We start from the raw sequence: 141,275 nt of genomic DNA, 5'->3' as shown, positions 1-141,275 counted from the left end.
CAAAAGTGATAACTAAGTGGCTCGGGGAACAAAACATTGATATTTTGGGTCCATGGCCAGGAAACTCCCAGACCTTAATCCCATTGAGAACTTGTGGTCAATACTCAAGAGGCGGGTGGACAAACCAAACCCTACAAATTCCGAAGCATTGATTATGCAAGAATGTGCTGCCATCAGTCAGGATGTGGCCCAGAAGTTAATTGACAGCATGCCAGGGCAGATTGCAGACGTCTTGAAAAAGAAGGGTCAACACTGAAAATATTGATCCTCTGCATCAACTTCATGTAATTGTCAATAAAAGGCTGACACTTATGAAATGCTTGTAATTATACTTCAGTATTCCATAGTAACATCTGACAAAAATATCTAAAGACACTGAAGCAGCAAACTTTGTGGGAAATTAATGTCATTCTCAACTTTTGGCCACGACTACTATATAACAAGGAACAAATGACAGAGCTTAATAAACACACTTCATACTGTTTTTATTCACTTTTTGGTCATGTTCATTCTTTGTGGGTGAACTCTTAAAACATAGAAGCGAAGATCTGTTCTGGGTGACCCACATCACAACAGCATTGTGTGATTCACGGTGGTCCCAACTAATTAGTTCTGATTCTACACTGGGACTGGTTAACAAAAATATACAGTTCATCTTCTCACTCACCTTATTGTTATATTCTTCAACGAAACTTCCAAGGGCCAGGCGAAAGCGTTTGTCGGGACGAACGCTCCAGTTCATTGCATACACCGTCCATGGCGCTTCGTATTTGTAGATCTCTTTTCGCTTACCGTGGAGCGACATAGCTCAATTAACGAGCTCTTATATCAAATCCTTACCTATATAAAGCAAAACAACTGTTTCCTTGGAACAAAATATACTCCACGGCTCGTTAGACTTTCCGAATTGAAGATTTGAACAGTTCAAAGGACAAAGGCTGTCAAACGACAGCTAGCTAGCAAACAGTCGTTAGTTATGGATACTACACCAGCCCAGTTAACGCCATTAGCTAGCTAGTAGCGCGTTGTACCGCGTGATAGCTATTACTGTCGGACAACGTTAAAGCTTAAACGAAGCTTCGAGACACACATTAGCTTACGGACAATAGTCTGAATTTGCCATTCGCTCGATTTTGATGAACCGGGTAAGTGAGCCTGCTTTTCGAATCGAGTCCCCTGCTAGCTTTGACCCGACTCCGACTTCAACAACACTGCTGCTGCTGCAACCACAAAGAGGGGTGGGGGATCACTCTCCTCCCATCGAAGAAAATGTCGGCGGTGTGACGCTAGCTAGCTCATAGACTACAATCAACCCATTAAAGTGTGGAAATCATCATACCAATCACACCATTCTGAAAAAAATGTAAATATGTTTTTAAAAACTATTTTAACAGCGTAACAGGGGTGGTGGACTCTGTTTGGGGATTGTGTCTAGAAGGGATATAGTTTGTCACATAACTTTTCGTAACAGGTTAGGATAATTTACTCAGCAGGTTAGGAAAAGAGTTAGGCTGAGGTCAAATGCACACAAATATATATATTCGTCAATTTGATAAACTCTATACAACTGGGAAACTACTTTTAAACAGTCATGCAACTCGGAATTCCAAGTCTGGAACTCTGCCATCTTTCTAGAGCTCCCACTTTCCGAACCGAAGATCACTGGTGTTATTATTTCACCTCGTTTTTCCCCGAGTTCCCAGTTGTCTTGAAAGCACCATAAACTGATCCAATAGAAACCCCTAATCACACTTGTAGGCGGTGTCATGGCGACGTTGGTAGGCTAGCTAAACGTCAACGCGTAACGTCTCGGCCGAACTGCGCATGTGCACACTGTCAACTCAAAGACACTTCTTCGCTATAACGTTGTTTTTAACGAACATGAAAAAGTGTCAGTTTGTCACTTTCACACGGTTGCAGTAATAACATATTTAACTACTTACAATATTGGCTTGAATCTAGGCTGTGTCTTTAGATTTCGAGAAAATCAACAAGGAAGAAAATTTGACTTCTCAAACCCTGGCCTGGTCTGTTTCGCAAGCGGTCCAGGAAGTCTCGCGAGGTTGCGCCTCTGGGTTTTTAGAAACTCTGTGGTATAATCTACTGTCAAGGGGACTGTATTGAAAAATTAAGCGAACGACGACCTCAGCGTTTTCTATATGAACGTATTTTAACACTCCATAGGTATTCATACAGCAAACGTTACATGTGTTGTTTTGCTTTAGTTTGATTCAACTTGATAAATCCGGCTATTGTTATATTGTCAACCACTTATTAGCTATAGCGTGGCAATAACTTGGTTGGTAACGTTAGCTAGCTTGCTCGGTTAGAATGGGAAGAGATGGGGTGGGACACGTTGGCTAATAAGTCTGTTATCTAGCTCGCTAGACTAACGTTAGTTAGTTCGTTAACCAGATTTTGTGAACTGTGTTGCATATTTGCTAGCTCTTTGTAATCTTAGCCACCTGAAATGTTCTATGATTTCAGCTAGCCACTCCAAGTCAAGCTAGCTAACAGTCAGAGAGTGGATTTGGCTAACAGCAGACAGCTAACTTTAGTTAGCGCACCTGAATGCGAAGCAAGATTTGTAGCTGTGGTTTGTTAAACTAGTAGTTGTCTAGCATAATCGGACTACAGTGTCTAGAATGATGATGTGTAAATAAAGAAAGCAACGCGAGCCATATATTTGTAGAATATTGATTACTTGTGAATGATAGGGTCACTGGGGCCATTACCAATAACCACAGTCCATGTCCAGTCCGATTGATGAATAGATTCTATGGCGTTCAGACTGACACCTTTTTGATTTACGTGATTTGTGTGTCCAGACCTAGCTACCACTCTCTTGGATGTTGACCTTTTCAGTGCGAGTGGATGTAAGAGGCATGAAATTATAGATATGTGTTGTAAAAAAAAACAAGTTACTATCCTGGGCATGTAAATAAATAAACTCACAGTAATGCAGATATTTATTGGAAACATCTTTGTGACAGCCAGCCTGTGTGAGACTGACTGAGGCATTCTGTCTCGTGCTGATTTGACCTTCTGTCACCTCCAAACCCACCTGTATTGACCTTTCCCTCCTTATCTTCCTCCTGCTCTTCTCCCACCTGTCCTCTCATTTTCCGGCCTGTGCTGGCACAGCTTCAACAATGAGGAGTGTGTACCTCTTGCTGCCCGCACTGCTACTTCTCCTGGCACTGCCCGTCTCCAGGGGACGCTACAACGATGACTTTGACGACGGGGAAGACCTGGCAGACTTTGCAGACGACAATGACTTTGCTGAGTTTGAGGATGTGAGCGAGGACACTGCGGCCGAGCCAGAGACGGCCCCTCCACCCCGTGGGGCCCCCCCTGCTCAGCCTGCTGAGGACGATGAGGACGAGGCCACAGTGGAGCTGGAGGAAGATGGACAGGAGGACGGCTTTGAGGATTCCGATACACAGGTTAGGGGCTGCTGTGGCCTGGTAGCTTGCATATGACCAGGGACAACTTAGTTGGCACTCTATACCATGCACTGTGTTTTTGGTTTGTGCCAGAACTAATCAATATTTATTTTTGTATTGCTGTAGGATCAAGACATGTACAGCAAGTACGATCCAGACGAGTTTGATGGCATGGAGAAGCCCAGCCAGTCCCTTAAAGACCCTCTGATCATCCACACAGTAAGCCATTGATTACAGACCTATTTCTTAAACTGTACTCTGACAACCAAGAAGAAAATCCCTCTTAAATGTGAGTGCCAAGATAAAACATCCTTAATGTTGTGGTTGTCAAGGTGATGAGTCTGTCCGTATTCCCCTTCCAGGTGCCGGCCCACCTTCAGAACAGCTGGGAAAGCTACTACATGGAAATTCTAATGGTGACGGGCCTGCTGGCCTATATCATGAACTACATCATCGGCAAGAACAAGAACAGCCGTCTGGCCACAGCCTGGTTCAACTCCCACCGAGAGCTCCTGGAGAGCAACTTTGCCTTGGTGGGTGACGATGGCACCAGTAAGGATGCAGTGAGCACCGGGAAGCTGAACCAGGAGAATGAGCACATCTACAACCTGTGGTGCTCAGGTCGAGTGTGTTGTGAGGGCATGCTCATCCAGCTTAAGGTATTTACAGTGTGTGTGAGTAAGAGAGAGAAAGTGTTTGTGTGAGAACTAGCTGCTGTTTCAATGTTTTCTCTGGTCTGTTCCAGTTTGTGAAGAGGCAGGACCTGCTGAATGTACTGGCCAGGATGATGAGGCCAGTCTGTGATCAAGTGGTGGGTACATATGATGCCTGCATACATGTACATCACCAGTCACATTGTCACTCACCTCAGCACTTACAAATACTTTCCTAAAGGTAGACCTTTTCTGTTGTCTGACTTGCTGTATATTTCTGTATATTTTTCTTTGTAGCAAATCAAAGTTACTCTGAATGATGAGGACATGGATACGTTTGTGTTTGCTGTGGGCACCAAAAAGGCCATGGCCCGGATGCAAAAGGAGATGCAGGACTTGGTGAGGGGCGGGCCAACATCACTACATTCATTCAGCCTTCCAGACACTATTAACCATCTATAAGCCTCAGGCTGCGTGGGTGCATGTATTGACCCGTCTTTGTTTGTGTGCCTGTCCCCAGAGTGAGTTCTGCAGTGACAAGCCCAAGTCAGGGGCAAAGTACGGCCTTCCTGAGCTCCTGGCCATTCTGACAGAGATGGGTGAGGTAACGGATGGTGTGATGGACAGCAAGGTGAGCAAGGGAGGGACCTCCGTTGTGGCCTACTCACTACAGTGGGGACTTTGTCACTAGGCTATTGCAGAGTGGTCTCTTATTGTTTGTAGTGGGAGAATTTGACTTGAAGAGTACAGTGTGCTACAATTTGACAGACCCCTTGTTTTTCTTTCATTCACCCTTCCACTGTCTTTCAGATGGTTCATTATATCACCAACCATGCTGACAAGATCGAGTCCATCCATTTCTCTGACCAATTTTCTGGTACAAAAGTTGTGCAAGAGTAAGTGTGCCTGCAAGCAAGTCAGTTTTTCCACAACATATTAACTATATCACACCAATGTCCTTACTCCACCCCTACCTCTGGTCTTGTATTAAAGCCTCTTATGAAATGATGTACAGCTGTTTCTGTTACCTGAAGCTTCCTTCTCAACCCTGTTGTGTTTCAGGGATGGACAGCCCTTAAAACTGCCTGAGACCAAGAAGACGCTGCTGTTTACATTTAATGGTGAGCCAATTGTCTTCACTTGAAATGCTTTCCAACACTTGGCATGTAGCCGATTCACCATATTTGATACGTAGTGACTGAATGAAATGTTAACAAATGTTTTCCTGTGTTTGTGCATGTAGTGCCTGGCATGGGGAACACATCTCCCAAAGACATGGACACTCTGCTACCCCTGATGAACATGGTCATCTACAGCATCGACAAGGTCAAGAAGCTCCGCCTCAACAGAGAAGTGAGAATGGCAGGATAATTACACTAGTCTCCTAGTACACCCTCAATCTGGTCTATTGGCAGACTTTAATTATTATAATTTTTTTAATCTACAGTCTTCCTTTCATCCATCACTGCATCTCCTTGCTCCCCCTCTTTCTCCCTGTGTCTGTCCTCCAGGGAAAACAGAAGGCGGATAAGAACCGTGCCCGTGTGGAGGAGAACTTCCTGAAGCAGACCCACAATCAGCGCCAGGAGGCTGCTCAGACCCGACGGGAAGAGAAGAAGAGGGCTGAGAAGGAGAGGATCATGAGCGAGGAGGATCCAGAGAGACAGCGCCGCCTGGAGGTCAGCTCCACCACAGCCCACCAGCAGAATAACACACTGTAACATTACACATGGGAACACAGCACACTGTTTATCTATGTCTTCTTTGTACCTCTTGCTCTAACTGTCTATGGTGTTTCCCCCTTTTCCAGGAGGCTGCTCAACGTCGTGATCAGAAGAAGATTGAGAAGAAGCAGATGAAGATGAAGCAGATCAAAGTAAAAGCCATGTGAGGACAGACAGCTACAGGGATTCGATCACACAGCTCAGACGGTTTCCACTGCTTCCATCCATCTCTCTCACTTCAGCGCCCAGTTCTGGCTCACAGGCTCACACAGACATTCCCTTCTCCATGGGTGTGTCAAGCTTAGCTGTTTCTGTTCTCATGGAAACACTTTTCCCAATCAGAGTGGTGTTTTCCTTGGCTATTAGTGAGCTGCTAATGACAAGCGAGAGGGACAGAGGAGTTTTGCATATCAAGTCTGTCGCCATGACGACCGGGGCAAGTTTTTTTTTTTTTTTTTACTTTCTTCTGCCTAGGTTTTCATTGCTCTTTTCAAAGCAAGTCGGCTCAATGAGCCTATTAATCAAATCGACAGGGATTGGGGGTTGCACCTCTTGGTGGGAAATAAAATGCTCATATTTTAAAAGGAATGAAGGCATGTGAGGCCTGTTTGAGTTATTAAGTTAACACTGTGGATGCTACAAGACGAGATGAAAAGTATCCAATTTTAATTTATATCTACAGTGGGGAGAACAAGTATTTGATACACTGCAGATTTTGCAGGTTTTCCTACTTCCAAAGCATGTAGAGGTCTGTCATTTTTTATCATAGGTACACTTCAACTGTGAGAGACATCTAAAACAAAAATCCAGAAAATCACATTGTATGATTTTTAAGTAATTAATTAGCATTTTATTGCATGACAAGTATTTGATCACCTACCAACCAGTAAGAATTCCGGCTCTCACAGAATTCCGGCTCTCACAGCTCTCACTGTTCTCCACTCATTACCTGTATTAACTGCACCTGTTTGAACTCCTTACCTGTGTAAAAGACACCTGTCCACACACTCAATCAAACAGACTCCAACCTCTCTGCAATGGCCAAGACCAGAGAGCTGTGTAAGGACACCGGGGACAAAATTGTAGACCTGCACAAGGCTGGGATGGGCTACAGGACAATAGGCAAGCAGCTTGGAAGAAGTTCAAGATGACGGTCAATCACCCTCGGTCTGGGGCTCCATGCAAGATCTCACCTCGTGGGGCATCAATGATCATGAGGAAGATGAGGGATCAGCCCAGAACTACACGGCAGGACCTGGTCAATGACCTCAAGAGAGCTGGGACCACAGTCTCAAAGAAAACTATTAGTAACACACTACATGGATTAAAATCCTGCAGCGCACGCAAGGTCCCCCTGCTAAAGCCAGCGCATGTCCAGGCCCGTCTGAAGTTTGCCAATGACCATCTGGATGACCCAGAGCAGGAATGGGAGAAGGTCATGTGGTCTGATGAGACAAAAATATAGCTTTTTGGTCTAAACTCCACTCGCCGTGTTTGGAGGAAGAAGATGAGTACAACCCCAAGAACACCATCTCAACCGTGAAGCATGGAGGTGGAAACATCATTATTTGGGGATGCTTTTCTGCAAAGGGGACAGGATGACTGTACCGTATTGAGGGGAGGATGGATGGGGCCATGTATAGCGAGATCTTGGCCAACAACCTCCTTCCCTCAGTAAGAGCATTGAAGATGGGTCGTGGCTGGGTCTTCCTGCATGACAACAACCCGAAACACACAGCCAGGGCAACTAAGGAGTGGCTCCGTAAGAAGCATCTCAAGGTCCTAGAGTGGCCTAGCCAATCTCCAGACCTAAACCCAATAGAAAATCTTTGGAGGGAGCTGAAAGTCCGTATTGCCCAGCGACAGCCCCAAAATCTGAAGGATCTGGAGAAGGTCTGTATGGAGGAGTGGGCCAAAATCCCTGCTGCAGTGTGTGCAAACCTGGTCAAGAACTACAGGAAAAGTTGATCTTTGTAATTGCAAACAAAGGTTTCTGTACCAAGTATTAAGTTCTGCTTTTCTGATGTATCAAATACTTATGTCATGCAATAAAATGCAAATGAATTACTTAAAAATCATACAATGTAATTTTCTGGATTTTTGTTTTAAATTCCATCTCTCACAGTTGAAGTGTACCTATGATACAAATGACAGACCTTTACATGCTTTGAAAGTAGGAAACACTGCCGATTCTGCAGGTTATCAAATACTTGTTCTCCCCACTGTAAGTGACAGTCCTCCTTACAAGTTATGTCTGTCTGGTGAATTTCTAAGCAAACAATAAAATGCACTGGAAGTTATTGAACAATCTCATTTCTGTCTTTTTTTTATTTAGAAAAGTTGTGTTTTGAGGTTAGGTGATTATAAATGGACCAATGGGACGGTAAGTCTAGCGCTAAATTTGACCCAAAGATTGAGTCCGCGGAGAGATTGTCTAGGCTACTGGGTTCAAACCAAGCTGTCCTGGTGGCCTTAATGTCAACTCCCTGGTCTCCTATACTGTACAGTAGCCTTTTTTGGAAACCACCATTTCTGCCAGCATGTTGATTCTTATCGGGGAGTAAGTATTGTAATTTTTATGACCTAGTACTGTAGTTGAACAAAAACCCACCTTGGAAGTCATGTATGTGTTACCAATGCAGAGATCTGAATGGCAGCATCTGATGCCAACTGATAATGTACTGTACTCCATCTTGGCCAGGAAGGGTTCCTTGATGTTGTCATTGAGGTGAGCGAAGGTCACATCCTTGAGGGGAATGGGGCCCACGTCAAACTCATCCAGCTTTGTGAACAAGAGACAGAAATTAGAGATGGCAAATCCTATGAGGTCGAGGGTCCCGCAAATCTGGAATAATGACTGAAGTCAAAGGCCCATGTGGCAATACAGGACGTGTTCAACAACCCTACTCCGACATAAAAGTCATGTAAAAACAATACCAACCATCAAACTGAAATGCACCACATCATACAGTCCTTTCGGAAAGTATTCAGACCCCTTGACTTTTTCCACATTTTGTAACGTTACAGCTTTATTCTAAAATTCATTAAATAAATAAATCCTCATCAATCTACACACTGAATGACAAAGGGAAAACAGGTTTATAGAAATGTTGACAAATGTACTAACAATAAAAGTATTCAGACCCTTTGCTATGAGACTCAAAATGGAGCTCAGGTGCATCCTGTTTCCATTGATCATCCTTGAGATGTTTCTACAACTTGATTGGAGTCCACCTGTGGTAAATGCACATGAGAAGGACCTTGGTCAGGGAGGTGACCAAGACTCCGATGGTCCCACTGACAAAGCTCCAATGTGGAGATTGGGGAATAACCCAGAAGGACAACCATCTCTGCAGCACTCTACCAATCAGGCCTTTATGGTAGAGTGGTGAGACGGAAACCACTGCTCAGTAAAAGGCACATGACAGCCCACTTGGAGTTTGCCAAAAGACACCTAAAGACTATCAGACCATGAAACAAGACTCTCTGGTCTAATGAAACCAAGATTGAACTCTTTGCCCTGAATGCCAAGCGTTACATCTGGAGGATTTCTGGCACCATCCCTAAGGTGAAGCATGGTGGTGGCAGCATCCTGTTGTGGGTATGTTTTTCAGCGGCAGGGACTGAGAGACTAGTCAGGATCGAGGGAAAGATGAAAGGAGCATAATACAGAGATCCTTGATGAAACCTGCTCAGAACCTCAGACTGGGGCGAAGGTTCACCTTCCAACAGGACAACGACCCAAAGCACATAGCCAAGACTAGGCAGGAGTGGCTTCGGGACAAGTCTGAATGTCCTTGAGTGATCCAGAGCCAAGACTTGAACCCTAATATCTGTGCCAAACTTGTAGTATCATACCCAAGAAGACTCAATGCTGTAATCACTGCCAAATGTGTTTAAACAAAGTGCTGAGTAAAGGGTCTGATTACTTATGTAAATGTTATGTTTTATTTGTAATACATTTGCGAAAATGTCTAAACCTGCTATAGATTTGTCATTATGGAGTATTGTGTGTATTGTGAGAAACAAAATGTGGTAAAAGTAAAGCGTCCTGAATACTTTCTGAATGCACTGTATCATGTATATTTTATTAACCGCCCGGATGGCTTGGTCTTGGATGAGCTTATTGCATTCCATTGCAAAATGAAAGCTCATTGTGTATTCAGCTCACTGTCTGGATCCATGCGATAACTGGAAGAGTAAAGTAGGAGATGGAACTTAAGTGTTTGTCAGTAATGTTACCTTTTTTTTAATCGTCATAGCAGGCACAGGTATACATGATGCTAGCTACATAATCGTATTTGATTAATAAACAAACATGTTTTCGCAAACCTTTGATAAAAAGGATCACATCAACGTAGCTTCAAACGTCCGTTGTATACCTCTGGCTTACTGCAAACTTGCACCCAGCCCGGTGCTGTTGTCAAAACAATGGCAACGTCACACACTAGCTAGTTGTGCTTTTCTGAGGAATATTTTATTTTTGTCCGCTCACACAGGAGTAATGTTTTTGTTTAAGGGTTGCAGCAGCAACCCTACTTCCCGCTGCTATGAACATAACCCTTTTTACTTGCGTGATCATGTGTCTCGTTTCCCTGCGGTGCCATGCTTGGCCACATGATGGCAATGTTGTCACTTTATCGTTTCCTTGTGCAGCAGTTCTTTTGAAACTTCTTTGGTACTCCGTAAGCATATACCTAAGTAAAGAAGTTCAAAACTGGAGGTATGAGAATAATTAAATAATAAATTTTTCTGTGTCAATGTCCTGCAAGTTATACTATGTGGAATGGGTATCTCTAAGGCCACATCTGATACATTGATCCGTAGATTCGCCACAAGTAGTCATAGACAAGAGAAGGCACATATGAATAGTTAAAAAAAATCCTATACCTGTATGTAGTAGGCACATTCAACAGAAAAAAAAGATATATTTTTAGTCGGTGACGTTTGTATTTTGACTGAGTTGACTGTTCCCTTTATTTTCATGGATCTGGATGGATTGTGAGGAAAGTGCTGACTTCGAATGATGAAATGTATTAGCAAAGACTGATGGAGTGCAGGCGAGGCTTTCAGGTTTGTTACGCGATGGCCGCTCGTTTAACATTATTTTGTTGTAGGACATAAACAAATATTTCGTGAAATATTACGCTTTGTATGGTAACTACACAGCACCGGGAAAGTATCGACATTGTTATAACTGAGCTATTGTGCCCACTGGCAAAAACGGAGTTATCTTTTCAGTTTGGTGCTCATTGTTTTTCCCTGTTCGTCCTAGGCCTAGCTTCACTTGAGCAGCGGGTTGGTAGTTTCGGATGAAACGGGCAATCGGTTTGAAATAGGCAGGTTCGGTTAGGCGAGTGAATGACGTTTAGCAAGCTAACTCAGGTCGATCTTTGCATCGTTGTACAGAAATAGTATTTTGAATAACTACTTTCAAATTTCTGAAACTTAACTAGCTAGTTGGGATTTGAATAGCTAGCTAGGTAACAAGCTAACTTGTTAAATGAACCTGAGTATGGTAGCAGCTAACGCTAGCTACACATGCTAATCTAGTTTAGATATAGCTAGTTAGTCAAGGTGATCCGAAGTATATAACGAACGTTACAATAAGCTACCTTAGTTATCTAAATCATAACTAGCGGATTGAAAATAGTGGAATCCTATCAAAACACAGCTAGCTAGCGTGTGACGTTGTCATTGTTTTGACAGCAGCACCAGGCTGGAGCGAGTGTACAGTATGCCAGAGATAGGTTACCATGACAAGAACTGACGTTTGATACTACATTGATGTGAGCTGTTTTATCAAAGAAGGTTTTTTAAAACATGGTTTATTTAACCAAATACGAGTATGTAGCTAGCATCATGTATACTTGTGCCTGTTATGAGGATACAAAATTATGGTAACGTTAGTGACTAAACACTTAATTCAGTTGCATCTCCCACTTCACTCTTCCAGTTATAGCATGGATCCAGACAGTGAGCCGGATACACAACGAGCTCTCAGTTTGCAATGGAAGAGCTATAAGCTCGTCCAAGACCCAGCCACCCGGAGGGTTAACAACAAAATATACCGATATGATGGGGTGCATTTCAGTGTGCCGGTTGGTATTGTTTTTACATAACTGTTTTTATTTTGGAGTAGGGTTGTTGTACATGTCCTGAATTGTAACATGAGCCTTTGACTTGTCATCTCTCCAGGACTCGGGGTTCCCCCCAGTGGGAGATTTGCGGGACCCTCGACCTCGTAGAATCTGGTCCAGGCACACAGAGATGGCCCTGCCAGTGCCCAAGTTCAAAGTTAGAACCCTAACTAACTTGCTGACTCATCATACACTCACACCAGCCTCACTCTCTAAAAGCTGCACTGTGGCATGCTATCTCTAATTTCCTTATTTTGTTCCCAAAGCTGGATGAGTTCTACGTGGGCCCCATTCCCCTCAAGGAGGTGACCTTCGCTCGCCTCAATGACAACATCAAGGAACCCTTCCTGGCTGAGATGTGCGCAAAATTTGGAGAGGTGGAGGAGATGGAGATATTGTTTCACCCCAAGACCCGTAAGCACCTGGGCCTGGCCCGCGTGCTCTTCACCAGCACCAGGGGGGCGAAGGACACGGTCAAACAGCTGCACAACACCTCCGTCATGGGTAACATCATTCACGCTCAGCTGGACATCAAAGGTATGACATGGATTCGTGGCTTAATATCTGTGGTTTGATTTGATATATACATCTATTTTGTATAGAAAATAACTTATATTGCAATTACTTTTGAAGTATAGAGGTTTATAGAGACATAATTGTTGTCACATTAGAATTTTGTGAAGATATTAGCTACATCCTTGTCTTATGGGTATGTTTGTGTGTATCTGCAGGCCAGCAGAGGCAGAAGTATTATGACCTGATAGTGAGTGGCTCCTACACGCCCCAGACTGTGCCCACAGGAGGCAAGGCCCTGACAGAGCGGTTCCAGCCCCCAGCACCAACACAACCAGACACGGTACACTCACCAAGGGCTCATCACAACCATCCTACTGACATTTTCATGGAGGATTTACCTTTATGGTCCATCATTCTTGAGAGGCTTTCATAATTTTCTACTGTGTAATGTTTTTTACTTTCTCTATCTAATTCTCCCATCTTCCTGTTCCTCTCTGTCTGTGCAGTCGTCAGATATCAGGCGGAGACTGTCCTCTGAGATAGCTGGCCTGGCTGCGGGCTTGGCTGCAGGGGTACCGGCTCTCACCCCTGGGAGCACTACCCCCTGCTCTGTGGACACAGGCTTCAGTGAGCAACGTCTAGATACGACCCCCTCCTCCATGGGGGGGCCCTACACCCCAGGCTCCTCCGCTTCCTCGCAGGGAGGAGGAACGCCCTACACCCCTCGCTCTGTTTCACAGGACTCGGGCTACGCTGTTGCCAGGTCAGTATTGGGGAACAAACACCCTGCATAATAGCTCAGTTGTTAATTTATCCAAAAATGTGTTTGTCATTCCAAAAAGGTATACACATTTCTCTTTATTAGGATAGTAATAGTCAATGTGGTAACTTGTGTTATATATAAACCCTCTATGAACCCTCTTTCTCCTTTTGTTTCTTAGACAAGTTGGATACAGTGCGGGCCCGTTGACCAGTGGCTACCCTCCCCAGGACATGCTTCCATCCTCCTCCTGCTCCTCCTCTACCGTCTCCTCCTCAGTCGGGGCATACAAAGCTCCCCGGTACTCGGAGGACCCCCATGCACCTCCTCAAGACCTCTACCAAAGGTGTCGCCCCACATACCCCCCTACCGGCCCTTTTCGTCCTAACGAGCCCCCGCTCTACCCCACATACCCAAATGCTGGAGGGGCTGGACAGCACATGGCACACCACCCTGCAATGCCACCCCCACCTCTTGCACCCCAGTACGAGCAGCCCCCTCTGGCAGACCGGGACAGAGAGAGGGACAGGGACTCAGGAGGGCGGCACAGTGCCGGTGGGATTGGCTCTAGAAGGTCATCTTACCAGGAGGCCAACTCTTCCTCCAAGTATTCCCACCACTCGCATCACTCAGAGAGGGAGAGGGGCTACAGACGGGACAGCCTGGGCTCCAGAGAACACGGCAGACACCGTAACCACCACTCACACAATCACAGCAGCAGTAGTAGTAGTAGCAGCAGCCGGCGACGGAGCAGCCACGACCGAGACAGCAGGGAGAGGGACAGAGACAGTGACTACTCAAACAGCTCTGACCCCAGATTCAACTCCAACTCCCACCGCTCCTCCTCCAACAGTCTGTCCCCGCCTCCATCTGCCTACCCCTCCTACTCCTCCTCCAAAGACCAACCCCCCTCCCCACAACCCCTCTGTCTCCTCCCGCCTAGAGCCCTCCTCAGTGTATCGTGCTCAGCCTAGTGGTGCTGGTTCTGGGGAGAGGGGGTCTGTGTCTGACAAGGACCCCCGATCCCACCACACCCCTCTGCCGCCCCCTCCACCACCTCCCCTCCCCCCTGCCTCTGTGATAGCGGCGGCTGTAGCGGAGACGCTCAGCGCCCTTGACTTTGGCCAGGAGAGCCCAGTCAGAGAGGAAACGTGGACCAAGCCCAAACGCCGGCCCACCACCCCACCTCCCCCCTTCTCAGCATCCCTCCACCCCTCCCTCTTCTCCACCCCACTCCTCCATCGCTTCCTCCTCCACTTCACCCTCCTCCACCTCCCTCCCACACCATCTCCCCTCCTCCACTTCCCTCTCCCCACCCCCCCAGCGAGACTCTTCCTCCCCGGAGCCAGATTCCACCAATGAGAGCCTGCCATTTGTCTACCACAGCAGCAGCTTAGACTCTCGTATTGAAATGCTCCTGAAAGAGCAGAAAGCTAAATTCTCCTTCCTGCCCTCTGATGAAGATGAGGGAGAGGACAGAAAGGAAGAAAGGCAGAGAGAGAAGGTGGCAGCAGCAGGAGAGGGAGGAGCAGCAGGTGAGGGCAGGAGCAATAAGCAGAGGGAGCAGGATGGGGAGAAAGACAGGCGGAGGAGACAAGGAGGAGATGGTGGAGGCCAGCAGAGGAGGAAAGGAGAGAGGGATAGAGACGGCCGTAGAGGGAGGAAGCAGAGAACGGGGGGAGAGGGGAGGAAGAGTCCCACTGTGGTAGCACAAGCTACCCCCTCCTCCACCTTCTCTCCCCGTGTCCCCACCACAGATGACCATACTAGTCTCCATGGAACAGCACCTCTGCGGGAGGAGACAGCCCAACCTGAACCTATTGATCCAAGGACCAGACAAGGGGCACAGACACCCCCCTACAACGGAAAGAGTCAGGTAAGAACATCTTACTCTGTTAATGGAAATATTGTAGGAATCAGATTGTATGGAAACATTGGTGTATTGTTAGCAGGGATTGTCAGTTGATGCAAGAGTGTGGGGAAATTGTGAATTCTCTCCTCTTTCCTTTCTGCAGTCATCCCCTCATTCCTCTGGGGAAGACATGGAGATCTCCGACGAGGATGAAGAACACACCATTACAGCAGTGACCACCCACCACGCCACTCCTTCCTCCGTCTCTTCTCCATCTTCATCCCAGGCCCCCCCTGCCCTCCCAGACAGACCCCTCTGCCTCCCCCTCTGACCCCACACAGCACTTTGGCACGTCCATGCCTGCTCCACCCATCCCCTCTTACCCCCCTCACCTCCCTCCCCCGGGCTTTTCCCTGCAGCCCCCTCCACCCCCCTGCATCCCCCCACCGCTGGGCCACATGGAGCTGCACCCTGAGTACCCTCCTCACATGCCCCCACACATGTATGACTATGCCAGCAGTATGGAGCTGATGAATCAATACAGTGGTGGAGCCCCCATGTCCTTCCAGATGCAGACCCAGATGCTGAGTCGGCTGCACCAGCTGAGGATGTCCTCCTCTAATGGCACCGCTGCCCCTGGTGACGCCCCCCCTTCAGACTACTACCACTCCATGCCCCCTCCCCCACACCCCCACCACCCCTACATGGACCAAGAAGGGGGTGGCTATGAGCAGGATCAGCACTACATGCCCCCCCCACATGCCCTACGCCTACCCTGGCCCCTCTCAGATGCCCCACCACCACGCCATCCCGCCTCCACACACGGGCTGGGCCCCGCATGTCTTACCCGAACACTACGCGTACCACACCCCTCCGCCCTATGGGACTATGCCTCCTGTGGGGGGAGAGGCCCAGTACGGGGCGGAGGGGGACCCCCAAATGCCCCTGCTAACAGAGAACCCCCACGAGGCCACAGTGCAGCTGGTGCTGGCCACCCTCATCCAGGAGATGAAGAGCATCATGCAGAGGGACCTCAACCGCAAGATGGTGGAGAACATCGCCTTTGGAACCTTTGACGAGTGGTGGGAGCGCAAGGAGACCAAAGCCAAGGTAAGAGAGTGGAACAACATGTTCAGAAAGCACAGACAAAATGGCCTGTACTACATACCTGGTTTGAGGAGTTAGTGAGGTAACTTTGGTCAACCCTTCAACTCGGGATAACTGGTACCATAACTGGTGACTCACCCTTCAGCCAGGTACATTTCTATGGCAACGAATTCTTCAGAACTAACCTGCAGGCTAACTCCATTTATCCTGAATGAAGTGTCTGCCATGAGTTGAGGACCAAATAAATCAGATTCCCTCCCTCTCATCCAGATTCCCTCCCTCCATCATCCCCCTCATTTTATTAATCAAATGTTTTTTTGTATGTTAAACATAAATGTTAAAATACCTATCGTATTACAATTAGTAATGACAGAATGCATTTGAAACTTTTATCTATAGGATTTGGAGAAAAGACCATAACACCATAGCCTGCTGAATTTGCAAGATAACCTTTCTTGCAATTTGATTTTGGGACAAATTCAAATGTGTCACTTCCTCCCCCATGGATTGATGTTTCAGTATTGTCTGGACGAGTTTGTTGTTTGATTATTTACGTGCGACATCCACGCGCAGTTACAAGCCTGCTAGAGTTAGCGACAGGCAGACAAGCAATATCCACCATTGTATTACGGATTAAATCTGAGCTGGAATGTGAAGCTAACTGAAGCTGGCTAGCTTCAGAAAACCCTGAGTATATATAGCTAGCGTTGTAGTATACCCATCTGGTCAATTTAAATGGGTTTCTGATTTCCGTTTTTCAAGTCGTACATGGTTTTCCTGTTATTGTTTTTTTTTTTTTATCCATGATTTGATTGGCCATGATACCCGTCCTCCCTCCCCAGCCGTTCCAGACCATGGTTCGGGGTGTGGCTGCAGTGAGGGACGAGGACAAGAAGGAGGAGAACAAGGCCAGCAGCAAGCCCCGGGAGCCCCTCATGTCTCTGGTGGACTGGGCCAAGAGTGGAGGAATGGAAGGCTTCTCACTGAGAGGGGCGCTACGACTACCATCATTCAAGGTAAACAAATACACAGAGGCAACAGTTGGAACTCGGGAATTGTCCGTCACTGATGTACATACATTTTTGTACTGAGCATAGGAAATAGAGATGGATTAGTACTGTACATGTATAGACATTACACTAATACATGTTCATGAATAGATATTACTCCGATGTATCCATCCATTCACTTAGGGATTTTTTCCACCATTAACGTACCATGATATTAACTGTCTGTGTGTATTGTGTCCAGGTGAAGAGGAAAGAACCTCTGGAGCTAGCAGAGGTAGGAGAGATGAAGAGACCCAAGACACCGCCAGAGGATGACGACGAAGGTGAGCTTTTCATCAATGACCCCCTCCTTTGGGGATTTGTCACCGACCGTCTTTGTGTTTCCTATGTTGGCTCACCATCTCTCTCCTCCCCCCAGACTCGTACCATGACAAGGGTCTAGAGGGAAGAATGGCAGATGGGGAGGGCCACAGGGCTGAGAGGGACAGCAGGCGGAGGAAGAAGACGAGAAGTCGTAAACCTTGGGACCTGGACAGCGAAGGAGAAGAGACTTCTGATGGTTCTTCTTCAGATAAGGTGTGTGTCTGCATGTGCAAGGGATAATTTAGCATGAAAATAATGTTTCTCCACATTATAAAGTTTATCTTATCTCAAATTGAATAAATGGCTACAGAGACAATAATGCATGATTCTTCTAATCAGTTGATGATTTCCGCAAGCAGTACATACTGGCAGTGTTGTTGTCTTTCCCCATAGTGCTGGCTAGATGGCAGCATTTCACTGTATGCCTCTTCATACTCTGCTGTACTTTGGCTTCATTGACTTGGATTGAACCTGAGACACTGTTGTATATTATCACAAACTGTCCTTCTGTTCCTCTCTGTAGGAGGATGAGGAGGAGGGAAGTGACAAGGGGTCTGAAGGTAAATCTAGCATTCTTCATGTTATCCTTATTGAAGCCAATGTGCCCCCCTTACAGGCATTCTTATCTACCTTTTCCATCATGGCATCTTATCTCTCACTTCATCTCTCACTTCATCTCACTTTTTTCTTCAGATGAGGCCTTGAGTGCGAACAGTGATGATGAGAGCCTCTCCTCGTCCACAGAGAGTTCTTCCTCCTCAACATCATCATCCTCCTCTTCCTCTGAAGACGAGGATGAGGAGGAAGGAGAGCAGGCCGGCAGTGGACTGGACACCATGGATGAGTCTACGATGGACAGCACAGCTCTGGGCACAGAGAAGGGGGATGACCGGTACGTTTTGAACAGTGTTCCTGTTTTTGAATATACCTGTATATAAGTATCCAAAATGTTTTCTATATATTTCCTATGGAAGTGTCTTTATTGAAACTTGATTTGTTGCTCAATGTGTGTCTGAGTTGATACTGACCATTCCACTTGTTGTCCACTCTAGAGAAAAGTCTGCAGCTGCTGTTCCAAAAGCACCGCTCAGCGCCGAGATCAAAGCTGGTTAGTCACACATTTAGTTTCTCTGTTATGGATGTTCATTTCCATGGCAAGTGCCAATGTTGTTTTTCACCTGATTCATAATTCAAATATGTGCCCATATCTCAGAAATTGCTGCCAGCAAGAAGGATTCATCAACACTCAGCTCAAACGCTCGTCCTCCAGCCCCCCGCCCCTCCTCCCCAATTGTCATTGTGCCTCCTCTCAAGAAGCGAAGGAAGACCGTCTCGTTCTCTACCGGGGAGAGCGACTACAAACCCCACCTTCCAACTGTCCCCTTGTCCCCACCTCCCTCCACTGCCTCTCCTCTCTTGTCCCACATGAAATCTCACCTTCCAGATTCCATTTTCATCGCCTCCATACCTGGAACCACCCCCCTCCAAGACTCTCTCACTCCTCCCCTTTGCCTCCAAACCAGGCGAAGGCAATGCCCTCTCTCCCTCCCCTGTTCTCACTGTTCCCTCGCCTGTATGCCCCGAAGACTCAAAAAAGAGCCCTGTCCCTCTGGTGTTCCCCCCAATCACCCCCACCAAGTCCCCCAACAAACGGGGGGCCACCCCCAAATCCCCCGCTCCAGTGTGGGTGTGTCGCACCGTGCAGAACCTCCCCCTGGACCACGCTTCCATGGTCAAGATGGCCTTCGAGGAGGCCCCGCCCCCTGTCATAAAGGCCCGGGGCAGGGGACGCCCCAGGACTGTCAGCCTGTCGACCCCCACCCCTCCCCCCCTCTTTCCACACCCTCAGAGAGGAGGAGGAGGAGGAGGGACTGCAGAGGCTGAGACTCAGTGAGCAGCTGGGAGCATCCAGCCTGCTACAGCTGGGCTCGGCCCCCACGGCTGATCTGTCTGTCCTGGCTGATGTGGCCCTGAAGCTGGCCCCAGATGCTGGAGACTCAGAGGAGACGGAGACGTCAGACGAGGCAGAGGAGCAGAAGATGGAGGAGGAGATGCTCCTCTCTCCCAAAGCCCTCCCCCTGGTTATGGACCCACAGGGCATGTCTGCCCTGCAGGAGCACAACTATTCCAAAGCCCCCTTCCACCTCATCCATGCCCAAAAGAGGAGTGTCTCCAAACAGGAGCCTGGGGTGCTCCTCCCTGCAGACTTCAACCATCACGCCATCTCTGGGGTGCTGGAAGCTCCTGAGGAGGTCATAGGGGAACCCCTGCCCTCTAGGGACAGACACCAGGCTGAGTACCTGTCTGGCATGGGGCTGCTGTGTGAGGATGGAGACATGGCCAAGGCCTCTGTGCTGACATCTCTCACCCCATCAGCCAAGAGGAAGGGAATGGCGGTGAGGGGCAGCGAACTGGAGGAGATGGGGAAAGAGAAGAACAAGAAGAGGAGGAGGAAAGATAAGGAAAATATGGAGTTGCAGCAAACGAAAAAGCAGAAGGAACATCAGACCAAGAAACAGAAGAGGAAACTAGAGGTGTGAGGTTTTGTGGGTTTGTGCTTGAGTCAAGTGTCACAACTAAGAAGTGTTGAGCATGGTGTGTCAACAACATGTAAAGATAGGGGATTGCTCACCCACAGCTTACATTTACTGTAACTTTGTCATCTTAAAATTACATACAAAGTAATGTCTTTCCTCAATTGCATACAGTTTCACAGCTTGACAGTTACATGGCCAAATTGTCATGTAAATATATATATTAATAATGTCAAACAAATTACTAGTAAATTACAGTCTAATCTAGAAAGTCCCACCCTATGGCCTGATTTGACCAGTATTTAAAAACCTGTTACAGGCTAATCTTAGTTCCTGAGTTGACATCTCCCACTCTCTCCTTGTTCCTGTCCCTCTCCCACCCTCTCCCTCTTTCTGTCCCCGGTTCCTGTCAGGAGGTGGACCTGGAGGAGGATGTGGACGTGGAGCAGCTGGAGCCAGGTGAGCTGTCTAACACCGAGGACGAGGAAGAGTGGGACGATGTGAGGAAGAGCGAGCGCCTCTTCCTCCAGGAGGCCGGGTTGACTTCGTCGCAGCGTTGGCCCAAGCCCATCCCTGCCCCGGAGCCCGTCACGTTTGACCAGCGCAGCGAGTTTGAGCAGATGACCATCCTGTACGACATCTGGAACTCTGGTCTAGACATGGAGGACATGACGCTGCTGAAGACGACCTACGAGAAGCTGCTGCAGGACGACCACAGCACCGACTGGCTCAACGACACACACTGGGTCCACCACACTGATATCCTTTACTACTGGCAGGGCAGGGGGTTTGGAATGAGGGTTAGAAGCCCTGCTTGTGGTTTAGGATATTCCATGTGTTGATGCCTCTTATGAACAGTTGAGCTGTGTTTTTAAGTAATGTACCGGTATGTGGAAGTCAGTTGAGGCTTCTGAGAGGAGTGTGGCACAAATAGAATGGCATCAATCACCTGGAAACCATGTGATTGATTGTATTTGATACCATTCCCCTTATTCCACTCCAGCCATTACCACAAGCCCATCCTCCCCAATAAAGGTGCCACCAATCTCCTGTAGTGGAAGTAGATGAAATGGTGTGTAATGATGCATGTGTATTTAAATGGACTGGTGTGTGTTCAGCAGTAACTGTTGTTAGCCTTAACGTATGGCCTGCACTTACCAACATCCCCAACCCGCGGCGTAAGAAGAAGAGTGCAGACGGGCAGCTGCGGGAGCACGTGACAGGCTGTGCCAGGAGCGAGGGCTACTACGCCATCAGCAGGAAGGAGAAGGATGTCTACCTGGATCTGGAACTGCCTGAGCAGGCCCTACTGGAGGCTGCCGACTACGACGCCTCGGTACGCACACCTCTCTTTACCATCTCTCTACTTTTTATATTATATATAGTCTTTGGCTTTTCATACAATGGTGTCATTGATGTTGCTTGTCATTGGCTCTGTGGTCACAGGTTTTGTTCCAATAAGATTGATGACCTTTGGTCATTGAATACAGGGAAGTTGGTGAACAAGTAGTGTATTTCTTATTTTAGCATATGCTTCACAATGCTGTAGTAAGTCCCGCAGAATTTGTCATGCAGATGTATTCAACAGCTTTGCTGCGTCTGCTTGAGGCAATGAAAATGAACTCACTTAATCTGGGGTTAACTATTTTATTGGGCATTTAGGGCAAAGTGCCTCTGACTCGGTAGTATTTACATCGAGGCCATGTGATGGTGTGTGTCACCATATGTGTGTCACTGGCCCAATGTAACTCTCCTTCTGTCCTCCCCCTCAGGGCTCAAACCGGCTGCTGTCAGAGAGACGGTCGGAGCAGCGCCGCCTCCTCAGTGCCATAGGCATCCCTGCAGTCATGGACTCTGACCTGCTCAAACTCAATCAGCTCAAGGTACACAACAGCAGTCTGAAACTGTGTGTACCACTGATATTATGTAACTGCTGTGTTACCTCTGCTCTTCAACCACCATGTTATTTCCCATGGGTTTCATTCTGAGAACTCACTTCTGTTACTGTGTAATGAAGACCGTGACCCTTTAAACCCATGCCAGTGTGTTGAAAATGGGGGTGGGGCTGAGTTTGTGAAACCCTGGACTAGAGTAACTAAATGATTATTGCACCACTATGGCACTAACTCTTGCTTCCTTCCTCAGTTCCGGAAGAAGAAGCTTCGATTTGGCCGCAGTAGGATCCATGAATGGGGCCTGTTCACCATGGAACCCATTGCTGCTGATGAGATGGTCATTGAGTATGTGGGCCAGAATATTAGACAGGTACTGGTCATTGTACTGCTTGAGGACTGTATGTGTCTAGGGCCATATTGTAGTCTGTACTTCATTCATCCATAGTGTGGTGTCATAGCAATAGACACATGGCAAACATCCGTGTTTGTCTTTCCTGGGTGTTCAGCTGGCATCATTGTTTGACTGTTTGTGCCCGTTTCTTTGCCAGATGGTGGCTGACAACAGAGAGAAGCGTTATGCACAGCAGGGCATTGGGAGCAGCTACCTGTTCAGAGTGGACCATGACACCATCATTGATGCTACCAAGTTAGGCAACCTGGCACGCTTCATCAACCACTGCTGCACTGTGAGTCAGCCTATACCTGCACAAGCAAAACAATACAGGATATAACAATGGAGTGAAGCAACGTGAAGACTAAATAGAAATACACACATTTCCATCATAGATATTTAGTGACTCTCACACACAATGTTCACAGTAACATTGACTGGTAAGACCCTCTTAATTAAGTCGTTTTGTTTTCTTTGTATTACCTATAACTGGTCTTCATCCTCTTCCTTCCCCAGCCTAACTGCTATGCAAAGGTGATCACCATAGAATCCCAGAAGAAGATCGTGATCTACTCCAAGCAGGCCATTGGCATGAATGAAGAGATTACCTATGACTACAAGTTCCCTCTAGAGGAAAATAAGATTCCCTGTCTGTGTGGAACAGAGAACTGCCGTGGGACGCTCAACTAGATACCACAGCATGACCACTCATGCGGCAGTACCCCATTTCAGTCCCTCCTGTCCCCGCACCACAACCCCTGACAATAACCAAGAACAAAGCCACACCCACCACCAACAGCCCCCCCTCCAGACCCCAAAGCCCACCTGCTCCTCCAGACTGTCAAACAGTTGTCTGTACCATATCCAGAAAACAGAGAGAGACATGCAACGTTTGCGCTGTTCACACGCTTTAATTTACCTGGGGTTATGGTCTATTATCTTAGGGGCTGTGAGACTCTCCTTCCCAGGGGTGTGATTAATAATCGGGCCCCCTCTCCTGTACCCCAAACCCCTGAAATGCAGCATTAGTCTCTTCTGTAGCAGGATTTAATAACTTAGGACCACTTGTTCCCATTCGTTCAAGGGTGGACACCCCCCCCCCCCCCCCCCCCCCCCCCCCCCTGCCAACAGCCTTTCCTTGGAATAGAGAATGCAACCGTAACCTATCAGAACTGGTTTTGTGTGTCTTGTCTGCCTCCGCACAGATAGGGAGTGGTCCGGAAGCTTCCGCTAACCCAAACCCTCTGCCCACACACACCAATCCGCACATAGACGCACAGGATTTACAAACATATTCAGGGTTTTAAAGGCGTTCGCAGCGCAGTGTTGGTTACACACTCTAATCCATTGGGACTTCAGTTATGCAAGATTTCCAAAAATGAAGATTGTTAGAGCTTTGTCATTTTATAGTATTGCATATTCTTATTACTATTCTTGTTCTGATTTCGTTGCGTGAGCTGTAGGTGGGTGCGTGACTCCCCTCACCCGTTTGTTTGGATGAGAGACCATAGACTTACATTTTTGTTTTTCCCATGCTACATAAGAAAAAAATTATTTGTAGATCAAATACTCTATGGCGTCACATCAGTTTATCTTTAAAGCTTAAGATGGCTGCTGAGTTTTAGTCTGCAGGTTTATCTCAATTTGAAATGCTTTGTTTGTTCCCTTTACATTGTCCCCTTTCCCCATTGTGATGTTGTCCCTCCTCGCGTTAGGAAGCAGAGAAAGGACCTGACACATGTGTATCTGTGTGTTTTAAGAGAATGTATTCTTACGAAAGAGAGTAAGTTTTTATTCCTGTCGTGTGAATGTGCTCTCACTGTCAATTAGTAGTTTTGTGCTATTGAACAACCTGCAAATGTCAGGTTGTCTGTGCTTTTTGTATGACATGGTCAAGGCACACTGTCAGGAAAAATGTTTCTATGAAATCTCCCTTATTTGGCAAACCATTACAGACAAATCTGTTCAAAAAATGTTTTTAATTTAAATGTAACCTTTATTTAACTAGGCAAGTCAGTTAAGAGCAAATTCTTATTTACAATGATGGCCTACCCGGCTCGACACTGGGCCAATTGTGCGCCACCCTATGGGACTCCCAATCACGGCCGGATGTGATACAGCCTGGAATTGAAACCAGGGACTGTAGTGACGTCTCTAGCACTGAGATGCAGTGCCTTAGACCGCTGCGCTACTCGGGAGCCCGAACATAACCCATTGACCCCAATACAAGTGTTGAGGTCTGTGTATGTTGGACTTAGTCATTGAGTGTGTGTTCTGAATGGTTTTAAAGGGTTAACTTATGTGTAGATCAGATCTGGTAAATCTAGTTTCTAGTTAAGTCGATCTCGAGGGGTCATTTTTCACTGTTATTCATGCTCTCTCAACTCAAGCAGTCGCTGTCCCACATTTTAATCTTTGATTTAGATGTTTTAAATGTCACAAGGCCCCTCCATGTTCTGTTCCTTCCACAGCAGATAAGTTATCTATATTTCTTGTTGCAACAGGCGATTTTCAGTACAAACCAACCTCTAACTTTAAAAATAAAAAGATGGAAAAAAAGTTCAGACAAATGTACATATTGTAGAAGTGTTTGTTTCTCGTAGAAACACACTGGTTCCAGTCTGTAAATACGTTGTTCCTTTCCTACGTCCCATGAGGAAAACTGTACATACCTTCCATTGTTATTTTTTGTTTTTCCTTTTAATTTGATTTTAATATTATTTGCAATATTTCTCTTGTATTAATGCGTTGGACTCTTTTATTAATGGTGCATTAAAATATTTTTTAAATAAAGTGAAAGCTTTGTTGTTTTTTAAGCCTTGGTTGAGTGTCAGGATTTCCCCTAGCCCCTGGGTTGTCTATAGGTGTTGTTATATTCACTCTGGCTATCTAATGCGATTTCGGAGCACTCTCGTCCAAGTGTGCCGGAGTGCAGAATAACTGAGGAATTTACGAAAGCGCAACAACGGTTGAATGTGTTGGCAAAAAAAGATAACGTTCCTAGCCCTTTCATGCGTGAGTTCCAAATATCTCTAACGGTAAGAGTACATTTTATCCGCGCTGCCCTCAAACTAAAGCACGCAGCCTGTTTATATGTATAGGTTGTTTCAACTTCAATTTCAAATGATTTTCTAACAAGTTTTTATTTTCTAAAAACAGTTTGAATTTAGGTGTGTTCCGCCTCCTCATTCATTCACATAAAAATAGTAATTTTTACTTTTGCGGACAATTACATTTTTGGGACATTTCTGACACGGACAAAATTCCAAGCACTTCCCAATTGTTAGTACATTTCACGTCTGCAGACATTTGCTCATCTCCTGTCAGAACAGGATCTGCACACGTGTTCACATTTTCATTCCACATTTCTATTGTAGCGTACTGTATGTATGGAGCATAATATATTTGTGTATATTCTTTATCACCGCGGACACGTGAGGTAACGTTACTCATTTTATAACCTTGTTATAGTCAATCATGCTTACGTAGCTACATTATTCTATTAGCTCTGTAAAACAATGCTAGTTGCGTCAGAGAACTATTAGCTTGTGTTGTATTTTGATGCTACCCTGGCCTTATGACTCCCAAGTGGCGCAGCGGTCTATGGCACTACATCTCAGTGCTAGAGGCGTCACTACAGACACCCTGGTTCAAATCCAGGCTGTATCACAACTGGCTGTGATTGGGAGTCCCATAGTGCAGCGCACAATTGGCCCAGCGTTGTCCGAGTCAATGCAATAAACTATTTTTATAGCAGTGTTTATTAAGTTACTTATTTGTAGTATTGTTTTATTGCTATATCCTTATATTGTATTCTAATGAATAATTCCTCTTTATTCTGTACTTTCAGAAACCACAAACATTATTTGCCAATATCATAACTGGAGCAGGACATCTTTGGAGCTGAAGAATTAGGACAGCTTTTGTATGCTAACTTACACTCCTTAACAGTTTTACTGGATGAAAACACAGCAAGAAAACACATATGCCAATATGTAATAGTCATCTATTTTATTGCAGTATTGGTAGTTGGACAAAAAACTGAATATGCATAACCCATATTTAATATCCATGCAGTGACTGAACAACAACTGCATTTCCACCCCCATCTCTAAAGGCATAGTATCATGGCAGGTCACCTGTCAAGTCACCTGTCAGGTCAGTCAGTCACTTATTGCTGCAGATGTGCTCAATAATGCTTGAGCATGTGATACTCCTCAAAGCATGGTGAAATGCAATACTTCCTGTTTGACCTGACTGTGCCACAGGCCCCTGTGCTGTTGGAGAGCAGATGATGGAAGAGTGTGGGACTGCTGTACCAATCGTCCACGTACAAAGTGTGTCCCTTGCCGAGATGACATTTAAGTCATTTAGCAGACGCTCTTATCCAGAGCGACTTACAAATTGGTGCATTCACCTTATGACATCCAGTGGAACAGTCACTTTGCATCTAAATCTTAAAGGGGGGGGGGATACTTATCCTTAAAGAGGTGGGGTTTCAGGTGTCTCCGGAAGGTGGTGATTGACTCCGCTGTCCTGGCGTCGTGAGGGAGTTTGTTCCACCATTGGGGGGCCAGAGCAGCGAACAGTTTTGACTGGGCTGAGCGGGAGCTGTACTTCCTCAGTGGTAGGGAGGCGAGCAGGCCAGAGGTGGATGAACGCAGTGCCCTTGTTTGGGTGTAGGGCCTGATCAGAGCCTGGAGGTACTGAGGTGCCGTTCCCCTCACAGCTCCGTAGGCAAGCACCATGGTCTTGTAGCGGATGCGAGCTTCAACTGGAAGCCAGTGGAGAGAACGGAGGAGCGGGGTGACGTGAGAGAACTTGGGAAGGTTGAACACCAGAAGGGCTGCGGCGTTCTGGATGAGTTGAAGGGGTTTAATGGCACAGGCAGGGAGCCCAGCCAACAGCGAGTTGCAGTAATCCAGACGGGAGATGACAAGTGCCTGGATTAGGACCTGCGCCGCTTCCTGTGTGAGGCAGGGTCGTACTCTGCGGATGTTGTAGAGCATGAACCTACAGGAACGGGCCACCGCCTTGATGTTGGTTGAGAACGACAGGGTGTTATCCAGGATCACGCCAAGGTTCTTAGCGCTCTGGGAGGAGGACACAATGGAGTTGTCAACCGTGATGGCGAGATCATGGAATGGGCAGTCCTTCCCCGGGAGGAAGAGCAGCTCCGTCTTGCCGAGGTTCAGCTTGAGGTGGTGATCCGTCATCCACACTGATATGTCTGCCAGACATGCAGAGATGCGATTTGCCACCTGGTCATCAGAAGGGGAAAAGGAGAAGATTAGTTGTGTGTCGTCTGCATAGCAATGATAGGAGAGACCATGTGAGGTTATGACAGAGCCAAGTGACTTGGTGTATAGCGAGAATAGGAGAGGGCCTAGAACAGGAGCCAGCATGGTCATCACCACGGACCCTGACACCCCAAGCCCCTCATAATGTTTGATGTCAGTGGTGGACCCTGTGTAAACTATAATATCCTGGACAAATCCTGTCTTCACGTCGCACATGACAACGAAATTGACTCCAAACCTGTGCCTTTTGGAGGGAATATATTGACGGAACGCCAGCCTACCTTTCCATAACATCAGGGACTCATCAATGCATAGGTCCTTGTATGGCACTAAGACCTGACCAAATGCTGATGTCAGGCTGATAAGAACATTTCTTATTTTGTACAACGGGTCACTTAGGATGGCAGTAGCATTGTTGACGAAATGCAGGCATCGTAGCAGAACTAGGAAGCGGTCTTGGGAAAAGAGGGTGGCAAAGGAGGGAGTTGCAAACATAAGATCTGTGCTCCAGTATTCTCTTAGGGAGTTCTTCTTTACTATTCCCATGAGAAGGACTGTCACCAGGAAGGTATACATTTCACTAATTGTGGTGTCACCCATTTAGCGAGTTTCCCCCTCACTCCTGGCTCTCTCTTCTCCTGTAGCTCTAAGGCATAGCGATTGGTCTCCTCAACTATGTCTCCCACCAGCTCCTCTGTCAGAAACAACTTGAAGCACTCTGCCTCAGTTGGAAATGGCAAGGGGCGTTGCACTCCAGACTGGGACTCGTCAAAGCAAACAGCAGGGCCAGAAGGGGTGAAATGACTGGTGGCCATCCAGCTACCACAGAACTCCTGTACTTCATCCACTGTGGGTCTGCCTCCATCACCACCAGCATCTTCAAAGGGACCTGGTACTTCGTCAGTGGACAAGGGAAATTCAGATTCAGGGTTCTCAATGGCTACAAGGTTGGGGGTAGCTCCTCACTGTCATTGTCAGAATTTAAAAAAAATCTCCAGAATTTCCACATTTGTGAGTTGTCTCCTTTTGAAATACATTGTTAATGCTACAGCTTAGCTCACTAGCTACATACATAAACAACACTGAATGGCGCAGAGTGGGAGGTTCCGTGGTTAACTGCCGGCACGCGCCACTTGTATCAATAAATCACTATCAGAAAATGTTTTGTGTGTGTATTTACGGTTTTATTCACATGTTTTCAATTCTAGGTGACAAATCATGCATTCCGATTCTTGCACAGATTGTAATGGGCACATATTATGTGTGTAAAATACTTTTTTGAAGGTTGTACTGATTATGATGAGCTAAGCTAATTCCCGCTGTGTAGCCATGTTTGTTGACCTACAATGCATTCTGGGTTTCACGTCTGTTTGACCAAAGATGTTATAACAAAATGAGGTGAGTAAGAGTTCACAGTTTTTTTTGAGGACTTCCGGAAATTAATGGTGGGACGTGAACAACGGTAGATGACACACCCCTTCAACACAAACAGACCAAACTCATCTCGTCTTCTCTTATTATCTTCGGTTTCTGTGAGGAAGAGATGCATGGCTGCGCGCTGAAACTAATCGTCGGATTACTTTCGATTTCTATAGTGTTTTACCTAGTTATTTCGATCAATGGTTAGTTCACCCGTGATGTGATTCATTATATATAGTAATTGCTATTCGCTTATTCATATTGTAGTTTATGTCAGCCGAGAGTTAGAAATTATGACTGCTTGTGTTGGGTCAATCTTTCCTCAGCGCTACGGACATAACTCACATTCTCCAAACAAGACCATTTTTACCCAATTTACCAGGAAAGTATAGGATCTAAGCATCAAATAGAGGCTTTTCTAATTATTTCAGGGGATTTGAATGAAACACCCGATGCATCAGCTGATCGTTTTCCTCCTACAACGAGTCAAAGCCCTCAAAATAGCAATATTATCACTACATAATGCAAGGGTCTCTGTGCTGAGGATGCTTGGCCTTATTTCAATCTGGATGCAAAGGGCTTCACCAGGACCAACAAAACTATGTCACGTAAATCTAGAATAGATGTATTCCTAATGTCCCCCTTTTTGTTGGAATTTGTTATAAATGTAGATCATCAATTGATTTCCCTGAGTTTACAAGCTACTAAAAAATCAAAAGGTACTCGAGGATATTGGAAATTAAACAACACACTTCTTAAAGATACTACTCTCATTGAAAACATCAAATCGTTAGCTGAAGATATTGTTGCATTAAAAGACTTGGGTCATGGAAGTAGATGGGAATTTTTCAAATATAAAGTCAGAGTGGTAGTCATTAAATGCGCCAAAGAGCTGATGCACTTAAAGAACCATAGAGAAAAGGAGATGATGAGCAAGCTTGACAGTTTTCTAAAGAAAGATAATCTATCTGAAGAAGAGGAGTCTATTCAAGTCTTTACAACTAGAATTAGAACAGCTTTACACGGATCTGGCAAAGGGTGCATTTGTAAGGTCAAGAGCAAAATGTATTGAAGAGGGGGAAAGAAACACTAGTTACTTTTTTGCACTTGAAAAGATAATCTACAAAAGAACATTTGTAACTGCACTCAGAATTAACAATGTTTTATGCAAAGATCCCATTAAAATATCATCATTTGTCAATTAATTTTATGAAAACCTTTGCAGCTCTCAATTTCAGGAAGATGGTTGTGAAAGCTACATTTGCCACATTCAGAATTATGTCCCTGTAATTGGGGATGATTTCCACTCATTTTGCAATTCACCCGTGTCAACTGAAGAAATTAGAGAGGCTCTGAATTCAATGAAAAAAGGGAAATCACCTGGCCCTGATGGCCTATCAGTTGAATTCTATAGACAGTTTTGGGAGTTACTAGAAGACCCGATTTTTAATGTTTCAAGGTTACATTAAAAGTGGGGAAATAGTCTCCACTATGAAACTGGGCCTTATTTCATTGATTCCCGAAAGACCCTTCTCTCGTCGACAATTGGAGACCAATTGCTTTATTAAATGTTGATTACAAATTGATTGCTCTGGTTTATGCCAAAAGATTAAAGAAAGGAATAGATACCATTTATAAATGAGACTCAAACAGGGTTTATGAAGTGCCGTCACATAAGCTCTAATATTAATTTAGTCTTGGACCTTGTAGATTATTCAGATGCAATTGACTCAGTTGTCTTATTTTTGGACTTCTGTAAAGCCTTTGACACAATTGAACATTAATTTCTCTTTAGGTCTCTTAAACTTTTTGGATTCGGTGAAAATTGTATCAAAGTAATTCTCATGTTTTACAAAGATATAACAACTGGCTGATAATACTACTCTTTTTTTAAGAGACAAACTGTCACCTTAGAGATCCTTTTTATGTCTCTATTTGGTTTGGTCAGGGTGTGATTTGGGTGGACATTCTATCTTTTGTATTTCTTTGTGTTTGGCAGAGTGTGGTTCCCAATCAGAGGCAGCTGTCTATCGTTGTCTCTGATTGGGAATCATACTTAGGTAGCCTTTTTTTCCCCACCTATGTTGTGGGACCTTGTCCTTGTATGGTTGCTATTGAGCCCTACAAGGCTGTACGTTTCATTGGTTCTCTCTTTCTTGTTTTTCTGGTTATCATTAAAGAATATGCTTAACCTACCCCACGCTGCATCTTGGTCTAATTCCACCAACGACGATCATTACACAAAGACCAGGTCACACATGCCCTTAATGCTATAACTGCATTTTCTATTGCATCAGGATTAAAACAGAATGTTTCTAAATGTGAAATCTTATGTTTATTTGACTCTGATGATAAACATATAGAAAATATTCCTGTAAAGGTCTGTGTTAAATATTTAGGAATACATCTGTCATCTGATTCCTGCACATCTGTTTCCTGCACAATTTTTCCCCACATAAAGCTCTCTTGTTGAATAATTCAGACATAACTGTAAGGAATAAGTCATTGTTCTACCCCAGCTGGCATGAGAGGAATATTGACTTTGTTCTTCATGTTTTCGACAACAAGTGTAATATTCTCACATATGAACAACTTATAACATTGAAAGAGTTTCCAATACCTTTCAGAGAGTTTATTTCTGTGATCAAAGCTGTTACCAGTGGTCAAACTACACTAATGAAAACTCATCTTAGCTTTGGTAATGATCAAAGTTTATCCAGAACTCAGATAGGAAGGTGTGGGCTTACTTGATAAATCTTGTTGAAATAAATATATAAGATAAATTCTTCATTCACAAAACCAACTTACACAGAGAGGAACATTTTTCTGACATTGTCTGGAAAAATGCACAGTTAAGGCCTTACAAATACTGTATACCAAACAAAGTTAAGGAAGTGCACTTAACATTTTACATAAGATATATCCATGTAATTCTATGATATCCAAATGTGTGGCTATTGATGATATCTGCGTTTTCTGTGAAAAAGAAGGTGAGAATCTCTCACTTGTTCGTTGAATGTAAATGTGTGTCAGAATTTTGGGAAAACCTTGCAAAATACTTATTTACCATTATGAACACAACCCATGTTTTTGACATGAAAGATATATATGTTACTATTGCAATGATAACAAGACCATTTAAATTATTGTGATTTTTTTATTCTTGTTGCCAAATATTTTATACACAAACAAAAATGTTGATTGAATTTAACTATTTTATTAAAACATTAACCCTAGTGAATAATAACAATAATAACAATAATAACAATAATAACAAGAATAACATTTTCATAAATCAATAAGATTTTTTTCAGAGTGATTACAATTGCACTAGAATTGTTTATTTTTTTTAAACATGGTTTGTTTGTTTTAGTATTTTCTCGTTAATACCTGCGTTCTATTTTGTATGATGTAGGAATGTAAATTGTTGATCTGTATTTTTTTTAAATAGAATTTAAAAAACGTCGGCAAAACAAATGAATTCAATTGTTGTCAGCAGCACCGTTAGTCACTAACGCTCTAGATAACATGAAAATGGCCTAAGCAGCTCTGCTAGGGCGAGTAAAAACGGTCAGACTGATGAGAGAACATAACATTCATGTTATCTAGAGCGTTAGTGACTAACGGTGCTGCTGACAACAATTTAATTAATTTGTTTTGTTTTTTTTCTGTCTGGAAGTAGCTAGACAATTTTAGCCAGTTAGCTTAGGTGATTGACTGCGGTTGTGAGGTCAGAACGCTCGGACCAACCCTACTCTCCTCTCTGACCGCTCCGAATATACAAACGGACAATCTGACAACACACTGAATTTACTAACGCCCAGAGCGCACTGTGGCACTCCAGGGTGATTTTACGAACACAGAGATAAGATTGTCTTACAATGAATGTTAAGACACGTTCAGACTAGTTTGAAAATAGACTTGTTATGACAACGTAATAATTGCATGCGGCAGCTTTCGAAAATAAACAAATTAATTGGACTAGCGCCGTCCCATTGTTGCAAAGAGTTATGGGATATTAGATTTCCGTTTTCTTAGTCATTTGCAATCTAGCTTTCAGGGGGGAAGTTCCAGACCGTAGTAGAATAATATCCATATAAGGTCGTCAAGCGATTTTGTAATACATAGTAGTCTTTTGATATCGTCTTCTCCTACCCTGTGTGGTACTATACTGTATGTCATCAGGGTGAGTGTGCATAGTGGAACGCACACAATGTCGTACAGGAACTTGCAGGCTTACCGGAAACTGCAATGCCCTCGTGCATAGAGAGGATACAACAGAAGGTACGTTTGTCAGTCAAGTTCCACCTGAAAACTGAGTGTTTACTGTGTGTGTGAGAGCGATGGAGAAAACGTGGTGCTTTCTAAATGAAGCCAAGTGGATTGCAAAGTGTCGTGTCAGAGGAGGAGGAAACACAAATAAAGAAGACGTGACCTTGTATGGAACTAGGTTAACAGACACTTAGACCATTATGTGGCAAAGAAGTATGCATTTTCTGCGCTGTAACATGCTCTAATTTAACCTGGCAATGACAATGTTTTGCAGTCTGTAGCTGAGACTATAGGTAACTTATCTGTGAATCGGGTGACTGTCTGGAAATTTGCAAGGAATGGAAATACAATACAGTGTGTGTCACTTTCCATGTAGGTCTACGCTACTACAATATCTGTTTCACAAAATGTTGTCCGTTCAAATGTTGCTGTGTGCATGACTTACAGGGCTGTTCAAGAAGGATATTATTGGAAGGCTATTATAAACAGGAGAACAATATGGCTTCTGACATTTGACATGATATCCAATCCAGTCTAGTCAGAGAGAAAGAATGAAAGGAAGTAATACTTTTTCAGACCACTGGGGCTGTCTGCTTCATCGCTCCAGACTGACAGGTAGTAGAGTTCCGTGGTTAAAATCATTGAGCAAGCCAAGCCAAGAGAGTAAAAAAGCCATATTACAACCTGTTGTGACAATTGCATTGTTTGCTCTATAGCCATTAGTTCATACACCACCGTTACAGCTAGAAGACAACAGTCACACAGTTGCGGAATAAATTCAATGACACATACTGTTTGTTTCATCACAAAACCAGAGAGCCACATCTGTGTGAAGTCCACAATGCACATATCGCATGTAACAAACAGTTAACTCAAGCAAGTTAATGTTTTGACAGTTTACTAAATAAACAAACTACTGATTTACAACCACAGGGTTACCGCATGTCAGCACAAAGTCAACAGGAGCACTGCCGCCGCCAACCCAGCACCAATTCAGCTTAAACATTTGAAACATCATAAAATCAACAAGGCTATATATGCTTAGTTTAATAGACTGAAAACAAACTTAAAGATACCAAAAACAATTTATTTCAATCGATGTTGTTAAATATCATGTGGCTGTCCAAGTAAAACATAACATGTTAACTCACCCTACATGTAGACTAGTTGAACGCTAATGCCATCCTCTCTTTCATGTTGGGAAATCGGTCTATGACACTTTTAGTTTTTGTTGTTAAAGGATAGTTAGCTAAAATGCTTGCAAGCCTAACTACCTGGCATGGGCAACAATCAAATCAAATGTATTTATATAGCCCTTCGTAGATCAGCTGATATCTCAAAGTGCTGTACAGAAACCCAGCCTAAAACCCCAAACAGCCAGCAATGCAGGTGTAGAAGCACAATGAACCAGCTAAGCTAGCTAGCTAGTTAGTTACCGTGAGCCTACTCAGCTACATATTGAACTTCAATCGTCTCAGGCCAGTGGCACAACATATTAATTTATGGTTAGCTCAGAATCAATGTCATAATCATTGGCCTGTGCAGAGAATTAAGTAAAAGTCCAAATCCCTTCTCCACCCATGGCTTAGGAAAGGGCGGATTTAGCAAGCTAGTTACTGCAGGACATCAACACAAGCAAGACCAGAAAATTACGCTTTGCTTAGGAAGTTATTTGAATGGTCTGAAGCCAAATCCAAACTGGCCTCCCTTGGGGGGCGTTTTGTGGCACCAGGACAACCCACAGTTGAGCTCAGCTCAATGCTGATTGGCTAATTATTATTATTTAATATTATTTTATTTTTTAATCAAGGGAGACCAAATGCTTGCTGGCACCAATCAATCAAATGCTATGGCGGCAACATGTAAATAGTATTTTGGTCCAGACAGCATCAGATACATGGGCTACACATTCTGAGACCGAGGGAAGCTGTTTCCCTCGCTCGGATGATTTCTCCGGTGAGATTCAGCTACTTGCGAATTGACGTAAATTTATGAAAACGCAGAGATGAAAGATAAATTATTTTAGATTTAATTTTATTGGTTAAATATTTGGGAAAGCCTGGCTTCCCTTGGCGCCCATGAATACACGCCACTGCGGACAGTGAATAATATATTTCTAGTGAACATAGCAGGTCCGTACTGATTATGACTGTTCTTGTCCCCAAACCAGATTCCCTCTGTCATATAGCCTACACAATAAATAAATCATTCAGTGCTCCACATAGATGTTGCCTTCCTGTAGTTTTTTTGTGTGGAATGTGAACTTGTGTGGGCGTGGGTGAGGTGTAGAATACAGTAGAATTTCAGGGTGAAAGCCTGCAGCAGCCTGGTATGGCAAGTCCACCGCTGCTGACGGTAAGGCGCTACAGAGTGTGGTACGCTCAGCCGAACGCACCATTGGGTGCACACTGCCTGTCCTCCAGGACACTTAAAACACCAGGAGTCACAGGAAGGGCAAGAAGATAATCAGGAACCTCAGCCACCCGAGCCACGGCCTGTTCTCCCTGCTTCCATCACTCAGACGCGGGCAGTATAGGAGCATAATGGCAAAAACTGACAGACTGGCCAATAGCTTCTACCACCAGACCATAATGCTGCTGAATAGCCACCACTAGTCAGCTATTTGCTCCCTCTATGGACATTTCCCCCCTCAACAAACATGTATCCTGCCCCCACCCCAATGGACATTTATCACTGTTACAGTTGGAAATATGTGTATATATTTTGTTGGTGTATTGTTTCAATCAATTCCCTTTGACCTGCACTGTCGGAGCTCAGAGTTTAAGAATTGCACTGTACCCTGCAATTACATCTGCAACCCCGTGCATGTGACTAATAAACTCCAATCTAATCATGGTGGCATATAGCCTATCTACAGTAAGCTACATTTAAACGAAAAGACCAATCGAGGTCATTTTGCATAGTGATCTTTGCCTTTCTTTGATGATAGAACAAACACGAAATCAAAGGTCATCAATTTAGTCCAGTGAAGCGGAGCAGTTTACGATCGCTGTGTACAAACCGATCAGGGCTGCGTTCAGTACGTTTTTACGTTCTGGAACGTTCAATTGAACGGAAACGGTGCTGTACTGAACGACCAGGGTTGGGGAGAACTGTTAGCATGACCACTTCCCTTTAAAACACGTCACTCTGCTTCCAGGCACACCTCCCACATCTACCAAACGGTAGTCTATTCAAGAGCGTACAAGAACATTTTGGGGGAACGTGTCGTTCAGTACAAACCGTTGTTCAACGCAGCAAACGTTTAAGAGGACTGAACGCACCTCTACCTCTCCCTGTCTTTTTTTCATTTTGTTTCTCTCGTTGTTTATCTCCGCTCTTTTAGAAGGTTGGATCGCAGAGGGAGTTGTAGAAGATCAACAAGGACGACTCAGTAACTAATCAACCAAACATCAATTGTTGATAGTAGCAACTAGCAACAGTGAAGAATGTCGACGAAAGAACGGGGCCTGGTTTATCTCGTCACTGGGGGCTGTGGGTTCCTCGGACAACACCTGTTACAGGTCCTTTTGGAGAAAGAGGATGCGGTAACGGAAATTCGACTTTTTGACAAACACATCGACTCAAGTTTAAATGGCCACAGCACAGGTAAAATAAAAATATATGATTGAAACATAAATTGTAAATGTCTGGCAGTTCACTGACATGCTCAAACCCCATTTGTAGTTTTTTTTGTCTAATAATGTTTTATGCATATTTCATTGGCATAACCATACACCACACGAGGCTGCTGAGTAGATGAGTAGAAAACGGCTCATAAATGTCCAGAATGATTTGCAGTTGTGGGACTGGTGGAGTTTTAAACATGAAAGTGAAGCTATTCTTAACCCTTATTCATGGTTACAATTATTATTGGGCTCAGCTACTCCTAGCAAGATATAAAGAGACTCAAGTGGGCAAGACTTTTAATCTTGAATGTTCAGGGGTTTATGCACTGAGAAGAGGTGGGATGTCAACTCCTCAGTGAAAAAGTTTGGGTTTTTATCTACCTTAGCACATTGAAATGACTGAAAGTGAGATAACCTAGACTAGCATCACAGACCTTTACCCACATACATAGCCAATCAAATAGATTCTGGATATCAGCTTTATTCCATAACTCTTTTCTGACACCCTTTATTTTTTTCTTACTCATATATTCTCAGGCATAAGAACATGCACATTTTAATTTTACTAACTTTGTACAAAATTGTATTGCATTGTCAGTCTTCACTACAGAAACAGAGTCATATATGGGATAGAGGTGGAGAGTGGGCAGTAGGTAGATGGACTGAGAGGGAGAGATGGGAAAGCTGAAAGTCAGATACATACTAGAGTGTGACAGAGATGGGAGTTAGCGAATGTCACTGAAAGGGAAATGTTAGGATAGTAAACAACACATATCTACACTCCGCTGAGATCACTTCTACATCTGAATTGCTTGCTGTTTGGGGTTTTAGGCTGGGTTTCTATATAAGCACTTTGGGACATCTGCTGATGTAAAAAACTCTTTATAAATACGTTTGATTTGATTTGACTGCATCGGTCTGCATGAACAATGTCATAACATGATGAGGTCTTGGACACAGATGGCCCACACCCCTCCTAATTCCATTTCCTGTCCTTGAACACTGTAGCCGGCCTATGTCATTTCCCCTAACCTGTGACATGTCATAACAGGAATCTCCACCTGCACCCTGTCACCTTGTGTGACTTTTCAGTTTTTGTGGAATATGAATCAGAAAGGCAGGGCGGTATGTGGGGAAGGTTGCGCTCTTCACAGAGTGACAGGTTTGTTGGACAGAGCCTTCCTCCAAACTCAGTGATAGAAGATCACTCCATAGATGTGTTTGACTGATGAGCTAAATACATGGCATTGATTACAAATGAAATCGCCCACATAGGCTTACATTGTTAGTCTTTAACCTCTATATTGCCATAGGCTACATCCAGGTAATATTAGAATACCTTGTTTTCTCTTAAATACCAAACATATATATGTATCCCCTGGTGAGAATGTGCTTTTCAAGTAGAGGAGATATAGGGGAGGAAAAATTTTAAAAATGATTTGCTTACCATTCATTATGTAGGCCAGTGGTATTCACCTCCTACTATGTCTGGAGCTGTTGTATTCGGTGCATGTGACTAATATAATTTGATTTGATTTGCTACTTAACCAAGCCACTGAGGCAGAGCTAAAACAGACAGCTGCAGTAGTGTGACTTCAAGGCAAGAATGTGTTTTTTAAGAGTCAGGACCATTCCTGTGGTTACTTGGACTCCAGCCCCGTCCTGGCTTCATGGTCATCAGATATATTTCAAGGCCATGATCTAGATAAGCCAAGCCAGGGACAGCACATTGAGAATAAGGGAAGCTTCTTTTCCATCTTATCATTCCAAGAAGGAAAGACAGAACAAACAGACAAATGCTCTCAAAAGACACATTTGTGAAGAACGTGATTTTGTTGTGACCCACCTACCGGTGTTCCGATAAACATAAAGACCTTGTATGAGAAGACATTAATTGTGGTGGGGTGATTGGGTCTTTTATATCAACAATCAGATTACATTTTTTCCAGAAACAGAGACAGAGTTCCTCAGTGGACCCAGCTTTGGTTAGGTAGCTAGGCAATGTAGGATCTGATTTAGAGGAAACAAATGAACACTCAAGTCAAAGAATCAAAGAATACTTCATATAGCCATGGAAACATGCATAGAAAGACTTGGTTCCTCCTCACACAACATATGTTAAGTGGGGCAAAAAAACGTATTTAGTCAGCCACCAATTGTGCAAGTTCTCCCACTTAAAAAGATGAGAGAGGCCTGTAATTTTCATCATAGATACACTTCAACTATGACAGACAAAATGAGGGGGGAAAATCCAGAAAATCACATTGTATTATTTTTAATGAATTTATTTGCAAATTATGGTGGAAAATAAGTATTTGGTCAATAACAAAGGTTTATCTCAATACTTTGTTATATACCCTTTGTTGGCAATGACAGGTCATTGGGGGCTGTTGCTGGGCAACACGGACTTTCAACTCCCTCCAAAGATTTTCTATGGGGTTGAGATCTGGAGACTGGCTAGGCCACTCCAGGACCTTGAAATGCTTCTTACGAAGCCACTCCTTCATTGCCCGGGCGGTGTGTTTGGGATCATTGTCATGCTGAAAGACCCAGCTACCTTTAATCTTCAATGCCCTTGCCGATGGAAGGAGGTTTTCACTCAAAATCTCACGATACATTGCCCCATTCATTCTTTCCTTTACACGGATCAGTCGTCCTGGTCCCTTTGCAGAAAAACAGCCCCACAGCATGATGTTTCCACCCCCATGCTTCACAGTTTAATAATTGTATTATTGTGCATTGTAGATCAGTTTATAGATATTTCATTCAGGTGAAAACAATCTCTTTTACATTATATCTAACATCTTACAACCCCCCCCCCCCCCCCACACACACACTTTTCTCCCTCTCTCCCCCATCAGAGCGGGTAAAGGTAGTGGTGACACAGGGGGACATCACAGATTACTCCAGTGTCCGGGAGGTTTCCAAGGGGGCAGACCTGGTCATCCACACAGCCAGCCTGGTGGATGTCTGGCACAGAGTCCCTGAGACAGTCATCCAGGCTGTGAATGTTCAAGGTAAGGCCTCAGACACAGCAATAGCATTAACTGGCTGAGAATATGCACCAATTTGTACATGTAGAATCGCATGAAAATGTGATCAGTCAGACGTCTACAGCGGGTGGTCCCTAAAACACAGCGCGCTAAACGGTGGGCAGACGAACACTAGATCCACATTCGGTGCGATGTGTGGAAGCCTTAAAGACACAGGAGGATTTGCGAAGAAGGGAATGGAAAATATGTTGAGGGAAAGGAAAAGAGAAGAGGGAGAAATGGTTGCCTTCGAGATGATGGATGATAGAACGAGACAAACATAGGAGGGGTGGTTGGCTTCTCTTGACTGTAAATTAAACCACAACAGGAACTGTTATGGAGACTCATGAAAACCCATGAAATAGTATTCCCTAAAGTTATTGTGATTCATGGCATAACCCACGTTTTTCCTGTTTGCCTGTCGCCTCTCCCTTCCTATAGTGCCTGGTGTTTTCCTCTGAACATTCTAACTATAAAACTGCCCCTTGAGTCTGTTGAAGGATGACAACTACAACAATGGTTTTATAGTCAGCAAACATAGACATACACAAATAAGGTCATTATTTATTTATTTATTTGTGTAGTGGGTAAATGTGTGTGAGTCTCTGAGAAGTCCTGTTTATAGAAATTGTGTGTGTGTGTCTCTGAGAGGGCCTGTTTATAGAAATTGTGTGTGTGCTTGTCATGAGATTGAAATGGCTGTAAAAGACTCATCTCAAAAGGTTTCACATCTCACGATAAAGTTAGTGCCAGCCTGTCAGGTGGTTTTCATGCAACTGAATTACCTACAAACTCAACTTATTGATGGGAATCAGCTGCTCTCTGTGATCCACTGCAATTCATCTGGTTTCTATTAAACTAACAACATCAAATGAAAATAGCAAGCCCTTTGAAGTATTATATTAGCCCAATTGAACACTGACACTTTGTTTCCAGTTTGTGGTTATTCTATCTATTCCCCGTTTGGTGGGCTGCCTACTGTGTTGTGTGTGTGTGTCTCTCACTGTCCTAGATCTGGGTATCTGTCCCATATCTGTCCCATTCTGCTCTTCATCTCTTGGACAATGTGACATTGTCCTCACAGGAATAGTTGTTTGTATTAGTTAGTGTCATTACTGTATATTTAGTTATTTATCCGTTATTTTACCAGGTAAGTTGACTGAGAACACATTCTCATTTCCAGCAATGACCTGGGGAATAGTTACAGGGGAGAGGAGGGGGACGAATGAGCCAATTGTAAACTGGGGATTATTAGGTGACCGTGATGGTTTGAGGGCCAGATTGGGAATTTAGCCAGGACACCGAGGTTAACACCCCTACTCTTACGATAAGTGCCATGGGATCTTTAATGACCTCAGAGAGTCAGGACACCCTTTTAATGTCCCATCTGAAAGACGTCACCCTACACAGGGCAGTGTCCTGTCACTGCCCCAATCACTGCCCTGGGGCATTGGGATATTTTATTTTTAGACCAGAGGAAAGAGTGCCTCCTACTGGCCCATATCAGATGTTTCACATCCTTCTAGCATGTTTGTGTCGAGCTCTGAGAAAATATTTATCATCCCGGGTTAGTTCCTAGAACATGCTCGTCCAGGTGCTTGTGTACTCATCGTCTGCCAACGTCTCTGTCCAGATGTTCTGCACGCACTTCCTGTTGACCGCATCACACCCTAGCCCTTTCTTTCTGCAATTAAATAAATGGTAACCTCTAGTTATTGGCCTCGAGAATGTTTCTCTTCCTCTCTCCTTGTCTCTCTAACAGGAACTGTGAATGTGATCAATGCCTGTGTGGAGAATGGTATTCAGTATCTGGTCTACACCAGCAGCATGGAGGTGGTCGGCCCCAATGTGAAAGGAGACCCCTTTATCAGGTAAGAGTTTTACTTCACAAATATCTGTTTCTCCTTTAGGCTTTCGTTATTTTTTTCCTCTTTCCACTAACTCACTACCTCTCCTCCATCTGTCTTTTGTCTGGCCCGTACGGTAGAGATTTCCCTTATCTGCGATGTGTTTGGCATTCTCTTCCTTTCACATCAGCTAAAGCACTCACAGTATCTGTAAAAATGTCTATCAGCCTTTGCATGCATGACTGACTTTGCTAAAATATTCACAGAAACAACAGGATATGAGTCCTGCACAGCCAGCAAGGAGAAACAACATCATGAAAACTGCCAATGTCCATCTGACTATTATACTGAATCATTCCACATGTGAATGTGATATTCTGTTCAAAGGTCATCAAATAATAACACCCCCCCCCCGTTCCCCTCTCTCTCTTTCATGCACAGAGGTGATGAAGACACCATCTACAATGTTTATCATGATATGCCCTACCCCAGGAGCAAGGCCAAGGCAGAGAAGCTGGTGTTGGAGGCCAATGGCAATAAGGTACTTATTAACACATCACATCTCGTACAAAGACGTGGTAATAACACACACAGACAAACTCACACACTTCTATTTGATGGACATTTGAAAGATCCGGGGATAGTTGCCTTTAAATGTACCCTCATTAATAGCCTGATTCAGATAGGGAATCCCTTCATGAACCATAATCACATACTTATTCTCTCTCTTTGACTGAACTGCTCCAAAAGGTACCGCAGAACACAAATATACTATAGTAATTCATTACAAAAAATGGTTTGGAGTTTATGATGCAAGTAAGATTTTTTCGCCCAATGGCCATATTTGTGCTGTTACTCTTCGCAAAAAATGTATATTTCTGAGTTATGGTATAATTCTTTTCGACTGTTACTCTGCCAAAAAGCTGTTGAAGTGTTCCCTTGTGGCCTTGTGCGTTAGTCTACTCCACCCTTCTGTTAACATGTTGAGTTAAAACTGCATATTTGGGATTCTGGGTTTCCAAACTGTTCATTTCCCGTCCACTCCCATCAGTTTCTAATGCTCTGTTACCACATCCTTCCTCTCCTCTCTCTGGCCAGGTGAATGAAGGGGCCTGCTTGTACACATGCTCCCTCCGTCCCACAGGGATCTATGGTGAGCAGCACCAGCTGATGAGGGACTTCTATCAGATGGGTGTGAGGACAGGGGGCTGGATCATTCGAGGCGTCCCAAAGGACACGGAACATGGTCGTGTCTATGCAGGTGAGTCCTGAAACGCGTGCTGATACCGAGCCACACCTACAAGATCTTTTAGCTGATTTTCTACTGGGCTCTTGGTTATGTACCAAGGTGGCTACTTAACTTGTTCAACAGCCCTAGTGGATTAGGTTAGTGGTATACACGTTCTCAGCATAGTTTTCTTCTTTTTTTCAGGTAACGTGGCTTGGATGCATCTGCTGGCTGCTCGCTCCCTGAGAGAGCACCCCCAAAGGCTTGGAGGGGAAGTTTACTTCTGCTATGACGACTCACCCTACAAGAGTTATGAGGATTTCAACATGCAGTTCCTGTCTGGGTTCAACTTCCGCCAGGTCCATGTGCCGCTATTGGTGCTGTGGTTGGTGGCGTGCCTGAATGACCTGCTCCGCTGGGTGCTGAAGCCTGTGTGCAGCTACACACCATTACTCAACCGCTATACACTCGCTGTGGCCAGCACCTCCTTCACAGTGGGTTCAAACAAGGCCCAGCGCCACTTCCAGTACCGCCCCCTCTATGACTGGGACCAGTGCAAGGCCCGCACACAGAGATGGGTGGACACCTTTCCCTTCACAGGCCCCAAGGACTCCTGATCTGGGCTGATCTGCTGGTCTGGTGGAACCTTGTCTGGGCTAAACCGATGCATCACACATCATAACCTGGGATGGATGGAGGAGTGAGAGGACTTTCTCAGATTTATATTCTCACTATGTTTGCTTCATCATAAGCAGTATTATCATTACACATATGCAAACAAACTTGACCCCTGAACTCTTAAACCCTGAACTACGACCTCCTACACGTGTTCTTCAAAAATGGTTATGTCCTTTTACCTGTCATTACTTGTGGCTAGCCTGTAGCTCCTCAGGCAAAATGATGACAATGCATGTTCCACACTGAAATGGGTCACTTATCCATCCCATGATCTTCTGATTCACATGAGACCCTTCCCAGCCCTAAATAAGAGATAATATATTGGAGATTCAATATAAATGTTTGGGGCTTTATCGGACATTGCAATATTCACCTTCTTACAAAAGCGGTAGATATAATGTGATAGTAGTCATAAAAGGGGATAGATATGTGATATAGGAAAGCTGCTCATGAATTGTTTTGAGTCTATTTCCAACAATACATTGCTATACATATTTTGCAATACATACATGAAAATGCAATACATTTTTCACAAGACATCATCACTACATAGACTTGATCTGTTTTTGTTGAAGAGCACTAGTGCAGAAAATAAGTATTTACCTCTTCAACATGCATTAATGCACACAGAATATTCTCTGATCATGTTCTATGTGATTTTAGAGTTTTATGAATCACCTGCTATATATTAAGGTAATTTTATCATCTGAATGCAATGACAATTTAAAAACAGCAATTTAAAAAATATTTAAAAATAATATTTGCCAGTGCATTCAGATTTTAAACTTCAGACAGAGAAAAGGTTAATTTTATATTTCATGCCTATTGATGAAATTATCATTTTGAGTAGTAGCGTTACTTAAAGAGCAACTGAAGGCAATAAAAAAACATATATTCTATTCTGTGGTAGAAAATGGCCTATGTCTCAAAGCAACTATACATGAATGAAATGTAAGCATTTCATGAGACGCCTATAAAAGATGTGTAACATGAAAATATTGTCCCATTTACAATGTGTAATTTATTGACAGTCGCTAACTAGCCCCAGAGATAGGCTATCCAAAGTCAAAACAATTTTGCCACTGTCACACACCAGCCGGCAAAGAAGTTGGATAGCGTGCTAGATAATTTAGGCTGCTTCCAGACACAAAACCTTGTTCGACTGTTTCAAGTTATCTCAAAGGGTGTGTACTGTTTTGGCAGAGTGTAAGTACAAATGCTTCCCACATCGGAAAACACAACAGACACCCACATCAAAGAGCGCCGAGACCCAAAACTTTTTAAGTTTAATTTCCTAATGAGGAGAATTGAAACCAGGACTCGATCAGGAAGTTCATCCCTCTTTAAGAAAACAATAGACATACTTGGAACACAGGAGGTTGGGAGCATCTTAATTGGGGAGGATGGGCTTGTGGCAAGGACTGGAGCGGAATTGGTGGAATGGTATGTGTTTGATGCCATTCCATTAGCTCCATCCCCACCGCCACCATGGTGCACTCTGTTCACAACCTTGACATCAACAAACCGCTCGCCCACACAACGCCATACACGTGGTCTACAGTTGTGAGCCAGTTGGATGCGCTGCCAAATTCTCTAAAACGACATTGGAGGTGACTTATGGTAGAGAAATTAACATTCAATTCACTGGCAACAGCTCTGGTGGATATTTCTGTTGTCAGCATGCCAATTGCACACTCCCTCAAAACTTGAAACATCTGTGGCATTGTGTTATGTAAAAAACACAAATTTTAGAGTGACCTTTATTGTCCCCAGCACAAGGTGCACTTGTGTTATTTTGTGATTTTTGTATTAGGATCCCCGTTAGCTAACACCGTATCACTAGCTAATCTTCCAGTGGTCCAACACCAATGAACAAGACTTCACAAACATGCAAACAAGTAGACAGTACAGACAATTACAATACCTGACAGGAAACACATTTAATATTCAGTTGATAAAGTTCAGAAATATTCTCTATTTCCTCTCCAGTCATATGGTCTGGTTTTGCAGCTCTTTCAGAACATCTGCAATCTGGATTTGGGTGAAGGAGAAGCTGGGGAGGCTCGGGTAAGTCAGCTGAGAGCAGGTGCTCTTGTTCTCCATGGACTTTACATTGTCCCAAAACTTTTTGGAGTTAGAGCTACAGGATGCAAATTTATATTTGAAAAAGCTAGCCTTTGCTTTCCTGACTGTGTGTATTGGTTCCTGACTTCCCTGAACAGTTGCATATCACAGGGACTATTCGATGCTATTGCAGTCCGCCACAGGATGTTTTTGTGCTGTTATCTTTCTTTGCTGCAGATGACCATATAACTGGACAGTACTCTAAGTGTGATAGGACCAGGGATTGAATTACCTGATTCAGTGTGCTAGATGTTACATACTCTGAACATTTTCTTGTAACAGCAATTCCCTTACCCATCTTAATAACAATATAATCTATGTGTTCTGACCATGATAAAGCTGCGTCCAACATGATGCTGAGTAGTTTAGTTTTTTTCTTGCTCTACATGCATTCTATTCATTGACAAATTAAATTGGGGATCATCAGCAAGCATATATATTGAACCAAATACAATACATTTAGTTTTAGAAACGTTCAACACCAATTTGTTCTTATCAACACACTTAGACACCATTGTTAGTTCACTGCTCAGGACATGTTAGCTCATTACATGCTGATGCTGCGCGATACGTTGTAGAGTCATCAGCATACATGACCACTCTTGCTTTGTTCATTACTGAATGTAAATCATTAGTAAAGATAGAGTAGAGAAATGGGCCTAGGGAACTTCCTTGAGGAACACCACAGTGTATATCTACTGTTTGAAAAGCTACCATTGAAGAACACTTTTTTCCTTCTGGATAGATAGCTTTCCATCCAGGATAGAACTGCAGACTTAGCCCTTGTGTTGTCTTAAGGGTCAAAAATGACCCGCCACTATGTTAAACAGCAGAGAAAACCCCCTAAATCATATTTTTTCAACTTTAAATTGTATTACTTTTCCTAGAGTAACCCCAACATTAGAAAAAGTGAAACATCGCCTTTGTTCATATTTCCATGAAATCTGTACACCACCAGGGTACAAAGATTGTCTAAAGGTCATTTTTGACCCAGCAGTTATAAAACAATTTTACACACCACAAAAAACAAAGACACACGCACACATACACACAATGAGAAATGGAGATTATGTGTGCTACTGATTGAACTCAGACAAAACTAAAACTTTCTTGTGCGTGTGCAGCATCTGTCACGGTTCATGAATCCACTCTCTCTCTTTCTCTCTCTCTCTCTCTCTCTCTCTCTCTCTCTCTCTCTCTCTCTCTCTCTCTCTCTCTCTCTCTCTCTCTCTCTCTCTCTCGTGTTTGTGTGGGCGTGGTTCCCAATCTCGGCCTGATTGTCTGCGCCAACTGGAACCACTTTATATGTTCTGTAACCAGTGTTTCTTGTTGTCAGTTCGTTGTTACTTCCCTGAGGTTGTGTCGTGTGTCCGTGCTCATCTCTCGCCGCCCTTGTGTGGATTATCTGCTGTGCTCCTTCCTACCCATCCGGACACACTCCCCTGGATTTGTCAGCACGCTATCATCGGAAGATGCTCCCTAGTCCCTGGGTCGGATTCCGTCCGAGTACAGCCTGTCTGTCCTGTTGCTGCTGTAAACTGTATTCATTAAACCATCGTTGCTTGCATCTTGCATCCGCCTCTGTATTGTCACAGAACGAACTGACCAGACCATGGATGCAGCGAGTTCAACGAGTCTGACCGAATTCATTTCCCGCAGTATCACGAGAATGGATCAACAAGAGGAGAACATCTCCAGCACAGGTCGGGCAGTACAAGCCCTTGCGACGCAGGTATCCCAGCTGACCCAACAATTGCAACATCTGAGGGGTTCCGCTGCGCCACCTACACCGGCAGTTCAACCCGCCCCGCCAGAGCCGGATTCCCAGCTAGAGCCACGGCTACCGACACCAGAGGCAGTGGATTTGTCTAACGTGCCCGTTGAATACCTCGACCTGAAGGAGGTGTTCAGTAAGTCCCGTGCTGCTTCTCTTCCTCCGCATCGTCCCTATGACTGTGCTATAGAATTATTGCCAGGTGAGTCTCCGCCTAAAGGCAAGTTATATTCACTCTCTGTTCCTGAGAGGGAGGCTATGGAGAGATACATCTCTGATTCTCTGGCATCTGGATTCAGGTGATCCTGACTATTGCAGAGCTTTTCATACGAGATGTTCCATGCATTTCTCGTTGCAGCCACGGACCTTCAACCGTGAACAGTCTAAGGTAGCATTCATACTCACACTGCTATCAGGCAAAGCGGCTCTTTGGGGAACGGCGGTGTGGGCGAACCAGGACCCATGCTGCACCTCTTTCCAGACACTCTCAGAGGAGATGAGAAGGGTCTTCGATCGGGCCGTGGTGGGTAGGGAGACTACTCGCTGACCTTCGCCAAGGAGACCGTTCAGTATCGGAATACTCCATCCAATTCCGCACTCTGGCCGCAGAGTGTCAGTGGAACGAGGAGGCGCAGTGGGACATGTTCCTGCATGGGCTGGAGGACCGGATCCAGAAGGAGATTTATGTTCTGGACCTTCCCAGGAGTTTAAATGGACTAGTGGAACTAGCCTTGAGGGTCGACGCTCGTCTGAGTCGTATTGGCCGCCGAGCATGCCCTAACAGACCGTATAACGACACAGAGGGCTGGCATGCCAGCGGCGGGAACACGGCCAGTTCAGCCTCCGCTCACGAACCCATGCAGCTGGGGAGAGCTCGCCTCTCCCGGGAAGAGAGGGAGAGGCGGAGATCCCAAGGACTCTGTCTCTACTACATTTACATTTACATTTAAGTCATTTAGCAGACGCTCTTATCCAGAGCGACTTACAAATTGGTGCGTTCACCTTATGACATCCAGTGGAGCAGCCACTTTACAATAGTGCATCTAAATATTTTAAGGGGGGTGAGAAGGATTACTTTATCCTATCCTAGGTATTCCTTAAAGAGGTGGGGTTTCAGGTGTCTCCGGAAGGTGGTGATTGACTCTACTGTGGTAGAGCGGGCCACTTTATCCACTCCTGCCCGGTAAAAGATCAGGCCCGTTAGTAAGCATGAGGCTACTATCGGGTGGTGTCACCACAGAGAAGACCTCATCATCTACTCTCCTCCCGGTAAGACTAAGATGGGCCACCCACACGCACGACACCCAAGCCTTACTGGACTCAGGAGCAGAGGGTAATTTCATGGACTTCAAGCTCGCTCACAAACTCCAGATTCCTATCACCTCACTCACGCACAAGATATCCGTCAACGCTCTCAATGGTCAAGAACTCCCCAACATTTCTCACACCACTGAACCTATCACACTCATCACTTCTGGCAATCACACTGAGACACTATCATTCCTACTCATGGACTCACCCCTTGCACCATTAGTTCTCGGCCACCCTTGGCTCACCCAACACAACCCCAGAGTTGACTGGGGTCATAACTCTATATCCATGTGGAGTAACAAGTGTCTTGAGTCCTGTTTAGTGTCTGCTTGTTCGTCTGTGTCTGATTCTGTGTTTCTAGAGGAGGCAGTGGATTTGTCTAACGTGCCCGTTGAATACCTCGACCTGAAGGAGGTGTTCAGTAAGTCCTGTGCTGCTTCTCTTCCTCCGCATCGTCCCTATGACTGTGCAATAGAATTATTGCCAGGTGAGTCTCCGCCTAAAGGCAAGTTATATTCACTCTCTGTTCCTGAGAGGGAGGCTATGGAGAGATACATCTCTGATTCTCTGGCATCTGGATTCATTCGTCCTTCCTCTTCTCCAGCGGGGGCGGGGTTCTTCTTTGTGGGGAAGAAGGACGGATCTCTGCGTCCTTGCATTGATTACCGTGGGTTGAATAACATCACAGTGAAGAATACCTATCCCTTACCGTTTATGTCCTCAGCCTTTGAAAGGTTACAGGGAGCATCCGTGTTCACTAAGTTGGATTTACGTAATGCATATAATTTGGTTCACATAAGGGGGGGGAATGGAAGACCGCGTTTAACACCCCCAGAGGGCACTTCAAATATTTGGTCATGCCTTTTGGGCTATCCAACTCCCCAGTGGTTTTCCAGGCACTCGTCAATGACGTGCTGAGAGATATGATTGATCAGTTCATATATGTTTACCTGGATGACATACTGATTTTTTCTTCTTCTCTCCAGGAACACGTTCAGCATGTCAGACGAGTGCTTCAGAGGTTGTTGGAGAATGGACTTTTTGTCAAGGCGGAGAAATGCATTTTTCATGCACAAACCGTTCCATTCCTAGGTTACATCGTCTCGACTGAAGGTATTCGCATGGATCCTGACAAGGTTAAGGCTGTGGTGGATTGGCCAAGCCCAGATTCCCGTAAGGCCCTACAGAGGTTTCTGGGATTCGCCAATTTCTACCGCCGTTTCGTTCGCAACTTTAGCCAGATAGTCGCTCCTCTTACCGCCTTAACCTCCCCCAGAGTGACGTTCAGGTGGTCCGATACAGCCGAGGCTGCATTTGCCAAACTCAAGAGCCGCTTTGTTACGGCTCCCATCCTCATAGCTCCCGATCCCTCGCGTCAGTTCATGGTGGAGGTGGACGCTTCAGAGGTGGGGGTAGGTGCGGTACTTTCCCAACGTTCCTCTTCTGACGACAAGATGCATTGGCAGTGAAATTAGCACTGGAGGAGTGGCGCCATTGGTTAGAGGGTTCGGGGGTACCTTTTATAGTTTGGACCGATCACAAAAATTTGGAATATATCAGAACCGCCAAGCGACTCAACTCCAGGCAGGCGCGGTGGGCACTCTTTTTCGGACGTTTTGACTTCTTTCTCTCGTATCGCCCGGGTTCCAAGAATGTCAAACCCGATTCCCTTTCTCGCATTTTTGACCATTCCGAACGCCCATCCACTCCCGAGTGCATCCTACCCGGGACCTTAGTGGTCTCCACACTCACATGGGAGGTTGAATCGAGGGTCAAAACGGCCTTAGAAGGGGTAACGCCTCCGCCCGGTTGCCCGCCTAATCGGTTGTTTGTGCCGGAGGGGTGTCGGTCCGATGTTATTCGGTGGGGGCATTGCTCCAACGTAGCGTGTCATCCAGGAGTCAGCCGCACTAGCTTTTTGGTTAAGCAACGCTTTTGGTGGCCACTGATGGCTCGTGACATTCACAGTTTTGTTTTGGCTTGCTCGGTTTGTGCCACTGGGAAGACTTCTAATCGACCCCCAGATGGGTTACTCCAACCGCTGTCGGTCCCTTCGAGACCCTGGTCCCACATCGCGCTAGATTTTGTTACCGGCCTCCCGCCCTCCCAGGGCAAGATGGTTGTTTTGACCGTGGTGGACCGGTTCTCGAAGGCGGCTCATTTTATTCCCTTGCCTAAATTACCATCTGCCAAGGAGACAGCGGTAACTGTCGTGGATCACGTCTTTTGCTTACATGGCCTGCCGATGGACGTAGTTTCTGACAGGGGTCCCCAATTTGTGTCCAAGTTTTGGCAAGAGTTTTGTAGGTTACTGGAAGCGAGTGTCAGCCTGTCTTCAGGGTTTCATCCCCAGAGCAACGGTCAAACGGAGAGGGCCAACCAAGATTTGGAGAGAGTGTTGCGATGTTTGGTTTCTAAGAATCCCTCTTCCTGGAGTCAACAACTCTCTATGGTTGAGTACGCTCACAATTCGTTGCCAGTGGCAGCCACGGGTCTCTCTCCGTTTGAGTGTAGTTTAGGTTACCAGCCACCTATCTTTCCCAGTACGGAGTCCGAGGTCACTGTTCCCTCCGCTCACGCTTTCATCCAGAGGTGCCGTCACGCATGGAGCAGAGCCCGTGAGACTCTTCTCCGGGTGGGGGCGCGCACCAAGGCTAAGGCCGATCGCCACCGGTCGAAGCCTCCGGTATACGTCGTTGGCCAAAGAGTGTGGCTTTCTACTAAGAACATTCCACTCCGATCCGTTTCGAACAAGCTTGCCCCCAAATTTATCGGCACTGTTCAAAGTCACCAGGATCATTAGTCCGGTGGCGGTCCGGCTCAAGCTTCCTCCAGCGTATAGGAGAATTCATCCTACCTTTCATGTGTCTAAAATAAAACCTGTGTTTCAGGCACGCATTAACCCGCCGGTCCCGGTTCCCCCGCCGCCACGACTTGTTGATGGGGAACCCACCTTTTCTGTCAATCGTATTTTGGACTCTAGAAGGAGGAGACGCGGATTCCAGTACCTTGTGGACTGGGAGGGTTACAGCCCGGAGGAGAGAAGTTGGCTGCCTGCTAGGGACATTCTGGATCACTCCCTTATCGATGATTTCAATCGACAGGTAAATTCGCCTGGGAACGCCAAGAGGCGTTCCTAGGGGGGGGGTATTGTCACGGTTCATGAATCCACTGCCTCCCCTTTCTCTTTCTTTCTCTCTCTCTCTCTCTCTCTCTCTCTCTCTCTCTCTCTCTCTCTCTCTCTCTCTCTCTCTCTCTCTCTCTCTCCTCTCTCTCTCCCGTGTTTGTGTGGGCGTGGTTCCCAATCTCGGCCTGATTGTCTGCGCCAGCTGGAACCACTTATCTTCCCTTTATATGTTCTGTAACCAGTGTTTCTTGTTGTCAGTTCGTTGTTACTTCCCTGAGGTTGTGTCGTGTGTCCGTGCTCATCTCTCGCCGCCCTTGTGTGGATTATCTGCTGTGCTCCTTCCTACCCATCCGGACTCACTCCCCTGGATTTCTCAGCACGCTATCATCGGAAGATGCACCCTAGTCCCTGGGTCGGATTCCGTCCGAGTACAGTCTGTCTGTCCTGTTGCTGCTGTAAACTGTATTCATTAAACCATCGTTGCTTGCATCTTGCATCCGCCTCTGTATTGTCACAGCATCTCCCCTCCACGACCCCACACATGACTCAAGTTTACAGACAAAATAAAAACAATTTCAGACGAAATAAACACATTTCTGACCAAATAAACATTTATTGAAAGCATTGTTTACTAATGGGGAATGCAGTCAGAGGCTATAAAGGTGCTGCAGATGACAGTCCCCCCGGTTCTCTCTTTGCTGAACCATGAGTGCACGTTTCAGTGTGCACCATGTCGTAGATCTGATTTTTTCAGATGTCCAAGAGAACAATGATTTAGAAGAGGAGCAGGCATCTGAAGAAGAAGATGGGGAAGAATTACAACCCAGAGCACTATGCATCATCTTCAGATGAAGAAGAAATCCCCCAAACTGAAAGAGACATTTTTGTCAAAGAACAGCAAAAATTGTATTTATCCATTATTTTACCAGGTAAATTGACTGAGAGCACATTCTCATTTGCAGCAATGACCTGGGGAATAGTTACAGGAGAGAGGAGGGGGATGAATGAGCCAATTGTAAAATGGGGATTATTAGGTAACCATGATGGTTTGATGGCCAGATTGGGAATTTAGCCTGGACACCAGGGTTAACTCTTACGATAAGTGCCATGGGATCTTTAATGACCGCAGAGAGTCAGGACACCCGTTTAACATCCCATCCGAAAGACAGCACCCTACACAGGGCAGTGTCACTGGCCTGGGGTATAGGGATATTTTTTAGAAAGAGTGCCTCCTACTGGCCCTCCAACACCACTTCCAGCAGCATCTGGTCTCCCATCCAGGACCAACCCTGACCAGGACCAACCCTGTTTAGCTTCAGAAGCAAGCCAGCAGTTGTATGCAGGGTGGTATGCTACTGGCTAAAATAACATGGTCCTTGTCACCATGAGACAACCAGGGCCGAATGGCAGCACAAAAACCAGGGCCGAATGTCAGCACATAAGGTTGACCCCAGGCCCACAAGACATGCAGTTGCCCATGCCCAGGACATCGCCTCAACATGCTACATGTTCATCACACCAGCCATCGAAAAAATAATTGGAGGGTTTCCATATATGGAGACAACTGGAAAAGGTTGGATGAGATTGACCTGCGTGCCTACATAGGGCTGCTAATCTTAGCAGGTGTGTATAGGTCCCGAGGCGAGGCTACATGTAATCTCTGGGATGCAGAGAGTGGAAGGGCGATTTTCCGTGCCACGATGCCACTGAAAGTCTTTCACACTTTCTCAAGAATGCCCACGATTTGATAACCATGAGTCAAGACCTGCAAGACGTGTGAGAGACAATCTGGCGGCCATAAGAGAGGTCTGGGAGAAGTGGGTGGAGCGTCTGCCATACCTCTAAAACCCTCGGCCTGAAGTAACAGTGGATGAGCAACTGGTTCCATTCAGAGGTAAATGTTTATTTTCATATCTGTAATGTAAGTGATTTTCACTGTTCATTTTATTATGTATTGCTGAAATGTCATTGATTTATGTGACTGTTTTCTGTGACACTTGTACTAATTACTGATATTAATCTCTTTTGTCAAAGGTTCGCTGTCCTTTCCGGCAGTATATACCCAGCAAGCCAGCAAAGTATGTGATGCACAAATCCAGCTATGCTTGGAAGACGCAAGTCTACACAGGGAAGCCAACCAGTAGAGGCCTAGAGAAGAACCAGGGGATGTGGGTTGTGCTTGATGTGACAGATGGACTGAGGGGGCACAATGTCACGTGTGACAATTTCTTCACCTCTTATGAACTCAGTCAGCAGCTCCTGAAGAGGAAGATCACCATGGTTGGCACTGTTAGAAAGAACGAGCCTGAGCTCCCCTTGCACTCCTCACAACAAGGGGTAGAGAGGCCTTCTCATCAAAGTTTGCCTTCACCCCCACCACCACTCTAGGTTCTTACCTCCCAAAGAGGAACAAGAATGTGGTCCTCCTGAGCACAGTGGTTAAAACAGCTGAGATCAGTGATCATGAGGACAGGAAGCCACAGCTGGAACTTACAGCTGCAGGAGGATGACTGCCCGCTGGCCCCTAGTCATCTTCCATAACATCATTGATGTGTCCTCATACAATGCCTTGGTGATATGGAACAAGATCAACCCTGCCTGTATGCCTGATAAGCAGAACAAGAGAAGGGTATTCCTGAAGCAGCTGGGAAAGGCACTTGTAACTTCACACATTCAAAGAAGGGAGTGCCTCCCCTGCGCAGCAGCCTCTGCTGTATGTTTACACCTATGCAGTACCTTTAGCAATAATAATAAACCTCTACTTTAGTAAAGAAAACAATTATGACAGGTGTGTTGTAATAAAAAGTAATGGTTTCCACTGATCTTTCTGCATTGTGAAGAGGGAAAACCCAGATATTCACAAAGTTTGTAATGAATGACAGGTTGTTTCTTCATGCAAATAGATTTGGGGTTTAAAATTCAATTATGCTGCTTTATAATTTTTGACCCTTAGAACAAGGAGAGCATACAGAATGTTAAGACTACACAAGGGTTAAAAGCATAACATTTGAGTTTAACAAGTAACATTTCATGATTAACTACACCAAAAGCAGCACTGAAATCTAGCAACACTGCATCACCTAACTTCCTGTCATCCATACTCTTTAACCAATCTCTTTAACCAATCATCCGTCCTTTGTGCTGTACTCGTGGAATGCCCTTCTTCGTATGTATGCTGGAAACCCATTATCAGAACCTTTTCCCCACCTGTCTTTGTGGGTAGTTAACTTTGTTTGTGGCACATTGCCCTTAAGCGTCACGGTTGTTTTGTATTGTTTATTGTTTTTGTCGGCGTCATCCTAAATAAAAGGAATATGTACACATGCTGCGCTTTGGTCTAGTTCTTTTGACGGCCGTGACAGAACTACCCACAACCAAAGGACCAAGCAGCGTGGTAAAGAGGACTCCTGGCATCAGGCTGGGGAGTAGCGCCGTCCAAAGGAGGAGATAACGGCAGCGAAGGAGGAGTCTGGCTCTCCACAAGAGACTTACCATTACGGGTGGAGTCTCGCAAGCTGTCCCAAAAATACATCGGTCCCTTTAAGGTTGCCAGGAGAGTTAACCCAGGGGCGTAGGTGGAACTATGAAAAACAGCCCCAGACCATTATTCCTCCTCCACCAAACTTTACAGTTGGCACTATGCATTCAGGCAGGTAGCGTTCTCCTGGTATTCACCAAACCCAGATTCGTCTGTCGGACTGACAGATGGTGAAGCGTGATTCATCGCTCCAGAGAACGCGGTTCTACTGCTCCGGAGTCCAATGGCGGCGAGGTTTACACCACTTCAGACAACGCTGGCATTACATATGGTAATCTTAGGCTTGTGTGCGGCTGCTCGGCCATGGAAACCCATTTCATGAACTCCCAATGAACAGTTATTGTGCTGATGTTGCTTCCAGAGGCAGTTTGGAACTCGGTAGTGAGTGCTGCAATCGAGGACAGAAGTTTTTATGTGCTGCATGATTCAGCACTCGGCGGTCCCGTTCTTTGCTAGCTTGAGTGGCCTACCACTTTGCAGCTGAGCCGTTGTTGCTCCTAGACGTTTCCACTTCACAATAACAGCAGTTACAGTTGACCAGGGCAGCTTGAGCAGGACAGAAATTTGACGAACTTACTTGTTGTAAAGGTGCCTATGACGTTGCCACGTTGAAAGTAACTGAGCTCTTCAGCACGGTCCATTCAACTGACACTGTTTGTCTATGGAGATTGCATGACTGTGTGCTCAATTTTATATACCTGTCAGTAATAAGTGTGGCTGAAATATCTGAATCAACTAATTTGAAAAGGTGTCCACTTACTTTTGGCAAGGTAGTGTATTTATATATTTTTTAGCTCACATAATATAATTTAGAAGTATGGAATAAGGTGTCTGTAATAAACTGAATGTGGCAAAAACTAATGTAAATATTTTTTACAATGGTGAGAGAGTGCCAAGATGGAGGCGAGGTGGCTTCAACACAGCGCTCCCTATAACTCATCTAGTGTATATATAAATCATTGTGTACAACAGCTGATGAACCTAACAGTGGAAAACTGAAAAAATGTGTTCAGGGTTATTTCCTGACAGTTTCTGGTTGAAAATACAATCTACCCAGGACCTAATCAGCAGGTCTCCCAATAGCTATTTTGCACTATTGGTTAGAGCCAGTAAGTAATGATTTCATTGTAAGGTCTACTACACCTGTTCTATTCAGCGCACGTGACAAATAAACTTTGATCTGATTTGAGGTTTGAATGGGCGGGAGTTTCAGCTTGTCTGGTGATATCACCAGTGCCAACAGAAACTGTATTTGAATTCCATAATTTTGAACTTGAACTTACATTTTAATGTTATATCTTAGAATTTGTAATGCACAAATGTAATCATAGAATTCATAATATGAACTGAATTGAATGAATATTGCATTACATTTTCAAATTCAATTTCAATTTTATTGAATATTCAAATTCAATATTTAGCTAGCTTTCCGTTTTCCCATATATTTGGGGCCCCAAATGCGTTATTCTGGCCCTGCTCAGTTTGTTTTAGATTTTGTTAAAGGCCCAATGCAGTCGTTTTTATATCAATATCAAATCATTTCTGGGTAACGATTAAGTACCTTACTGTAATATATTTCCATAAAAATTGCATTTAAGCAAAAAAATATTTCTCAAGCAAGAATTTAAAAGACACTACACAAGCTCTTCCCTGGAAACTGCCTAGGTCCAGGAACACATAGCGACTATGGTGACCTCGGAAACGGCAAGAGAAACAAAATGGAGGAACACATGGAACACCAGGTTTCAAACATTAATCACACATCCTTTACGTTCTCTCTAACCTCATTATGTCAATGGTGTGTCCTAGTTACAAGCCAGAGTGAGTCATTGTAGAGAAAACATGTGAAGTTACCATTGAGATTACACAGATGTTGTTTTTCAATGCAGAACTATGCAACCATGTTGTTATTATGGAAACATTTGGTCAGACTCCAGAATCAAAGTAAATACTTCCAGCTCTAGTGGTGGAACCGAACACTGTGAGGGTTGAGAGCCAGAGGGACGTTACAGCAAACAATGTGTTGTGTCACAACAGCAGTGTAGCCTCTTTTTTATACAATTTCAGTCGTGCAGAGAGAGAATGCTCTGAACCATATAAGCTTGAAAGGGAAGAATGAGGGGAAGACTTATGAAAGAAGGAGAGGCTACCCAGTAACCTTGTAAACAATCGGGGATTCCATCCTAATCTATGACATGTCTAGTGTCCCCCGTTGGATTGGTTTCTCAATAGCAATCTTCTAAATATTTATACATGCAAATACTATGGCCTATTGATTGCCTTACTTCCTCATGCCATTTGCACACACTGTATATAGACTTTTTTATGCTGTGTTATTGACTGTACGCTTGTTTATTCCATGTGTAACTCTGTGTTGTTGTTTGTGTCGCACTGCTTTTTGGTGTAAATGAGAACTTGTTATCAACTGGTCTACCTGGATAAATAAAGGTGAGCTTTACTCAGAGAGTTGAAAGTGGCTGGGTTGGATCAATGACAATAACAATTGAATAACGCTTATGACTTCGAAACCCTACCATGTACACAATAGAATGAAAGGAACATCAAACGCATGGAAACCACTTGTTTGCCTCCGTTACGTTAATTTAATTTCCAGATATTACAACGTGCCTGTCCTCCTATAACTCTTCCCATCAGCCCCCTCTGTTGTGCATGGAACTACTGTGGATGTCAAATGTACAGAGCATCTGGAAAGTATTCAGATCCCTTCCCTTTTTCCACATTTTGTTACGTTACAGCCTTATTCTAAAATGTATTAAATACTTTCCCCCCCTCATCAATCTACACACAATACCCCATAATGACAAAGCAAAATCAGATTTTTTAAAATAATGTGCACATTTATTAAAAATAAAAATTAAAAATACCTTATTTACATAAGTATTCAAACATTTTGTACGAGACTCAAAATTGAGCTAAGCTGCATCTTATTTCCATTGATCATCCTTGAGATGGTTCTACAACTTGATTGGAGTCCACCTGGGGTAAATTCAATTGATTGGCCATGGTTTGGAAAGGCACACACCTGTCAATATAAGGTCCCACAATTCACAGTGCATGTCAGAGCGAAAACCAAGCCATGAGGTCGAAGGAATTGTCTGAGACAGGATTGTGTCAATGCACAGATCTGGGAAAGGGTACCAAAAGACTGCTGAGCCATAAGACTGCTGAACAATTAATAAAATGGCCGCCCGGACTATTTACATTGACCCCCCCATTGTTTTTACACTGCTGCTACTCGCTGTTTATTATCTATGCATAATCACTTTACCCCAACCTACATGTACAAATGACCTCGACTAACCTGTACCCCCGCACATTGACTTGGTACCTGTGCACGTGCCCCCTGTATATAGCCTCGTAATTGTTATGTAATCTTACTGTGTTACTTTTTATGAAAATTGTACATACGTTTATTTAGCAAATATTTTCTTAACTCTATTTCTTGTACTGCATTGTTGGTTTGTAAGTAAGCAAGCCAATAGTGTGCAAAGCTGTCATCAAGGCAAAAGGTGGCTACTTTGAAAAATCTTAAATATAACATATTCTAATTTTACTACATGATTCCATATGTGCTATTTAATAGTTTTGATATCTTCACTATTATTCTACAATGTAGAAAATAGTCAAAATAAAGACAAACCCTGGAATGAGTAGGTGTGTACAAAATTTGGACTGGTACTGTATATTTACCATATCCTTGTTCAGCCACGACTCATGGAAACATAGGGTATTACAGGATAATACATTACGACAATATATTTGTAGAATGATGTATCATAATGCATACTTCGCCAATAATGTACATTATGTTCATAGTAATGATTGGAACTGAAAAGTCAGTCAATTGGCAACACTGAGTTTGTTTTACAACGTGTTACAGTTTTTCTCAATTGCTAAAACACCATTTCTGAAACATTGCTTCATTTCCTGAAAACTTTAAACACAAAACCTCATCTTCAAGCACTATTTACATAACCTCTGACTCCTCTCGCAAAATGAAACATTCGCCTCAAAACAGTTTTACCTGTGTTCAAAATCAAACATTGCTCTCAAATCATAAACAAAGTGATCAAAATGATATACACTCTCAGGCAGTCAGTAAACAATACACCGAAAAATAGAAAACACATTGTTCAAAACATACAATTCTCAGGGAGAAGTACATTTTTAATCTAAAAAAATATTAATATTTTCCGTCATTGTCTTTTGATGAACGAAAACATGTTCTATCATAGTAGCTCAAAATGTATCAGAAATTACTACTCTGCTTTGCACTTTGCAATTTTGTTTTTTGTTCTTCCTCCTCCTTGTACCCCTATTTTTACAGTACTGTACCCTGCATCTCACAAACTTGTCCTTTGTCTCTGTGATACTGTAATTCTTGTTCTTTGTTGATATGAACCTGCAACCAGTCAAAATCTATTGAGCAGTCAGTACTGTTAATAAATGGAAAGCACAATGTTCAGGGCCATACAATTTGTCCATTACAGTATACAGTATTACAGTACAGTATACAGCCTACAATGCACTGTAATACAGTATACAATACTAAAAGGGACAAAAATCAAAGGAGTAAACATGTGATCAATGTGCTTCTTCTTGTCTTTGGGCTGGGTCAGGCCAGAGCACTTCGTCGACATCACAAGCAATATTGTCCCCCGAGGCAACGGGGGAAGAAGCCTCTTGTGTGCCGTATCCAGCCCTGACATGGTTCCTCACCTATATCCCCACAGGCTAAATCCATGGCTTGCAGCAGATTTACTCTGGTGTAGGGTTGTCTATCATACACTTTCCATATCCAAGAAGAGAAAAACTCCTCAATCGGATTCAGGAAAGGCGAGTATGGAGGGAGGTACAAGTTCATAAACTGCCCATTGATGTTAAACCATTCCCTTACCTGAGCAGCTCGGTGGAAACTGACATTGTCCCACACTATCACATAGGTGGGAATGGGATTCTCATTTAGCTCTTGACCCTGCTGCTCTTGAACCTGCTGCTCAAATAAAACATCTCTTAGATTGGCAATAAATCTTAGAAGGTGCTGGGTGTTATATGGCCCGAGTGTAACATGGTGATGTAGAACACCATGGTTGCTGATAGCAGCACAGATTGTGACATTGCCACCTCTTTGACCAGGGACTTCAACAATGGCCCGCAGTCCAATCGTGTTTCGGCCTCTCCTTCTCCTCTTTGTTAGATTGAAGCCTGCTTCATCAACAAAGATGAACTCATGGGGTCTGTCCAAGGATTCCAAGTCAAATATTGTCTGTGTAGAAATACAATATACTGTATGTAGGATTCGTACAGAAGTCGTACAGAGACAGTGCTATACCGTAGAGTACAATTAGGCTTCTGATTCACATACATTGTATGTACTGAAGAGTAATGTCATTCACATGGTATGTGTTAGTACTGGAGACAATCTGGATTACAGTAAATGTTTCTGAATGTACACTTACTTGCACATACTGAGCTCACAGTTCTTTCACCCTTGGTGAGTTGCGCTCAAAAGGTACTCTGTATACTTGTTTCATTCGCATCCTGTTACGTTGGAGGACACGGTCAATTGTGGAAATGCTCACACTGTCGATTCCCTGGAAGTATGTGTTGTCTTGTATCACTCGTTCCTGGATTTCTCTGAGTCGTATTGCATTATCTTGAAGGACCATGCCAACTATAACGGCCTCTTGCTCCCGAGTGAATATAGCTGTCCTTCCACCTGCATGTGGCAGCCTTGCAATTCTACAAAAGTAGTTCTGCAGTTACAAAACATATTCATGCAGTACAATAAATACAGTGATTCACTTTACAAATGTCTATTGAAACAGCTGCATTTAGTGTAGTACAGTAAATTTGCAATTACAAAAATACAGTAGTATCCTGTACCTGTTCTCTTCTCTGAATGTCCTTACTATGGTGGATACAGAAAATCAGCTCAAATTGGGTTGCACTCTAAGTCCTGCTTCCCTCATTGTCAGTTCATGGACAAGAACATGGTCTATAACTATTGCTCGAATTTCATCAAATATTTCCACTCTTTGTCTTCCTCTTCGTCCTCCTCGTCCTCTTTCTTGCCCTCCTCATCCTCTTCCTCCTCGTCGCCCACCTCACATACGCACTCGTCCTCGTATTCTGACATTTTTTCTTCTATCCATTCTCAGACTTTCTCCTTCCCACCTTCAACAACCTGTTTGCTCTCTGAACTGGCTTATATTGGTTGTGTCGTATAATTTGAAACAGGTTAAATCAATTTTGAGTGGTTGTGTTCAATCAATGACATGTATTCTCTATTTGTATTTGATTGTTGCCACTTGTGTTTACCAGTATGGATGACATGTGCATTAGAGTGCAGAATGTGTTTTGAGAATGAGAATGTGTTTAGAGTTTTGCTGCAAAGTCTAAGTGAGATTTGCAAATGGTGTTTTACCATGTGAAATGGTTTAAGGTATTGACAACAGACTGCATAATTAGCTAAATGAGTCCAGGCAACTGAGAACTTTGTTCAGCCAATGGGTTTTAGTGTTTTTGCAATCGAGACATCTGTCATATCTTATGCCACCTACTGGTCTCATTCTGGTCTTAAAGTCTTGTGCTACCTGCTGTTAAATCGTAGAGATGTTGGTATAGTTCTAAAAGTAATGGCCTTATACCAACAACAGAGGGAAGGAAGCAGAGTACTGAGAGACAGCGACAATCCAGTAAATGTTTGCTACCGTGAAAAAACGGAGGATAGTTTAGTTCAATCAAACGGTGCATATACAAATTTAACAACATATTTGAAAATGAAAGATTATTTGAGACAAATACTATCTACTTAGTTCTAGTTTAACCTGATATTATTATTTTCTTTGCCACTCGCGTTGACAGATGGTCCCGATTATGCCTATACGTGTGAGTGCCCGATCGCACTAACAGGAGCGCGCACGTGGCTGTCAGCAGTAGGAAATGCAGTCGATTTGTGCTAAATGTCTAACAGCAGCACGACCACACTGATTGTGAAGGACAGTTTGGAAGAAAGGAATACCATTTGGTCGTAAAATGATATACATTTGTAAGATTTAAACTCTCTGCAGTTATGTCAGAGAGTAACCCAAACAGACAGCTAGGTTAACAACACTCGCCTAACATCATTAGCCAGCAAGCTAACTAGCTAGTTTTGGGGGACATTGCGCCTCCTAACCTGCTCAGCCGTTGTCTATTTATTTTCCCTTTGTTGCCTGGACAGTCCAGCTTCTCATTGTCGTGCTTTCATTGAACGGAGGAGCTTAGCGGACCGGAACTGTGGGGGGCCCGCGGACAAACCCCCTGCCCTGGGCGTCCAGGCGGACGGATCACGTAGACACGCGGGCCGTGGGTAAGTTTACACGAGATAGTTTATATCGAGGGAAGCGGATGGGCAAGGCCGTGGACCCAATGGTCAGGCAGGGCCCCAACGTCAGGGAGGGGAGTGGACCACTAGAAAACGAAGATGCCTGTTTGGCAACAATATAATTTTCCTGTGGTTGAATTGGGAAGTTGTGTTGCTTTGAATGAGGCATCGAGAGGATATGAAAACACAATCGTTCGTTTTTAGGTAGCTATAGTAGCTAGGTAGTTAGCGTGTTTGCTGACGCGAGTTAGCAAACCAACCTGCTCAGATCAGCGAAATATAAACACAATCTTGTCCGTAATCTTGGTAGAAGAAATAAGGTACTGTATGGGTGGTTGCTAGCGAAGGTAATTTTGTCTGTCTGTTGTGTTTGTTAGTGCATGCACTTGATAGTGTTTGTGGCCACACCTGAGTTGATCGTTAGGGCCAGGCAGTCTTTTGAATGAATGTATTCTACAATGTATTTGAATTGTAGACATGTCATTGTCAACATCCAGCTCTGTAGATCGTCCGTGAATTTTCGGTGTTCGATGACACTGGATAGATATTGGGCAAAAATGAAGCGGTGGGTTTGGGTATAGTAAATAACACAGGTCAAATCATCATATTGAACAACATTAAGTGAAACCTCAGATAGACATGCATAATTCTACCTATTACTGTATTGTTACTGTATTGTGGAGATGGTGCTTGTTGAAAATACCCCAATGGGCATAATTCGAAAAATCCAAACCCATGTCCACTAACTAAATATCAAATAGAAGACAAAGAGTAGGAGGTAGGTGTGTAATGAATGGCCAATGTCCTCTTTCAGATATAGGGAACTGTTTGTTTAATTTTAGCTGGTTTTCATTGTCTGTTATTAGAATCTTCCCCACTGTTCAAAACTGCAATTCCACCAATATAGTAGCCAGTAAAACTTTGGGCATTAGCCTATCTCTCAAATAATGTCCATGATTTTGAAATATACAGCCAACTTCTTCATTTAACATTGTGGAAGCAAAGTCTTTGTTTTTTGGTGAAAAACTTGTCTGAAAAGTGTGGGGCAGGGACTGATGGCCTCAGTATTATTTATTATCATCAGTCCAATGTAATTTACTCTAATACACTATGGAAATGTGGAGAGGCTGTTTCCATGTGATCATGATTAAGAGTTTTGTTAACTTTGGTTTCTCATGAAACCTTTCTGTCTTCTCTTTCCATCTGTCAAGGAGAAAATAAAGAGGCGCCATGGCCGAAATCTCCGCCCTAATCCCCTCACCTCCAGCTATAGGTGACACACATGCTGCCCCCTCCTTCCCCATACCCTCTACTGCCCCCCCTCCTCCCAGCAGCACCACCTCAGAGCCCCCAAAGGAGAACCCAATCCCCAAGTCCTCTCTGTACCGTGACAAAGCTTCTCTGACATTAACTGTACCAGGAGAGACGCTTCCTTCTCACCCTCCTTCTCCCAAGAGAGGGGGGAGAGGACCTCCACCGAGTCCCCCCAAACGCGTCTCATCGGCATTAACTCCAGAGACTCCAGTGCCCCCACCTCTAATACCCCCAGAGAGACCTGCCCCCTTACCTGTAATAGCCCTAGATACTCCTGCCATCCCACCTGTAGATGTAGCATTGTGGCAGAGGGAGGGAGTGAAGGAGACATACATGGGGGCAGGGGCCAGCCCAGTGTTGGCTGTAAAGCAGGAAGTGAGTAACCCAGGGGGCAAGGAGCTGTTGAATGCCCCCTTACAGGGCCCTACACAGGCCCACAGCGAGCAAGAGGTACAGGGGGTAACACAGCAGACTACCAGCCCCTCCTCCTGTCTTAATCTCACCCCTAATCTCTACCCCAGTGTTCATGTCACTGTGAACACTAATCCTGCTACTGATTATGCTCAGCCTCAGTCTATGGTGGAATCTCCCCCTCCTCCTGCCCCCACTTACACTCCCCCTCCTCCTGCCCCCACTTACACTCCCCCTCCTCCTGCCCCCACTTACACTCCCCCTCCTCCAGACTACACCCAAGCAGCTGCAGCCCCTGAAGCACAAAATCGTCAGCCACCAGAAGAAAGCCAAAACCCTCCCACACTGGACACCCCCAGCCTGTCTCCCATACCTGAGACCTCAAGCCAATCTCCCAGAAGGGCAGAGCTACCCAACACCCCCTCCAGAGCAGGGCACACCAGCCCCCCAGTGATCCAGGAACCTGTCTCCCTCTCCCTGCCCTACCCCAGAGCCCCAGCCCCAGACACCCTCAGCTACTTGGAGTCAGCCAGCATGATGTCAGGGACCCTGGAGTCTCTGTCTGGCCTGGGGGAGGATGGAAGCTCTATTGGGTCAGACTCAGAGATCAACGGCCTGGCTGTCAGACGCACTGACAAATATGGCTTCCTCGGCGGGACCCAGTACAGCGAGGGCAGGTGGGCATGGTAAAACAAAAACACACCCTCACTCTATGCACACACCCATGTAAAATACACATCTATTGTGTCTTCACTCTGACTGTAGATGGGCAATTACACTGGTTTGTTTTTTCTCTCTTAAAGAAAATTATATTTGTCACATGCGCCGACAACAACAGTTGTAGTAGACTTCACCGTAAAATGCTTACTTACTAGTCCTTAACCAACAGTGCAGAGTAAAAATGAAAAAAAGCTAAACATTTGCTAAATAAACTAAAGGAAAAATAGTAACACAATAAAATAACTATAATAAGGTTATATACAAAGGGTATTGAGTCAATGTGCAGGGGTATGAGGTAATATGTACATAGGGGTATAGTGACTATGCATGGATCTAAACAGAGGGTAGCAGAAGCATAGTGGGAAGGGATATGTGTATGTGTAGTGTCAATATGCATGTGTGTGTTGGAATGTCAGTGTAGTATGTGTGAGTGTATGGTTGAGTCCAGTGAGTGTACATAGTCTGTGCAAAAATGTAAAATGAACAAAAGGTGGTCAATGCAAATTACTCCGGGTAGCCATTTGATTAACTGTTAAGCAGTCTTATGGCTTGGGGGTAGAAGCTGTTATGGAGCTTTTTGGTCCCAGACTTGGTGCTCCAGTACCGCTTGCCGTGCGATAGCAGAACTCTATGACTTGGGGGGCTGGAGTCTTTGACAATCAACAGTCTTTCCTGGCTTGGTCATCTTCTCCGAGTCACCCATCTTGCCCAAGTGATCTCTCCCTCCCCACACTTTCTGTCCAGTCCTCCCTATATCCACTCTAAACTTATCGGTCTGTCCTTCATCTCTCCTTTGTGTGACTCAGATAGATAGTGCTGAGAGAGCTTTTGTGACACAATATGTACTGACTGTGCCTCGCCCAGCCACTCATTTCCCTCTCTTTCTGGAGGACGTATCTTGCCCCTCCCCTCGGACAGTCTCTCTAAGTGCACTTCCTCTTCTGTTTTATTGATTTAGTTTGGTATTGATTAAGCCTGTTCCCCTTCAGGTTCATTATCAAAGGGTGTCTGTGTGAGAGAGTAGTGTAGGACAGAAATATTGTAAATTAGCATATAATATGAAGTATAATATAAATCTGTAGATGAGTATTCATTTTAAAGAATCTCAGGTCGCACAGCTTCCATTTAAAACAACTCTAGCTCCTGTTTGAAATCTAATGAATGACCATGACCCTGTGGCTGCATCCAATCTTAGGATATCTGTATTTAGATAAGCAGTTTTTTTTATCCAGAACAAAAATGTGTTAAGTGGTGGGCATGGCAGGGGTCGTGACAGTGGGCGCAGTCAGCCCGTCAGTGGGGATGAATTTTAGAGGCCCCCAATTTTTTATATTTTTAAGACAATTTTCTGCATTGCTCCAAACTCCTCCATGGCACCGAGAGACATTTTTTGCTGTTTTAAATCTACTTTCCTGCAATTCTACATATTCTGCCTTGGAGCTAAGAACATTTTTGTAGTTTAAGGTGAATTACCTGCAATTCTATGCATTTTGCCATTTCTAATGTGTGTTCTTTTGCTCAAACATAATAACAAAGTTGATACTGTTCAATTAAATGTTTTTGTAATTTTAGCTTTTATTTTGCTGATGTTAGTTCTCAAAGATTCTATTATAAAAAATAATATATATATATGAGGTCTATCTTTTCTACGTACTTTGTAGAGGAATTTTTAGAGAGGGGTAAAGAAAGATTTTGTTTCGGGCGCCAGGCAGGTATTAACCATGCTGAAAGGAAAAGAGTAGGATAGAGTACCACTACCAGATCCACACACATCAGCAGAAGAGACTGCCTAGAGTGTAGCCTGTTTGCCAGATAGCCAGTGGAGAGAAAAGATAAGGCACCATATAAAATGCATGTCACAGCACAGGGGTAACCCAACCAAATAATAATGGCAGAGCAATTTAGAGGCAACTTCATAGAAACAATTGACAAGAAAGAACCCAGTCATCAACATTAGATGATTTGCAATATTCTGCATTACCTCAGAGGGGGGGCGGTATGAATGAGTGTGTGTTCATAGACAATACAAAGAAGGCCTTAAAATGCCTAAAAATCTTCTTGGCCAAATGTAAATGGTCCCACACACAATCGATCTTAAACACTTGATCGACTTAAACACGTTACAACTAAGCATGCTGAAAATAAACAATACTTCTGCAGAGTTGCACACACTGTCAAACTTCCGCGCCAACTGAGAGTTCTTCACAGAGAGCCGGAAGAGCTATCGTTATTTTCTCCTGACTGCTGATGCGCTCTTAAAGTGGCAGGGCATGGTGAAGACTCCATGCAGGATTTTGCCAAAGCCTGTAGAAACAGAGAGGATGCAGATTTTGGCAGGTTCAGATTTCTCCTACACTAAACCAGGGAAGTCCCCCTCCAAGAAGAGTTCCTGCAGGTGTTGTTTTTGCCTCCTCTGCGGTAGGGTAGTAGGGCTTTAGGTCAACAACATGCACCGTCCTGACATCTTCCCAAGTGTCCTCCAAACAGACTAAGTAGTTCACCGGCCCCAACTGCTGCACCACACAGTATGGATCTTTCCATCTTGAAGCTAGCTTGGCAGTGGACTGTTTGGAAGCCTTTGACAGATGATAACAGACCCAGACATGAGACTGGTGGGAAACTCTCGTCTATGTTTGTCATAGTTTCTGACCTGTCGTTGTTTGGCTTTGATTCTGCTGGCCTCCACTCTGGCTAGCAATGTGTGGTGCTGTTGGACTGCATGAAATGCTGGGCAGTCAGGTGAAATGTTGGAACTGTGCAAGACTCAATCCATCTGACCCCAGAAATCTACTGGACTGTGGATTTCAGTGCAAAGCGAACCTCAGGAAGATGCTGATCCCACCTTGTGTGCTGATTCCCCCCTCGAATGAAGCAATCATCTCCTTCAAGGTGCGGTTTACCCTCTCGGTCAGGTTGGTCTGAGGATGGTAGGCCGTGGTCAGTTGCCAGCTACACCCCAGTAGGTACTGAGCTCTTTGTAGATTCCTGATATGAACTGCGGACCTCGGTCAGGGAGAATTTGGTCTGGAATCTGGTAAAGACACCTCTTCGCAGAATTAGAGCAATGGCGGATACAGTGGCTTTGCGGAGGGGAAACGACTCCAACAAGTGTGTGTGGTAGTCCACTACCACCAATAAAAATTCCTTCCCAGTTGGGAGGAAAAGGTCCCATGAGGTAAATTCCCAGCACTCCATTGGGATGGTTCACCATGTCTGCTGCAGTTTCCAGGCATGTCTGCCAATGTCTGGTTTGTATTTCTGGCAGACATATTTCTGTGTACGAACTTCTTGGTATCAACCCGTAAGCCTGGCCAGTAAGCCACCCCCTGTAATCTTCGGTAGGTCTTGTAAACTCCAAGATGGCCACACATGGGGTTGGCATGATAAGCTTGGATCATTTGGTCAGTCAATGTCGAGGGGATGAAGACGTGGTAATGGGTGCTATGTGTTCCATCACCTCCCAGAGTTTTTCGATACACTTTATCCTGAATTATGCTGAACATCTAATTGAAGCGACTCTTCAAGTCTTCTTCAGACAGACTCTTGTGGATCGCCATGGTGGCGGCATCATTCTGCTGTGCTCTCCACACACTCTGATCATCCAGATGAAAGGAATAATCCAGACACTTAGCACCAGTGTAAGTGCTGCCCAATGGAGGACAAACATTGGCAGTCTCAGTAATCCGATCTGGTTTAAGTCGTTTACGTTGACAGTGGAAGCGTTTTTCCATCCTGAAAATATATTTCAATTATATATAAAAAATAATAATTAGGTGCCCTGCCCAAGGATTTCAATGGCAGAAAAATCCCAGGAAAGCAATAAATATACTGTCTTACATGCCTAGTGTGGTTGACATGCATGTGTGTCTTGGTGTTGTTAACTCTTTCTCCATGTGTTACAGTGATAAGGACATCAGAGTTGATGTAGCACGGCAGAGAGAGCTGAAATGGCTGGACATGTTCAACAATTGGGACAAATGGGTCTCAAGACGCTTCCAAAAGGTACTTAGCTACTTCTATGTATGGTATGAGATTGTATATCTATTACATACATTGTATGTGAGTATAACATAAGTGTATGTGTGTGTTCCAGGTGAAGTTGCGCTGTAGGAAGGGGATCCCCTCTTCTCTCAGGGCTAAAGCCTGGCAGCTGCTGTCCAACAGCAAGGAGCTCCTGGACTCCAACCCCGGCAAGTTTGAGGTACTGCCACTAACCCACACCCTTTCTGTCTTCATACTCACACTTCCACTATGCAAAACATGTCTATTGTGAAGCAGACACTCAATAAAGACTAACTCTGCCTATGTACTCTTCACCCATTCAAATCCAAGGCCATCATTCCTAAAGCCTCTATTTAGGGTCATTGTAGTCAAAATATCACTGTAATCAAAAGAACATATTTGAGTACAGAAGTTCTTCAATGACCTCTAGGTAGACAGACTAACTGGAACATAAGTTAATGTGATGGGGAGGAGTTGTGGCTCGTTCGACCAGTTAGATCTCCAGGGGTGTTTATTAGGGGGCGCAGAGACCTCCCCAGCTCTAAGCCTCTTATCCTGGGCAGTAACCCAGCCTGGCTGGGTCTACCTTCACAGACCTGGGGGTCTGGACAGATCATATCAGATAAACCCTTTTTCCTTCCCTTTCTCTGCTTTCACTCTGACACAGACATGCTTTGTTAAAGGCCTAGTTATACTCAGTCCTGTTCCATATTATGCTGCTCCAACTAGATATGTTGCTTTAAAGTTGCTCAATTAGATATGATCTGAACATTTCTTTCTCTCTTAATCTCTGTAGGAGTTGGAGAGGGAGCAGGGAGACCCTAAATGGTTGGACATTATAGAGAAGGACCTGCATAGACAGTTCCCCTTCCATGAGATGTTTGCTGCTCGCGGTGGACACGGGTAAGTGACCATGCTTTACTGACGTATAATAGGATTTGTTCAGTCCATGTAGAGCACGTTGACATGTACAATAAAAATGTACTTTGAGTGCATGTGTGCTAACTGTCTGTTCTCTTCTGGTGTGGCCTCCAGGCAGCAGGATCTGTACCGGGTACTGAAAGCCTACACAGTGTACAGACCTGAAGAGGGATACTGCCAGGCCCAGGCCCCAGTGGCTGCTGTCCTGCTCATGCACATGCCTGCAGAGGTGAGGGTCTGCTGGGGGACACAGAGAGAGGGAGGGGGACTGTGGAGGAGACTGGGAATGGGAACAATGTTCTAGAATGATGAAGTAGTGGGATGGGGCTAGGTGCTTATAATGTGTATATTCCCAACTTGCAGCATGCCTTCTGGTGTCTGGTGCAGATCTGTGAGACGTACCTGCCTGGATATTATAGTGCTGGATTGGTGAGTGAACGAACACACACACACACACACACTGTATCTTCTTCTTCGGTGTACACTGAGCCGACTCATCATTGTTTTAGGAAGCAATCCAGTTGGATGGAGAGATCTTCTTCTCTCTGCTACGTCGTGTCTGTCCCATGGCCTACCGTCACCTGAAGAAGTTTAAGATAGACCCCATTCTCTACATGACCGAGTGGTTCATGTGTGTCTTCTCACGCACCCTGCCGTGGTCCTGTGTGCTACGTGTGTGGGACATGTTCTTCTGTGAGGGTAAGACACACACACACACAGTGCACATGATGCTGTGGCTAACTATTAGCTAACTGTGCTGTTTTCTAGGAGTGAAGATAGTGTTCCGTGTGGGCCTGGTGCTGCTCAAGCAGATGCTTGGCTCGGTGGATAAACTGCGGGAGGTCCAGGGCATGTACGAAACCATGGAGCGCCTCCGGAACATCCCACCTGAGTCTGTCAGAGAGGACCTATTGGTGCAGGAGGTGAGACTGTAAACAGTGTTTACAGACATACATGTGTTCTCTAAACATACTCCTACTCTGACTCATTGACACGAGTCAAATGAGTCAACTGACGTTTCACTGTCTGTGTGTCTAAATCTGGTTTGATGACTTCCTCTGTATGTCTCTGTCTGTGTGTAGGTGGTGTCCCTGGCAGTGACCGAGGCTCTGATCGAGAGGGAGTGCAGTATTCAGGTAAGGAAGTGGAGGGAGTCCAGGGGCGAACTGACCCACCAGCCTGTCCGACGGCTCCACGGGACACGGGACATCCACGAGCACAAGCGTCGGGCCTCCGCCATCAGCTCCGGCGGTAGCTTCTCCTTCCTGGGGTCCATCCCCCCTCCAGGGCCTCTCAGGGCCTCCTCCAGCCTGCTCTCCCTCCCCGGCTTCCGCAAGTCCAAAACCCCCTTCCGTTCTCAGAAGATGGGCTCCTTCTCTGGGGCCTCTGGGATGGAGGCCATGCAGCGACAGAACCCCTCAGCGGCAGCTTCAAGCCCACCCAGAGGCCCCGCCCACAAACCACCCATGTCTAGTGGCTCTGTAGCTAGGGCGCCTGCCTCTCAGAGTCCTTTGGTTGGGTCTGGTCCAGGCCCCTCTTCTGGCCCAGCCCAGACCCCAGCACAGAGCCAGCCTGGTGCATCAGCCCCAGTACACCATACACCACCAAACACCCTCTCCCCCAAAGTTACTTCTGAGCAGATCACACCCACCATCCCATCACCCACCGCTAACAACACGCCTCTGCCCCCGTTCCCAGACGGAGGGAGAGGAGGAGGAGGAGCAGCAGCAGCTACAGGAGGAGAGGATGACAGGAAGAAGAAGAGGAGCAAGGAAGACAAGAAGAAAGAGAAGGAGGAGGAGAAGAGGAAAGAGAAGGAGAAGAAGAAGGACAAAGCAGACAAGGAGAGCCAGAAGAAGGAGAAGGAGCGGGCAGAGAAAGAGAAGAAAAAGGAGAAGGGGGGGAAGAAAAAGGACAGAGGGGGAGGAGAGGCAGAGGAGAAGAATGGAGCCACAGCACCAAGAGATTCTGCCTAGTTTCTCCTGTTTTCCTTCAGAAAGTTAAACGGAGAAGGAAAAAAAGAGGACATGGAAACAAAAGACCCCCAGAAGTAGAACGAGAGAGAGAAAAGGAGAAGGCCTCCTGTATAGTGCATCTTGAGGACTACATATAGTCAGGAGACATCTGGATCATGGTTTTATTAGCACCCCAGGGGTCACCCCCCCATACAACCTCCCCCCATGCTTTCTTCATCAATGAGTTTGAATAATTAAGATGGGACACATTTCCTTTTGCAACTGGAGAATTTTCTGTGTGGTTCACAATGGATCTCCCAAGATCACACAACTGTTTTCTCATTTAGTTTATTATTTTATTTCATTTTTATCAGACTATAGCCGGTGGACAGACAAGCCGTTGGACATAGAGTAGGTGGGAGTTATAGATTGGGTGTAAATAGAACATCCTAAATCCATGTAGGACCCTTGAGTCGTTCCCCATAATGCCCTGTCTGTCCAGTTTGTGGTCAGATGTCCAACCGGAATGCCTGCAGATAAAAGTAAACAATTTAAAAAAATATCTCAAACCCAGGCACTGAAGACCGTGATTGCTGGTAGTACTCTGGTATTTGGATGTCTGGGAGGACCTATTTATTGTAGTGTTAAGTGTTGTGTGAGTGTGTGCCTTAGTAGCGTAGTGAGCTGAGTTACCGTTTAATATTGCCACCCATTTTCTCTGCTCTTTCTCTCATGTCTTTGTCTTCCTCTTTATTGAGTTGCTTGTTTTCTCCCCCCTTTCTCTCATCTCTTGATCTCTAGTCCTCTGACCAGTGACTAAAGGTAAATGGAGAGATGTACACTGCGATAGGGAGGGTTTGTAAGGAGAGGGAGAAATTAACATGACATTCTGAGCCTTGACAGACAGACATGCATGGATCAGGGTGGCACCTCCCTAACAACACAGAGTGATTTAATTTTAGAATGTAATTTTTTTTTTTTGTCTTTTCAAGTTTCTCTTGAGTGTGTTTATAGTGGGAGATGATAATAGATACTAGTAGTTTAACGAGGGAGGGTCCTTCTGCATTCAATGACAACTCTGAATCTGCCCGTCAGACCAAATGTCCATCTATTATTTTTCTTCTTGTGATAAATTAAATAATATATATTTTATTTAGCCAAATAGTAATAAGGGTGAGGCTTTTAGTAAATTAACCCATTGGAATGTGATCTATTTAGAGTGATTTGAGAAACTTAAGTTGGCCACTCCTGTTTGATAGGTAGGTAGGTTGTTGAATCTCATCTGGATAGTTCATACAGAATGATAGAGGCCTCTAGTGGCCAAAGGGCTGTTTTAGCATGAGCAGGGCCATGAGTGCTTCCACCATTTGAATGTAGTCAACATGGTGGGACTTCCAACTTCATTGACCGATCCCTACTGGTGACCCTGTTGGAGTTGTGCAACCAGGTCATCAGGGGGGGGGATCAGCCAATCGGGAAGAAGAAAATTGACTACTTTGAAATGGAGATTGCCTGAATGAAGCTGTCACAGATGCTATAATGGCACAGATACAATGATGAGGCCTATTTCCATCTCTATGGGATAGTTTCACCTCGTACACCTGCGCCTTTAGGACCCATAGGAAGCCACTTGGTGCTGGGCGGGTCAGGCTTGCCAATGTAGCATTAACCTCTGAACTCTGACCTTCGGGCTATGATGTATTTATGTACAAAGTTGGTTAATTTAATCAGATATTATATATGTATTCTTTATTTTGGATCTGACTGCTATTTTTCTATGCGAGTAAAGTACACCTGGTTAACTGGAAGGATGGCTGGCGATGTGAAGCCCAGTTTAAGGAGGATAATGTTAAGTATGGTTTTTTTTTAGATACTGGTATGGCTGTTTTGATTTCATTATTGCACATTTGTCCTCATCTTCTAAGATAACAAATCCTGTTTTTATGTCATTTCATATTTCAAGTTTACTGTGGTAGCTATGGATAATGTTAGGTCCACAATTCTCCATTTACCTTATTACAGTATTAAACCTGACAGTGGTTGAAGAACAGGGGAATGACCATCAACCAATCAACTAAGATTCACATGAGTATTTTAGATATGACATAATTTGAGTGAGCTGAAGGTCATAAAGTACTGTATAAGAAACTGGGAGGCATTTAGTCAACTCTGACAAGGGTTGTAAATTGAAGATATGAAGTTGTCTGTCTTTGCTAGTATGTTGTAACCAACCACCATGATGATGTTTTAATAACTCCCTAACCCACTCACACAGTGTTATGTAACGTATCTATACTGTACATTAGATGGATAGTGTCGGTTAGTTACTGTAACACCATTCCTTGGTGGAACCCGTTGATTCTCAACACTGATTCTCTGTACTGTTTTTGTAGAAGAGGAGGGTCTTCAGTGTAATCTTAGCCAAAATGTCCTTTTTGTCCACTATTTGTCTTTTTTCCCAACTCGTGTTATTTTTTGAAGCCTCTGCTTTCCCTCTTCTTCCTCCATATTTTGCTTCGTCTTCTCAGAGTCACTTGGATCAGAGTCGGCGAAGATGACCTGAACATGTTTATGCAAACCTTACTGTTCACTAAGCATGTTGTCAAATAGCAGCACTGACGGCCAGCAATGCCACTGCTGAGATCAGTAGTTTTCATGGTAATAATTAGAAGTTGGAGAACCCTGAGAATGCTACAGAACCAATCAGGATAGAGCAATATTTATCCAAGCAGGCCCTGGTTTCATCCAATTGGGTAGGCTCCTTAAGGTCCTCAATTCTATGTTGAGTCATCAAGAGGTTGTGACAGTCATCCTGTCATTGCTCCCAAATTGATCTGGATCTGGAATCAGTCCTCACGCCTGAAATAGCCAGGATGAGTCAACAGAGACATTTAGGTCCTGAGTGGATTTCTGCATTGGTCCTGAAATCCTTGAGCTTGATTGCTTTTAATCGGGAGTGTCCCACTGATTAGATTTTTTAAAAGGTTGTTGCTGTTATGTTTTTCCATTTTGTCATGGTTCCTCCCCAACTGTATATCTTTTGTTGTTTTAAGTTTACATGGAACTGTTATTGGTGGAAAAATAAAATCCTAGATAATGAAATGCATTCCTTAACTGCAGAAAATCTACACATGATGTATTTCATTAATAATGATAATGACAGTTGTGATGAATAATAAACCATAATATATTAAAGAACCCTGCTCTGCCTTGCATTCTTGTTTCATATTGATTTAGCCCACATTCTCCCAATGAGCTGTGCATGAACATTTTATTCCATTCTGGAAAAACCTCATATTTCAGACAATCTATCATCCAGCAGGGGGCAGTAAAGATGTATGATTGCTGTCTTTACAAATGGGCCTAGTCTGCGGATAAGATTTTGGTGGTCTCAGACAATTTGTATTTCTTCCCCCAATGCACACAGCACAGGAAATACACCCACACCAGCCCTGTTGTTTCTCAATCCCACTCTACCAGAACCACTCATGAACAGAGACACTAGTGTACAAAAGATAAGAGCTTTTATTCACAGTTAGTCCCTTTTTATTCGTTACAGAGGAGTTTCTGGCAGACTAAAGCTAGTCCAGGTGCAGAAAACAAAGGAGCTTATAGAAAACAAAGAGGTAGAAGTAAAGGAGGAAAGGGAGGAGGGAAAGGAGGGGAAGACGAGTGTTTTCTTTGGGTCCTTTCTCTTCTCTCGAGCAGCCTTTCACTTCTTGAGAAAAACGTAGCCGTCACTTTAAGGAGACCATGTTTTTCTCTAGCCTCATTCCTTCTTAGAATATCTCCTATTTTCCCACCTTATCTACAGGAGATAACATCTACAATATTTATAGAACGATATCCCTCTGTTTGGTTTATTTGCCCACCTGAGGGTTAAATTAAGGGGGAGTGAAAGGACTTCCAGGTCTAACCTCAGCTGTTGCAGCCGAGGCAAAGACTGGTGCTCAGTTTCACCTTGGGGTTTACACATCCATACCACAGCAGTGGAATATGACTTGCTGTGTGCATTTCTTCTAACAGAGAGACTGGGGAAACAACCAATGGTAGGAGTAAGAGATGAAAAGGAGGAAGAGGGTTAAGGGAAGGGAAAGCGGATGAGAAAGAGATGGAGATGTTAAAAGATCATTTTTATTGAAAATAATCCCATATCCCCACGAACAAACATAGACAACCCATGAGCACCCGCTCTCACACAAATGTCTTGAGTGGAGACGGGTCTTTTAGAGAATTTGTGTGAGTGAGAGACAGAGCACACGAGTACACATAAAGAGAAGGAAGGTATGAGAGAATAGAAGGAAGAAGAGAGGAGCAGGAAGGTAGAATGACAAGGGAGGCTGTTTTCTTTTCTTCTGTCTGTTTCATTACTCCTCCTTCTCCTCTCCGTGTGTGATGACGTAGCAGATCTGCTTGTAGTCTACGTTGCCGGCCACATCTGGGGGGAAGGCAGCCCACAGGTTCTTCATCTGAGGGGAGGAGAAGGAGGGTCAGCCACTCGCCAAGTCAAGGGACAACGAGAGATCATGATGATATTCAAACTGAATGATTAGAAATGTATTCACCTCCTCTGCAGAGAACCTGTCGCACTGAGTGGTCAGGAGTTCCTGAAGGCTAGAGAGAGAGGGAGACAAAGTCAGAAACATTCATGAAGCTGTGGATTCTGTTATGGAGTGCACTCATTACTACAACTCATACTACTACTCATTACTGTAAAATAAGGAAGGGAATATTCTCACAATTCCTGCTTGATGAAACCGGTAGCATCGGGGTCCAGGACCTTGAAAGCACTAACGATGACATCCTCGGGATCAGCCCCTGAGACACACAGAGCGTCAGTCAGGCATGTTACACTGACAGCAAGACACATGCAATGTCCTCAGATATGGGAGTGTACTTAGAAAGCCACTCACACTTTGAAGCGATTATAACCTGGTTATAACAAGTTAGACAGTGAGCCTAACAGAGTCAAATTAAGAAATTAGGAGATGCGCAACAGAAATAAAGCAAGCAAGTAGAGTGAGTTATAGACCCACCCTTGAGCTTCTCTCCGAACATGGTGAGGAAGACGGTGAAGTTGATGGGGCCGCTGGCCTCCTTGACCATAGCTTCCAGCTCCTCATTCTTCACATTCAACTGGCCTACAGAGCAGGGAGGGAGTGGAGGTTAGCTAGAACCATAATCTATCTCTCTCTCTCTCTCTCTCTCTCTCTCTCTCTCTCTCTCTCTCTCTCTCTCACACACACACACACACACACACACACACACACACACACACACACACAGTACATATAGGACATTGTGGACATACTAAGGCACACTTTTAATAGAGACAAGTCAGTTACATATGTCCTCAGAATGTTAAAAGGTCTTAAATGTAACCCTTGCTCACCCATTGAGGCCAGCACGTCCCTCAAGTCATCCTTGCTGATGATACCGTCTCTGTTCTGGTCAATGATTGTGAAAGCCTGAGAAGGAGGGAAGGAGGGAGGGAAGAAGTGAGGAAGACAGAGAATGTCTGGCATGACATGAACACCAGTCACCAGAGTCTGCCAAGTTGTCATCCCCAGTGGGACATGGAGGAGGGTGGGTTCAGTCCTGTGCGTAGTAGGACGTGGGGGGGGTTCAATCCTGTGCGTAGTGGAACATGGAGGTGGGGGTTTCAGTCCTGTGCGTAGTAGGACGTGAAGAAGGGGGGTTTAGTCCTGTGTATAGTGGCACATGGAGGAGGGGGTTCAGTCCTGTGCGTAGTAGGACGTGGGGGGTTCAATCCTGTGCGTAGTGGAACATGGAGGTGGGGGAGAGGGGGGGGTTCAGTCCTGTGCGTAGTAGGACGTGGAGAAGGGGGTGTTCAGTCCTGTGTATAGTGGCACATGGAGGAGGGGGGGGGGGTTCAGTCCTGTGCGTAGTGGGACGTGGGTAGCATGTGCACTCCATACAACTTAGAGACACCTCTGTCAACTATGGCCATTTAAGTGTCAGGTGCTGCCTATTTATGTCACAATGCTATGTAACCCTTGTTAGGCGAGACCTAAAAAGAACTGAAGAAATTTAAATTCTTACACGTTCATTTAGGGAGAGCTCATTAAGTTACACCTGTTAAATCCTTCTTCCACTGTCCCAGCCTGTCTCTGGACCTCATCTCTTACGTCTATGAAACCCAAGAGGACCCCCATGGTTGATCTTGAACTTAAAAAAGCAGCTGGTAATCCATCTTCCTGACTCACACACATGCACACGCTCCCCCCATCCTTACAAAGTGTTAAGACGGTCCCAATGATGATGTAAGACATTCCCCAAGTGAAACTTAAGAAGTCTGTATCACATACAGCAGCAAGAATTCCCTCCGTCAAGTCTGTGCCCATATCCCTTGACAACACTTTTGAAAACACATACTATCATATACAATCTCCCACCTACTGCCAGATCCCTATTTCCTGACCTTATCCATCCTTCCATACACACAGTATCCTTCCCTACACTCCTTCCACTTTCTACCCTCCGTCTTTCATCTACATACCGTTCACCTCTCCGACCTTCCTCTCCTCATAAACAGGTACACTAACCTGCCTTCCAAACTCTAGACCTTATCAGAAGCTAAAGAAGGTGCCACCCCCACCTCTTCTGTTCCCCTCTGTCCCCACCTGTTCTCCCCCTGTCCACCCCCAGTCACCCCCCATTCATCCCCGCCCCCCTCACTGCCCTTCCCCTCTCCTCTGTGTGCAGAGTGCCAGCCAGGGCCCAGTTGTCCTGCCATACTTAAACATGCAGCCCTCAGCAGCAGAGGACTTAAGATGAGAGGTTGAGTGACAGCTGAAGGCTCAGACGAGAGGGAGGCCTGGAGAGCTTCAAAAGGTTACAGAAACTTCAGAGCTTCTCCTCATGACATTCTTTGCTTTTTTAAGTTGGGAGAGAGGGGGGGGGGCAGACAAAATAGCAACTGCACTGAGAATTTACCAATCAGAGGCCAGCCACCTAAATCTAATTTGGGGTTCGCTCCTTTAATGAAACAAGGAAAACAGTACACCATGATTGACTCATGATTATAACAGTATCAATTTAGCCGCTGTGCCTGTCTGTTTCAGCGTAAGCAACTATTTCAGCCACTCTACAGCAGAATTAGGTTACAATGAAACTGACTGGTGGCCAGACTAGAGTCACTCACTCTCAGCCCAGATAGGGAGTTGAAAGGAAATCTGTCCCATTGACATTTTAAGGTGTTGCATAGTGTGTTAAGAAATCCTCACCTCCTTGTACTCCTGGATCTGGCTCTGCTCAAACATGGAGAACACGTTGGAGGAACCGCCCTCTGCTGCTGCTCCCCTCCTCTTGGCCTTCTTTGGTGCCTGAAGGACAAACACATCAACTGCTTAACAATGGGACCTTCTAGGTCTGTTCATCCTGCAGCTGTAGCCCTCAGGAGGCCAATTAGTGACCTTTGACTTCAGTGTCAAGCTGTTCCTGGTCAGCGACAGGTGAGCGGATGTCCTTGTGTGTAGGTCCAGTGCACCGTTCCGTCTGCCATCTAGCATCTGCTATCTAGCTTTGATCTGACTATCAGTGTGATGTGGGGTGAATATGTGTGGTCCACCATTAAATCCTGCCACTATGTCTTAAATGTAGTTTAACATCCCTTACTACCTAGCTCTTGAAATGTTCTCAGAACAGTTCAGGAACATTCTTTCTCTGGCTCAGGACAGAGGAGGATGTTTTTGAATGTGGATGTAATAAAACATAAATTTTCCTCAGGTAGCTAACCTTTTACAGCATGTTTTATATAAATGTTGTTAAGAAAGTGTTAACAAAATGTTTAGATCCTGTGAATGATATTGTATATCCAGGAACAGCTTTACACAAAATGTCTAAAAATGTCACCACCCAAAAAAGTATAGTTGAGTTTTAAAAAGTTGTTCCATAATTTATTTTTCAATCTAGCAAAAAAGCTTAAAATAGAAAAACAAGAAAATCTGGAAATGCTGTGTTATTCCTGGAGGTTCCCATCGACAGCACACAGAGTAGTGGACAGGTAAGCAGTCAGAAAGTGAGGACCGGTGTTACTCACCATCTCGAGACGGTATGTATGGAGGTTTGGATGGTCAACAAGAGAAGAGACTGATGTGAAGCCGCATTAAACCCCTATCCTCGGGGGCTTATATACCTCTGTAGACCGCGCTAACTTTAGCCACAGCCTCAAGTTTGGATTTGTAGAGACAGAGAGAGAGAGAGAGGGAGGGATGAGTTTGAAGCAAAAGTTAAGCGACAGGCAGAATGAGGGACAAGCTATCACCTTACAGGAGATCAGAAATAGACCCAGGAGTCTTGGAATGAAGGGAACCCGATACAACAGGGACCAGGCCATACGTTTAGTGTCCCACGTGGACTAATATGGACATTCAGGACGTAAAAGGCTTGATGGACTGCTGGCTGGCTGGACACATCTTGGTACCGTCCCACCCCTCCATAGTCTCCATCACCATCACCCTTCAGTGTGGCACATCAACCTATCATTGACTTTAGTTTTTACATTACAATATTAAAGGCTAAAATAAACACATTTTGTGCTCTTAGTGACTTGAAATGTACATTTTTATGCATGTGCATGCATGGGTAGATATATTTCTCTGTCTACACTTTCTATGTTCATATGTCCAGCGATTTCCACAGGCAATTGAAACGGCCTTCTCACATTTTGCATGACACTGCACTGTCCAGCATGCATGTGTAATGTCATTACATAAAATACTGTCAATGCATCAATATTTTGAATATTTTGGGAACACTCTGGTACAGTGTTTGTGTATATTAGACCATGTTAATTGGTGTCGGTAGTGAGGTCTCCCATAATCCCTCTAGAGTCTAAGGGCCCGAGCCTGGGTTTCTATTAGGCTAACATATGGAGTTGTAAGATGGTTATACCAAGGACCATTCGGCTATTTCATTTTGAATTTAAGGACCTCTAGTGGTATATATCTGAGTTAATATCAAAAGGCCAAATTCAATGCTTCATTAAATAACAATAATAAAACAAATAATATCAATATATATATATATACAGTGCAGTCGGAAAGTATTCAAACAGCTTTATTCTAAAATGGATTCCATTCATTTTTCCCCCTTGTCAATCTACACACAATACCCCATAATGACAAAGAAAATAACAAAAATTATTGTTGAAAATTTAGCAAATGTATTAAACATATATATTTTTAAAATACCTTATAAGTATTCAGACCCTTTGCTATGAGACTCAAAATTGAGCTCAGGTGCATCCTGTTTCCATTGATCATCCTTGAGATGTTTCTACAACTTGATTGGCGTCCACCTGTGGTAAATTCAATTGATTGGACAAGTTTTGGAAAGCCACACTTCTGTCTATATAAAGGTCCTACAGTTGACAGTGCATGTCAAAGTAAAAACCAAGCTATGAGGTTGAAGGAATTGTCCATAGAGCTCAGAGACAGGACTGTGTCGAAGCAAAGATCTGGGGAAGGGTACCAAAGAATTCTGCAGTATTGACGGTCCCCAAGAACACAGTGGGGTGCTCTCATCTTATCTACCAACATAGACAGGGCTCTAACTCCTCTAGCTCCACAATGAAATAGGGTGCAGGCCAGGCAGCAGGCTGTTAGCCAGCCTGTCAGCTTAGTGGAGTCTGCCACTAGCACAGTCAGTGTAGTCAGCTCAGCTATCCCCATTGAGACCGTGTCTGTGTCTCGACCTGGGTTGGGCAAAACTAAACATGGCTGTGTTCGCCTCAGCAATCTCACTAGGATAAAGACCTCCTCCATTCCTGTCATTATTGGAAGAGATCGTGATACCTCACATCTCAACATAGGGCTACTTAATGTTAGATCCCTTACTTCAAAGGCAATTATAGTCAATGAACTAATCACTGATCATAATCTTGACGTGATTGGCCTGACTGAAACATGGCTTAAGCCTGATGAATTTACTGTGTTAAATGAGGCCTCACCTCCTGGTTACACTAGTGACCATATCCCCCGTGCATCCCGCAAAGGCGGAGGTGTTGCTAACATTTACGATAGCAAATTTCAATTTACAAAAAAATAAATATGTTTTCGTCTTTTGAGCTTCTAGTCATGAAATCTATGCAGCCTACTCAATCACTTTTTATAGCTACTGTTTATAGGCCTCCTGGGCCATATACAGCGTTCCTCATTGAGTTCCCTGAATTCCTATCGGACCTTGTAGTCATAGCAGGTAATATTCTCATTTTTGGTGACTTTAACATTCACGTTGGAAGAGTCCACAGACCCACTCCAAAAGGCTTTCGGAGCCATCATCGACTCAGTGGGTTTTGTCCAACATGTCTCTGGACCTACTCACTGTCACAGTCATACTCTGGACCTAGTTTTATCCCATGGAATAAATGTTGTGAATCTTAATGTTTTTCCTTACAATCCTGGACTATCGGACCACCATTTTATTATGTTTGCAATCGCAACAAATAATCTGCTCAGACCCCAACCAAGGAGCATCAAAAGTCGTGCTATAAATTCACAGACAACACCAAGATTCCTTGATGCCCTTCCAGACTCCCTCTGCCTACCCAAGGACGTCAGAGGACAAAAATCAGTTAACCACCTAACTAGATGCAGTTGCATCCCTAAAAACTAAAAACATTTCTCATAAGAAACTAGCTCCCTGGTATACAGAAAATACCTGAGCTATGAAGCTTCCAGAAAATTGGAACAGAAATGGCGCCACACCAAACTGGAAGTCTTCCGACTAGCTTGGAAAGACAGTACCGTGCAGTATCGACGAGCCCTTACTGCTGCTACACCAAACTGGAAGTCTTCCGACTAGCTTGGAAAGACAGTACCGTGCAGTATCGACGAGCCCTTACTGCTGCTACACCAAACTGGAAGTCTTCCGACTAGCTTGGAAAGACAGTACCGTGCAGTATCGACGAGCCCTTACTGCTGCTACACCAAACTGGAAGTCTTCCGACTAGCTTGGAAAGACAGTACCGTGCAGTATCGACGAGCCCTTACTGCTGCTACACCAAACTGGAAGTCTTCCGACTAGCTTGGAAAGACAGTACCGTGCAGTATCGACGAGCCCTTACTGCTGCACACCAAACTGGAAGTCTTCCGACTAGCTTGGAAAGACAGTACCGTGCAGTATCGACGAGCCCTTACTGCTGCTACACCAAACTGGAAGTCTTCCGACTAGCTTGGAAAGACAGTACCGTGCAGTATCGAAGAGCCCTTACTGCTGCTCGATCATCCTATTTTTCCAACTTAATTGAGGAAAACAAGAACAATCCTAAATTTATTTTTGATACTGTCGCAAAGCTAACTAAAAAGCAGCATTCCCCAACTGAGGATGGCTTTCACTTCAGCAGTAACAAATTCATTAACTTCTTTGAGGAAAAGATCATGAATATTAGAAAGCAAATTACGGACTCTTCTTTAAATCTGCGTATTCCTTCAAAGCTCAGTTGTCCTAAGTCTGCACAACTCTGCCAGGACCTAGGATCAAGAGAGACACTCAAGTGTTTTAGTACTATATCTCTTGACACAATGCTGAAAATAATCATGGCCTCTAAACCTTCCAGCTGCATACTGGACCCTATTCCAACTAAACTACTGAAAGAGCTGCTTCCTGTGCTTGGCCCTCCTATGTTGAACATAATAAACGGCTCTCTATCCACCGGATGTGTACCAAACTCACTAAAAGTGGCAGTAATAAAGCCTCTCTTGAAAAAGCCAAACCTTGACCCAGAAAATATAAAAAACTATCGACCTATATTGAATCTTCCATTCCTCTCAAATGTTTTTGAAAAGGCTGTTGCGCAGAAACTCACTGCCTTCCTGAAGACAAACAATGTATACGAAATGCTTCAGTCTGGTTTTAGACCCCATTATAGCACTGAGACTGCACTTGTGAAGGTGGTAAATGACCTTTTAATGGATTCAGACCGAGGCTCTGCATCTGTCCTTGTGCTCCTAGACCTTAGTGCTGCTTTTGATACCATCGATCACCACATTCTTTTGGAAAGATTGGAAACCCAAATTGGTCTACACGGACAAGTTCTGGCCTGGTTTAGATCTTATCTGTCGGAAAGATATCAGTTTGTCTCTGTGAATGGCTTGTCCTCTAACAAATCAACTGTAAATTTCGGTGTTCCTCAAGGTTCCGTTTTAGGACCACTATTGTTTTCACTATATATTTTACCTCTTGGGGATGTCATTCGAAAACATAATGTTAACTTTCACTGCTATGCAGATGACACACAGCTGTACATTTCAATGAAACATGGTGAAGCCCCTCGCTAGAAGCCTGTGTTTCAGACATAAGGAAGTGGATGGCAGCAAACTTTCAACTTTTAAACTCGGACAAAACAGAGATGCTTGTTCTAGGTCCCAAGAAACAAAGAGATCTTCTGTTGAATCTGACAATTAATCTTAATGGTTGTACAGTCGTCTCAAATAAAACTGTAAAGGACCTCGGCGTTACTCTGGACCCTGATCTCTCTTTTGACGAACATATCAAGACTGTTTCAAGGACAGCTTTTTTCCATCTACGTAACATTGCAAAAATCAGAAACTTTCTGTCCAAAAATAATGCAGAAAAATTAATCCATGATTTTGTTACTTCTAGGTTAGACTACTGCAATGCTCTACTTTCTGGCTACCCGGATAAAGCACTAAATAAACTTCAGATTAGGATTCTATACGGCTGCTAGAATCCTAATCATAATACTCCAGTGCTAGCCTCCCTACACTGGCTTCCTGTCAAGGCAAGGGCTGATTTCAAGGTTTTACTGCTAACCTACAAAGCATTACATGGGCTTGCTCCTACCTATCTCTTTGATTTGGTCCTGCAGTACATACCTACACGTACGCTACGGTCACAAGACGCAGGCCTCATAATTGTCCCTAGAATTTCTAAGCAAACAGCTGGAGGCAGGGCTTTCTCCTATAGAGCTCCATTTTTATGGAATGGTCTGCCTATCCATGTGAGAGACGCAAACTCGATCTCAACCTTTAAGTCTTTACTGAAGACTCATCTCTTCAGTGGGTCATATGATTGAGTGTAGCCTGGCCCAGGAGTGTGAAGGTCAACAAAAAGGCTCTGGAGCAACGAACCGCCCTTGCTGTCTCTGCCTGGCCGGTTCCCCTCTTTCCACTGGGATTCTCTGCTTCTAACCCTATTACAGGGGCTAAGTCACTGGCTTACAGGTGCTCTTTCATGCCATCCCTAGGAGTGGTGCGTCACTTGAGTGGGTTGAGTCACTGATGTGGACTTCCTGTCTGGGTTGGCGCCCCCCTGTGGGTTGTGCCGTGGCGGAGATCTTTGTGGGCTATACTCGGCCTTGTCTCAGGATGGTAAGTCGGTGGTTGAAGATATCCCTCTAGTGGTGTGTGGGCTGTGCTTTGGCAAAGTGGGTGGGGTTATATTCTTCCTGTTTGGCCCTATCCGGGGGTATCATCGGATGGGGCCAAGGTGTCTGCTGACCCCTCCTGTCTCAGCCTCCTGTATTTATGCTGCAGTAGTTTATGTGTCGGGGGCAAGGGTCAGTTTGTTATATCTGGAGTACTTCTCCTGTCTTATCCGGTGTCCTGTGTGAATTTAAGTATGCTCTCTCTAATTCTCTCGTTCTCTCTTTCTTTCTCTCTCTCGGATGACCTGAGCCCTAGGACCATGCCTCAGGACTACCTGGCATGATGACTCCTTGCTGTCCCTGGTCCACCTGGCTGTGCTGCTGCTCCAGTTTCAACTGTTCTGCCTGCGGCTATGGAATCCTGACCTGTTCATCGGAGAGGCTACCTGTCCCAGACCTATTATTTGACCATGCTGGTCATTTATGAACATTTGAATATCTTGGCCATGCTCTGTTATAATCTCCACCCGGCACAGCCAGAATAGGACTGGCCACCCCTCATAGCCTGGTTCCTCTCTAGGTTTCTTCCTAGGTTTTGGCCTTTCTAGGGAGTTTTTCTTAGCCAACGTGCTTCAACACCTGCATTGCTTGCTGTTTGGGGTTTTAGGCTGGGTTTCTGTACAGCACTTTGAGATATCAGCTGATGTACGAAGGGCTATATAAATACATTTGATTTGATGAGAAACAAGATTCTCTGGTCTGATGAAACCAAGATTTAACTCTTCGGCCTGAATGTCAACTGTCACGTCTGGACGAAAGACCAAGACTACGCAGGTATGGCTTCGGGACAAGACTCTGAATTTCCTTGAGTGGCCCAGACAGAGCCCGGACTTAAACCCAATCAAACATCTCTGGAGAGACCTGAAAATAGCTGTGCAGTGACACTCCCCATCCAACCTGACAGAGCTTGAGAGGATCTGTAGAAAAGAATGGGAAACTCCAAATACAGGTGTGCCAAGCTTGTTGGGTTATACCCAAGAAAACTCGAAGCTTTAATTGCTGCCAAAGGTGCTTCAACAAAGTACTGAGTAAGGGTCAGAATACTTAAGTAAATGTTTTTTATTTGGTATAAATGTTCAAACATTTCTAAGAATCTGTTTTTGCTTTTTCATTATGGGTATTGGTATTGTGTGTAGATTGATGAGGATATAATAAAATAAAATAAATCTATTTTAGAGTAAGGCTGTAATGTAACAGAATGTGAAAAAAGTCAAGGGGTCTGAAAACTTTCTGAATGCACTGTATATAGAGTACCAGTCAGGGGTTTGGACACACCTACTCATTCCAGTGTTATTCTTTATTTTTACTATTTTCTACATTGTAGAATAATAGTGAAGACATCAACGCTGTGAAATAACACATATGGAATCATGTAGTAACCAAAAAAGTGTTAAACAAATCCAAATATATTTTATATTTGTGATTCTTCAAAGTAGCCACCCTTTGCCTTGATGACAGTTTTGCACGCTCTTGGCATTACATATATAATTATGTAGAAAATAAAGGAAAACCCCTTGAATGGGTAGGTGTGTCCAAACTTTTGATTGGTTATTTATATATCACAGTTGGTTGGTGGCACCTTAATTGGGGAGGACAGGCTTGTGGTAATGGCTGGAGTGGATTTTATGAATGGTATCTAACGTATGGTTTCCATGTGTTTGATGCCCTTCCATTTGTGCCGTTCCAGCCATTATTATGAGTCATCCACCCCTCAGCAGCCTCCTGTGTAATGTGTGTGTGTGTGTATATACAGTATTTTATTATTTGATGGAACATTGAATTTGGCCTTTTGCTATTAGCCCATAGAAACACATTGAATAACATATTCATACATGGCAAAAAAAGGAAGCATGTTTAAAAGTGTCTGTCCTATATATCTGAGAGATACAAGAAAACTCAGGAAATGACTTTCAAACTAGCAATATTAATTGGATGCTACAGACATTTTTGCAAGAAGACTGACAAACACCGCTGTGGCTGCGTCACTTTCCACTGCAGATGCAGAAGGCCGACTTCGGCGAAATGCGATGGATTGGAGACGCAGCCCATCCCAAAACAATTCAGATATCTCAAGCTTAAACAGACGTATTTTTACAGGGATTTTTTTTTTTTCGCTCATTTGATTAGTACAAGGGTCCCATTAATAGGTTTTACCATCAGTGGCAGGAGTGCTAAATAAACTATACTCCCTAAAACTAACCTCATGTTGTTAACCTTTGAAAAAAAAACAAGAAACTTCAGGCACTGTCAACTCCTGACCAATGCCCCTTTTTCTCCTAGGTTTTATTATTACTTATTACTTGATGCACACACTTTCATTTGCTTTCATAGTGCCACACACAGAAAGTCAGACTCCCCCCCCCCCCCCCCCCCCACACAGTTTTGTATTGCTATCCTTGTGGTGACCAAAGAATTGATTCCCATCCTAAATCCTATTTACCCTAACCTTGAACCTAACCGTAACCCTAACTTTATTCCTAAACCCCTAATCTTAAACCTATATCAAACCATAACTCCTAGCCTTAATTGTAACCTTAACCCCAATTGTAACCCTAACCCAAAACCTAACCCGTAAGCCTAAAATAGCATTTTTCCTTGTGGACTCATAAACAAAAACACACACACCAGCTCTCTCCCTCCTCAAGTGCTCTACTCCTAATGCCATGTTGGAGGGGATCACAGGGAGGGGGTTGAGGGTGCAGGAGGAGCTCTTAGGAGAATATATATGAGGGACAGCTGAGAAAGACCAAAATAGCAAAGGAAACTTGTCTGCCCCCCCACTCATCATCAATTTTAAAACTGTCCATCCATAGTTCATCCACTATTCTAGTTGTTTTTATATATTCCGCTCTTTGATTTTTTATTTTTTTTAAACAACTTAAACCCAAAGTGCCGCCAGACAGGTGAGAAGCTTCCCCAGAGACTAGGGTAGGGCCTGTAACCTGCCGTCGGTTGTCTGTGTTGTTCTATGACCTCTGATCTGCCTTGTTATTGACATGGTAAAGTGTAAAGTAAAGTCATTTTTAATGATCCTTTAGTTTATTTAACCAGGGAAGTTACATTCAAGGATGCTTGGTCATATGGTGTACCATACATTATCTACACACAGTTCTGTAACAGGACCCCATACTTCCTTATATAGAGTGCACATAGCCTACTTTATTATAAGACAGGTTACTAGGGGTGTTCAATGTCGGTCTTGGAGGGCCGAAATACTTCTGACTTTCATCCTCTCCTTCTAATAAGGGACTAATTCAGACTTGGGACACCAGGTGAGTGTGATTAACTACCAGGTAGAAACAGTGTTTTGGCCCTCCAGGAAGGGAATTGAACAGCCCTGGGTTACACCTTATGGCTTGCTTATATCCTGTCACAGTGTGAGGAGGTGTTAATATACAGATGTATGTGCTTTGTGTAAGGTGACACACTTCCACGCTCCCCTGGTCAAATCTATCACATTCTAGATGATTGGTATGAATTTCTGCTATGTGGTGAAGCCAAAGTCTCATCTTTGAGACGCACATAGAAAACCACTTTCACACTTCAACTTAAAGTTTCAACTTTTAGCTGACCCTAAGCAAATATAGATGTGAGCCTTGCTCAAAGGCACATTCACAGGTTTTTTACCTAGTCAGCTCAGGGATTTGACCCAGCAACCTTTGGGTTATTGGCCCAATGCTCTTTACTGCTAGGATACCTGCCACTGTGTGAACTTCAGTTTGATCCGTTGATCTGATATTCTTAAATATGTAACTTGTTTATTTTACCACTGGTGTCTCATAAGTGTACATTATATTAATCCTCATATATCCTTATCTCAGAACCCAGATCCAAATCTCACATCTGTCATGAGAGACTACATTGGTCCTGTTAATATTAGCTCACTTTTCATCTCTTGGTTTTTCAACTGTATGTGTTACATGTTGGCTGGTGGATGGATGTCCCATCAGGGCAATACCAGAGAGGGCTCTTTGATACTTACATCTCTCTCTATAACAATATTATGATTGAATTAAAATTAGTCTTGTCACACTTTTTAATCAGTGGACATTAATGGTTTAATTCACAGCTAGTGTTTGTAGCACCCTCTGGTGGTACAGCATGGCTGAGCTCCATCAACCTTTGGCGCATTAAAGTTGCTTTAAAAATAATGGATACATTTAACATGAAGGATATACACCTAATTATATAGTGCTGCACTGTAACTTATTATTTTGTTAAACGGGGATGTGAAGCCTTTACTTGACAGTGTGTAACAACACATCAATATATATGATGTTTAACACATCACAAGGATGTTTTTGCGTTTTACATTTTAGTCATTCAGCAGACGCTCTTATCCAGAGCTACATTCATCTTAAGACAGCAAGGTGGGACAACCACATATCACAGGAATATAAAGTACATATTTCCTCAATAACATAGCTATCAGTAGAAGCAGAGCTGGTCAAGTGCTGATGAAGTGTTGCTGTGTTGTTGTTGTTGTTTTTTGTGTGTTTTTTGGGGGGGGGGGGGTCGAGGTGAGGATACTGTTTATTTAAGTGACTGTTTAAAAGGTAGGGTTTCAGATTTTGTGGAAAATGGGCAGGGACTCTGCTGTCCTAGCTTCAGGGGAAGCTGGTTCCACCACTGTGGTGCCAGGACAGAGAAGAGCTTGGACAGGGCTGATCGAGAGCTGCCCTCCTGTAGGGGTGGGAGGGCCATGAAACCTGAGGTGGCAGAGCGGAGTAGGGTTGGGGTGTAGGTTTTGAACATAGCCTGAAAGTAGAGAGGGGCAGTTTATCTTGCTATTCCGTAGATTAGCACCATGGTCTTGTAGTAGATGCGAGCTTCGACTGGAAGCTCTTTGCTTCAATATTGCATAACTACCCTGATTGCTGACAGAAAGTTAAGCTTCCCACTTACCATCAATATTACCTTGAAAATATACCAGTGATTTTAATGATAATTTACAAACAGTAACAGACAAACCAGTAGGCATGCCAGTACTCTGAAATAAGTAAGTGACTATCATTTGAGGAACTAGAGAGTTTAAGAGGAACCAGTCACCCAGTCACCTGTGTATACAGCATGAGCTGATTTTTTTATTTTTTTATTTTTTTGTAAATAAGAACAAATTCTTATTTTCAATGACGGCCTAGGAACAGTAGGTTAACTGCCTGTTCAGGGGCAGAACGACAGATTTGTACTTTGTCAACTCGGGGATTCGAACTTGCAACCTTTCAGTTACTAGTCCAACGCTCTAACCACTAGGCTACCCTGCCACCCCGATTATAGTCCTATAACCTAACATAGTAGGTGCAAAAGAAACACCCGAGCAGAGTTCCCACATCAGGGCTATATCCCTGAGAACCCGGATGGATCCGGTTGTTTGCAACACCACTAAGGGTGATAGTCCTATGAGTCTCTGCTTTGTGACAAGACATTCTGAGGGTCATCATCAACTTCATAAGACTATAATCCCATCATGATGAACTAGGTGACTAGTTCTTCTTTAATGCTCTAGTTCCTCAAATTATAAAGTCCCTTTCTTATTTCAGATTACTGGCATTCACACCAAAGTCCTCGTCAAAATAACCAGAGTGGTGACTGTCTGATCTCTGTGGGTCAGTGTTCACTCAGGTCAATGAGATCCTCAAGGTGCTCCTCTTCCACCTGCCTCCTCCTCAGCCAATCAGCTCTCAGCTGCTTCACCTCCTCTCCATAGTAATCATGTAGCTTGGTGAAATCCTCTAGAGGATCAAAGTCCACTTGTGGCCATTCCCCATATGGTGGTGCTGGTCCATTTATCGGTGTGACATGTGAGTTTCTCTTGGGCCAATGCTTAGGGGACCTCTTATTGATCACGTTGCTGGGGATTGGAGGGGCTTGTAATACATTACTGGCACTGTGGCTTCCCCCTTCTCTCCTCGCTGGTCCTGGCATGAGGAAGGAGGAGGAGCATGAGTTCAGGTAAGTCATGGATTGGGTAAGGCACATTGAGCCTGGACCAGTCACAGTGGTTCGTGGATGGGATTCAGCAGGGCCAGCTTGGCGTTTAGCCTCTGCTTAGTGACAAAAGAATACAGGTTGAGAGGCAGGAAAGGAACACATATTTTTGAAGCATGAATACAACAATACACACACACACACACACCACACTTTCTCCATACACTCACCTTCATACTGCTTCCCCAGGTCTCTGACCAGCAGTGAAAGGTAGCAGTGGCTGGCTGTGAGCAGGGCTTTGACCCAGCTCTCCTGGCCCAGCTGGTTCTCAGCAGCAAGCCCGTAGGTTTTCAGCCCTGAACCTCTGAACACCATGGAGAAGGCAAACAGTCCTCCCTCAGACTCACAGCGCTGGACAGCAGAGCCCTCTAGGACAATAACCCCCAGCAGGTCTCGATCTGCCGGACGCTCCTGGTAGAACAGGAGATCGGCTTTCAGGACAAACCAGCGCCTCTGGTAGGAGGAGGTCCTCTCTTTCTGATGTGGTATTTGTAAGAGGAGGATGCCAGGGTGGTGGGGTGAAAGATGGAGAATGGGAGGAGTAAGTAACAATATTTTTGATGAAGGGAAGTTGTAAAGAGTCAGAATAGATACAGAGATAAATACAGAGATAATTTTACCCAAATGAGTGCCTTTATACAAGCCCTCCACTTCAATGTTCTATTTATGTCAGTGATATATCAATATCAAATATCAGTTGAGACATAATTATTATTAGACATGGAAACGCAAAAGCCCAAGAGAAGACTGTGTTATAACAGAATCTCACAGCATATTGATAATGTAATTTGTCACTTGCTTGTGTCTGTTAAGTTTTACAATACCTTTTTGTAGAGATATCCTTCTTTATCTATCCGTGAGGTGCAGGATAGGTAATGGGTTAAAATATTCTCATGGATCTTCATTACAACGTTCTCCAACAAAGAGAGGATCCTTTAGAGGATGAAAGGCATCCTTGATAATATCAATCCAGCACCAGTAGTACAGACACATAACATTTGAGCCTTGTTTGTCTGTCATAATACCTCCTTTCTTTTTCACCAGTAAAGAAACATTGCCGGTAACCAGTTGCCATCATCCTGTATTCAAGTAGTCCATTCATTATGACAATGATCTTAAATCTACACACAATTTCCACCTCTATCTCTTGCCAGTCTAGCGGAGGAGTAATGTGTCATCCAAGCTTACCTCTCAGGGTCACTCTCTATCCATCCAATTGTATATGTTTTTTGATTTTCTGCCATAAACCTTCACTTGTTCCTCTCAGTCTAATTCCCACAGTAGTTTGTGTTCACTGCAACACATCTAGAATAAGACAATGTTTAAATATAAAGTTTAAGGTTACGAACACAGGTCCTCCACTGGGTACTAGAGGACAAGTGTTGAAATATAAATAACTCAACCCACTTCCTTGAAACAAAACCCTGACTCACAATATTCTCTCTCCCCTATACGCTTAAGTCCACACCTACGACCCAGATAGTATACATTGAGGGGGTGTTCTTCCTCACTTCCCTGTTCTGTGTAAAATGTTAAGTTAATTTCCTCAGTGATGCTTTAGAAAAAAGTCTTACTATATCAAATTGTATTAAATGTGTTCTTGAAGTTGATTAAATGTTTCTTACTTCCTCTGGTGATCGATTCATAACCAAGAATGAATCCTCTCATTAAGGCCTAGTTGGACCCTATAGCACCACTACATTAACATGAGTGGTTATGAGGGCCAGAGCCACATAAACAGAGCTTTATCATTGCAGTTTTTACCTATTGAAATGAAGCATTTTTATGAACAATAAAAACAAAAAAGGACTAGAGAACAATGAGAGTTATTTGACCCTGACCAAGGGAAAACTTGTGCTGGCACTGAAATCATAGAAGCCCAAAGATGATAAAAATACTATGATGCTTACCTGAACATGGTAACAACACAAGGCTCATAAGAAAAGGAGGAGTGTCATTAGCCTTCAATAAATTGGTCTCTAGGGGCAAATACCCCCCAAACACCTATGAAATGGCCTTGCGTTACATAACATTTAAACACTTCGAAACGAACAGACTGCGAATACACCCCGTTGTGGTGCTGAACGTTTTGAATTGTTCAGATAACTTTTTGTGACCGTGACACCTCTTGAACACGCCGCAGAACTGTACGCATCAAGTTCGACATCACTTCCTGTTTAGTTGATTGGCGCTTGCAGACTTTTCGTATCGATAGCTAGCGAGGTAGTTTTTGTTTTCCTTAGCTATATGCATTTAAATACATGTTGTATTTTTGGTATTGTTAATTATCCTTATCCATTCTCAGATACATGCAAGGTGTTGTGAAGCTAGCTAACTTACGCCCCTTTAACGTTACTTACCAACTCTGCACGTGTCGTTGTTTTCTTGGTACCTGCTAGTACTGTAACGTTAGTCAGCTAGCAAAACAAAACAAATTTACCTAGCTATAGCTGTAGTAGTCACACTATTGTGGAGATAATCGTATCACGTAAGTTAACGTCACGTGGAATAGTGTATTCGCTTAAATATTGATAACATACTTGTTCAAAGGCTTCAGTAAATGGTTAGCTAACTAACATTAGTTAACGTTAGCTAGCGCAGTAGTTAGCTAAAACGATTGCTTCCATTTGATTTATTATAGTACAGTAATATATAGACATGTATACTACAAACATGTATATTTCGATTTGTTTTCTCTTCTGTCATCAACAGAATGTCAAAAAGAAAAGTCACGTTTGGGGACGGCGATGGTGGAGAGTTGTTGGATGAGGACGTTCCAAAGAAAAAGGTGCTGCCACAAACGCTTGTTCTCAGATATTAAGTACAGTGTTACATGAATTTTTAACAGCATAGAGTGGGACATACGAATTACATCTGACCAACACAAATATGCTTTTTGATGTAAGAATCTTTCAGTTACTTGTGTTAGCTAGAGGTATTTGTTTGTGGGTTTTCTATACTGACCAGTTTGCTTTGCTATCTCACCTGGGATCTCACCAGTTATGTGAGGATGTGGTTGGGCCGGGCTCCAGGTTCAAGGGGAAACATTCTCTGGACAGTGACGAGGAGGACGAGGAAGAAGATGGAGATAAGAGCAGCAAATACAACATATTGGCCAGTGACGATGTGGAAGGTTTGTCTTACCCATTTGATTGTCTTCATAACTGAGACCTGGCACTCCAGTCATTTAAAGGTAGACTCTGAAAAATGGCATTGCCACAAGCAGCACTGCAGATATTGGGATGAGTAAGACGCAAGACTTCCCTCACACAGTCACACACTGTATCTACACATGTGCACGGGTTCGCCTTACCCATTACAACGTGTTAGCCACAGGACCAAATCAGCGGAGAAGTTGAGCGTTGCACTTCAACACTCTCAGCTGTTAGGCAATTTGATCCACTATGCTGTTTAGTTTTTGCATCTGTCATATCACTGAGTCTACCTGTTAATGTCTAAAAGTGCATGTTTTGTTTTAGGTCAGGAGGGGGCAACAATTAACTGTGACGAGGGAGTTCCCATCACCCCCTTTAACCTGGATGAGGAGATGCAGGAAGGGCACTTTGACTCTGAAGGAAACTACTACATCAAAAAGGATGAGGAGATCAGGGACAACTGGCTTGACAACATTGACTGGGTAACTGTGTCTTTAGTTATTTGATTAGTTGTTCACTGCAGAAATGTTACACACAGTGAATTAATGAATTTGTCTCGCTCTTTAGGTGAAAATAAGAGAGCAACCTACTAAACGAAAGAAGAAAGGTCTGGCAGCCAAGAGGAGGAGGAGAGTGGGGGATGAAGATGAGGCAGAAGAAGAGAAACAGCGAGAGGAGAAGCAGGCAGACAGTGACGAAGAGGAAGACATGGAAGAAGAAAATGAGCCAGTTGAGGACCCCCTGGCATCCTACAGCCAGCATCAGCTCACAGAGGCTGTGTTGGAGCTGCTATTACCTGGGGAGACTGTTGCCGCAGGGCTTCGCCGGCTTGGAGGCCTAGGTGGGCGTAAGAAGGGAAAGCAGAGGGGAGAGAATGGGAAAGCAGAAGAAACAAATAGGGATACAGAAAAACTGGACAGGCTCACGGCACTGGCAGACAGACTGGTTGGGAGTGGAGTGTTTGAAATATACCAGCAGACGTATGAAAAACTGGCCTACACACTGAAAGGGAAGAGCCAGCAGCAAACAGTGGGGAGGAGTTTAAATGGAGAGGAGGAAGAAGATGAGCTTGACATGTTTGCAGACAAAATTGACGAGAAGCACAGTGTCAAAGCTCCGGACAAAGATGATCAGGATGATGAGACTGGTTAGTGAGAGTAAATTGGTTTGCGGTCAGCTGGTTCCAAACCATTTACACTACTATTACAGGTGCTATTTTTGTTGACTTTTGAGATGTATTTGTAAACATATTTTGTTTGTCTTAAGTGAGTGATGAGGTGATGTGGGAGTATAAATGGGACACAGAGGAGAATTCTGAACTCTACGGCCCCTTCAGCAGTCAGCAGATGCAGGTTTGAATTGTCTCTATTTTCTATTACAGTATAATGGACAATAAATTAAGGGCAGTAGTATCTGTACTTCTGCTCTATTAACTGTCCTATGGGTAGGAACATCAACAGTACCTGCCATTCTGCTACTGGTCTGTTTTCCTGGTGGTCACACAGTTTATTTTCCTTCTTCCCTTATGATCCTGTACCTGGTTATACTGGATTAGGCCAGGCCGGTTCTGCCCAGTAATCCCTATTTTCTGTCTCTTTCAGGGCTGGGTGGATGAGGGCTATTTCAAAGATGGTGTTTACTGCAGGAGGATTGAACAGGGAAGCGCTCAGTTCTACAATTCCAAGAGACTAGACTTTGATCTTTACACATGACCATGATCATTTCTTGACTAATAATGTTATGTATTATGTTGTTTCATGTGGACCCCAGGAAGAGTAGCTGCTGCGTTTGCAGTGGCTAATGGGGATCCTAATAAATACCAATGATAGTCACACACACACACACACACACACACACACACACACACACACACACACACACACACACACACACACACACACACACACACACACACACAAATTCTCTGTTATCTGATCTCTTATTGTATGTAGCCTTACTGTTTTAAAATAAACAAATTGGTATTTTATATGGTCTATTTCTTGTCTGCTGCTAAGCCTACAAGCAAGGTCTTGAAACATTGCTAAATCATTTTACTAAATATTTTTGGGGCTTCTATATAGTGTTACTTTGGTTTCCGTCTCTCTGATTGGTTCTAATATACATCACTCGAGGACAAAGACTGCTTTCTGACTTCTTGTTGGCCGTCCTTACCTAACAAGATCTTTTCACTAGAATGCAGTTGGTTGAGAGACGTTTATAGCTTTCCTTCATTGGTTAGATTTTCTGGGGGGATTTCTTCCATGTGAACGCTTCCCTCTGATTGGTTTCTTGGTCGTCGTGCCAGTGGAACTTTTGATCATGAATCGACATTTGTGAAATGGTTAAACTTGGGCGCCGTCCTGCGTCGTGTTTACGTTAAAGATGTCTGTACACAATTATATTATAACAAAACGTCATTTTTCTTAGCAAATAATTGGGGCGGTGCGGTGCGGTGCGGTAAGTTTACTACTTCAAGTTGGCTTCATAAAATATGCATATTTTTAATGTTTATGACTATAACGTTATCACAGCAGTGCATTGGCTGGCTGCGAACGTTAGCATGTATATGTTAACGTTAGCTAGATACTAATACTCACCCTACCGTCATTTTACGTTATCCTCCTTGAAATGATTGAATTCTCCCGACTTTACCAAGCCAACTTAGTTAGCTGACGACCAATATAGACCGTAGCTGGCTATTGCGTTGAAGTTCACGATATGCACAACACAGATCTACTGCTAGTTAACGAATAACGAGCTCTTGTAGAAGTGGCCTCCACCGGTATACCATCCCCATGACAACACCAATAATGTGCTTTGTTCAAAAGAGTGCACGAAAATGATATATTGTCAATAGGAGGTAAAAATTATGCATTTGATCAAATACTTGTAGCTATTAGTGGCTTATTCGCGTATTTCTTAGCTGACAAGGTAAAACTAATCAAATCACGTTTTATTGATCATTCTGGAAAGGTTAAACTAGAAGGTGATCTATATATGTGTTGTTAGCTGGATGAAAATAAAACTACAAACTAGCTAACATTTTCCATTTGTGTACATTTTACACAAATGTTTACTGTGCAATTGTTGAACATATATCATAAGCAATATGCCAGTGCCTACTTAATTTGGAAATGAGAAAAGCATGTTTATCAAATGTTTCACTTATGTTGATGTCCAGCATGTTTATTTATGTTGTCTTTCCAGAGAAAGACAGATAGGGGGAGAGTGAGGATGTTGATCTAGTTCCCTGACTTGCTCCCCTAAATAGTCTGTCCAATGGAGGGAGCTGCCAAGGTTCCCCCAACCCCTTTCTGTAATCCCCCTCACAGCGAACCTCCACCCCACCTTCTCCCTCTTTCCTCCATCACCCCCAGGTATAGTTCCCCTGCCACCTTTTGCTTTCCTCTTCCCCCTATTTATAATCTTGCTTGTTTGAAACCTATGTTTTTAACTACCATCGCAATTACTGGGAGCTACTGGTGAAGAGTCCAAACCATAACTGTTCATCTCCCACAGCTGTGAAGATGGCAAAAAGCCTGGTGACAGGAGGAGGAGTGGGCGCATTCAGAAGACACCGAAGAAGCAGGAGCCCAAAGACACATTGGCGGAGTCCAGACAAAATACATCCCCTGCCAAGAGGGAGAACAGTGTGGTAGTTTCATGTTTAAGTCTTAATGGTTTCTTAGATATTATAGGCTACTTAAAAGGGTCTTGTTTGGTAATCAGTTCACTCCTCTCTGATCCTTAGATGCAAGTCTCTCAGTCCCTGTCAGTAAAGCTAATGAGAGTTGATCCCCTCCGCAAACAACCGCTAAAAAAGGTATGCAATAAATGTCTATTTGTGCATGGGCCACTTTCTACTGTATCCACTCTAGATAATCTGTCTGTACATCAGTGGTGGTTGGGGCTGGTTAAGATTAGGGTGGACAATTTATTACATTTTTATGAGCATGGCCTTATTTCTATGACAGCATATTGGATCACTGTCATTCATATTCCATTTAGCCAGCTCAATGTAACATTGATAGCTTTAGGCTACTACATGATACTACCACATGATTTTCCCTATACCCATCATGAGGTTGCTACAACGTAGCCTACGAATTCAAGTTTATAATGTTGAGGCGTGCACAGGCTGCGCAACTAATTGGAGTTATCAAGGTGACAGAGAGTGACACATTAAATACCTCCTTGCACACTTGTCTGCATCTAGCTGATCTTGGTGTAATCAGGTAGGTTTATACCTGTTTTGCTCCATTTGCTTCCGCTTAATAAAAGTTTCTCAACAGAGTCGGCGGAATTAATACACCCAGAATCACCCGCACAAACGGTTCACTTTCATAGCAGCCACATACAAACAGCATCATCAATTTGCTCTATGTATAATTAATTCTCCTTCCATCTACGCACTCTCCTCTCACCTTTTCCCTTCGCTTGTGGTCTACTTTTGGAATGTAGCCTAATGGAAGAATGTCGCAAATACTCTTACCCAGGTGATCAAGGTGAAATAACAATAGCCTACGATTGGACCGGCTATAATATTAGTTTTTTAAAAGGTAGTGTGATCAGTCCAGAGGGTTCCGATCTATGTGGTGGCATAAACAGAGGAAGAGTCAGGTTTTTATGTTGCAAAAATAAGTGATGTATTTAATGTTCACAGAATGGCACTCAGCCGGTTCAAGAAAGGAAACAAAATCCTAGCTCGGTTCAGAGCACTTTACTTGCACACCAATGAGCCTTTCGATAATCAACAAATTAAATAGTCTCTTTTGTGGCTTAGCTTGACATTGGCTCGCGATTATGGGAATCACTCACGTTCTTTATCTTTTAATCTGTTCTTTGTCTTTCGATGTCCTCTTCTGTCTGTTTCTGGTTTCTTCGGTCCATATTTCTCCTTATTTCTTTGTCCGTTCCTTCCTCCCCTCCCGCGTTTCCTACTGTTCTCTTTTTTTCTCCTGTGCGTAATTGCCCCCGTGTAATAATCCTGTGACGTCAGCAGGGATTCCCTGAGTGCCCCCGCCCCTACCTCCCATTTACCCCCACACCTCCGGATGGTTCACAGCAGGCTAATATAACTGATATCTGTGTTTTTTCTTTATGTACATGAGAAACATAGCCCTACCAATTTGTAAATCATTTTGCAACCCCCCTTCCTGAGAGAGAAAATAGACGATATGATCGTATATCAACAACGTTTGGACAGGACCATGTGTTATTCCAGACATGGCCCAACCCTAGTGCACTGTGTTTTGGTAGTACAGTGCCCTACACAATGCCGTGGTGTAAATGGTAGTAAGATGTAAATTAATCCTCTTACACGGTCTGCTGCATCTTAGAGATGCACAGCAAGGAGCAATAATTAGTGTCTGCAAACATGACTGACCTAACTAGCCAGACATCCTCAGGGATGTTTACATTGACAATCCGTTTTATTGCAGATTGACGCTGTCTCTATAAAAGCCATTTTGCAATCAAACAACAACAAACTTTTTTTTTTGCATAAAATCTTTAATAACCTATTTATTTTTCATGGTCACTATGCATGATTAAAGCAGAGGCAATTATTGGCAAAGTGATTACACTATATGGATATGTTTATGATGTAAATATTTACTTACTTTGCAGAGCGGTTTGGATCTCAATGTTGCATCAGAATGTCAAATGTCTAAGTGAGTATGATGACTTACATAGAAGGTCAATGTTTTTTTGTGTGCATATGACTTTATTTGTTCAAATGTCTAGAAACCAAGTGTTTTACCATGGGTGGAGAAATTGATTCAGTCAGTGGCTGTTTCCATTAACCTATCAAGTGATTTTTGTCATCATTTAGCAAGTTTGCATAGAAAATAGATGCAACATTGGCCTGCTACGGTGCGTTTCCAATTAACTATCTAGTGTCGATTTAAAAACAGCTGGATGTAATTCCGTCACACCTATAAAATAAGTGGTTGAAGTCTTTCCATTAACCATTTTGGCAAATTGCGCATTATTAAATTGGTTATTGCCTGTATGCCCTCCAACCCATCTGTTTCATGTTTTGTGTGGCCTTCAAAAGCATAGAATTCAATAATTGACTATTTGCCACATTCTTATACAGCGTTTCCCAAAATAGGGGTTGCGACCCCATGCGGGGTCGCCTGATTTGAAAATGGGGTCGTGAGAAACTCTGAGATAAAAATAAATAAAATTGCTCTTGGTTCATAGAACCGGGGTTACATCAGTAACCTCCGATAGCTGCTAGATGCAGCTGTAATAAACAGTGGTTTCTGTATTATTATTATTTTTTACAAATATGGTGAAGTCTTTTGAACTCTTTAAGCAACAAAATAGTAAGATCCCATCACTGAAATATGCAACTTTGTTTCCCTCTACAATGCCCACAAGCCGTGCAGGACTCATTAGAACAGAGTGGACAAGACCAGGCACTAAATAAGACTGGGAGGAAAAGAACATCACCAATGATAGTATTTTCGCCAGAAAAGATCATACAAAATGATTGCCGATCTTTTGAACTTCCCAATACCTTTCTGGTGCATTTCAGTCACTTCAAACCATACTTCCGTCAGATTTAAATATTATCAAAAGCACTGTCGGACAAAGTGAACTTTGGCCGTTGATTCTATCACTTTATTTACATGGTGGGGTCCCTCCCCCCAAAAGTTAGGGAACCTCTCATATAATTCTCATGTGCCACTGAAACCTGCACTCCTGTAGATCTGAAATAATTGAATGGTGAAACTTGCATCCAGCCAATCAGAAAAGCAAGGCAAAGCAATTCAGGCTTTCTTGAAAGTCAAGACCAATCTTATCCTGCAAAGAAACATTATTTTCACAGTTGAATAATACATTTAGAAAACAGTAGGCATTTAGAATTAAATGTTGAGAAGAGCTTTATAGTTTGATGATGACATCACGTGTCCCCGCGTACCTTAAGTTATTCAGCAATAATTTATTCAGAAAATTATTTCCATGATTTGTTGCATTGCTTTTGTCAAATTAACCTGGGTCAATGGAAACCTGCCTAGTGAGATCAGTGATCATGGATGGTGTTGCTCAGTTGACCAGGTTGATCTCTTTTGGGATGAAAAAGGATGGAGGAAAAATAGATGAAGTGAAATGGATGGAGTTAACATTTCAGATTAGGGGAAGGCTTGTCTGATTACGTTCAACCTCTTCATATCCCCAACTGTAGTTTAAGGTAGGGGTACTAAGTCAGGGAATTCTTTGGTTAAGATTCATTCATAAGTATTCATAAAAACAAGCTGGTAGTGCCTTAGTTTGTATGAATAATACCATTCCACCAATTGTAGTTTGTTAAACATACCTGTATTTTGTACAATAGTATTGTTTTTTTCTCTGTTCATGTGTTATTTTTGTTTCTTTCCATTGTAGGACCAAAGACACAAAAGGCTCAAATAACAAAGCGATTCCATCCTCTTCCACATTAACTTTAGATGTAAATACTACTGGCGAGACTGAACATGATTTCAACCAATCAGGCATGGAGGCGGATGAAGAGGTTGGCTGTGGAAAGTCCCCTGGAAGCCCGACCACTGTCAAGCGATGGGTGATTGGCCCATTGTTTCAGTCATTTAAATCCAAGATGGCCAGTTTAACACAGATTGTCATGAGTCCCGTCCGACTTTTCAAACCCAATAGCTCCCCACCTGAACCAGATGTAGATGTCTCCTCTGCCTCTCATAGTTCTCACCAACAAGGACCTGGGTATGAGCTAACCTCTGGCACAGTGCAACACTTGGAAGCTGGAAGAGGAGGAAATGACCCTGCCTCTCGTAAACACTTAAAGTTCAGCATGGATCTAAAGACCCACGGCACTCCAGAAGAGGATGACTTTTCTCTTGAGGGGAAACAAAATATAATGCCACCTGGAGATGCGCAAAGGGACACCTGTATGTCAAACAGCTCAGAAAAGGAGACCAATAATAATGATTCATTACCTTGTATGCAGCGTAGTCCTCTACTCAGAAGCAGTATCAAGTGTGGTTCTGAATCAACGGAGTCCCAGTTCATCTCATGCTCTTCCATGTCCTTTCAACCCCCTGACCCCTCAAGTTCCTCATGTGAGTCCAAACTGTCTCTCATTGTTCAAATGAAGGAGCAGGTGGATTTGACAGGAGCTCACCGGAGACCATTGCGCCGAAAATTTGTTTTTCTAAATGAAGCTGCATCACAGAGCAGTCCCTCTGCTGCAATTAACGCATCTGAAGCAGACCGCATCTCTAGTTTGCCAGCTGAAGTAGGAATCTGTGAGCCCAAGGCTAAACGGCTTGCCACAAAATCGTATGTAGAGTACAAAATCTGGGACTGTATTGACAGTGAAACATCTAGCCCATTTTCCAGTATCTACAATACCACTTCTGAGAGTCTATGCCAGGCAAATGATTACACCATAAAAACTGTTGGTCTGCCTCAAGACCAAAACATGTTGGTGTGTGGTTCCCAGTCACATATGATTATCCGGAAAAGCCCCAGAAAACCTGTAAACACAACACTGAACAACTGTTCCTCAGTCAGTCAGTGTCTTCAAAAGCAGACAGATGAGTGTGAAGGAAAGCAAGGCTATATGGCAGGCTCGGCAAAGGAAGTTAAGAGGAGATGCAGAGCAACTCCTTTTACAGCGATCAAGAGAGATGCAGAGAAAAAGCAAAGGGTGAAACTGACGAAAAGAGAGCGATGTGAAGAGGTCACAGAAGAAGACACGGTAGATGTTGCGTTAGAAAGTTACACATTAACATCAGTAGAGCACACAAGTGATGTAGAACTTGTCCAGCCGGGGGTTGGATCAAAACCGTGTGCAACTTCTAAATCTCAGTCTCTTAAAAGTAGGGTGCTGCTTCGGGTTAGCCAGAGTTCGACCGTATACATTGAATCCACTCAAAAACCCTCTGAAACACATGTACCTCTGATGGAGGTGATGAAGGACAAAGGTAGAGGTCGAAGTGGGCGTATTAAGAAAAATACATCTCTCACAGTAATGGCCACTTCAAGTAATGGGAGTGTACTAGAGCACAGTAATGACAGTTTGTGTGACAACAGCATAGCAGCCAGCAATAGTAGGGGTATGACCAGTGCCTTGAGTTATGGTGACACTGACTCTAGTTCAGCATGTAATATGGAAATGGTAACTACCATGACAACCGCTTTGATGAAAGAAAATCATGAACTGCCCGTCTCTGATCAGCACTATGATATCAAGGGGAAGTGGCCTCAAAAGGCATCCAAAAATCAGCAAAAATACATCTGTAAGAAGAGAAAGATTTCCCCAGTGGTTGAAGTGGCGTCATGTCAAAATCAACAAAAGTGTCTGAAGTTGAATGAGATCACTTCAGAAGAGAGTCGTCCAGTAAAACCACCGAAACAAAATAAATCCAGGAGGTCTCATAACTCAAGCTCAACCCAACAGCTTGGCACGTCTTCAGGGCTGACTGGTGTTGGTGCCGATCACTTGCACTCTTTGAAGCCCAGCAAAGACGACAATGTCCATGTAGCTTCTAGATCTTCAGATGTTACACAACAGACATTACAGACTAGCGCAGTGGTGGCTGTCCGCAAAGACGCAGGTTGGGGAGCAGAAATGAGTGGGTCTGACTCTAGCAAGAGCCCAAAGAAGAGTCGGAATGGATCTAATAAAATGTCTGTCAGTGATGCGTTACTGGTGGATAAGAGGTTTGTGGAACCCCTTGGTGGACGTAAGAGAGTCAGGGGAGGTCCGTCCACAGAGGACAATGCCGAGACAACTCAGTCCCTGCAACTTAATCATATAACAGTTGAAGAAAAAAAGAGAACTGTGCCTTGGCCTGTGCAAACTTATCCTAAATGTTCAATCAAGCTGAACAAAAATATAGTGAAACATTCTATGACTTTGCAAGGAAATTATGTGGCAATGGACTCTGATGTAGAAGTGTTTTCCACTGCCTCTGAACCAACTAACCTTGGCCAGAACAAGACTATTGACCAGGTGATGGAGGAGGAACAGGGGAAGGGGTATGAGTGTTCTGAACTGCCTGTACCCTCTGAGATGAGGCTCAGGGGGAGGGGGCAAAAAAAGAAGCCAACGAAAGCAGCGACTCAATGTAGGAAGCACAGGCCTGTGACAAGGAAGAGGGGGCAGGAAGAAGAGGAGGAGAGAAATACCGCGATTGGTGAGCAGATGGACTTTTCATCAGATAACAACACCACCCTTAAGAAGTGTCTGTTGCGCAGCTACTCCTGCCCAGAGATCCCTGCTCTCCTCCACCATGACAGCAACTGGACCACCTCTCTGCATGGCAGGATCCTCTCCGTACCCCGGCTCCACCCCGCCCTCTTTCCTCCTGTCCCCACTCCTCCCGCACCGTCCAGGCGTCCACGCCGTCATACTGTCTCTAGTGTGGAAATTGAGCGGGAGATAGCTCCGTTATGCCTGCGTAAGGAGGTGTTTCCCTCAAGAAGGACCTATTCATTGGGAAACCCGTCCTACCACCCGTTACCCAGTGTGCCACCCTCCACTTCCATCTCTGTGTGGGCCTCCTGCTTCCTGTCAAGCCCCCTGGCCTTCCTCTCCAGGAAATTGCGAAAAGGAAGTCTAGCTGCCACTAGTAGTGCTTGCAGTCATGATACCTCCCCTTCCCCCTCCAGTGTTTCCGCTTCCATTTCACCATCCTGCTCTTCTGTACGTCACCTGTTCTCCAGTTCTGACCCCTGTGACCTGACATCAGACATATCCTCTGCTTCAGTCTCCTCCTTTTGCAGGTAAAACACCACTTTGTCCTTTGTTCAAAAATACATATTTTCCTTTTTGATTACAGTAGTAATTTAATCCCACCATGTTTCCAGTGCATTGTCAAAGATTCCCTTGGAGAATGAGACAAGCCAGCAGCATGAGGAGGATGGGGAGAATGTGGAGGACAGAAGCCGTTTCAGGAATGAGTTCGAAGCCATAGGGATGAGAGAGGAAAAAGCATTGTCAGATTCTGAAATTAAGGTACACTGACCACGTAATATTTAACGTGAACTATGTAATTTACATATGACATACATTATGTGATTAGTTACAAAGATGAGTAGATAAGTGAGTCTGGCTTTAACCCACCTTCACCACGGTAACACTGTGGTGGTGTTTGCACAGTTGGAAACCGGCAAATATGAGGAACGAAGGAAAGTGTCATCCATTCGAATTCGCAAAGCCTTACCCAAACCCCTCCACAACCTCACACCCATGGGCCTGCCCAAGCCTGTCAGGTATGTGTATTTGAAGTGTGTGATGGTGTGCCTGTGTATGTGGTAAACTTGCTACCTGTATTCGTAAAATGTTATGACATGGATGACAAAAAAAACCAACTAATCTGTTGTGTTCCAACAGGGTGAAGAAGAAGGAGTTCAGTTTGGAGGAAATCTACACTAATAAAAACTTCACCAAGCCCCCTGAAAGGTTACTGTTCACTCATGCATCTTATTGTTCATCCTACAGGTAATCATCATTGTAATGACTGACTGTAACTTTCCTTTCATTAACAACTTCCTTGCTCTGTGTCTGTTTTTATTCGTCCCAGACGGCTGGAGACCATATTTGAGGTGCCACTCAGTCGACGCGATGGGTCTCATTCCCTCCTTGGTCAGAAGCGCATGAAGCGTTTTGTGGAGTTCCCAGAGGTTGGTGTGGCCAGAAAGCCAAGGAAGCCACTTGTTGGTGCTGGGGCAGGGGGTGGTTTACCCAGGAAAGCTGGGGTTGGCTCTCCTTTTGGAAGGCCCAAGCGCGGGGGTTGCCTCTCTTCTAAAGATCACCCCACCCTCAATCTGCAGGAGCTTGATTCACTTCTTTGCTCCAAGCTTGACCAGCTGGATTCCTGGTTAGCTTTTGACCAGAATATCTGTTGACAAATGCCAATCAAAGGGGTAGACAATAGCACATTTACATTTTCGAAAATATTGTTATTACAAATTGCCCAGCACCTTTGCCTCCCATCCAACATCAAGCTCGTCCTCATCTTCTGTAATTGTTTACAATGTTTTTATTTTGTGGGGGTGTATTATTTACCTTCCATTGAGTCGTTTAAAATGATAATTGAAGAATTTTTGTATTTTCATTGTGTACTATTTGTAGATAACGATATGGAATATACTGTTATTGTAATATTTGATTATCTATGGATGTAATGCATTTTATATCATTGGTTTAGGTCAGTGAGTGCATAAGTGTTTGTATTTAAAACTGCTACTATTTCTGCACTCAGTTTTGTTGATAATCTGTATTCTTAATATGCCAATGCCTCAGCCTTTTAATCATTATTAAACACTTTCTGCTTTATTTGCTACTGAATCCTACATTTGGAAGCTCACATGCAACTCAAATCTTTATGGATATTATCCATTGACATCAATGTATATTTGCACAGCAGTTATTGAATGCACATACTTCTCAAGTAAGGATTCTTACTAGCCAAACAATATCCAGATGATAATTCCCAATTGAGCTGTAGGTGCAAACCTGTTATTGGCAACTAGCATCAAATGGCAGCTACTTTCAAGATATATTGAATGTTGAGAATTCTGTTTTTGGCCAAATTGCAGCTGTAAGAAAGTGTTTCTAGTTCTGACAATCACAGACTTCATATTTTCTTTTAGAACCGTCCTTTAATTGTTGCCTGACTATTCCTGCCAATTCTTGCCTTGTATACACATTACATTGCATTGTTTTCTTCACCTCCGGATTATAACTATAGCAAATAAAAATGTTTATTGTCCATTTTATACATTTTTGTAAAAATAATCTATGTAGAATTGTTACTTGTGTAAAATTGAACGTAAACGTTATGACACTCCAATAAGTATTTCTATGGAAACATTAGCATGAATATTTTCATCAATGCAGTTAGTTTAATGTTTTGTATCATTGTGGATTGTAATATTTGTTTTGATAGCAATATTTAATTGAAAATTGCTAGTCTATACAAATTACTTTTCTATTACATCACATTTTTTGTAATTATATTTCTGAAAATATTTGTCTTTACTGTGTGGTTTGTATTGAATAAATGTATTTGTATGCATTTTTTTTGTCACAGCTGGAGAGTGACTTTATATTAAGTAAAAGGTATTTGTAGCTATATTAACTTAATGTAAATGAGGAAAATAGCCTGAAAAGGAACTTAATTCAGATCAAATTGATGTAAATGTATTTTCATTTAATTACAAAATCCTTTAAAACATGCAATGTATAAATATAAAATACAAAGTAAGGCAATGACATGAATACAGTAAATGTAGAAATGATAATGTAAACAAAATGAAGTATTGTACATTTTTGGTATTTAAAACCAAAGGCAGTTTTCACTATTACTGTAAATCAGAAACACTGCCCTGATTTAATGATACCTAGTTCACAATCTGTCCTTTATAATTAGACATTTATATTTAGTTCCTCACATATACAAATTATTTATTTCACTGATAAAATATAACATTGTTAAAAAATAACGTTTGTGTTGCATATCATAAATGGTAAAAGTGAAACGTCGAGACAGATAGTGGACATGGGAGTGTTTTGGAGTCAGGCCCCTGTATAGTGCCGCACAGTTTGTTTTGAATTTATACAGGATTTTTTTTTTTTTTTTGTAACAGTATTTTTATTGAAATTTCACAATTTTCACCCATATTAAGAGATACAGAGACAAAGCACACAGAACAAAAAGAAAAACAGCCCCCACTTACCCATATCTACGTGCATATATATACACATACATACATACATACATGCATACATACATACATACATACATACATACATACATACATACATACATACATACATACATACATACATACACATACATACATACATACACACATATACCCATGCATATACACACACCTATGCATACATACACGCACACACGCACCCACCTATACACACCCAAGTGGGGCTAAAAGCATGTCTGCGATTTGGGGGTATATGCAATCTGTGTATTATTCTTAATTGGATTGCTCTAGTACGGTTACATATAGATATTGTTTTTGCATATCTCCAAATGTCCTCCCACATCTCTTCGTCAATAGTAACAGACAATTCTTTCTGCCACACTTGTTTCACCATATAGATATTGTTTTTGCATATCTCCAAATGTCCTCCCACATCTCTCTCAGACAATTCTTTCTGCCACACTTGTTTCACCCTCTGTGTGTTGACAGCAGAAAAGGACCTTAAAGTATCATAAAACAGACTTACAGACATCTTCCTTTGTGGGAAAAAAAGCATTCTTTCAATGACAGACACATCAGGGTTACCAATTACTTGTAGGAAGCGGAAAAAGTCCTGCTTTGGGAGTCGATATTTCTCGACCATCTGCTCAAATGACAACAAAATCTTATCAGCAAATAAGTCGTTTAGCCTGCGTATGCCCTTATTAAGCCATAAGTTAAAGCCAGCATCCAGCAATCCTGGGCTGAAATCTGGGTTGTTAAGAATTGGGGTAAGAGCAGAGGTTAGTTTGGACCTTCCCAGGAAGCGTTGAACTGACCTCCATACTTTGAGTGTGTTAAGTGTAACTGGATTATTGCAGTGTTCTTCTACAGACTTGAAACTTCTGAAAAATAAAAGATCCTATACAGGATTTTTTTAATCTGCGGTTTTATACTCATACAGTCTTGGACTCATGTATGTCAGCAAATAAACCGTGTCCATTAAATGCTATCTCAAAAACAATTGGTTATTTTGTGTCCCCTTGCTCATCTCTAGTCTCCGAACCAACTTCTTATTCAGGAAGAAGGTAGTTTGACTACAGTCCTTACTCTAAGTGCTAAAAGTCTGGTTGGGCTACTGATAAATGTCAAAATATCTTATTTTGTATTTATAGCTGTGGCATCACTTGAATGTTAACTATAAACCAGTCTTCCAGTGATAAATTCCAGATTGACACAAAAGAAAGTTAAAGGTGCCTTTGTAAATCCTTATCAGCAAGACAGCCTTATCAGAATGATACTCAGGGAGGCTGTATACAGTGGAGTCTCCCTGAGTCACCGGAGGTGCTTTTCCATCTGTTCCCACCTCACAGTGTCACGGCAGTCCAAGATCAATACTAAAGAAGTTAGACCGCTGTCCTGTAGCCATCCTAATGGTACAGTACATCCACCTTGGTAGTTCCTGGGAATTGGTCAGTCTATCAGAGTGAGTATGTATGACACCAGTACCAATAGTAGTGGGCTGAGTACCAGAATCGCCACCCACACCACAATAGAAATGATCCCAAACGTTCTTGCCCGTTGGGAGTATTGTTCAGCCTTCTCTGGAGTCGTCTTCCTTGCCTCTCGAGCCTGTCATAGGGATAGAAGAGTACATTATATTTTGATATGACTCATATCTAAGATATAGACTCTAAGTGTAGATGTGCACATTTTGAGAACCGAGATGGTCCCTAAAGGGGCAACACCTTTTATTACATTACAGAATGTTTACAAAAACAGGTTTAAAAAAAAAAATAAGCTTGAAATTACCTTGACTGAGTTGACCAAAGCTAAAATTCCAATGCAGGAGAGTCCACAGATGATGCTGCTAATGGCCAGTCTCCTATAGTCCCTGTCCTTGGCACAGGAGGGAACAGTATGGTCACGACCACAGCAGGTGATCACTTGAAGGCAGGTGGTGTCATTTTGGGCATCTGTCGTTTCACCTGTACCTGGGACAGCAGTCAGTGGAATGTTCTCCATTGTTGCTGATTGGGAAGACATTTCTGAGGAGAAAATATATGCAGCAGAGTTCAGAGGATAGATCAAATGCAGAACAAGGGAATACAATTATTCAAGTCTGATAGCACTGTATTATTTGCAGTTGTGACATTGTCATAAAGGATATTAGTTTACTGAAACTAAATTAGTTTGTTTGTAATTGTCTTTCACTGACATGCCAACAAAAATGGTTTGAAATGCTCATTCTCTGCCAGGGTACTTTCTACAGACAAAACACTGTTATGCCCTATGGGATGAGGTATGCATTACTATCAATCAAACAGGAGCCTGAAGAACTGGAATGATTACACTGTGCAGTGTGCAAGTGAATATATGCCAGAGTTAAATCATTAGCCACGGAGAAAGAAAACAGCAAGAGGGAAATGTTATGATTGTATGTCCACTGAGTATACCAAACATTACAAACACCTTCCTTATATTGAGTTGCACCCCAACAAGTTGGCTGGATGTCCTTTGGATGGTGGACCATTCTTGATACACACGGGAAACTGTTGAGCGTGAAAACCCCAGCAGCGTAGCAGTTCTTGACACAAACCTACTACCAGACCCCGTTCAAAGGCACTTCAATATTTTGTCTTGCCTATTCACCCTCTGAATAGCACACACCCAATCCATGTCTCAATTGTCTCAAGGCTTCTTTTTCTTTTACCATGTCCTCCTCTTCATTCATCTACACTGATTGAAGTGACATCAATAAAGGATCACCTGGATTCACCTGTTCAGACTATGTCATGGAAAGAGCAGCTGTTCTTATTTTTTTTATACTCAGTGTATATCACATTTAAGTGTGTTAGATGTCATTAGATACCATCAACATTATCTTACTGCTGTAATGTTAACATGAGAATCTTTTTCCTGTCCCAGTTTCAGTCTTGACCTGGTGAATTCCAGTAACTTGATATATATTCTTACCGCAAAGATCATATCAATGAATGAAGAATAGTTACATTGTAATCGTCTCCCTTCAGCCTTTGACAACAGAACATTATTGGGTGCTTTTCTTCAATCCTCCTCATCAACTGATCATAAAGGAGAAGTATTTTAGGGAAATAACTTGGAGTGTCTGAAAAGTCCTGATGACTCAAAGCAATGAATGAGCGATGCTAAGCGCTTTTCCCATATGGTCTCATACACTCATTCTCAAAGGGAATCACATACGGAACAACATAACAGGATTTTTGTGGATTAACAAAGCACACAGTATCTGAAATGAAACAATAGTATATGACACACCATAAAAATAGCACAGATAATAATTGGCTTACTAGTCCAGGCTTGATCTTGATTGGGAAAGTACAGCTCTGTATGCCTCTGTCTACTCTCCAGTCAAACTGAAATCCTCACTTATGACGGCTGACAGAGCTGTGAAGAAGAAAGCTGATCTTTTCTTTGATTTATTTTCCTTCCTGGATTTAGTTAATGATCACAGCTGCTAGTTGGTTGTGGCTTCAGGTTCGTGAAGACTAGAGTTAACATATCCAAATGTTATCCAGATATTTCTTGTTTATAATATTTTCTTGAGCAATCTTTCTTTCTTTTGCAGTCTCAGTTTTGGTTGTGGTCACCATGAAAGTTAGTGGTGTCTGAAAAAGGAGAAGGCTGGGAGTGGATTATAACTCTTTCTTGTGTGAAACCTCCACGCCCCTTTACTGTTCACACTTGAACCTCCTCTGTCGTCCCACTCCCTCCCACACTCTCAGGCCCTACCTTTATCTATATCTAACTACACTCTACCTCCACGCCCCTTTACTGTTCACACTTTAACCTCCTCTGTCGTCCCACTCCCTCCCACACTCTCAGGCCCTACCTTTATCTATATCTAACTACACTCTCCACTTCAACCGTACTTGTTGGTTCTCCACATTCTATTATTCTATCAATCACGATGTTATGGAATACAGTGCCTCTTAGCTCCTCTTCTCTCTCTCTCTCTCTTGCTCGCTCTGTGCAACATTCCTGAAAACCTGCATAGGTGAGTCAAAACATGCCTTGCCTTGAGAGAAAACAAACAGCTTGGTTTCATGTACTCTGTCCTCCCTTATCCTCCTCTGTACATGTTAATAATATCTTTATGCCACTGTATTCATGTCTGTCTCCCCCTGTCTCCCTCTTTTAAACTTACACCTTTCATGCACGCTTTGTTTCATACACACACATACAATTCCCAATATGTTTGGTCCATCGTAAGTGAGAATGATTTAGGTAATTGGATAACTATGTGTTGAGACATGCCCACTCTCTCAAGGTCTCTGTTATACGTCAACTGTTTTGCTACTCTAGTCTAAGTTAACGTGCACACCCTGTTTCAAGACTTCCGCCAAACTACTCTGTTCTCTGACCCAGAGGTAAGGAATATTTATTTCAGTACTTGGGGACTACCAGACTGCATTCCTCAACAGTGATGTCACTCAAGCACACACACACTCGTCCACAGACGCACATAACACTCGCACACATGCATTCTGACGCCACACACTCCCACACACACTTTCACCCACACACACACACACACACACACACACACACACACACACACACACACACACACACACACACACACACACACACACACACACACACACACACACACACACACACACACACACACACACACACACACACACTGCTGCTACTGTCTATTATCTATCATGTTGCCTGGTCACTTTACACCTACCTATATGTACATACCGTAGCTACCTCAATTACCTTGTGCCCCTGCACATTGACTCAGTACTGGTACTTCTTGTATTTAGTTAAGTTATTGTTATTCATTATTGTTATTCTTTTTTAAATTGTACTTTTCCATTATTGTATCTTTAACTCTGCATTGTTGGGAAATTATCCGTAAGCAAGCATTTCACTGTTAGTCTACACCTGTTTTTTACGAATACAATTTTTATTGATTTTGTTTGACACACACAGAAACACACACACAAAAATACTACAAACAAGCAAAATTCGAAGCCTGTGGAAAATTATCTGGATCAAACTGTCCCAAAGCAATCGCGGGATTGGTCTAAACTGCAGGGACAGTTTCAGTCCTTAGCCAATAGAAAATACAGAATTTGTACAGCTGACGTGGCTTCTGAAAACACGGAAGTAAAGCTTTGGTAAGTGAAAACATGCAGCAGAAAGTAGTATTGCATAAAATGCATAACTAAATATATTATTTACAAACATCTGTCTAACCGTGCAGGTGGTGTTTCATTAAATTGAGGAACAGAAAATGCCAGTGGTGGCAACGGAGAGATATGGCTCCCTCGAGTCATGGAAATATCAGTTGAAGGATGGAGTAATGGAGAGAGAAAGAGAAGGGGGCAACGGTGGGACGACTGGAAAAACCATCATTGGCGTGTTCAAAGTGAGACATTTTTTTAACATTATAATGAATTTTGATAAAGGCTCACTGAATATAGTCTCACAACTGCTAAGGGAGTAAACGTTATTTATAATAAGGGTTACATGGAGAAAATCGGACATCTCTGAAGTGAAAATGGTTGGCCCTCTTCAGAAAAATATATTTTACCTAAACCCTCCCTGAACGCTTGAAAAAAAACAAGTGACCCTCATCTATACCCCAAATAATTAAACATAAATTGGATAACAGGGAAAATGCCTACCGTTTACCCTCACTTCTTGGGACAGACCAGGAGCCTAATTTATAAACCTTTCATAAGTACAAAATAATACCCCAAAATGTGCTTGTGCCACTTTTCACACAAAAGTTGGCATCTACATTTTTTTTAGCTTGACTGTGAGAATGTGCTCACCTCTCCGCAAACTTTAGACCATGTGTACACACATATATTGAATTCCAAGTAAAGCAGTGGCGATTTTAGCATGTAAATCTATTGGTGGGGCAAAAACAAAAAATGTGGGATGCATGCCAGCAAAGCCACTACACAACACAACACTAAACAATACATTAATTGCACTATAACAGTAACAAACGGTGTCCACAAACTGTTAGGGCCTACATAAAGCTGCCCCAACAGCAGAGTCTCAACACCTTACCACTGCTACACCTGGCTATCAGTGGAGCCTTGTCTGGCAGCGAAACAGTTCATTCAGCCTCATTAACTGCCTTTAAAAAAAACATAGCTGATATGGCTGACTTGCTGAAACAAATGTGGTTTCTACTGACAATTGAGATGTACAAACTATGGCATAAGTGGATGACGACTGGATAAGAGGCAATCTGTCATTTTGATTAAGACATTAATGAGCAAGAGACGACGGACATAGTCAATATAACTATTTATTCAGCACTTTTGAAATGTACAGCGGCAGAATTCAGAACATGGGCCGTTCTTACAGTGTTCTCCCTGTACAAAAAGTCAGAACTGTAGGGTAAATGAAGGGGATATATAAACCAGACAATGAAAGCTCTTGCAATATTCAATGATTACATCTCTCCAAAACAGGTTATAGGCTACATGTGCTCCACCAAGTCAGAACAGTAGGCAAAATAAAGAGGTGAAAAAAGACCAAATTATTAGGGTGAGGCACATTGAACACCGTTTGGGTCTTTGCGTGTTTTCGACACATTAAATAAGCTTTTAATTTGACATGTCAAATAACAGCATTCTATTGTAGAATGTTGTGTGTGCTGAAGTTGCACGTGCAACCCAGGCACCACGACTACTATTAGTAGCACTGTCAAAGCTGTGCAAACAAGCACACACCGGCCACGAATGACATGGGCTACTAACAGCTTACTACACAACATACACTTAGTATTACTTTCTTAGCTACAGTGTACATATCCCTCTTGCATATTACATAATTTATGCAGCAGCATAAAATACATTTTTGAAATCACCCTGTGAAGGTGGTGCGGCCGTCCTTTTGTGGGCACATTTTGTCAACATACTTTGTCATCAAAGTCTGCCATTCTCTGGATTTATGGTGGGACCTCAGAAAATACACACAGCCACTCCATTGAATAGCAGACTAATGTTAGTGGTTGCTTTGCAGTGCTTGCAGTTAGCCACTGATTCCTTCCAAACAACTCATTGGGGAATTTGCGGTTTCCAACTTGTTGTGTAATCTTTGTTACAATGGCCGATGAGCACCGATACGTTTTATCTATAATTTAACTTCATATGACAAGGATTAAAAAGTATTTGCCAGTAGATTGTCGACTTGTTTTTTTGTTGTTGCGCAAAACCGGTGGGGCTCTGCCCTGAACGAGGGGTCGCCACTGCGAGGAAGTATTTTGTGCAAATGGAGGATATGATGAAAAGCTTCATAAAAAACGAAAAACAGGAAAACGTATGAACAAGAATGCAACCATTTACCATTAATTAGAAGAATGAAAATAGATGTGTTTTATTTAAAATCGAAAATAATTAGACATAGAAATCTTTTAATTAGATATAGGAATCTTTTTCCCTTTTTTAGGGAATATATTTGGAGAATATATTCCTCACTTTTTCTGGACGTGCTGGGCTCATATTCTCAAAGGAGCCATACAACAAATTACCATCCACATCTCTTGTATATAGATATATATACAGCCTTGTATATAGATAGGCTATATGTATTTCAAGTTTTGCAAAATCATAGGCAGTGTGGTTTATAATACCGGTATGCAGTTTAATTTAATAGCTGATCTTTTACATTGAAGTAGGCCTAAGTATGGCATTTCAATTTGTATTCTCATATGCATAAGTAGCCTACTGTGAAATGCTTTTAGCAGTAATAAATATCAGTAGTACAATAAAACATACATTATAAAGGCAAGTAAAACAGAAACACAGAAGAAATAGAACTGTACCTACTGTAAGTACTGTAATTGCATTCTTTTGTAGACTGCCCTACTATGTTTCAGAATTCACGCTTTCTCTATCATATTTAGGTTGGGGGAAAAGTCCATGTAAAACATTGTCGAATTAAAATGTTCTGCTGACAGGTCCATGAACATGTGCCATTGTTTTCTCCTTCAGAAACTGACAGTTATTTTCCAGATACAGCATAAATGACTGCTAACACATTAAATAGGGCAGTAGTTTAGGTAAAATATTTCACAGTATGTGTAGGCTATGGTATTGCTGTGCGATAGGAACACGACATCATTGCCTATTTAATCCCAGAGCCTATACCAAATGAGGGAATATAAACCCAATAATCTATTGATAAACTAAATATTTGCATGCCGTGGCCTAATGCCAATAGTTCCAAATTATTCATCAAATAAAGGGTGTTATTGTCACCATAAAAGGTGAATGGAGGGTGTTATTGTCACCATAACAGGTGAATGGAGGGTGTTATTGTCACCATAACAGGTGAATGGAGGGTGGTATTGTCACCATAAAAGGTGAATGGAGGGTGGTATTGTCACCATAACAGGTGAATGGAGGGTGGTATTGTCACCATAAAAGGTGAATGGAGGGTGTTATTGTCACCATAACAGGTGAATGGAGGGTGGTATTGTCACCATAACAGGTGAATGGAGGGTAACAGGTGTATTGTCACCATAAAAGGTGAATGGAGGGTGTTATTGTCACCATAACAGGTGAATGGAGGGTGGTATTGTCACCATAAAAGGTGAATGGAGGGTGTTATTGTCACCATAACAGGTGAATGGAGGGTGGTATTGTCACCATAACAGGTGAATGGAGGGTGTTTTCCAGGCTGAGTTGGAGGCTGGTGGGAGGAGCTATAGTAGGACGAGCTCATTGTAATAGCTGGAATGGAATTAATAGAATGGAGTCGAACGTGGATTCCATGTGTTTTATACGTTCCATTTATTCCATTCCAGCCGCTACAATGAGTCTGTCCTCCTATAGCTCCTTCTCATATTCACCCTCTCCTTCTTAACCTAAACAGAACATAGGCTAGTCGGCGCGCAATCCCCCAAAAATTCAGAAGAAGCCTTTGACTCTCCTGAACTGCCACCGTAGGCCTACACAGCACAGCCATTGGTTAGGCATTAGTCAGCAAGAACAGAGCAGGCTGGGTCTCAGGGTTGGAATATCCATTGCAGTGTGTAATGCTTCCTAGTTTTATTTACCTCATCCCAACAGCTACCTTAGAAATATAACTTTGCTCTGTGCTTCTCCTAGCATGCACATATAGGCTATGGATCATTTGATTGAGACCACACTAAATAGCCTTTAAGCACACTTGATATTATGCGCCTAGTGGAGAATCAGAAATTAGGGGAGGCATCGGGCACACATCGATATATAGCCTAGTAAGCAACTCATTCTGAAACACTGAGAAATATAGAAATGTCATCAATTACAACTTGCATGACCCTCCCCTGGAGTAGATTTTAAAAATACAAAACCCTCCCCTTGACTGAAATTGAAAAGGCATGACCCTCCCTCATTTTCCTCCAGGTACCCAAACTGTAAATTTCAATCCGTCCCTAACCCCCCCCCCCCACCCCCTCATATCTCTCTCTCTCTCATTATCGTCCTCTCTCTCTCTCATATCATCCTCTCTCTCTCTCTCTCTCTCTCATATCATCCTCTCTCTCTCTCTCATATCGTCCTCTCTCTCTCTCATTATCGTCCTCTCTCTCTCTCATATCATCCTCTCTCTCATATCATCTCTCTCTCTCTCTCATATCATCCTCTCTCTCTCTCTCTCATATCGTCCCCTCTCTCTCTCATATCTCTACTCTTGTTAGAGTGTCTTCTTGCCTCAAGGGTATCCAGAGAGTGTCAGTGGCGATTACCTGCAGTATCAATTTTGGGATACTCTTCAGGTAGGTCTGTGTGAGAAAGACAGAGGATGTTGTTTTGTGGATATGTGTGCCATTATTTTGAAATGTCAAATTTATTATGTACATTTTAACACTCTGTTGCACTCTCTCCCCCTCTCCCTCTCTCTGACACACACACGCACACACACACACACACACACACACACACACACACACACACACACACACACACACACACACACACACACACACACACACACACACACACACACAGGCCTTCGCCAGTTCTCTTTCAGGTACTCTTGCCACCCAGGCCTCTTTAAGGGGTGTTGGTGTTGGAAACCAAGAGGCAACAGTTGCTGCTGCAACAATTACCTGGTTATTACGAGGTTAGTGTTAATGACTGTGATAAGACTATTGTCTTCTTTCCTGTTGAGGGGTTTAAAAAAAAACAATCTACATTTTAGATGGCACAGGCATGCTGGGAAGAATCCTATTTGCCTGGCTTAAAGGGTGAGTTTTGATTTGTTTTGTAATCTACTATTAGTCATTTTCAATATTGTTTTTCAAATGTTGTCTTTCTCTGTGTTTTAGGAATAAACTGGACTCTGAGGCCAAAAAATGGAGGTAGGGATGTCAAGCATCACCAAAGTGAGAGTGTTCATTGTGTGTTATGGAATTATTGGGTATTTCAATACTTGTGCTGTTTTCCTTAGGCTTGTTGCTGATGTTCTCAATGATATCGCCATGTTCATGGAAATACTGGCTCCTAACTTCCCAACATGCTTCACTCTAATTGTGTGCTCTGCTGGAATATTCAAGGTAAATCTGAATACCATATTCTCACTAGCATTGATTTTGCAGATAGCAACTAGCTATGTTGAAGGTTTTACTTGCAATGTTCCTAATATGTAGTTGTTTTACCTACTTTGGTTGAATGCACTGATTGTAATTCACTCTGAATAAGAGCGTCTGCTAAATGTAAATGTACACTGTTCGATCTCTCTCTGTGTTTGTCAGTCCATTGTCGGGGTTGCAGGTGGGGCCACCAGAGCTGCTTTGACTCTTCACCAAGCTCGCAGAGACAACATGGCGGACATCTCTGCCAAAGATGGCAGCCAGGTGCTCCATACATATTTCTTGATGACTTGATGATACTGTAAGATACTGTAACTAACCCATGGCTTTTACTATCCTGTCTCTTACTGCTGCTTTAAGATGAGGATCTTATTGTAATTCGTGTGTTCTTTACAGGAGACTTTAGTGAATCTGGCTGGACTGCTGGTCAGTCTGATCCTTATTCCTCTTGTCACTGACAATCCACTGTGAGTCCTCTATTGCACTGCTTACACGGCCACTGTATGAGATAGGACATCACAGTTCTATATAGATAACCCATTGGTTATTCGATGGAGATTGATCTGTTTTCCATCCTTTCTCATCTCCTCAGGCTGACGTTCGTCCTCTTCTTCCTTTTCACCATTCTACACCTTTGTGCAAATTACAAAGCAGTGCGTTCAGTTGTCATGGAGACACTCAACGAAGCTCGGCTTGCTATTGTGCTCCACCAATACCTGAGAGATGGACGGGTCCTCGGTCCACTAGAGGCCAATCTTAAAGAGCCTGTATTCTTGGGTATGGCTGACATTCAGTGAATAATAAACACTGAATTGGCTTGTTGATCATTATGGCGATCAACTATCAATGGATTTAACATAATTTTCTGCTGTTTATTTTTTTAGAGTTCAGGAGGACAGTGCCAATCAAACTGGGAGTGAGGCTAGGGGAACTTATTTATACGTAAGTTGGTGTCTGCCTGTTTGGTGTGAAAGTGGAGTGTGCTCAGATTTGGATGTTCATGATCAATTATATAATTTCTTTCATTTTGTAGGTCAGAGGACCTTATTTTGGCCATGAAAAACAACCACAAGCCCTTCCTTATCGGAGTCAAACGTGGTGTGTATAACATCTTTCAGTAATCCCCCACCAACTGCTGTACTCAGTTATGACCGTGGGTTGTTTCTAGATGGGTGTACATTACATCATGTCATTTTAGTAGATGGTGTATGTCATCTGAGTGTTATTGAATGTGCTATTTCTCTCCCTTAGGCTCTGTGTGTGTTTGTTTGGGACCAGATGCATCTGTATGTGATGAGATTAGGGCTGTGTGCCAAGCAGTGTGCCTCTGCACTGTGTTACAACCTGTCTCGCCACTAGAGGGGGCTCTCAAACAACTCTCAATGTCACAAAGCAACAGTGAGCCTTTAATGATCATCTTTACATGACAGTTTAAACCAATGTCTTTGTCAATGCTGTGTTATAACTCTGTTATCCCTTTTTCCTCTATGTTATCCTTTCCCCTTTCCCTCAAGATCATTGGGAGCTGGTGCATGAGAGTCATAAACTTATGGACCAAATTTTTCAGCCATTCCTCAAAGGTAAGCTCAGTGTAACAAGGTGTGCTCAGTCAGTAGCTGTTTACTCCCACCGTGTATTTTGGGATATTGTCAGTGGCGTCCGTTCAGCTAAACCTAGGGTATGCCCCTCCCAAGGAATTGTTTGGAAGTTGAAGCTCATTTACTGCATTTCTACACAGTTTAAAATGCTATTTGGAGAACAGCAAAAACCAATAAAAATGATCCCAGCAATTAATTATCACCTCAATATTGGGTTTAAAGGTCTGTGGAATGGTGTGTAAAATGTCAACCACTACTCAACTTCCTAAATTGACTCATTTACTTGTGGAACAGCACATACAGTGAACATGAAATAGATGCATAATACAGGCTAACAAGTCACAACAAGGACGATTTTCAAATGCCGATATCAATGTTATTTTATTATTATTTTTTATCCCAGGCCCCGTCCCCACAGGAAGGCTTTTGACATTTGGTAGGCCGTCATTGTAAATAAGCATTTGTTCTTAAGACTTGCCTAGTTAAATAAAGGTGAGTATCTGGTGAATAAAACAGCTGGCCGCGAATGTAAACTCTGCCAGATAAATCATAAACATGCATTGAAATAAGAAGCATAGGCCTACACAAAATGACTTACTTAGGCCTACAACTGACAAGGACGCATGACTCGACCAAAGAATGTCCAAAATCACGAAATACAAATGGAAAATCTACACATGCCTTTTTAAAAAGGGAGTTAAGGCCCCTTTACATGTCACCTTATCATACCATAGAGATAGATACAAGTTTCGTCTTTTATATGTGCCATCATAGCGTATATGAGCAGCGTCATTGAGGCAATCTCCACTTTGATGTAATCCATTTTCTTATTTTTTCTCCGAACACGGTCACCAGGAGGGCTCCGCCAATGAAGTTGGACGTCCCATCCGGTTGACAACATTCAAATGGTGGAAGCCCTCATGGCGCTGCCCATGCTAAAATGGCCTTTTGGCCACTAGAGGAAACCTATACATTTCCAGTAGCTACAATTTGTCTTATTGCGCTGCATAATGTGTGCGCACCAAGCTCATTTTATAATTTCTGCAATATTCACCAGGGAAGGAAAACATTCAATGAGTATTGAGGCATTTTATCAACAAGGTGCCTCAGAGTATTTAAACATTCTATTAACCAACGATGTGGCACTGAAAATATTGATGTAAACGTCCCTTTTTCAGGACCCTGTCTTTTAAAGACAATTCATAAAAATCCAAATAACTTCACAGATCTTCATTGTAAAGGGTTTAAACATGTTTCCCATGTTCAATGAGCCATAAACAATGAATGAACATGCTCCTTCGGAACGGTCATTAAGACAATAATAGCTTACAGATGATAGGCAATTAAGGTCACAGTTATGAAAACTAAAGAGGGCTTTCTACTGACTCTGACAAACACCAAAAGAAAGATGCCCAGGGTCCCTGCTCATCTGCATGAACGTGCCTTAGGCATGCTGCAAGGAGGCATGAGGACTGTAAATGTGGCCAGGGCAATAAATTGCAATGTCCGTACTGTGAGACGCCTAAGACGGCGCTACAGGGAGACAGGATGGACAGCTGATCGTCCTCGCAGTGGCAGACCACATGTAACAACACCTGCACAGGACCGGTACATCCGAACATCACACCACACAGGTACAGGATGGCAACAACAACTGCCCGAGTTACACCAGGAACGCACAATCCCTCCATCAGGCCTCAGACTGTCCGCAATAGGCTGAGAGAGGCTGGACTGAGGGCTTGTAGGCCTGTTGTAAGGCGGGTCCTCACCAGACATCACAGGCAACAACGTCGCCTATGGGCACAAACCCACCGTCGCTGGACCAGACAGGACTGGCTAAAAGTGCTCTTCACTGACGAGTCACGGTTTTGTCTCACCAGGGGTGATGGTCGGATTTGCGTTTATCTTCAAAGGAATGAATGTTACACCAATGCCTGTACTCTGGAGCGGGATCGATTTTGAGGTGGAGGGTCCGTCATGGTCTGGGGCGGTGTGTCACAGCATCATCGGACTGAGATTGTCGTCATTGCAGGCAATCTCAACGCTGTGCGTTAGAGAAGACATCCTCCTCCCTCATGTGGTACCCTTCCTGCAGGCTCATCCTGACAAGACCCTCCAGCATGACAATGCCATCACGCACAGAACGAGCAGTATGGCTGATTTACGGCAAGACAGGAATTTCAGTGTTCTGCCATGGCCAGCGAAGAGCCTGGATCTCAATCCCATTGAGCACTCCTTGGACCTGTTGGATCAGTGGCTGAGGGCTAGGACCATTCCCCCCAGAAATGTCCAGGAACTCGATGGACCTTGATGGAAGAGTGGGGTAACATCTCACAGCAAGAACTGGCAAATCTGGTGCAGTCCATGAGGAGATGCACTGCAGTACTTAATGCAACTGGTGGCCGCACCAGATACCGACTGTTACTTTTGATTTTTGACCCCCCCCCCCTGTTCAGGGACACATTATTCCATTTCTGTTAGTCACATGGCTGTAGAACTTGTTCAGTTTGTGTCTCAGTTGTTGAATCTTATGTTCATACAAATATTTACATATTTGCTACATGAAGTTTGCTGAAAATAAACGCAGTTGAAAGTGAGATGTTTCTTTTTTTGCTGTGTTCAGTAACCAACGAAGGGGCGGCTCGCTCCATTTGTTCCCCGGGCCAGCTTGTCTCTATCTGATAGTGCAACCTCTGTGCATGCAACACATCACAATCAGGGTGCTCATATTTAAAAAGTGCTACATCCACACTATAGCTAAATAACTTTTGCATGCAAGATTGTTAGAATATATCATTTTAATTCAGGAAGATGGACAAGCAAGACTGATAGTGAGGGGTGGAAATGCATTATACCAGAGGCAGGTAGGCTACAGGTAGGGATTAAGGATGCAGGCAGAGGATGATGATGATCATGAAGTTGACCTACAGCAAGAAGTTGAAAAAAGTTAGCCCAACTAAGTAATCATGAATGATTTACATTATCTCAATAATCATTCTGACACTGCATGACAATGCACATTTGTTATAGCCTACAATTGTTTGTTTTTTAAGGCCAAAACCAGGAAACCAAACTTGCTCTAGCCTACTGGGTGAATGAATGAAAATATAAATGAGCTCTACAGCTTTCATAACCCATATTTTAATGGCAATAAATGCTTTTGTTTTTGAATGGCCACCAAAAAAGGAGGGCTCCCCCACCTCCCCAATGATCTCCTGGCTGTCAAATAAGACAGTTCAAATGCCGACATCAAATTCAAAACATTCAGCACACTGCCTAAATTGCTGTCCGGCAAAGCAAACTGGCACTGTCCCTGCTTTCTAAAAGTGATAAGAATTTACTCAGGCCGTTAACCATTGAAGAAAAAATGGTCACGGTTCCTGTCTGTATAAGTTGTCGTTTTCTCTCTCGTATGAGCAGGCTTTACCCATGTGAGCTCGCGGTTCCTCCATAATGTCTGGCATGCTCACGCAAGAGAAGGAACAACTGTCGCTGGTCTACTTCTTGTCCACTCCCGCCCCATCAGGGGCAATAAGTAGACAAGAGTGGCCCTGCCCCAATGTCTCGATTTCTCTACTCTCTCAGAGCGATGCTCCACATGGTCCTAAAGCCAGCTCTCAATATGCTAAACAGCTGTTGCATTTTAAATCGGGATTGGAATGATTTGAGACTAATTTACATTTTTGGTCTTGAGCGCCATACCCAACTGACACCGCTGGATGTTGTAACACTGGTCAGTCACCATTGTTTGTGCTTCATCTCTTCTAGCTCTGGAGGTAGCTGGATGGCAGACCAGTCGAACCCTGCTGGACTGGGATGAATGGAGGGTGGAGTGGAAGAAGAAGAGCAGTTAAAGGAGTGGCAGGGTCTCTGGAGAGCAACAACTGCAAGGCAATAGGCTGAGCTCTCTGTCAAACATTCATTGTGACATGCTCAAATATTAATATGCTCAGATTCATTTAAAGGTTTTTGTCCTTTTATGGTACATTTTATACAAACAACTTCAGAATAAACTTGACCATAACTTTAACCATCTTATGTCCAGTGTGATATTACCAACCCCTGAAAGTAAGCCTCTGACTAGCCTGATACATCATTCAGTGATAGCCAGCAAGCTAGTCACAGTCTGACATAATGCAATACAATCCATCTTTGGAAACGGTTCTCTCATGACCTTTGGAAACCAGAATATTGAATAAAATTACATTTGAACTTTGTCTGCCCATTTGTCTGGGGGATTGGTCCTTCTGAGACAAAATATTAAAAGGATTGTACTGTATCTACTGGCTCCCGAGTGGCTCAGCGGTATAAGGCACTGCATCTCAGTGGAAGAAGTGCCACTACAGTCCCTGGTTTGAATCCGGCCATGATTGAGAGTCCCATAGGGTGGAGTGCAATTTTCCGGGTTTGGCTGGGGTAGGCCATCATTGTAAATAATAATTTGTTCTTAACTGACTTGCCTCGTCAAATAAAGGTTCAAACTAAATTATATTAAATCAGACTTTCCAAATGTGGTTCCCACTTCTCTGCTTGCCTCATGTCAAAATAAGTCTGTGACAAGTGATCCCTTCCCACTGGGCACACCATGTATTTCCACGTGGATAATTGGGTAATAGTTGGTTGATCAATGAGATTCCAACCTATATTCACCAACTCAAAAAGACAGCCAAAAGATATGCTGTGATTTTAAAATGGTTCTTTTTTTAGAAATATCTGATTTAGATAAATTGTTCATACTCAAGAGTCACGGGCCCAGCAGAAGCACCTTTGGCGTTGATTACCATTTTGAGTCGTCTTGGGTGTATCTATCAGCATTGCACATACGGTATGGATTTGTGGATTTTTCTCCCATTCTTCCCTGCAGATTTTCTCAAGCTCTGTTAAGCAATCCTCAAGAATTTCCACAAATTTAAATGGGATTCAAGGCTGGATTTCAGCTGGGCCACTCAAGGACTTTCACATTCTTGTTCTGAAGCCATTCTAGCATTGCTTTGGCTGTATGCTTGGGGTCACTGTCCTGTTAGACTGGGGCCGTGACCAAGTTAAGGTCATTTACATTCTGAAGTATGTTCTCATCAAGGATTTGCCTGAGTCCTTGCCGCTGAAAAGCATCCCCATAGCATGATGCTGCCACCACCATGCTTCACGGTAGGGATGGTGTTCAACAGGTGATGGGCTGTGTGTGCCTGGTTTTCTCCAGTCATATGAGCCTTATGAGTCTTTCACATGCATTTTTGCTTACTCCAGGTGTGCTGTCATGTGCCTTTTTCTCAGGTGTGACTTCCATCTGGTTATTCTCCTATAAAACCCAGATTGGTGAAGTGCTGTAAAGACGGTCGTCCTTCTGGCAGGTTCTTCCATCTCAGCCAAGGAACTCTGTAGTTCTGTCAGAGTGGGCATTTGGTTCTTGGTCACCTCGCTCAGTTTGGTCGGACAGCCAGCTCTATGCAGAGTCTGGGTAGTTACATATTTTTTACATTTCCCAATGATGGAGACCACTGTGCTCATGGAAACTTTCAACACTATAGAAATAGTTTTATAGCCATTCCCAGATATATTCCTCCTCACAATTGTATCTAGTTGATCACAGGACAGTTCCCTGGACTTCATGGTATAGTTTCTGCTCTGACATGCGCTATCAACAGTGGGAACTTATATAGACAGATGTGTTTCTTTCTAAATCATGTCAAAACAATTGAATTGGTCACAGGTGGACTCCAATCAAGTTCTAGTGACATCTCAAAGATGATCAGAGTATATTGGATGCACCTGAGCTCAATTTGGAGTGTCATAGAAAAGTGGGGTGAATACTTAAGTAAATAAGATATTTCTGTAAAAAAATATAGCAATTTAAATTCAGGCTTTAATTAAACAATGTGGTCATTTTTAGGGGTATGAATAATATAATAAGGGGTATGAATTCTTTCTGAAAGCGCTGTAGAGAGAATACAGTAAAAAGTGATTGATGATCTATTTTTAGTGTCACGGGTTTATGCCCTTTTATGGACATCCTGTCCTGATGTTCTCACGCTATCGAGTGAGTGCTTATGTAATATGATAGTGCAGCTGTTCCTTTGAAGTAAAGTACACTGCTCAAAAAAATAAAGGGAACACTAAAATAACACATCCTAGATCTGAATGAATTAAATATTCTTATTAAATACTTTTTTTTGGCAACAAAATCACACAAAAATTATCAATGGAAGTCAAATTAATCAACCCATGGAGGACTGGATTTGGAGTCACACTCAAAATTAAAGTGGAAAACCACACTACAGGCTGATCCAACTTTGATGTAATGTCCTTAAAACAAGTCAAAATGAGGCTCAGTAGTGTGTGTGGCCTCCACGTGCCTGTATGACCTCCCTACAACGCCTGGGCATGCTCCTGATGAGGTGGCGGATGGTCTCCTGAGGGATCTCCTCCCAGACCTGGACTAAAGCTTCTGCCAACTCCTGGACAGTCTGTGGTGCAACGTGGCGTTGGTGGATGGAGCGAGACATAATGTCCCTCTTGAAGGAACTGCTGACACACTCCAGCCACATGAGGTCTAGCATTGTCTAGCATTAGGAGGAACCCAGGGCCAACCGCACCAGCATATGGTCTCACAAGGGGTCTGAGGATCTCATCTCGGTACCCAATGGCAGTCAAGCACATGGAGGGCTGTGCGGCCCCCCAAAGAAATGCCAACCCACACCATGACTGACCCCCCGCCAAACCGGTCATGCTGGAGGATGTTGCAGGCAGCAGAACGTTCTCCACGGCGTCTCCAGACTGTCACGTCTGTCACATGTGCTCAGTGTGAACCTGTTTTCATCTGTGAAGAGCACAGGGTGCCAGTGGCGAATTTGCCAATCTTGGTGTTCTCTGGCAAATGCCAAACGTCCTGCACGGTGTTGGGCTGTAAGCACAACCCCCACCTGTGGAAGTCGGGCCCTCATACCACCCTCATGGAGTCTGTTTCTGACCGTTTGAGCAGACACATGCACATTTGTGGCCTGCTGGAGGTCATTTTGCAGGGCTCTGGCAGTGCTCCTTTTGCTCTTCCTTGCACAAAGGCGGAGGTAGCGGTCCCGCTGCTGGGTTGTTGCCCTCCTACGGCCTCCTCCACATCTCCTGATGTACTGGCCTGTCTTCTGGTAGCGCCTCCATGCTCTGGACACTACGCTGACAGACACAGAAAACCTTGCCACAGCTCACATTGATGTGCCATCCTGGGTGAGCTGCAATACCTGAGCCACTTGTGCGGGTTGTAGACTCCGTCTCATGCTACCACTAGAGTGAAAGCACCGCCAGCATTCAAAAGTGACCAAAACATCAGCCAGGAAGCATAGGAACTGAGAAGTGGTCTGTGGTCACCACCTGCAGAACCACTCCTTTATTAGGGGTGTCTTGCTAATTGCCTATAATTTCCACCTGTTGTCTATTCCATTTGCACAACAGCATGTGAAATGTATTGTCAATCAGTGTTGCTTCCTAAGTGGACAGTTTGATTTCACAGAAGTGTGATTGACTTGGAGTTACATTGTGTTGTTTAAGTGTTCCCTTTATTTTTTTGAGCAGTGTATATGTTTGCAATACAAATGTAATGTTGATTGATGTGTTGATTGATTGGCCTTATTGAACTGTTGAATGTGTTTGAACATTTGAAACAGTTGGGAATTTATGTAGTGAATGGGGAGGCCTGAGTTTGAAAAGTTTAAACAGTTGGGAATTTTTGTAGTGAATTTATGGAGTCAGCTTGTGAACACCAGTAGAATGAAAAAAGTCATTTCCAGGGTAGGTTTGCTTAAGTATAAGTAAGACCTGTGAACACCACAAGCGACAAGAAACCTTGAGAGATAAACTACATAAAACATAGCTCCTAGACCAATTATTTTTATTGTGTCCTTCGTGTCAGGAACACAATGACAAAAACATTGATGCCATTCTTTGTGATGCACCTGATTGTTTTAATGGTGTGATTGATACGAGTGAAGGACAAATGGGTTACATTTTCCAACCAGACGATTCAACAGTGAAGATTTTCACAGCTGCCTCAGCACACTTTTTCAGCCAAAAATGGGGAGTTTTTTTGCCTGCGTTGCACATGAGAGAATGGCTTAAGATAAGACTTGCTCTATGTCAGATCAAACAGGCCCTGAATGGAACATCCCTGCCTGGGTAAGCATTGGAAGAGGAAGTCTGCGGTCGAGATGATTTGAAAGCCATAAGAATCTCTTCAGTGACCAATAGTGCAGACTCCAAAGTGACAATTTTAGGTTATGCTGAATTCAATAGCTCAAATGCCACCAAATCTGTTAGCACATACAATTGAAGTCAGAAGTTTACATACACCTTAGCCAAATACATTTAAACTAAGTTTTTCACAATTCCTGACATTTAATCCAAGTAACAATTCCCTGTCTTGGGTCAGTTAGGATCACCACTTTATTTTAAGAATGTGAAATGTCAGAATAATAGAAGAATGATTTATTTCAGCTTTTATTTATTTCATCACATCCCAGTAGGTCAGAAGTTTACATACTGTACACTCAATTAGTATTTGGTAGCATTGCCTTTAAATTGTTGGGTCAAATGTGTCAGGTAGCCTTCCACAAGCTTCCCACAATAAGTTAAGTGAATTTTGGCCCATTCCTCCTGACAGAGCTGGTGTAACAGTCAGGTTTGGAGGCCTCTTTGCTCGCACATGCTTTTTCAGATCTGCCCACAAATAGTCTATGGGGTTGAGGTCAGGGCTTTGTGATGGCCACTCCTTCGTTTTCCTTAAGCCATTTTGCCACAACTTTGTAAGTATGCTTGGGGTCATTGTCCATTTAGAAGACCCATTTGCGACCAAGCTTTAACTTCCTGACTGATGTCTTGAGATGCTGCTTCAATATATCCACCTAATTTTCCTTTCTCATGGTGCCATCTATTTTGTGAAGTGCACCAGTCCCTCCTGCAGCAAAGCACCCCCACAACATGATGCTGCCACCCCCGTGCGTCACAGTTGGGATGGTGTTCTTCGGCTTGCAAGCATTTGTCCTCCAAACATAACGATGGTCCTCCAAACATAACGATGGTCATTATGGCCAAACAGTTCTTTGCACTTTTTGCACCCAAGTACGTTCATCTCTAGGAGACAGAACGCGTCTCGTTCCTGAGCGGCATGATGGATGCGTGGTCCCATGGTGTTTATACTTTTATACTTGCGTACTATTGTTTGTAAAGATGAACGTGGTACCTTCAGGTGTTTGGAAATTGCTCCCAAGGATGAACCAGACTTCTGGAGGTCTAGAATTTTTTTTCTGAGGTCTTGGCTGATGTCTTTTCATTTTCCAATGATGTCAAGCAAAGAGGCACTGAGTTTGAAGGTAGGACTTGAAATACATCTACAGATACACCTCCAATTGACTCAAATGATGTCAATTAGCCTATTAGAAGCTTCTAAAGCCATGACATAATTTTCTGGAATTTTCCAATCTGTTTAAAGGCACAGTCAACTTAGTGTATGTAAACTTCTGACTCACTGGAATTGTGATACAGTGAATTATAAGTGAAATAATCTGTCTGTAAACAATTGTTGGAAAAATTACTTGTGTCATGCACAAAGTAGATGTCCTAACCGACTTGCCTAAACTATAGTTTGTTATCAAGAAATTTGTGGAGCGGTTGAAAAACAAGTTAATGACTCCAACCTAAGTGTATGTAAACCTCCGACAACTGTAGATAGATAAATAAAAAATATTTTACCTTTATTTAACTAGGCAAGTCAGTTAAAAGCAGAAGGAGCCTTTATTAGATCTAAAAAAATGGATAGAGGGAGAACAGATTTCATCCTATTTCTTTAGACTTGAGAAATTTCACTCTAAAAATAACACTATCCATAAGTTAAACATTGATGGTGTTATTACAGATGACCAAAAATTAATCGCTAAATAGTGTAGCAATTTTTACAGAAAATTGTATAGCTGTTCGTACTGTCAGGAATACACAGATATGTTTTTTAACTCACTGAATAATGTTCACTCTATCAGTGATATGGAATCTAAACATTGTGATGAACCCATCAAATTTGAAGAGATTATAGAGTCAATCAAACATCTAAAGAACAATAAATCACCAGGTGTTGATGGAATTACATCAAAATTGTACAAATTATTTTCTGAACAATTAGCTCCCTTCCTATTTGAAGTCTTTTTAGAGAGTATTAAAAACAATGTTCTCCCTCCTACAATGAGTCAGGGGTTAATAACATTGATACCTACAGTGGGGCAAAAAAGTATTTAGTCAGCCACCAATTGTGCAAGTTATCCCACTTAAAAAGAGAGAGAGGCCTGTAATTTTCTCCTCTAGAACAGTGATGTTTTGGGGCTGTTGCTGGGCAACACTGACTTTCAACTCCCTCCAAAGATTTTCTATGGGGTTGAGATCTGGAGACTGGCTAGGCCACTCCAGGACCTTGAAATGCTTCTTACGAAGCTACTCCTTCGTTGCCCAGGTGGTGTGTTTGGGATCATTGTCATGCTGAAAGACCCAGCCACGTTTCATCTTCAATGCCCTTGCTGATGGAAGGAGGTTTTCACTCAAAATCTCACGATATATTGCCCCATTCATTCTTTCCTTTATACGGAGCAGTCGTCCTGGTCCCTTTGCAGAGAAACAGCCCCAAAGCATGATGTTTCCACCCCCATGCTTCACAGTAGGTATGGTGTTCTTTGGATGCAACTCAGCATTCTTTGTCCTCCAAACACGACGAATTTAGTTTTTACCAAAAAGTCCTATTTTGGGTTCATCTGACCATATGACATTCTCCCAATCTTCTTCTGGATCATCCAAATGCTCTCTAGCAAACTTCAGACGGGCCTGGACATGTACTGGCTTAAGCAGGGGGACACGTCTGGCACTGCAGGATTTGAGTCCCTGGCGGCGTAGTGTGTTACTGATGGTAGGCTTTGTTACTTTGGTCCCAGCTCTCTGCAGGGAACAAAATTGTAGACCTGCACCAGGCTGGGAAGAGATACAAGACCACTGATCCCTCGATCTGGGGCTCCACGCAAGATCTCACCCCGTATAACTTTTTGGTAAAAACTCAACTCGTTGTGTTGCAGATGAAAATTACAGACCTCTCTCATCTTTTTAAGTGGGAGAACTTGCACAATTGGTGGCTGACTAAATACTTTTTTGCCCCACTGTCTGTATATGTGTGTGTGTGTGTGTGTGTGTGTGTGTGTCCCACTTGCTGGCCACTGGGCTTCCTCTCAAATCAAATTGTATTTGTCACGTACATGTTAGGCAGATGTTTTTGTGGGTGTAACGAAATGCTTGGGTTTCTAGCTTCAACAGTGCAGTAATATCTAACATCACCATATTTGCTAGCGAGTGGAAACGCCAACCGGATGCTTCACATTTATACATTCTGTGAAATATCTGTCTCATTGTTCTGTGGTAGAACTCTACTCTTAACAGAGCCGAAAATGAGTTTTCTGTTTTCTGGTGCTCAGCTGGTCTATGACTGTTGTAAAAGTGCAATGCCGGTGATTGCACATAAGCAAAACAATGATTGCAGTCCCGTCCAAGAGGGTTAGCTCTATATGAAGTGTGGAAGGACCACCAGAGGGCAGGCTGGGCTCATGGATAGTAGCCCAACAAGGCATGGGAGACAAGGTAACCAGAGGCAATTAAGCACAGCTGACGGTACTAATGACATACTCTCCTTCCCCTATAAGAGAGAGAATGGAACCAGCAGAGAGAGGGGGGAAACTATCTCTGGAAGATGGCCACCGAGAGAGAGGAGCTATCAAGGAAGAACCACTAAGACGGTGACAATCCCGTGACTTTTTGTTGTAGTTTAAAGATAAGCCTATTGTGTTCCTGTTTCATCTGGAGAAGATGTATGTTGTTCCTTGGAAGATTTTCATTGATTATGTTGGAGTGTTTGTGTTGACCAAATGCCCTCAATAGAGAACTGTGTTCAATCAAGAAAACCTACTCCTGACTCGTTTATTCCACCTTCCCGCTTTAGAGTGACGCCCAATTACTTGGTCCGCTCACAGAAGATTACACACACTGCATAAGGACTCCAGTTGCCGAATGGCCCAACATTTCTATTAGTTACCTCTAACTACTATGCTATATTTGACCAATTTACAAGGGTACTTTTCAAAAGCTTCACATCCAGGTGAAGTGGAGATGTAAAACCACAATGTGAAGTCACTGACCACCCCCTCATCTGTGCTACATTCAATAGAATTTCAGTTTACCACTTATCAGATTTTATTGGCATATTTCAATACCTTCCTATCCATATGATCTACAGACAAAGGGTGGTGGTTTCCTTCAATTCTCTTATCAAAGTTACACTTTTTTGTTCCTCCCCTTTGATAGTCCATATTATGGCAGGAACTGCTCAAATAAGCAAAGAGAAACAACAGTCCATCATTACTTTTAAGAGATGAAGGTCAGTCAATCTGGAAAACTTCAGGAACTTTGAAAGTTTCTTATAGTGCAGTCGCAAAAACCATCAAGCTCCATGATGAAACTGGCGCTCATGAGGACCACCACAGGAAAGGAAGACCCAGAGTTACCTCTGCTGCAGAGGATAAGTTCAGCCTCAGATTGCAGCCCAAATAAATACTTCACAGAGTTCAAGTAACAGACACATCTCAACATCAACTGTTCAGAGGAGACTGGGAGAATCAGGCCTTCATGGTTGAATTGCTGCAAAAAACCCATTACTAAGGACACCAATAATAATAATAAGAGGCTTGCTTGGGAAATCCAAATGTGAGATTTTTGGTTCCAACCAGCATGTCATTGTGAGACGCAGAGTAGGTAAAAGAGGATCTCCGTATGTGTGGTTCCCATCGTGAAGCGTATGTGGGGGTGCTTTGCTGGTGACACTGTCAGGGATTTATTTAAAATTCAAGGCATACTTATCCAGCATGGCTACCACAGCATTCAGGTTTGCACTTAGTGGGACTTTCATTTGTTTTTCAACAGGACAATGACCCAACACCCTCCAGGCTGTGTAAGGGCTATTTGAACAAGAAGGAGAGTGATGGAGTGCTGCATCAGATGACTTGGCATCCACAATCACCTGAACCCAATTGAGTTGGTTTGGGATAAGTTGGACAGCGGAGTGAAGGAAAAGCAGCCAACAAGTGCTCAGCATATGTGGGAACTCCTTCAAGACTGTTGGAAGCGCATTCCAGGTGGTTGAGAGAATGCCAAGAGTGTGCAAAGGTAACATCAAGCTAATTATTATTATTATTTTTAAATGTAACTAGACAAGACAGTTAAGAACAAATTCTTATTTACAATGACGGCCTACCGGAGAACAGTGTGTTAACTGACTTGTTCAGGGGCAGAACGACACATTTTTACCTGGTCAGCTCAGGGATTTGATCCAGCAACCTTTCTTTCGGTTACTGACCCAAAGCTACCTGCCGCCCCAAAGGGTGGCTACTTTGAATATTTGTTTATTTGTTTAACATTTTTTTTTTTTTTTTAAATGTTTTTTTTTGGTTACTACATGATTCCATATGTGTTATTTCTTGGTTTTGATGTCTTCACTATTACTCTAGAAAGTAGTAAAAATAAAGAAACCCTTGAATGAGTAGGTGTCCCCAAACTTTTGACTGGTACTGTAGGGATCTGACCTCCCTCGTTGTCCATAGTAGGCTACACCACTTAGAATTGCTTCTTTTATTTTTTTATTTCACTGATTTTACATGAATAGTTCCCCTAATGGGTCTCATTTTCAATAGCTCACTTTCCATATGCACTACAGATCTACAGACCATTGCAGTGGCTTCGTTGCCTCTTATCAAAGGTATACCACCTTTTTATTTTTTCAAAATTCCTCTCCTTTGATTTTCTACAGACACACTGTACTCTACACTAAGCCTTTTTATAAGATGATTTATGAGATTGGAGAACACGTTGGGAGGAATCTTAGACCTTGCCTCCATACAGAATCTTTCTAGATCCTTTTTTCTTAATTCTGTGCATATGGAGTAGAGGTCGACCAATTATGATTTTTCAACGCCAATACCGATTATTGGAGGACCAAAAAAAGCCGATACCAATTAATTGGCCAATTTGTATTTATTTATTTGTAATAATGACAATTACAACAATACTGAATGAACACTTATTTTAACTTAATATAAAACATCAATAAAATCAATTTAGCCTCAAATAAATAATGAAACATGTTCAATTTGGTTTAAATAATGCAAAAACAAAGTGTTGGAGAAGAAAGTAAAAGTGCAATATGTGCCATGTAAAAAAGCTAACGTTTAAGTTCCTTGCTCAGAACATGAGAACATATGAAAGCTGGTGATTCCTTTTAACATGCGTCTTCAATATTCCCAGGTAAGAAGTTTTAGGTTGTAGTTATTAAATGAATTATAGGACTATTTCTCTATACCATTTGTATTTCATATACCTTTGACTATTGGATGTTCTTATAGGCACTTTAGTATTGCCAGTGTAACAGTATAGCTTCCTCGCCCCTACCTGGGCTCGAACCAGGAACACATTGATAACATCCACCCTCGAAGCATCGTTACCCATCGCTCCACAAAAGCCGCGGCCCTTGCAGAGCAAGGGAAACAACTACTCCAAGTCTCGGAGCGAGTGACGTTTGAAACTCTATTGGCGCGCACCCCGCTAACTAGCTAGCCATTTCACATCGGTTATACCAGCCTAATCTCGGGAGTTGATCGGCTTGAAGTCATAAACAGCGCAATACTTGAAGCATTGCGAAGAGCTGCTGGCAAACGCACGAAAGTACTGTTTGAATGAATGCTTACGAGCCTTCTACTGCCTACCATCGCTCAGTCAAACTGCTCTATCAAATCATAGGCTTAATTATAACATAATAACACACAGAAATACGAGCCATAGGTTATTAATATGGGAAAATCCGGAAACTATAATTTCAAAAATAAAACGTTTAATCTTTCAGTGAAATATAGAACTATTCCGTATTTTATCTAATGGGTGGCATCCATAACTCTAAATATTCCTGTTACATTGCACAACCTTCAATGTTACGTCATAATTACGTAAAATTGTGGCAAATTAGTTCGCAATGAGCCAGGCGGCCCAAACTGCTGCATATACCCTGACTCTGTTGCACAGAACGCAAGTGACACAATTTCCCTAGTTAAAAGGAATTAATGTGAGCAGGCAATATTAACTAAATATGCAGGTTTAAAAATATATACTTGTGTATTGATTTTAAGAAAGGCATTGATGTTTATGGTTAGGTACACATTGGTGTACCTAACCCCGATAAAGGTGTACCTAATCCCGATAAAGGATTACAATGGCAGAAAATTCCCTGCTGTGGTACAGGAATTGCACTCACCTTGCGGATCAGTGTCATGCCCACCCTCTTGATTTGATTGGATTGCAAAGGAACTCTCTCTGAGCAGGACTGAACTGTAGGAAATATAAAAAGGACAGGCAGAAACACACCCATTCAATTGAAATGCAATCCATTATGATAAAAGTTAAGCTATAACTACAGAGTAAACTTACAGACAGATCCCTAGGGGTGGTGACCGGCTGTGGTCCTTTGCAGCACAGCACGGAGAAAGGTCTCTGCTTGTTCTTGGGGTGCTTTAGAAGGAATGCCAACTGTCTTGAAGGAGTTCCCACATGCTGAGCACTTGTTGGCTGTTTTCTTTCACTCTGCGGAACAACTCATCCCAAACCATCTCAATTGGATTGAGGTTGGGTGATTGCCTGGAGGTGTGTTTTGGGTCATTGTCCTGTTGAAAAACAAATGAGTTCCACCAAGTGAAAACCAGATGGGATGGCATATCACTGCAGAGTCCTGTATGAATTCTAAATAAATCACTGACAGTGTTACCAACAAAGCACCGCACACCATCACACCTCCTCCATGCTTCACAGTGGGAACCACACATGCAGATATCATCAATTCCCCTACTCTGCGTCTCACAAAGACATGGTGGTTGGAAAATAAAATCTCAAATTTGGACACATCAGACCAAAGGACAGATTTCCACCGGTCTAATGTCCATTGCTCGTGTGTCTTGGCCCAAGCAAGTCTCTTCTTATTGGTGTCCTTTTAGTAGTGGTTTCTTCACAGCAATTCGACCTTGAAGGCCTACTTCACGCAGTCTCCTCTGAACAGTTCATGTTGATGTGTCTGTTACTTGTATTCTGAAGCATTTATTTGGGCTGCAATTTCTGAGGCTGGTAACTCTTAATTAACTTATCCTCTGCAGCAGAGGTAACTCTGGGTAGTCCTTTCCTGTGGCTGTCCTCATGAGAGCCAGTTTCATCATAGAGCTTAATGGTTTTTGCGACTGCACTTGAATAAACTTTAAAAGTTCTTGATGTTTTCCAGATTGAATGACCTTCATGTCTTAAAGTAATGATGGACTGTTTCTCTGCTTATTTGAGCTGTTCTTGCCATAATATGGACTTGGTATTTTACAGAATCTTCTGTTTACCACCCCTACAACTGATTGGCTCAAATGCAATAAGAAGGAAATTACACAAATTACATTTTAACAAGGCACACCTGTTAATTGAAATGTATTCCAGGTGACTACCTCATGAAGCTGGTTGAGAAAATGCCAAGTGTACGCAAAGCTGTCATCAAGGCAAAGGGTGGCTACTTTGAAGAATCTCAAATATAAAATATATTTTGATTTATTTAACACTTTTTGTTGTTGTTGGTTACTACATGATTCCATGTGTTATTTCATAGTTTGGATGTCTTCACTATTACTCTAGAAAGTTGTAAAAATAAAGAAAAACCCTTGAATGAGTAGGTGTGTCCAAACGTTTGACTGGTACAATGTGGTATACAGTGCCTTGCGAAAGTATTCGGCCCCCTTGAACTTTGCGACCTTTTGCCACATTTCAGGCTTCAAACATAAAGATATAAAACTGTATTTTTTTTGTGAAGAATCAACAACAAGTGGGACACAATCATGAAGTGGAACGACATTTATTGGATATTTCAAACTTTTTTAACAAATCAAAAACTGAAAAATTGGCCTGACAGAAATGTCAGTGTTCTGCCATGGCCAGCAAAGAGCCCGGATCTCAATCCCATTGAGCATGCCTGGGACCTGTTGGATCGGAGGGTGAGGGCTAGTGTCACTCCCCGCAATAATGTCTGGGAACTTGCAGGGTCCTTGGTGGAAGAGTGGGGTAACATTTCACAGCAAGAAGTGGCAAATCTGGTGCAGTCCATGAGGAGGAGATGCACTGCAGTACTTAATGCAGCTGGTGGCCACACCAGATACCGACTGTTACTTTTGATTTTTGACTTTCTCCCCCCTTAATTCAGGGACAAATTGAATTTCTGTTAATCACATGTCTGTGGAACTTGTTCAGTTTCTCAGTTGTTGAATCTTATGTTTATACAAATATTTACATATGTTAAGTTTGCTGAAAATAAACTCAGTTGATAGTGAGGACTTTTCTTTATTTTTTATTTTATATATATTTTTTAACTACTGGGAGAATTGAAAATGCCCAAAACAATTAATTTAGGATTGTAGAAAAATTATTTATATGCAAAGATGTATCTACATTGCCAAGATGTGGCCTTTAAAAATGCCACTAAGCACCCTTTGATCCAGAAAAAACCCTGCTTTAGTATATATCACACACTGAGTTGATGATTGAGGGACAAAATTCTTGCTTCGACAGAATAGGTAGAATGGTATGGTTCCCAGCCAAGGTTGAGTTTGTGCCATTCCCAGCTATCCCTTCAGTTCGCTAGCTACAGTTTTACCTCTTCAGACTTTTCGATAGATGTTTGAGAATAACATATCGTTTAAATTAAGTGAATACTTTGTGTATTACATAGCGTGTTAACTATTCTACATTTTATTGTAATTATGTTATGTTGCAATTTGTTGGTCATATTGTGTTTATGTGCATTTGTTATTACAGGCATGGTTGGCACCGAATCTGGGAAGGAAACGGCTGGAAAGAGCACAGTTACAAGGGTCTCCTTTTTTAGGAGCAACACAGAGTAACACGGACGGTAACACCATCAGTGACACGGACGGTAACCCCAACAGTGAACCATCCTCTGAAGATCATCATGCATCATGAAAACCTGAATCATTTATTGGATGAGCGCTCTATCAGTCATGCTGCATTATTTTTGGGGAGTAGGTTATTTTGGTTTTCTAAGGTGTGATCATTTTGTTGAAAAACACTTTGGTTCGATGTTTGGCTGGTGCACTGTTTCAAGATTGTTAGCAGAGACATCAGTGTGGGTCAGGAATTTATGTATCACCTGCATCAATTCAATCAGCCAAAACATCACACATAGATTGATTAATGATAAGGTGATCCCTAAAAGCAATTGCTTTATTTTGAAATCAAGTTGTATTTGTCAAGTGCTGAATTCAACAGGTGTAGGGTGTACTGTTAATGCTTACTTAAGAAAGGAAACGATAACAATAAAATAACAACAACCAGGATCTATACAAGGAGTAACAGTACGGAGTTCAATATGCAGGGTACGTGGTAGTTGAGGTAATATGTAGGGGTAAAAATGACTAGGCAATAAGGATAGATCATTATTAACAGAGTGGCAGCTGTGTGTGTTGGAGTGTCAGTGTAGCCAGTGCAAAAAAGGGGGTCAATGTAAATTCCCGGGGTAGCAATTTGATTAGCTGTTCAGCAGTCTTATGGTTTGAGGGTAGAAGCTGTTAAGGAGCTTTTTGGTCCCAGGCTTGTCGCTCCCGTCACGCTTGCCACGCGGTAGCAGAGGGAAGTCTATGACTTGGGTGGCTGAAGTCTTTGACCATTTTTAAGGCCTTCCTCTTACACCATCTGGTGTAGAGGTTCTGTATAGCAGGGAGCTTGGCCCCAGTGATGCACTGGGCTGTACACACTACCCTCTGTAGCGCCTTGTTGTCGGATGCCAAGCAGTTGCCATACCAAGAGCTGATGCAGCCAGTCAAGATGCTCCCAATGGTGCAGCTGTAGAACTTTTTAAAGATCTGAGCGCCCATGCCAAGATTCCTGAGGGGGGAGAGGCGTTATCATGCCCTCTTCACAACTGTGATGTGTTTGGACCGTGATCGGTCCCTAGTGATGTGTACAATGAAGAACTTGAAGCTCTCGACCTGTTCCACTAGATGTGAATGGGGGTGTGCTCAGCCCACTGTTTCCTGTAGTCCACTATATCATCTAATTTTGTCTTGCTGACGTTGAGGGAGAGGTTGTCCTGGCACCACACTGCCAGGTCTCTGACCTTCCTGTAGGCTGTCTCATCATCGGTGATCAGACCTTACTTGATCTTGATTTCAAAGGACATGAAGACAAAATGCATTTCTAGCTATTTTAATCATATGTACCATATTAAAGGCTGTTGAGGCAATACTATAATTCTAGTTGGGGGCATGGGAGCTGCCATGCTGGTGGGAAATGTAAATGTAAAGCACAGTCACTGATGTCTGACATGGGTAAATCCATTTGAATTTAAATCACTTATTAACCTCAACCCTTTTGATTTGAACAAAACCTCACATGCATACTGAACCAAAATATAAACGCAACATACAACAATTTCAAAGATTTTACTGAGTTACAGTTAATATAAGGACATCAATCCATTTTTAAATAAATTATTTAGGCCTAATCTATGGATTTCACTTGACTGGGCAGGGGTGCAGCCATTGGTCAGAATGAGTTTTTACCCACAAAAGGCCTTTATTACAGACATACTGTTTACACGTTGTAACGGTTTTGACTTGAGGTTATTATTTATAGGGGTGCCAGGTAGGTTGTGCCTACCAGAGAAAACATTGGTTTCTCCTTTTAGTTTGGGTGGGAATGAGTCCCATCTGGTCCGTCAAGTCTACACCAATACAAAGGACTTATGTAAAAGTCAGGATGGAAATAAACTTTTCATAAACCCTTAAAACATTGGAAAGAACTTCAAAAACAACTATACTCTTTTGCGTGGGTTGTATTAACAACATCAATGATTACACACACATATAATAATATAACACAATGAGTTCTGGTTCCTCCAGAAATGTCCTGTACCTCGGGCCTAAAAAGAGTCCTGCCCGGTAGAGTTCAGGGAACTCAAGTGACTTTTGTCACGCGATGTTTGTCCGTTCGTTCCGTGTAGCGTAAACCCAGTATTAAACATACAATCAATATAACAATTACTTTACCACAGAACCTTAAAGCGGATCAACTCTTAATTAAGTCCTCAACTACCACTAACTACACAAATCACAGTATACATCACATCCAAACAAATGAAATACCGTATACAAAAAGGTGGTGGTCAGTCAGACAATCCAATCCGCCAATAGATCTCCAGCGGAGAAAGGCCACGAAGAACGGAGAGGTGTAGTCCAGGGACGCAAAGAGTGGATCCGATCCTGGGTAAACTCTCTTAGGCTACAAAACACACGTTTAACGGCAACAAAACAAACGGAATAGAGA

The 141,275-nt window shown here is 43.3% G+C and overlaps 10 protein-coding genes and 1 long non-coding RNA gene across 21 annotated transcripts in view; 7 read left to right on the top strand and 4 right to left on the bottom strand.

Moving 5' to 3' along the window:
• Window positions 1–1,346, bottom strand: part of LOC124015419 (DDB1- and CUL4-associated factor 7-like) — a 6,571-nt gene extending 5,225 nt beyond the window's left edge. Inside the window, exon 1 of the mRNA XM_046330588.1 lies at window positions 668–1,346. Within this exon, the coding sequence (XP_046186544.1) occupies window positions 668–805 (138 nt within the window). The 5' untranslated portion in view covers window positions 806–1,346. The remainder of the gene's footprint in view (window positions 1–667) is intronic.
• A 680-nt stretch (window positions 1,347–2,026) lies between these two features.
• On the top strand, window positions 2,027–6,411 carry LOC124015418 (PAT complex subunit CCDC47). Its single transcript, XM_046330587.1, has 12 exons — window positions 2,027–2,184; window positions 3,145–3,446; window positions 3,573–3,665; window positions 3,809–4,105; window positions 4,192–4,257; window positions 4,397–4,498; window positions 4,620–4,730; window positions 4,910–4,995; window positions 5,162–5,220; window positions 5,343–5,452; window positions 5,611–5,778; window positions 5,910–6,411. The coding sequence occupies exons 2-12, from the start codon at window positions 3,153–3,155 to the stop codon at window positions 5,988–5,990; spliced, it is 1,467 nt and encodes a 488-aa protein (XP_046186543.1). The 5' UTR covers window positions 2,027–2,184; window positions 3,145–3,152; the 3' UTR covers window positions 5,991–6,411.
• A 4,597-nt stretch (window positions 6,412–11,008) lies between these two features.
• On the top strand, window positions 11,009–25,184 carry setd1a (SET domain containing 1A, histone lysine methyltransferase). Its single transcript, XM_046330550.1, is given in 24 exon segments — window positions 11,009–11,924; window positions 12,022–12,120; window positions 12,230–12,500; window positions 12,695–12,819; window positions 12,986–13,242; window positions 13,421–14,195; window positions 14,336–15,115; window positions 15,255–15,410; window positions 15,412–15,696; window positions 15,698–16,201; window positions 17,041–17,214; window positions 17,450–17,531; window positions 17,627–17,784; window positions 18,095–18,131; window positions 18,265–18,463; window positions 18,624–18,679; window positions 18,785–19,458; window positions 19,461–20,105; window positions 20,519–20,864; window positions 21,260–21,441; window positions 21,878–21,988; window positions 22,251–22,370; window positions 22,549–22,686; window positions 22,908–25,184. Coding segments are annotated over 24 exon segments (6,486 nt in total). The 5' UTR covers window positions 11,009–11,786; the 3' UTR covers window positions 23,082–25,184.
• Window positions 25,185–33,144: 7,960 nt separating this feature from the next.
• Window positions 33,145–44,695, top strand: hsd3b7 (hydroxy-delta-5-steroid dehydrogenase, 3 beta- and steroid delta-isomerase). The gene is made up of 7 exons (XM_046330461.1): window positions 33,145–33,394; window positions 36,729–36,991; window positions 39,873–40,028; window positions 41,806–41,914; window positions 42,332–42,431; window positions 42,989–43,151; window positions 43,323–44,695. The coding sequence occupies exons 2-7, from the start codon at window positions 36,832–36,834 to the stop codon at window positions 43,733–43,735; spliced, it is 1,101 nt and encodes a 366-aa protein (XP_046186417.1). The 5' UTR covers window positions 33,145–33,394; window positions 36,729–36,831; the 3' UTR covers window positions 43,736–44,695.
• Window positions 44,696–62,398: 17,703 nt separating this feature from the next.
• Window positions 62,399–75,581, top strand: LOC124016217 (TBC1 domain family member 10B-like). Of its 2 annotated transcripts, none has more exons than XM_046331768.1 (10): window positions 62,399–63,045; window positions 64,272–65,471; window positions 69,408–69,507; window positions 69,599–69,706; window positions 70,304–70,410; window positions 70,543–70,657; window positions 70,792–70,857; window positions 70,938–71,127; window positions 71,197–71,351; window positions 71,511–75,581. In XM_046331768.1, exons 2-10 carry the CDS (start codon window positions 64,291–64,293, stop codon window positions 72,402–72,404), a joined length of 2,916 nt encoding a protein of 971 aa, XP_046187724.1. In that variant the 5' UTR covers window positions 62,399–63,045; window positions 64,272–64,290; the 3' UTR covers window positions 72,405–75,581. The 2 variants fall into 2 exon arrangements, with proteins under 2 accessions (XP_046187724.1, XP_046187725.1); XM_046331769.1 differs by having other exon boundaries at window positions 62,400–63,045; window positions 64,272–65,462.
• A 309-nt stretch (window positions 75,582–75,890) lies between these two features.
• Window positions 75,891–80,604, bottom strand: LOC124016219 (myosin regulatory light chain 2, skeletal muscle-like). Its single transcript, XM_046331770.1, has 7 exons — window positions 80,446–80,604; window positions 79,631–79,729; window positions 77,776–77,851; window positions 77,420–77,524; window positions 77,123–77,201; window positions 76,949–76,997; window positions 75,891–76,852 (listed from the first exon to the last, which is right to left on the bottom strand). The coding sequence occupies exons 1-7, from the start codon at window positions 80,446–80,448 to the stop codon at window positions 76,751–76,753; spliced, it is 513 nt and encodes a 170-aa protein (XP_046187726.1). The 5' UTR covers window positions 80,449–80,604; the 3' UTR covers window positions 75,891–76,750.
• A 7,648-nt stretch (window positions 80,605–88,252) lies between these two features.
• LOC124016196 (sesquipedalian-1-like) lies at window positions 88,253–94,333 on the bottom strand. Of its 3 annotated transcripts, none has more exons than XM_046331734.1 (4): window positions 93,693–94,333; window positions 92,607–92,715; window positions 91,953–92,259; window positions 88,253–91,838 (listed from the first exon to the last, which is right to left on the bottom strand). In XM_046331734.1, the coding sequence occupies exons 1-4, from the start codon at window positions 93,698–93,700 to the stop codon at window positions 91,402–91,404; spliced, it is 861 nt and encodes a 286-aa protein (XP_046187690.1). In that variant the 5' UTR covers window positions 93,701–94,333; the 3' UTR covers window positions 88,253–91,401. The 3 variants fall into 3 exon arrangements, with proteins under 3 accessions (XP_046187690.1, XP_046187691.1, XP_046187689.1); XM_046331735.1 differs by lacking the exon at window positions 93,693–94,333 and adding an exon at window positions 92,971–93,626 and having other exon boundaries at window positions 88,253–91,712; XM_046331733.1 differs by lacking the exon at window positions 93,693–94,333 and adding an exon at window positions 92,971–93,623.
• On the top strand, window positions 93,925–96,802 carry cd2bp2 (CD2 (cytoplasmic tail) binding protein 2). 2 transcript variants are annotated; one of them, XM_046331732.1, is made up of 7 exons: window positions 93,925–94,005; window positions 94,495–94,570; window positions 94,783–94,915; window positions 95,262–95,419; window positions 95,505–96,084; window positions 96,204–96,289; window positions 96,539–96,802. In XM_046331732.1, exons 2-7 carry the CDS (start codon window positions 94,496–94,498, stop codon window positions 96,647–96,649), a joined length of 1,143 nt encoding a protein of 380 aa, XP_046187688.1. In that variant the 5' UTR covers window positions 93,925–94,005; window position 94,495; the 3' UTR covers window positions 96,650–96,802. The 2 variants fall into 2 exon arrangements, with proteins under 2 accessions (XP_046187688.1, XP_046187687.1); XM_046331731.1 differs by having other exon boundaries at window positions 93,953–94,270.
• Window positions 96,803–97,249: 447 nt separating this feature from the next.
• prr14 (proline rich 14) lies at window positions 97,250–107,989 on the top strand. Of its 5 annotated transcripts, none has more exons than XM_046330991.1 (10): window positions 97,250–97,389; window positions 98,209–98,314; window positions 98,457–98,592; window positions 98,689–98,760; window positions 100,566–100,609; window positions 102,333–105,692; window positions 105,777–105,924; window positions 106,069–106,181; window positions 106,303–106,371; window positions 106,493–107,989. In XM_046330991.1, exons 2-10 carry the CDS (start codon window positions 98,217–98,219, stop codon window positions 106,815–106,817), a joined length of 4,365 nt encoding a protein of 1,454 aa, XP_046186947.1. In that variant the 5' UTR covers window positions 97,250–97,389; window positions 98,209–98,216; the 3' UTR covers window positions 106,818–107,989. The 5 variants fall into 5 exon arrangements, with proteins under 5 accessions (XP_046186947.1, XP_046186946.1, XP_046186948.1 ...); XM_046330990.1 differs by having other exon boundaries at window positions 97,260–97,389; window positions 98,145–98,314; XM_046330992.1 differs by having other exon boundaries at window positions 97,261–97,394.
• A 1,442-nt stretch (window positions 107,990–109,431) lies between these two features.
• Window positions 109,432–112,282, bottom strand: LOC124016305. The gene is made up of 3 exons (XR_006835340.1): window positions 111,947–112,282; window positions 110,430–110,665; window positions 109,432–110,249 (listed from the first exon to the last, which is right to left on the bottom strand). It is a non-coding gene; the product is annotated as an uncharacterized LOC124016305 (long non-coding RNA).
• Window positions 112,283–112,478: 196 nt separating this feature from the next.
• rusf1 (RUS family member 1) lies at window positions 112,479–124,842 on the top strand. Of its 3 annotated transcripts, XM_046331800.1 has the most exons (16): window positions 112,479–112,653; window positions 113,604–113,791; window positions 113,878–114,042; window positions 118,321–118,398; window positions 118,631–118,745; window positions 118,824–118,869; window positions 118,951–118,983; window positions 119,073–119,178; window positions 119,377–119,478; window positions 119,611–119,681; window positions 119,807–119,991; window positions 120,099–120,156; window positions 120,248–120,312; window positions 120,466–120,612; window positions 120,729–120,794; window positions 124,581–124,842. In XM_046331800.1, the coding sequence occupies exons 3-16, from the start codon at window positions 113,908–113,910 to the stop codon at window positions 124,664–124,666; spliced, it is 1,293 nt and encodes a 430-aa protein (XP_046187756.1). In that variant the 5' UTR covers window positions 112,479–112,653; window positions 113,604–113,791; window positions 113,878–113,907; the 3' UTR covers window positions 124,667–124,842. The 3 variants fall into 3 exon arrangements, with proteins under 3 accessions (XP_046187756.1, XP_046187757.1, XP_046187758.1); XM_046331801.1 differs by lacking the exon at window positions 113,604–113,791; XM_046331802.1 differs by lacking the exons at window positions 113,604–113,791; window positions 113,878–114,042 and having other exon boundaries at window positions 112,481–112,653.
• Window positions 124,843–141,275: the final 16,433 nt, after the last annotated feature.

The sequence above is a fragment of the Oncorhynchus gorbuscha genome, linkage group LG26 (assembly GCF_021184085.1).
Source record: "Oncorhynchus gorbuscha isolate QuinsamMale2020 ecotype Even-year linkage group LG26, OgorEven_v1.0, whole genome shotgun sequence".
NCBI classification, from domain to species: Eukaryota; Metazoa; Chordata; class Actinopteri; order Salmoniformes; family Salmonidae; genus Oncorhynchus; species Oncorhynchus gorbuscha.
This window is presented reverse-complemented; position numbering and strand designations above follow the sequence as displayed.

Coding starts and splice junctions, on each gene's coding strand:
- LOC124016217 (XM_046331768.1), top strand. CDS start 64,291: ATGGCCGAAATCTCCGCCCTAATCCCCTCACCTCCAGCTATAGGTGAC. Junction 70,658..70,791: donor TCATGCACATGCCTGCAGAG/GTGAGGGTCTGC, acceptor CCCAACTTGCAG/CATGCCTTCTGGTGTCTGGT. Junction 71,352..71,510: donor AGGACCTATTGGTGCAGGAG/GTGAGACTGTAA, acceptor GTCTGTGTGTAG/GTGGTGTCCCTGGCAGTGAC.
- rusf1 (XM_046331801.1), top strand. CDS start 113,908: ATGCCAGTGGTGGCAACGGAGAGATATGGCTCCCTCGAGTCATGGAAA. Junction 118,399..118,630: donor AATTTTGGGATACTCTTCAG/GTAGGTCTGTGT, acceptor ACACACACACAG/GCCTTCGCCAGTTCTCTTTC. Junction 120,313..120,465: donor CCTTATCGGAGTCAAACGTG/GTGTGTATAACA, acceptor TCTCTCCCTTAG/GCTCTGTGTGTGTTTGTTTG.
- LOC124016196 (XM_046331733.1), bottom strand. CDS start 93,026: ATGGCAGAAAATCAAAAAACATATACAATTGGATGGATAGAGAGTGAC. Junction 92,260..92,606: donor AAGGATATCTCTACAAAAAG/GTATTGTAAAAC, acceptor ATACCACATCAG/AAAGAGAGGACCTCCTCCTA. Junction 91,839..91,952: donor CCTGGGGAAGCAGTATGAAG/GTGAGTGTATGG, acceptor GTCACTAAGCAG/AGGCTAAACGCCAAGCTGGC.
- LOC124015418 (XM_046330587.1), top strand. CDS start 3,153: ATGAGGAGTGTGTACCTCTTGCTGCCCGCACTGCTACTTCTCCTGGCA. Junction 4,258..4,396: donor GGCCAGTCTGTGATCAAGTG/GTGGGTACATAT, acceptor TTTTCTTTGTAG/CAAATCAAAGTTACTCTGAA. Junction 4,499..4,619: donor AAAAGGAGATGCAGGACTTG/GTGAGGGGCGGG, acceptor GCCTGTCCCCAG/AGTGAGTTCTGCAGTGACAA.
- LOC124016219 (XM_046331770.1), bottom strand. Junction 77,202..77,419: donor GTTCGGAGAGAAGCTCAAGG/GTGGGTCTATAA, acceptor TGTGTGTCTCAG/GGGCTGATCCCGAGGATGTC. Junction 76,853..76,948: donor ACAGGTTCTCTGCAGAGGAG/GTGAATACATTT, acceptor TCCTCCCCTCAG/ATGAAGAACCTGTGGGCTGC.
- cd2bp2 (XM_046331732.1), top strand. CDS start 94,496: ATGTCAAAAAGAAAAGTCACGTTTGGGGACGGCGATGGTGGAGAGTTG. Junction 94,916..95,261: donor GGCCAGTGACGATGTGGAAG/GTTTGTCTTACC, acceptor GTTTTGTTTTAG/GTCAGGAGGGGGCAACAATT. Junction 95,420..95,504: donor GGCTTGACAACATTGACTGG/GTAACTGTGTCT, acceptor CTCGCTCTTTAG/GTGAAAATAAGAGAGCAACC.
- hsd3b7 (XM_046330461.1), top strand. CDS start 36,832: ATGTCGACGAAAGAACGGGGCCTGGTTTATCTCGTCACTGGGGGCTGT. Junction 42,432..42,988: donor TGGAGGCCAATGGCAATAAG/GTACTTATTAAC, acceptor CTCTCTGGCCAG/GTGAATGAAGGGGCCTGCTT. Junction 43,152..43,322: donor ACATGGTCGTGTCTATGCAG/GTGAGTCCTGAA, acceptor TCTTTTTTTCAG/GTAACGTGGCTTGGATGCAT.
- prr14 (XM_046330991.1), top strand. CDS start 98,217: ATGGAGGGAGCTGCCAAGGTTCCCCCAACCCCTTTCTGTAATCCCCCT. Junction 100,610..102,332: donor TCAGAATGTCAAATGTCTAA/GTGAGTATGATG, acceptor TTTCCATTGTAG/GACCAAAGACACAAAAGGCT. Junction 105,925..106,068: donor TGTCAGATTCTGAAATTAAG/GTACACTGACCA, acceptor GTGTTTGCACAG/TTGGAAACCGGCAAATATGA.